This window comes from Callithrix jacchus, chromosome 1 (genome assembly GCF_049354715.1).
Source record: "Callithrix jacchus isolate 240 chromosome 1, calJac240_pri, whole genome shotgun sequence".
Lineage (NCBI taxonomy): Eukaryota > Metazoa > Chordata > Mammalia > Primates > Cebidae > Callithrix > Callithrix jacchus.
Genome location: NC_133502.1, coordinates 79738532 through 79840972, shown reverse-complemented (window position 1 = coordinate 79840972; position 102441 = coordinate 79738532). Strand labels below are relative to the sequence as shown.

Genomic DNA, 102441 nt, shown 5'->3' with positions numbered 1-102441 from the left:
GTCTGACCGGATCAGTTCTAGAAAACTCCTCTGATGGGTAAGCGATGAATGCTTTGTCTCTCCACATACTTCGCAGTTAGAAGGAGAATACTTCAGACCAAAAGGACGCAGGAACTTAGTTATGTATGCCACAGTCAGATCAGTGATTTTAATTTCCCACCCTAAAGAAAAATGAGTATATATCATTCTAAAGAAATCTGACTTTCTAACATGTCTGTCTATTACCTAACCACATTCCTTCAATGATTCCATAGCAAGCAGTTAATGAAAAACAGCAACGATAATAGCGCACCTATCAACCTTTACTACTTGTAATTTTCCATGGAATTTAGACAGATCTGTTGCAAAAAATTTCATCAATTCTTATGTTCTTTTCAAATACTTTTTGCACTATCAGATTATTCAACCTTTCTCTATTCCTACCTTTACCATCAGACCCTCACTAAATCCCATTAGCCAAACCCAAACTGATGAGTGATGGTAAGCATTTTTTTCATATGTTTATTGGGCTTATATGTCTTCTTTTGAGAAACATCTGTTCATGTCCTTTACCCACTTTTTAATGGGATTTTTTCTTATTGAGTTGTTTGAGTTCTTTATATTAAAAAAATGCTCAGTATCACGAATCATCAGAGAAATGCAAATCAAAACCAAAATGAGGTATCATATTATACCAGTCAAGATGGCTATTACTAAAAATTCATAAACGGCAGATGTTGGCAAGGATGCAGAGACAAGGGAACCTTTATACACTGTTGGTGGAAATGTAAATTAGTATAAGCTCTAGGAAAACAGTATGGAGATTTTTCTAACAACTAAAAATACAACTACCATTCGACCCAGCAGTTTGACTACTGGGCATCTACTCAAAGGAAAAATCATATTTAAAAAGATGCCCACACTTGCATGTTTATTGTGACACTATTCACAATAGCAAAGTCATGGAATCATTGTAAGTGTTGCTCAGATAAAGAAAATGTGTGGTAAATATACACTATGGAATACTATGCAGCTATAAAAAGAATAAAATCATGTCCTTTTCAGCCACATGGATGGAGCTGAAGGCCATTATTTTAAGTGAATTAACTCAGAAACAGAAAATGAAATACTGCATATTCACACTTAAAAGTGAGACCAAAATAAAAAATACACATGGGCATAAAGATGGAAATAACAGACACTGGAGACTCCAAACGTGGGGAGGCCCATGGGACGGAAAGGTTAAAAAATGATGTATTGGCTACAACGTTCACTATTTGGGTGATGGGTACACTAGAAGCCCAAACCTGAACATCACACGATATACCCCTGTATATGCACCTTGTGAACCTAAACTATATTTGTAACTCAAAAAATGCAAACTCTCAAGATGTATCAACCTCCTGGTGTAAATCTAAGACTATAAAATATGCCTTTGTCTTGAACTGCTACAGCTTCAGTATTTCTACTGCAAAAACATTTGTGTTTCAAAAACATTTGTGCTGTTTTCAAATATACCAAGTTTAAAATTTTCACCAGAAAAATGTCTTTGCTACCTTTCCCAGGTCTCCAGCTGCCTCCACACTGGAGTAAGGAACGCTGGAGGAAGCATGACCATCTCACAATAGTTTAAGCTGTTCCTTTTACCCATAGATGTGCACATTACACTTGCTCCTAGCTCTTCAGGATTGCTTGCTCACTGATATGTTACAATGACAACAAAATACAACTTGTGTTTGATTAAAAAAGAAAAGCAAGTGAAACATGTTTCCCCCCACTGGGTTCTGGGTTGATTAAATCTAGCTTATTACTGACATTTTAAAATTGAGGTTATATTATATAGTTTAACTTTTGAAACAGACTGTGACATATGGAAAATGTAAGCCAAAGAAAATTAAAATATGAAAATTCAAAAATGGCAAATGCTAGCACTTCACATGTTTGCTTAAATTTGGTTAGTACACTGGAGAGAATTTGGGATTGAATTCAATTCTTTGTGCTATATACAAAATAAGTTTACTAGCAGTTAGATGGAATTGGCTTAGAAACCTAATACTATATGTATATATCATAACAATTTTTAATTCAAGAGTAATACAACAAAAAGAACGGGTTTTTGAAATCAGCATGCTGGATAAATAGACAACTACTGTATTTAATTCTAGATAAGCATCCTTACTGCCAAGAGATACACTTTTTTTTTTAACAAGCCTCTTTCTCTCAACTTTGTAAATAACAAGTGTCTTTAAATTGCCATTAACGGTATCTCTTCAGTGGATGCCCCTTGGCAGGGTGTGTTCTGCACTTCTCCTCTGTGGTTATGTCTAGAGAAATTGCATCAGGATGACAAAAGTGGTTGTGTGGAAAAAGAATTTAGATTTGTTTTGAAAAATGGAGTTCACGATGGATTTTCTGGATTGATTAGTTAAGCAATTGAAACACCAAACCCAGTGATCTGAATAACAAAACAAATTGTCTAATTTAGAAAGGTAATAAAAATACATATACTATTCAAAGTTATGTGTCCACAATCGATGACTAGTTTTTAGTATTTGTAATATAGGGTGTATGTAATTTTTTTTTGCATTTAGCAAAATCCCATCTTTTTAATGTATGGTTTCTGAGTAAGGAAGATAAACATCTTCTTTTATAATTTCTGATGTCCAATGTACAGTTAAACTCTTGGCTGTTAGGAGCATCTGCACATCCCCCAACTCAGAGTAACCGTGCTAGCTATTCTTAGCCAATGAAGCCAATGAACACAGAAGACTGTGCCCCTGTTCTCTTCTTTCACGTGCCTTGTTTTAAGTCTTCCTTGCTCCCTGCTCCCTCTCACCATAGGATGTGGCTCTGCTGACTTTTCTCTGTAAAACTCTCTCTCCTACCCTGTTCCATCCACCTTTTCCATGCTAATTAAAACCTCCTCCACCTTCTGATCTCAGCTTAAGAAACACTGTCTGGAGGCATCTTTCCTTAGCTTTCCAAATCTGGCTCTTTCATAAAACCGTCCTACAGATCATTGTTCGACTAAAGCCCTAAGTAGGGACTTCATAATTTCAAGCTTTCAAAAATGTCTTACAACATGCAGTAACATGTGTTCTATTTTGTTGGTGAGTCATGCCTATTCTAGGCAACTGTTCTCAGTTTTCATACAGAGGGTACAAATTAGACATATATATGTTTTGTGGGAGGAATTTGGGGAATAAGGGAAATAACATTTTAGGGGAATAAGGGAAATAACATGATTTAGGAAGTGTCTAACCCAGAAAGAGATAATTGAATCGGAAGTTCTCCAAGGTTTCTTTGAGATTTGTTTAGCATATGATTTTGAGATTTGGTGAAAGTGTGTCATTCCCAGTAACTAGGTGTAATTTAAAATATGTAAGAAGTTCTACAAATGTGCTTGGTAATTTTAAGGGTTATTATTACTGAGACTACTACATAGCTATGCCCTGCCAGTAATCTAAAAATAAAAATAATTCTAGTTGTCATCAATTATATAAGATAATAAAAATAAACTTTAAGTCTTAGGCAATATTTTAAATATTTCTTAGAAGTACATTTCGTTGTGTTATAACTAATAACCCTCTATGTGTGATTACTCAGATTATTGAAAGTCTTAGTATTAATCATTTATTATAATTAATTTTAAATATTTGATTAGTCAGTTCTAAAATAATTGAAATCATTAAAACTGTAATGTTATTCAATCAAAATGACTTAGAAATAAAATAATAATATTAAAATAAGAAATTAAAGACTATAAATTTAGACAAAGGGGAAATTAACAGAACCACTTCATGTCTTTGCCTTTGTATGGTAAAGGACAGACTCTTTAGTCCAATAACTTTTTTAATTACCATAATTTTGCAAATTTAGGACTTTTTCTTACATCTTATGCAATATATTGCTTGTCTGGTAAATTGAACAAGTGGAGAAAAGAACTTTGTCAAAATTAGCACTTTATGTAGGATATTTTACATTACATTATAAAAATACTTTAATAAAGAGGGTCATAGTCTGCAGAATATAGAATAAACATCCTGAATTAGCTGTTAAGACTAATGAACTTTTTTTTTCCCAATATTTTTATCTAGCAGATACTGTACTTAACACAGTGTTGGATTCTTACTACCATTTGCAATGTTGTAATACCAAACTCCAGTTTTGAGAACTTAGTATAAATGAAGGTACATAGAATATTTGAAATATAACCACTAATTTGAGCTTGTTATTGTTAATATATAATTATTTTAAAGAATAGCTGAGACTAATAATTCATCACCTCAACTAAGAATGAAAGATGTTTTAGATTTCACTACCACCAAAGTGAAGTTTTCTGATTTGCCATCTTCGACTAGGTTCCTCCTTGCTTTCAAATTACACCCATTATGATAGTCCCCTTGTGGGTAGGGACTGGGTTTTATTTTCTCTGAATTGCTGACATCCAGATGGTGTTGTTCCACATTTAAATAGCATTCAGTAAATAAATAAATGCATGAATTAATAAAACATTGATATGTCCCCAATTTTTTGCCAAATATCTAATAGAAATGTAGAAGGCAAGAGGAAGAAATCTCTCCTTTGTAACAAATATAATTGGAAATAAGAGTCTTTGAATATCTTTACATGGTAATCATAAATTCTCAGGAATTGTCATAAATGATTTACATAGCTCAAGTCACTAAATCCTCTCAGCAACTTTGTGAAGTGACTTCCTAATATTCCCATTTTACAAATTGAAGAGACTGAAGCAGAATTAGTTTAAATAACTTGCCTAGGGTCATTTGTAATCAATCAGTCAATGGGCTTGCTTCCCAATGTGCATAGAGGCCAATGCCATGGCATAGGCTTGAGAAAAGAGAAACTTTATTGCTGATTGGCAAAGAGACAGGAGAAAATGCTCGCATCTGTCTCCCTGAGCTGGGTTTTATAGGCACAGGATAATGAAGTGTTATCTGATTGGATCTTGTGATGAGGGCGGCATGATCTGACTGCATCCTACCATGGATAACACAAGGGCTCCATTTAATTGGATCCTGGGTCTTGCCATGCAATGTCCCCTTTTTAATTCAGTCCCACGCCTTGGTCTGAGTACTAAAATTCCGCCCATCATTGCACGTTTGGTTTATTTGGGCATGTTCAGGTTATGAGATCTTCAGCCTGGGAGTCCATGGCAACTAAAAAACTACTCACGACTTTTTTACAAAAAAGTTGAAGAACCAGATTGGTTTTGTGTGGTTACAAGTTTATTTAATAAATGACAGCTGGAAATTGAACTCAGGCAGTCTAGCTCTTGTCTGACTCCACAGTCCAATCTCTTAGCCAACATACACTATTGCCTGTGAGAGACATATTATGTTTGGTTATTGGGATAATGATAGCAAAGGGAATCTATAGAGTATTATTCCTCAGAAAGAATTCTAAATACATAAACCTTCTCTGTAGGATAACGTTTTCTTATTTTTTTAATGCTTGATGTAATTTATGCCAAATAAGCTCAGTGGTTAAGAAAAGATATTAAGAGATTAAGAAATGCCATAAATAATTTAACTCTCTATTACATACATATCATTTAATCGTCCAAAGAGTATTTTCTTGAGTGAAAAAATTATGGTGCAAATTTTGGCTATTATAAGACAACTCAAAGAATAGTAGAATTCAGGTAGAAGTTGTATTTTAAGTGGGCTGGAATAATATAACATTTATGTAGTAGCCCCAATTTTATGATATAACACTTCATAAAAATTTTTAACAGTTTACAAGTGCTTTATCTGAAAACAATCGAGAATTAAAAGCATAAATTGAGAAACTTACTTTATGGTTAAGAGAGTTTTTTTGAATGACAATTATTAAAAGTAGACTAAACTGTTTTAAGTATTTCTTTTTCTTTCAGCATTCAACTGCCAAGTCATTTCATTCACATTTTTTAAGGATGTTCTAAACATTCTGACCTAAGATCTAGGAGATGAAATCATTTGCCACAAGTTGACGTATTATGGGAAAAAACGACTCAGTTTACAACTGTAGCCATGTAAAAATTAAAGTTATTTAATCCCAATTTCAATTAGCCAAGTATGAGACAAAGGCAAAGAACTAGTGAAATACTAGAAAACACTTTTTTGATATATCATACAATTAAGTTATCATCTTGCTCCAATGGACAGGAATAGGATTGCCATGGGGTTCACCCTAATGTTAGGAAGCAGACCATAAAATCTAAAATTACTGGTAGAATTCATAAAGAATAGACTCTGACATTAGGATGTAACACAATTTAATTGAGTAGCACAAATGTAATTGTCTTGCCTCATGGCTAAGTATCTCTGCGGAAATGCATTTTTAAGAAATGAAACCCAGTCAACAAAGGGGAGCAAAAAATCCACGAAGGCTTGTGAACTCTGTCAAAGTGAATACAATTGAAGACTCAGAGTCATCATTCTTTAAATCCTTCTAATTCCTTGGTATTCAATATCTTACACCGCCACAAGGCCCTGAGCTTGCTCCCTCTCAGCTCTTACATATATACGTATATATATGTATTTGTGTGTGTGTGTGTGTGTGTGTTTTCGGTTTTGGGGTACATATTAGTACAGCTGACTTCCTATTAATATGTTGCTCTTTGCTGCTTCTCCCTCTTGGTCTTACTTTTCTACAAGCTGACCTCTCAGTCCTTTTCAAATGAAAATTGACCGATTGATCCAATGCATTTTGGAATATTTACAAAACCCTGAGGGAGGCGCGGCAGGCAGATGCTGTCTGTAGAAACTGGCACGTCCCAGCCGTGTGTTCCGGCCCAAAGCTCAGTCCCGAGGATGGGCCTGGGCTGTTAAAAGCCGCAGTCGCCGGTGCTGTGGGCGAGAGGAAAACTGCGGGGAGCGCGTGAGGTATAGCCCGAGCCCGGGTGGAACCGGAGCCTGCGTGGGCCCGGGAGGTGGCGGCCAGGTACAGCCCGGCAGGCCTCTCCGGAGTTCCCCAGTCGGAGGCAGCTGAGAAAAAAGGGGCCCAGGGTGCGCACATGGTCCCGGAGTCATGGCAAACAGGAACGCAGCGGCCTGGCTTTTAAATCTCAGCGGCAAGAAGTTTTTTTTTTTTTTTTTCTTCTCTCATAGTGTAGTGAGAAAACAGCGATTGGCCGGGCGCGGCGGCTCAGGCATGTAACCCCAGCACTTTGGGAGGCCAAGGCAGATGGATCGCGACGTCTGGCGATCAAGACCATCCTAGCCAACATGGTGAAACCCCGTCTCTACTAAAAATACAAAAAAAGTAGCTGGGTGTGGTGGCGCACGCCTGTAATCCCAGCTACTGGGGAGGCTGAGGCAGGAGAATCGCTTGAACACGGGAGGTAGAGACTGCGGTGAGCTGAGATTGTGCCACTGCACTTCAGCCTGGTGACAGATCAAGACTCCGGCTCAAGGAAAAACAAACAAACAAAAAAAAAAACAATGGTTGAAGGAAGAAACAGCCACTTGAAGCCCTGCTTGGGGCTTCAATATCTGGGTTCAAATTCCAGGCACAGGCCTGCGGCACCGCCTCAGCGTGCAGCATTCTCATTAAGATGAGGCTTAAGGAAGCTCTCCACGGTTCTCTTAACGAAAATGGCCAAATGGCAAAGGCGCTAAGGCATGGAGCTGGCAGTTGTGAGATTGCTGCTTCAAGTCCCTTGTAGAAACAACCTTGAGTGGGGAAATCCAAAGGCTGAAGATTACTTGTGTTTTCTGTATAATTTACCTTCCTTAGGATTGGCTCTGTCTCTGGTAGAACTTTTCCATCTAGAAGATCATGGTAAAACCAGCTCCAGGGCCCAAATAGTTAATGACAGGCCTCACAACCCTAAGGGCATTTTCCTATAATGAAAAATAAAGTTGGGGAAGAAGGCCCAGGTCCTGAGGGTATTGCCTCAGCCTGGCAGCCCCACCTTCTTCAGATTAATGTACATTAAGATCCCTCCCTAGTTTACCCTTCTAGGGCAGTTTTATAATCTGGCCTGTGCAAATCAAACTTTTGCTAGGAAATATTGGTATCCATCTCCCAAGCCTCCCTGGACTTGTCAACAACTCATTGGTACGAAACTACCCAACCCAGCAGCCCTTCATGCCTCTATGGTAGTCACTGGAGGTCATGCAAACAGTGAGTCCCATGACACTGGTAGGCATCATTTAAATCCAGTACACAGGAGGTCCCCTAAAAAAATAATCACTCATCTTGGGCACACGGAAATTTCAAGGTACTGACTAAGGAATGCCTCAGACCCGGTACCCTTATCTGAGGAACGCCTCAGTTCAAGGGGCTATAATTTATAACCGGGGATGCTGGCATTCCTTGTGTTCAATTGCAGATGGGTGCCAATCTTCCCAAACTCAAGTCCCCATTAAAATGTATACTGGAAAATTAGGACCAATTTAACACACAATCGTTGATAAGGGAACAGCTCATTTTCCTCTGCCAAACAGAGTGGCCAAAATACCTCCTGCCAGGTGGCAAAACCTGGCCTCCAAAGGGAAGATAGACTATAACACTATTCTTCAATTAAACCTGTATTGTAAAAGTGAGGGCAAATGGTTTAATGTCCTCTATGTGCAACTTTCTTTTCCCTAAGGAATAAGCCTCAGCTCTGTCGGGCCTGTACCCCATACCCTTCTCAGCCCTCCTCAGGACTACCTCCACATACTGAACTCCCTGTGGCAACCACCTCCACCAGTGCCAACTGGGGCTCTTTAGTCCCTGTACCCCAACAGGAGCCAGAAAGGGCCAAGACAGCCAGGGCATCTCAGGCTACTGGGATGCCCCGACTCTGCCCCCTACAGGGAGGAAAATTTGGCCCAACCAAGGTGCATACACTCTTCTCACTTTCTAACTTAAAGCAAATTAAGGTGGACTTAGAAAAGTTTTCAAATAACCCAGACAAGTACATAGATGTTCTGCAAGGCCTGGATCAGTCCTTCAAACTAAACTGGGAAAATATCATTCTATTGTTTCATCAAACCCTAACCAGCAATAAGAAAGAGGCTGCTCTAGCAGCAGCTCAAAAGTTTGGGGACAGTTGGTACCATAGTCATGTACATAACCTAATAATGCCAGAGGAAAAGGATAGATAGCTGACAGGCAGTCCCTGGCACGAACCCTCGCTGGAATCCGGACTCAGAACAAGGGGACTGGAGTCTCAGGCATTTCCTAACCTGCATACGTGAGGGATTAAGGTGAACTGGGAAGAAGCCCATAAACTGTGCAGTGTTATCCACCATAACTCAGAGAAGCGAAGAAAACCCAACAGCTTTCCTTAAGCAATTGCGGGAGGCCTTAAGAAAGTACACTCCCTGTCACCAGACTCCATTAAGGAACAGTTAATACTAAAGGACAAGTTTATTACTCAGGCAGCAGCAGATATTCAGAGACAGCTCCAAAAGCTGGCCTTGGGGCCAGAGCAGAGTCTAAAATCATTACTAAACCAGGCGACCTAGGTGTTTTATAATAAAAACCAGGAGGAACAGGCTGAAAGGAACAGAAAAAATCAAAGAAAAGCTGCTGTCTTAGTCACAGCCTTCAGGCAAGCAGACCTCAGGGGCTCAGATAAGGGAAAGGCTCGGGTTAGCCGCCAGTCTGGCAGAGCTTGTTACCAGTGTGGTCTAAAGGGACATTTTATAAGAAACTGTCCCCAAAGGAATAAACCACCATCTCGTCCTTACCCGCTGTGCCAAGGGAATTGTTGAAAAGCACACCGTCCCAGGGCACAAAGGTTCTCAGGGCCTGAGGTGTCTAACCAAATAACCCAGCGGTGGGACTGAGGGTGCCTGGGGCAAGTGCCAGCTCAAATCATCACCCTCACAGAGCCCCTGGTAAAGCTGACCATAAAGGGCCAGGAGGTTAATCTTCTGGGTGCTGGCACAGCCTTCTCAGTATTTCTCTCCTGCCCTGGAAACTTGGTGCTTGTTAAATCTCTCCCCTTAGACCCTCCCTCTCTAGGCTTATCTCAGAAAGGACCATTTTCATTTATTCTGTTTACCCCAATGGCAGTTATGGTGGAAATTAACTCATGAATTCATCACACTCAGCTAAAGCCTTGAACATCTACTGAAAAAAGTCATAAACCCTCTACTCCGCAGCTTAAAATTCCAGGTTTGGGGGGTAGGGGCTAAATAATAGAAAAACTTGGTGCTGGTATTAGAAAAGTCACTACCTCTATTCAGTTACTATACGCTATCTCAGGAGTTAATTAATAACATAGAAAGGTTGCTAATTATCTCTGTGGGGGCAGCTCACTCTGAAACACAGCTTAACTCTTTAGCTGCCATAGCTCTTCAAAGTAAAAAAAGCCCTAAAATTGCTAACAGCAGAAAGGAAGGGAACCTGTCTCTAGGGAGAAATGTTGCTATTTTGTAAACCGGTTACCTACTGTTTTAAACAAAGTTAAAGAACACAAAAATCAACCACAAAGCTAAAAATCTTCCAAAAATAGCATCATGAAGTTTGTTTAACAACTGACTGTCCTGGCTCTGTTCTCTCCTAGACTTGTTTATAACATTCTATAACTGTCGGCTTCTGGGCCTCTCATCTCTAACCACCTTGTCACATTCCTTTCTTACAGAACCATAAGGTCATGAATAATTCTGCTGCTGGAATCCCAAATGTCTGTGGCTCGTAAGCTCTATGGTGAACCTCAGAATCAACCTGCACCCCTAAAAGGCTCCTCTCTGGAGGAAACCTCAACTGCAGGGCCCCTTCTATGCCCCATTTCAACAGGAAGTAGCTATAGAGCAATCAGCCCCCATGACCCCAACAGAAGTTGGACTTTCCTGTTCAGAGGGTAGACTGAGGGGGTGTATTCCCTTCCCGGGTCCACAAAGGGTGTAATTAAAGGCAAAAAATTCCCAGTGCAATAACCTTGCCCCCCATTGGGATTAGAGGTCTTTGTTTAAATTTTCACACACTCTGGAAAGGATCAAAGGTCAATCACTCCAGCGTAAGTTTAAAGGAACTCTTTTCATTGGCCAGGGGGCTTGGAGAAGGTGGGAATTCCTCCTAGGTTCAAAGTCCCCTTCTTCCTCACCTCCTTGGAGTCCATCTTTGGCTCCCCTTCCACCATCCTCGTGGAAGCTTTCTCTCTGTCTGAGATTTCCTCCTCTGGGGTCCCCTTCCACTCAGTGTGGAAGCTGCTTTCCTCTCTGGGATTCCAGACTTGGGTCCCCTTCCACAATCCTTGTGGAAGCTTTTTCTCTCTCATCTTTTTCTCTCTTTCTCTCTGCCTAAATAAATCACTTTCTGCAAAAACTCTTTGGGATCTGATATTTACTTGCAAGTGCACTGCACCGTGGTCCCCTCTCCCATTCTTAGGTAAGTGAAAGACCAAGAGTCTAAAAGAAAAATCCTCTCAGGGGCACTAAGTGCTCCCCTGCACCCCAAAAACTAGGCAACAGTTCCACTCTAATGCTCCAAAAATCTCATGAGCATAAAGAGAGTTTTCTTCTAGGAAAACAATAATGGCTCAGTGACTGATACCCTATGGGTTCATAAAGAAAGATGAATCTATTTGATTTGTCTGTTAACCTGGTAGAGCATATTGAGTAATTTTCTTTTTTAGAATAAATAAGAGTGCAGTTGACTTAAACCATCTGGAAGTTCTCTTTAGTTGTAAAATTCTGTGATTTCAATGGGAAAAGATGGCATCATCCATCCAGTGCTCACCTGAGCTCCTTCTCTGTACCCTGAGGAGGATCCTGGGGGCTGGAGTCACAGCATAGGGTGCTTGTGAGGCCATCCTTACCCAGGACCAGCATCAAGGGTATTGCCACCAGGGATAGCCCAGCATCTCTGAGGACCTCTGCTGTGGGCGTTCCTGTGACTTCTTTCTTGTCCCTCCTCCCCACACCCACACACTTCTTCCCTCCTTTCTGATCAAGAATATACCTTGGGAGCAAATAGGCAGGAACCAGCAACCTCTTGAGGCCTGGTGCTTCCAGAAAGAGATCAGCAGCTCTCTGTTCTGGGGATGTTTCCAGGGTTTTTTTTTTTTTTTTTTTTTGCCTGGTGGAGATGGAAGGAGGCTACTGCTCCTTAACACCCTCTTTCAGGGATGTCTCCCTGGTTTACTCTCTCTGGCCAGGGCATTCATTTGGAGCAGATAAGCCCATCCCTGTCCCAAGTCAACATCTGGAAGTTGCTAGGTCATGGGTTCCAGGTGTTTAGAGTCTCTCATCAGCATGTGACTTTTGGTTGTGATGATAAAGTCTGACCTCACCTCAAAAAGCTCAGCTACAACCTCTATAAATTGTCTCTGAAAGCAAATTTCTCAGGCAGCTATGAGCTGAGCCTATGGCCTGGTAGGTGAGCCAGGGTGTGTAGCCCCCCATTTCATGTCTGTTGCCAGCATGGGGCTGTAACCACAGTGGGTAACCAGCAGCCCCCTGTTGGAAGGATGAATTTGAGCACCCTGCTCCTCATGAACAGCTTGGGCTCATTAAGTTCTCAAGAATCCAAAGGCCTGCGATGACTATGACATCCTCCCACATATGAATTCAAACCGAACAAAAACCCTACAAACTAAAGGGGAAAAAAATGAGCCAAGAAACTATGACTTCTTCCCACTAGGAAGACTACTTTATTGGTTATTTGGGGCATAACAATCTTTCACTTTTCTTATCCTGACTTTATAAGGAGCACTGCTTTGCTGGGCTGCTCTAAATACAATGGGTAGTCTTGTATGTTACTCTGGACATTTTTAGGTTCCAGCTTTATCGTTTTATTTTTTATTTTCAAAATGTGGTAAAACATAGATAACATAAAATTGATAATTTTAACCATCTTGAACTGCACAGATTGGTGGCATTAAATGCATTCACATTTTTATGCAAACAGCACTCTAACCATCCATGAATGCTCTCATCCTGAGAATTCTGGAAGCGTGTCTGGAACTAGAATCTTGTTTGAGAAGTGCAGTATTTTTCTATCAGTGAAGCACTAAGAATGGGGAGATGCCTTCTGAGGGGGCATCACAGCAGGGGAGAGGAGCGGGAGACAAGCATTGGCTGCACTGATACTCAGGCCTTTGAGCAGTGGAAACAGTCAGAGTCTGTGGTGCCACTTCCCTGTTGGAATGTCGTGCCTTTTCCTACCCATTTTTGAGAACTTTTTGAATATTATGGCTAATATTAAGGGATAATAACCCTTTATGTGTCAAATACATTGGGATGTTATTTTCCCAGTCAATTTCACCTATCCACATTGTTTATTGAAGTTATTTGCCAGAAGTCAATTTACAGCTTCTTATGTTGTCAAGTATGTAATGCAGTCCTTGAAAATTTCAAGGGATTTCGTTCTTGGTATAAAAGGTATCCTTAGTCCCAAGTTATTTTAAAAATACATTCTTTTAAATTTGCATTCTAGATACACATTGTTTTGTTCAACACTTAAAAGTTCTTATCCATTTACTTTGGGATAAGATGGGGAGTAGGAGTCCAACATTATTTATTTCCAGAAAAACAACCAATTCTGCCAGGCTCATTACTAAACTTTCCCCCACTTAAGTAAAATCATATCTTTGTTTACTATCAAATTGTGATAAATATTGTGATTGACGTTGATATCCTCTAACCTGTATCTCTTATTTAATTGCATTGATTATATAGCCTTATTAATGCTTTCTTTACTCTTCCATCAAAATTTTAAAATAAAAATTTGATTCTATTTTCATCTCATTCAGTTGCTTCCTGTAATTATGCTAAATTTGTATAACTTGAGAAACATGAAATGTTTAGTCATATTCTTTCATCTAAGAACAGTCTCATTCCATAGGATCATCTACTATTTTATATACCGCAATAAATTCTGTTAGTGTGTGATTTTTCAGTTTTCCGAAGTTTGTAAATATTCTATAAGTCACCTTTGAATTGCTTTTGCAATTTGTACAACAAAATTTTAAGCAAATCATTGAAATAGTAAGAATTTCATGAAATCAAGGTGGTCCACGTTTGCTCATAACAAGCCTTCGTCACCTGCCTTCTCCTTGTTTCTCTACTCTTCCTTCCTAGTCCTAGAGCACTTGGATAAAAACACGTCCATGCAGCCACCTTATACTGAGTCCCACCAGAAATAGTCCCCTGAAACTCAAGCCAAATGCCAGAGGCAACACAAAGAGGCTCACTGGGTGGTGCTGGTGAAGTCTGGGTGCAGGCCCTGTCCGGGGTGTACTTATGAAGCAATCTGGCTCATATGTCTTGCAAACAATTTCAAAGCAGCTGTAAATCCCTAGACCCATAGGCCCAGACATCCAAAACAAGCAGCTTATTTGAAATACAAAAATCATTCCCAGACCTAAGGGAAGAGCAGCAGCCTCCTCAGCAGTGAGTCAATCTCTTCGGGTCTTTCCATGGCAGACCCAGACTCTTCCTGGTACTGGAGGCAAATAAAAGTCTAGTGATCTTGCAACAGCCCCATCATCTTTGCCATTTGGTGGGCTTTGCTTAACCAAACTGGGTACAGAAGTTTGAGGAATTAGCACATAATCAAATTATGAGAACTGGAGCTTTGGGTTTGCAAAAACCATCATGAGCACAGCACAGAACAATGTCAGTTTCTCCTGATGCAGGAAAGATGAGGTCTAAAACTCTGACCTAAGAGTGAAGACAAGAGATACTGTGGCAAGTGGAGGGACTAAGAATAGAGGTATGAATATGAAAGTTATGCCACTGATCTAAATATATTGATAGAAGCCCCATTTTTATACCAAAAAGGCAACAGATCACTCCCTTACATTGGCATTTCAACAGGTCTAGTCTACAGAGATGCAACTAACATATTATGTATGCCCCCAAACTCAAACTCTTTGACCCTAAGTAAAAATAGAAAATTTATATTGTGAATCTGAATACCCCCATATATACAAGTGAAACAAAAGTTTTATGAAATAATCCTTGATGCTCTCTCATATATTCAATTCTATTCTACACAATTGCATTATCTTCCATTTCATTTCTCCCACTTCTTAAAAATAAGATGATGGAGGGCCTAACAAGATAGCACATGAGAGCAGGGGAATGCCTGTGCCCTCCAGAATAAAGGACAAAAACAGTGACTTAACAGATTCATTTGAACTAAGGGTTTAGAAGAAAACCCTGGACAGCAGAGAAGAGACAGAAAACCTGTGGGTCAAGGAAGCCTGTAGAGGTGGTCAGATAGAGAGGAGATCCAAATACCCTGCTGTGACACACCATCTTCCTAGTCAGGACCAGCTGGGAGCAAGACGACCATTTCCTTCATGGGAAAACGTAAGCAAACAGACTCCAGCAGTCCCATTAACATTGCGGATACCTGCATTCATTGTTGCTGGGAACTCCTGTAGTCTCTACAGATTCTGGGCTCAGTTTAGGGAGCTGCTTGATACCCACAGGGCTATACTGCCCCAGAGGAGGAACCCACATACAGCACCATCTAGAAAGCCAAGCCATAGCTGAGTCTATTCTGCTCCATGAACTAGTGGTCACTGCCTCCTTCCATCCCAGAGGCTACCCTGTCATGACAACAAGATTCTCCAGGAAAGCAGCTATTGCTCTCTATGTCATAGAAACAAACTGTAAAAGAGGTTTGTCTTCCACGTCCTAGTGACTGCAACACTCTAACTGCAGATTGATTTCTTGTGCCATCAGTGTGCTCATCAACTGGGCCTGTTGCTTCCCGGAGATCCCCATACAAAACCTGCAGACCAGCCCCAGTAACCCACAGCCAGGAGAGTGTTTCCAGGGGAGTCTCGTCTGAAACTGGTAAACCAACCCCTGTGGCTCAGTAACACACTCACTAGCTAGGCATGCAGCTTCCTGAGACCGCCTTCCTGCAGCCCGCAAGCAAACAAACTGCACATGCGGCTGCAGTCCAGGTCACCGGGGCACTCACAGGTATCACCAAAATGGATAATAGCAAAAGAAAAAAAAAAGGCAAGAGAGGGTGGCATTACACCTCACATGCCACCCTCTCTTCCAGAAATCAGAGACAGCACTCAGGAAAAGGAAAAGTAAAAAAAAAGCAAAGTGTATTTATTTACCAATCTACGAAACAGCAGCCTTCGTGGACAGCTCAGGATATAGCGAACAGAGTCTCCCCAAAACACTGTGGGTTCGGTAAGCACAAGGTGTGTTGCAAAATGCTGGGACAGCTGGGGTGGAGGCCATGGCACTGAACCATGATCTGTAGAACGTGAGGTAGTCCTTACTCTGGTGTCTTCTTCTGACCTCAAATCCCAAAAGGTTCAGAGACAGAGCACTGCAGAGGAAGGAAAGGGCTGGGGGTCTTGCCAACCATGTTCCTGATTTATTACCCCAGTCAGTGCAAGAGCTGCACAGTTTCTTATTCTGAGCAGCCCTGGTGGCAGCACCTGCCAGGCTGGAAGAAATGGGGCGCTGATCTCTCCCCAGCGCCACCTACTGCTGCAGGTGCGCCCGTGCTGCTGGGCTGGCAGCGACCCTGGAGCAACTCCTCCTCCCAGTCTACTCCAGCCTTCCGCAGCAGCCCTGGGTCTTCTTTATGATTTTGCAGGCGTGCCCACACCATGCCATGCATGAGCACCTGACCTGTGTCCATCATGCTGAGCAGTGGTCACCTTCCAAGGTGAGCGTCCCATGGGGCAGAGGCAAACTTCCCCAGCAGTTTCCTGACATGCAGCTCCCCCCACACAGACATCCTTGGTACCAGCCAGTATCTGCTTCCCCTGAGATGGGGGAAAGGTAGAACACTGCTCCTGGTTAAATCTAGTCGTTGGGTCCCGGGTGCCTCCAATTTTGGTAGATAAACTGCCATAAATCTGCCTGCGGCTCTTTTCTTCCTGTTTTGTGCCCATGCATCTTGACACTTTGAGCTTTGGTGCGGATGTCCGTCCTGTCTGCAGGAATGGGGCAAGCTGGTTCCTTCTGCAGGAATCACAAAGGCCCTTCCACTCTCAGGAGACTCAAATCATGGTCACCTACAGACGCCGCTGTCCTGTGAGAGGCTTCTAGAGGCGACTGAACCTGAAGGCTGATTTGCTCCTGCGAGTGAGGGCAAGCTATGCCTGTGCCTCACTGGCTCTGAGAGTCCGGCTCACTCCTTGCAGTTCCATACATGGCAGTGGCTGGGTGGGGAGTACTCCTGGCAGTCTGTTCGCCTGTTTCATGGGCCAGCCCAGTAAATGGAGGAGGAGGGGGGAAGCAGCAGGAGGAGTTGAGACAGACGCTTTTCCTGTAGCCGCAGTAACTTCCACATGCATGGCGCCTTCCAGCTCATGCTGTGCCTTCACTCACATCCCCTATGGAAACCTCCAAGGAACCTTTGTGGTTAATACCATCCTTCTCCCCTGCAGATGAGGAAATCGAGGCTCAGAGAGGCCAAGGCACTTGCCCAAGGCAACAGAGCAAAGCCATAACTCACCACTAGGTCTTCCTCCCTCCGCTGGACACTGAAAGGGAGGTGGCAGGACCCCCAGAAACAGAGAAGACAGAAATCAACAGGAATGTACATATTGAAGGTGAATCCCACAGCTGTGTGCTGGAGTTACAAGCACTGAGGACCATCCAAGGAGGGCATCCCATTCAGAAGCCACTTCCCAGTCAGGGCACCTTTTGGAGTGAAACGTTTCCAGGGAGGGATTCACACATCCCTGGTGCACTCCTTTCCTCTCCATCTATGGCCTTGTGTGAGATGCACTCACTCACCCTCGCCATGTCTTTGGGAAGAGAAGCCAGGAACTACTCTCTCACCCAGACTTAGAGAATTCACCATCATCTTGAAAGACAAGGAAAATAAAAAATATCCCCAGATGTTCCACTTCCCAAGGAAATCTCAGCTCATCCTGCTCACTAAGAACCTTGGAGAATCTAAGCACATCGGAATTTGTTGCAGCCATCCTTCATAGAAATCTGAAATTTTCTCATCACTGGAGGCGCATTTTCACATTTTGCCACCAGATGGCAGAGCAGGAATGGGTAGGGGCCCTGGGAAAGCCGCTTTCATCCACCCCAATGGTCTCTGTCGCCAACACAGAAGGGCTCCAGGCTAGAAATTCTAGTCCACGTGGTGGTACAAATACTGATTTGGTTGCAGGGCTGAGGCTGGGGCACAATAGTCTTTCCACAGTATGTGTTTAACACAAGCTACAAGACCACCCTGAGACCCCAGCTGGCCACAAACCTCGGGCTGGTGCCGTCGTCCCCCAGCTGAGTCAGGTGGGAGCCATGTGCAGCCAGCACCCCTGGGGGAGCGGAGCGGGAACTTTGGTGCCACCGACATTTTGGCTCATGCCTTGAAGTGATCTCCAGTGTTTGTCCCCTAGGTCTATGGGTGTACCTGGAGGGTACTCAGGAGACCTGGGGCATCTGGGGTGTGGGCAGACCTCCTGCAGTCAGGGCAGGACCAGGCTGGGAAGAGGAAGAGGCAGTACTGAACTCCAAGGACTACAGAATTTAAAGTGAGACTTCCCAGGTGATCATAGGGTGTTTTTGTAGGACACATTCTATTCACCTGTATTAATGCTAATCGCATACTTTAAATATTTACAAAGAAGTGGGAGCCTCCCTAATATTCTTGCCCAAGGCTCACTAAGTAATAGAACCTGGATAGCCCCAGTCCCAGCACCATCACGTCTCCCCTGGCTGCCAAGACCACCTCCTATCTGGTCCTTCCACTCTGCCTCCTGACCCCGAGACTCCAGTCTGAGCAGCCAGGGAAATTCCTGAACCTAAGACAGATCTCACACTTGCCTGCTTAACACACTTGGCTGAAGCCTGATCTCAGCCCCTGTGGAAGGTCTATAAAGCAGCGCCACCTCTCGGGTCTCATGGCGCCTCATTCTCTGCCTGCACCCCCAGGCCCACCCTCTGGCCCTAGCCCAGTTACCCTCCTTCTTTGTTGTTTTATGCTGGAGGTCACTCAACCCTTCACTGCCCTGGCCCCTTACACTCCCTCTTCCTCTGCCTTCCTTCAGCCCTTCCTCGGGCTGGTTCCTTTTTCTTGCCCTTTGGGTCTTGGTTTCAATGTCACATCAGAGAGGTCCTGATCAGCCAGATGAAAATAGACATCACCATCCTTCCATCCTTTCATCTCACCTCACCCTGTTTCAATTCCCTGCATGGCACCCCTGGAAGCAGCAGCCCTTTCTGTAGAGGGCCAGATGGTCTCTGTGGCAACTCAACTCTGCCATTATGAACACCAGCCACAGACAAGACTAACACCAGCCACAGACAGAGTGCGTGGCTGCATCTCAATAAAACTTTATTTACAAAAGCAAGTGTTGAGTTATAGGCCATTGTTTATCATCCTCTGATCCAACTTACGTTATCGGGCATTTTTCTTGTTTGCTGGCTGGTTCTTCCGATTTTGCTCACTGTGGTCCCTGCAGTAGAATATCTTTTCAGCATGTGAGTGAATGAATGTTATTTGGTAATAGCATTGCTCTCAGAAGCCCTGGTGAATCTCCCAGTTCCTAGTTTCCTTTATTCCAGCCCCAGACCTGGCAATTTATTTTCATTTTTCTCATCAGAAGAGAGGACTAATCGTCTGCAGGCTAATGAGGAGACAATCCACAGTCTGGGAAGGCTGGGTAAGAGCACTGAGAGGCGATGTGGCAGCGCCTATGTGGCAGGGTGCAGTGAGACCGCACGGATGGAGAGCACCTCTTAATTACACAAATGCAGCTTACAGGTGGTGAATTTTTCATTCTGGGCAAAGTCCTAATTTTTTATTCAGTTTTCAAAATATTCCTGAACACCTTTCTTCACTGGATGAAGTAAAGGCAAACTACTTTTCTTTTTGAGATGGAGTCTTGCTCTGTTGCCTAGGCTGGAGTGCAGTGGCGTGATCTCGGCTCACTGCAACCTCTGCCTCCCAGGTTCAAGAGATTCTCCTGCCTCAGCCTCCCGGGTAGCTGGGACTACAGGCACACACCACCATGCCTGGCTAATTTTTATATTTTTAGTAGAGACGAGGTTTCACCATGTTGGCCAGTATGGTCTCGATCTCTTGACCACATGATCTGCCTGCCTCAGCCTCCCAGAGCACTGGGATTACAGGCATGAGCCACCATGCCTGGCAAGGCAAACTACTTTTAATATCAACTCATGGAAAATCTGATTGGAAGGATAATCAAACAAAATAAAAATATGTCAACTCCTAAAAGCCCCTGAAACTCTTATTTTAAAATCAAATAAGAATGGGACTTGCATTGATTGTAGTAGAAATGAATGCTGATACAAAATCAAGATGCAACTCCCATCCCTACCTGTCACAGAAGGAGTCCCTCTTTTCTTTAGAAGGAGAATTAAGTTTGGCTAAGCAACACCAGCATCCTGAGGCAGGTTTGGGTGGCTTTGTTGACGGCTGATGCAACACCTTGGTTCTTGTCTTCTTGGTTTAAAAGAATTTAAACAAAAGGCAACATCAAAGGAGATGCAGCACAGAGTGATTTTATTGCAAAGGAAAAAGTATTTTGAAAAGTGCAGAATAGACACTACACTCTGAGAGACAGTGTTCAGGGTGGCTGCTGGTTAGGGTGACACGGCATTGATTGCTGTTGGAGAAAACCCCTTTATGGGAGTCTTACATGATTTTTCATAAGGAGATGGGAAGACAGTTTGCTAATAAGCACGTTCTGAGTGGTCTTCTGGGTGCACATGCGCAGTAACTGTACATGCTTTTTCATACATCACGTCTCATTAATATCTTAAATCTCTACCCAGTGGTGTATTTTTTACAATTATGAGCAAAGGGTCATTTGGAGGAGCGGTAAAATCAAAATGCGCATGCTCTCTGGAAGGGAAAGTCTACTGAAGATGCAAATGGTAAGACTTATTGTGTTGGCTGTACAGTCACTGGTCATCATGGTTGCTGCGTCCTGAAAACATGGTCATTTCCTGACCACCTAGCCTGCCTCAGCTGCACTGGCCTTTGTTTTATTGGTAGCAGTGAGCACAGGAAGTAGAAGGTGCAACCTTCTTCTGTAATAAGGTGGTACCTACAGCCAGGGTAGAGCTGTGGGGGCTGTTAGAGACCCCTAGAACAATGGTGAGCTGGTCAGCGACCTCTGGTGGGCAGGCAGGCACTGATCTGTGGCATTTGCTGATTCCTGTGGTGTAAATGCTCCCACCCTGGCTGATTTCAAGTACCCCATGTGATGTCACTGAGTTGGGAAGGCATGCTCAGCTCTCAGGGACAGCACCGAGGCTCCCGCAAGTCACTGCCCTAGTTCCCTTCCTGTGGACTTTCAGAGTAGATCCCACACAGATCAGCCCCGGCCCATGTTCTTCCTTTTCCCCAGGAACTCCAACCTTGATCTCAGTCACCTTCAAGCCTGCCCTGCCCCGACCCACCCCGTTGGGGAGCTCACTTGGGTCCCTGGAATGCCCCGTTTGCAAGGTCCTATTTCCCATGGGGCAGCCCCCTGCACTGTTTAATAATGAAAACAGTGGGAAAATTGACTGGGACCCACCGCGGATAGCGAACTGTGGCTCTGGCAGCGGCGGCTCCGGCTCCTGAGGCGCCTCCTCCTTCTCTGGTCCCCTTCTCTTGCTGCCAGATCCAGTCTTCCTCCCTCCCTTTCCCCCATCCCCACGTTGTCGCCGCCGCCGCCGGGTCCCGGGCAAGGAGCTGAGGCGCCACCCGCCAGGAATGTGAGCGAGGAGCCACCGGCGGAGCCGCAACGGGGTCGGTGCCGATTTGATGGGACGGGCCCGCGGGGGAGGATCGTGAGGCCGCGGAGGTTCGGGTCCGGCCGTGAGGCCTAGAGGCTCCGCCGCCGCGGAACCGGAGGGACGCCGTAGCCGACAGCCGTCGCCCCGGGCTCCCAGCAGCTCCCCGGACCTCCCCCTGCACGTCCCGGTCCCGCCGTCCGTCCCCGCTGCGGCCCTCTTGCCCGTCTCCAGCCCCTCCAAGACACAGATCATCTTCGGATTCTTCCTCCGAGGCTTCAAGTAGGGTATGTCCTCAGCACCAACTACTCCTCCATCAGTGGGTAAAGTAGACGGATTTTCTCGTAAGCCCGTCAGAAAAGCCAGACAGAAGAGGTCGCAAAGTTCCTCACAGTTTAGGTCTCAAGGCAAGCCTGCTGAGTTAACATCTCTGCCGCTGCTAAATGACGTTCCATCCTCAGAGCAGCCTGAACTGTTTCTAAAGAAACTTCAGCAGTGCCGTGTCATTTTTGACTTCATGGACACGCTATCTGATCTTAAAATGAAAGAATGCAAGCACTCCACTCTTAACGAACTGGTGGGCTGTATTCCAATAAGCAGAGGCTGCTTGACAGAGCAGACTTACCCTGAAGTAGTTAGAATGGCATCTTGCAATATATTCAGAACTCTCCCTCCTAGTGACAGCCATGAATTTGATCCAGAAGAAGATGAGCCTACCCTTGAGGCATCGTGGCCACACTTACAGCTTGTATATGAAGTTTTCATATGATTTTTGGAAAGCCAAGAATTCCAACCCAGCATTGCCAAAAACATATAGATCAGAAATGTGTATTACAGCTTCTGGAGCTATTTGACAGTGAAGACCCTTGGGAACGGAACTACTTAAAAACAGTTTTACACAGAATTTCTGGCAAGTTTCTTGGTCTTAGAGCATTTATCTGAAAACAGATTAACAATATTTTTCCAAGGTTTGTTTATGAAACAGAACACTTCAATGGTATAGCTGAACTGCTGGAAATATTAGGAAGTATTCTCAATGGCTTTGCTTGACCTCTTAAGGCAGAACACAAACAGTTTCTGGTGAAAGTGTTGATCCCCTTACACACTGTCAGGAGTTAATCTCTCTTCCATGCGCAGCTGGCATATTGTATAGTACAGTTTCTGGAGAAAGATCCTTCACTCACAGAACCAGTTATTAGGGGGTTAATGAAATTTTGGCCTGAAACATGTAGTCAAAAAGAGGTCATATTCCTTGGGGAACTGGAAGAAATATTGGATGTGATTGAACGTTCACAATTTGTTAAAATCCAAGAACCTTTGTTTAAACAAATTGCCAAGTGTGTATCTAGCCCCCATTTTCAGGTGGCAGAAAGCGCACTCTATTACTGGAATGATGAATACATCATGAGTTTGATAGAAGAAAACTCTGACGTCATCCTTCCCATCATGTTTTCCAGCCTTTATAGGGTTTCGAAAGTGGAGTGCAGCTATTGTGGCGTTAGAATACAACGTGTTGAAGGCATTTATGGAAATGAACAGCACCATGTTTGACGAGCTGACAGCCACATACAAGTCAGATCGTCAGCGTGAGAAGAAGAAAGAAAAGGAGCGTGAAGAACTGTGGAAAAAATTGGAGGATCTGAAGTTAAAGAGAGGGCTTAGACGTGATGGAATAATTCCAACTTAACAAAAATAATGACAACAACATTACTGACCTGTGGAGTCACACATTTATGTAGTAGAAGATGGAGCAACAGTTTTCTGTATTGTGCAACTCTACAGTAGATTTCACATTTGTTTCATTATTACAACAGCACTGTATATACCTGTCTCTGAGTAAAGGAAAAAAAAATAAGGACTTCAATCCAAAGTTTGGACAGTAGATGGACTTCTCAGAACTTTGCAATCATAATCATTCTTCTAACCCTCTCTAAAAAACAAATCGGTCTTCAAAGATCTGTTGATGAAATTGCTATATTAAAATTCCATTATTGGGGGTTCCTTATTTATCACTAGCGAGAGTATGACACAATTTTCAAAGGTGAACAGTCTTGAATTTAGCTTGTCTTTCTGCTAAGCTGTTAAATGTATTTATAATAAAGAAAAAAAGACTGTTCTTTCCTTATAAGTTTGTATAACATCCTCCTCTGGGTCACTTGACTGTAATTTGACATCTTTTTCTTTTGCACGTCTTCCTGAGTTGAATGTCCATGTGGAATGGGGCCATGAATTATAAGGGTTCCTGATAAAAGTTCTGTTTACTGGGGTGAACATTTCCAGTAACCAGGTAGTCCTGGTACTCCTTTAGTTTTAAAATTAGGAGTTAAAAGAGAAGAGGTGATAAACATAGTAAAAAAGGGAATTTTGGATTCACACATCCGTTTATGGTGAATCCAAATCAATGTCTTGAATCCTTTGAAAACAGGCACTGGGACATCACAGGCTTCAGTACCTGACCAGTGTTAGTTGTATACATCATTGAACACATATACCAGAGATGTATCAGAAATGTGAGAAAAACATCCTTTTGAATGTTGATGATAAAGACAAACACTAAACAATACAACCATGAAATTGATTGCCAGGATTGCAAAGCTAATTGGGAAAACAGTTGAGCAAACAGCTTGGACTGTTTGGAGTTGTTGCCTTACTTTTAAATATGTATTTATAAAGTATTCCAGCAAAAGAGGATGTAGCCTCTGGGAAAAAACAAACATGTTACAGTGTTTTTTGTAGATTCTCATTCTTTATCTCATCACAGCGCCAGCCCTGTTTTTAGCTGGAAAGGATTCAGGATAAACATTATTATGTATTCTGAATTGGATGCACATTCCTAACTACTGTATTTGTTATCAAAAGTGGTTCTACAAATGCTACTGAAAAAAAATCTGGAAATTCCTAATGTCCTGAGTATTAATAATAAAGTTTAAAAATGCTTTTATATAAAAAAGAAATGAAACAGCCGGTCCCTCTCCCCTGCCCACCCTCATTGGTGCAGGGAAACAAGAGGACATTTGTTTTATTTCCAGATGCCCAGTACCATCGACTCACCAGCAAATGAAGTTTAAAACCACATTCCTAGACAATGTCAACTGATAACAGCTGGGAACATGGGAAGTATTTTTTTTTGCTCATTTGGCCCATTTGGAAGCCAAATAAAATGACCGCCTTCCTCAGCTGTTCCAGATACAGACCTCTCCCCACCACTGTGTGAGACCTACTCCACAGTGGTTCTTGCAGAGTATGGCAGCAACCCAGGGGGTGGCAGACAGCTTGTGAGGTATTCTTTGGTTTTCACAATATGGGGCTATAGGGGATGCTAGTATGGTAGATGCTTGGCAGCCATGGACAAGAAATACCCTGCAAGGACAGGACCTCCCACTCACCCCAATCCCCAAAGGCACCCTGTGAAAAACACTGGTAAATACCAAGGAGAAAGAACATGAAAGGGAGAAAATGGTCCTAAGATGCTCGAAGGGTGAATGACCTCATCTTCCCTTCCCTCTCCCATATCAGGTGCCCCATTGTCTCCTCCTCCAGGTGACCCAAGTTATAATTACAGGTCAGTCCCTTTTCTGGCTTCCTCCAGAGGCACTGCCTGCTCCTCAGCTCCCTCCTCAATCATCAGTAATGCATTCTCCAAGGAAGCCTCTGAGACAGCTCTCACTTTCAAAACCCAAATTCCAGTACTGGGTGTGTTCAGGTGCCAAGCAATTACGTGTGTGGGGATTTATGTTCATACATACGGAAGACAGACTGATTAGCAATGCTTGGCCAACAACTGCTCCCATTCTGGCTGACGCAGAAGCTGAAGTCAAGAGCCCACTGAGGGATGACAAAGATAAACAGCCTCTAGGGGCTCCTTGAACATGGAGTCTAGAAGATTCTGCTGAAAGGGATGGGAATACCAAGTCCTCACAGCTCCACAGGTGCTGGAAGCATTCACCTACACTTCACCAGTTCATCAGTGGATGAATGAATTTTTTACATGTAGCATACATTCACAGTGGAATACTGTTCAGCCTTAAAAAAGAAGGAAATCCTGTCATTTTCCACAAGATGGGTGAGTCTGGAGGGCATCGCACTGAGTGAAACAGGCCAGACACAGAAAGAGAAATGTTGATATTAAGTGTCTCCCTTCTATATGGAATCTAGCAGTAGTTTTGTATTTTTTGTAGAGACAGAGTTTCACCACGTTGGCCAGGCTGGTCTGGAACTCCCAACCTCAGGTAGTCTGCCCACCTTGACTTCCAAAAGTGCTGGGATTACAGTTGTGAGCCACTGTGCCCAGCCAATCTTTGCTGCTTCTCTTTACCCTGAATATCATCTTATGTTTTCTTGAACCTGTGAACTTCTTGTGAATGTTAAGTACTAAGACCTTCTCAAAATGAGACCCCATGTTCTAAACAGAACCTGCAATCAGGATTCCAGGGGTGGTCAGCTGGCTCCCACCCCTAGATGCATTTTGCTGTGTAAGGCTCTGTCTATGGAACATCAAGGTCACTTGGCACCTTGGAAAGACATCCAGAAAGGGAGTTACTAAGTCTGAATTTCTGAAGATTAATTTAGTAGAGGAGAATGATGGGTCTATGGCTGTTCTTCCTTTTTTTCCCTCCTGTCTAACAAATTTCATATTTAATGACCAACCTCTCCCTAACCATCCCCCAATCTCAAGGTAAGCACCATTCTCCTCTCCACTTCTTCTATGAGCCAAGCCAGCTAGACTTCTGACCTACAGAAGTGGGAGACAATCAACAGGTGTTGTTTGCTGCCTCTAAGTCTGTGGTGATTTGTTCTCACAAAAAGGAAAATGAATACAGTAAGAGGTGAGATGCAGAAAGAAGGAACAGAGTGGGTCTTTGGATGCTGCCTGGAACCTAATACTATGTCTGACATTGGTGTTGCATCCAGATTTCAAAAGAAATCTCTGCTGTCCTTCTATGTAATCATCCCAGGAACAATAGAAAGTAGGCACAGAAAGTTACCAATTCAGTTCTACTGAGGAGCCTCAGGAAGAGAGAAGTCTGTGGTTTGCCTGCAGGGGATTTTCTAGTTAGTCAGGAGACAGAGATTAGGACTCTAAACTTGCAACTCTCAGCCAGGGAACCTTCCAGAGATCACCCCAGGAGTGAGGCAGGAAATCTCAGCCCTCCTGACATTTTGTCTGTCCACTCACCTTTCTGTAGACAGCAAAGATGTTTTCGATGGAGGCCAGGCACTCCATGTTGGAAGATCCATCCAGTGGGTCAAAGCAGACCATGTATTTCCTCTAAATCAGGGAGAGAAGCACCACTCGGCCAGCACATTTCCCATGAGCACAATCGCACTAGGCTGTGCGTGGCAGAGAACACCACATCAAAAAAAGAGATTTCGAACCATGATATATCCTTATCAGAAACCACCATAACTTACGGAGGGCAGGGTGTGTCAGCTTATGTAAAAATACTCCTTTGGGTTTTGTATTGGACAACTCATCTGTCCAATGTGAAGAACAGAAGAAAAAGTGGGTGGGGTCTTGAAAGACCCATATCCCTACACCCAGCCAATCTGCTATCACAGGCAGCTCCAGCCATGGAGGGAAGTCCCCGGGTCCTTTGTACAGCCGCCTGTGTGCAAGGTCCTGAGAGAGCCCTTAGTGATGGGGACCAGAGCCCCTGGCTCACTAGACACTGGTAACAGAACTTCAAGTGAGATGAGGGTCATTTCTCCCTCCACTCACATGAGTTTCCCCTGACTTGCCAATGAGCATTAGCCTAGCTTCACTTGAGCTTTGTTTCTGCTTTTTTCCATGCTCAGTCAGAGGCAGACAAAAGAGTTTGATAATCTATAAACTTAGAAATTCTCCAACATCTCTATAAAAATGTGATTTATCCAAAAGCGATCCAATTTAATCCATTCATGCATGTATCCATTCAACAGATACTTTCTGAGCTTCCAGCATTTGCTGTGAACTGTTCAGGGCACTGAGATTTCAGGGGTTGGTGATACTGGCAGTGAGGCTGGATTTCTTGGAACTGACATTCTAATGGGAGAACAGGCAGCACACGGGTCAGCACATACACAAGAAGGTTGTAGTGTGTGCCCAAAAGAAAACTCACTCAGGCTGCGGGCTGGAGAGCCATAAGGAGGGTCACATTTGATGACAGGCCCTACTACAATTAAGGAGTGAAGACACACAAGAGAGATCCAGAGAACAGATTTTTTTTTTTTTTTTTGAGACAGAGTCTCACTCTGTTGCCCAGGATGGAGTACAGTGGTGTGGTTACAGTTCAGTGCAGCCTGGAACTTCTGGGCTCAAGCAGTCCTCCCACCTCAGCCTCCTGAATAGCTGGGACTATGGGAGCATACCGCCATGCCCAGCTAAGTTTTCTACTTTTTGTATTTTTATTTATGTTGTCCAGGTGGGTCTCAAATTCTGAGCTCAAGTGATCCTCCTACTTCAGCCTCCCAAAGTCCTGGGATTGCAGGCATTAGCCAGTGTGCTCAACTTAGAGAGGAGAGTTTTAGGCAGAGAGATCAGCAAGTCTGGAGTATTCAAGAGCTGGCGTGAAGACCTGTGTAGTTCAGGCCAGTGGTAGAAGACAATGGCAGATTAGACCGGAGAGAAGCAAGGGTCATATCAAGTGAACTTGAAAGTCTGTGGCTTAAATTACATGACACAAGTGTAAACGTGCCTTGCACATTACCTGGCATTTAGCAGAGGTTAAATACATTTGGCTTTACTTTACCTTTCTATTCTTCCAGTTAATCACAAAGAAATGGCCTCTTGTCTTGAATTTCCAATGTGTAAAAGAAGTGCAAATCGCCCCAGCATCTATTCTCTGTTACTGTATTGCTGCTGAACATTGGTTGAACCTTTTGGCCACCAGCAAACCTCTCTCTATAAAAAACTATTCGTGGAGCCATAGTGAATACAATCCTTCCCTAGCCATGCCCTGCACTAACCAACTTTACCATCGTGTTAGGCAAGAGCACGGGGTCCTTTGATTTCCTTTCTAGACTAGTCTAACAGCTCATCAGGCAGGAAGAAATCCCTCCTGGAACCACAACCCCCTTGCAAAGTGTCGGGTGAGGGTGGGGGTGGAGACAAGCAGGGGGGTGAGAGTACTGGGCTCTATTTTACAGCTCTTCCCAGGAACTCTACAAGTTCTAGCCCCAAAAGATGTGTCACTTGTTACTGACAGATTAAGTGAACAGCAATGAACCGCCCACTGAGGTGGTTCCGTCCATCACTCTGAACTATTTCTTGAATGACTTGCTGTCCTACTATAAAGTCTTCTTTCACTTGACAGCACAAGATTTCCAACTAGAGAAGTGTGCAACCCTTTGTTTCCAGGAAACAAATGTTAAGAAATAGAGGAAACTCAGAAATTAAAGAAAAGCAAGATAGATTGATCCTGGCTCAGTAGCACCTTCTAATGGAGAGCAGGGGCACTGCCCGCCCTGGACATGCCAAGAAGGCGATGATGATCATGTCCTTATTCTTTTGTATGAGATGGGGATCATGGGCTGAGCAGATGTCCCAAAGGTTTCTGCCATGCTGTACGCAGAAATGCTGAGGTTTCATGCAAAACCGTATGTTGGGATCACTTGACAGGGTGCATGGAAAGCATCCTAGCAGGGTTTTGCTGACAGAGAATGTGCCCTCTGCTAGTACTCTACAGAGTTACAGCTCAGATCCTAGCCTACAGGTGGAGGCCCCGCCCTGTGAACTGCCCTCAGACTATCCTACTGTTTGGAGACTCCATTCATTCTCACTACTTGGTCGCAGGCCTGTAAGGAGCTCTACCAAGCAGAGCAAGCCCATAAATAAATAGCTCTGTGGTCACCTATGCATCAGTGGCGCTGAAATAACTGTGAGGTGGACACTGCTCTCCCTCCCTGTGGGCCTTTCAGCTGCTTTGTGTGTCCACACTATTGTGTGCCCTGGAAGAACTTTGAGATTTGCTGAAAGGTCACCAGCTGCAATTTCAGACCATGCAGGTGACTCAAATGTCTAACACTTAAATGTGCCTGAAAGGGGTTGACAGCTGGGCTGGATGGTGGTTGAAGTAGCAGGCCTTCCCTTGGATCTCTTTACAGGGCAGAGAAGACTCCTTGCACATGGAACTGGTAATCCCTCTCCCTCCTGATACCTATCTAACAGAAAAGTGCACCCTGCTCATAAGAAGAAAACCCAAGGCCGCATTTGTCTTATGTGACCCTGGTCTCTGGCTATAGATGATTTGACACAAACTAAGACAATCAGGTATTTTTCTTCTGGAACTTGCTGTGAGACACAGAGACACAGTGGACTGAATGACAATGCTGGGATGTGAAGGATGTGTCCTTGGGACTAGGAAAGCAGTGGGTGCTGGATTTCATGAGTCCCCTGAAACGTTCCAAAAATTCCCTTTCTGCTTCAGCCAGAATGAATAGATTTCTGTTACCTACAGTGAAGATGGCCTTGACTACAACACATATTACAATTAACATTTTGCAAATGAAGAAAGGGAGACTCAGAGAGGTTTAAAATGTTGTCAAGCTCAGTCTACCCTAGTCAGGATAGCATAGGTTATGCTGCAGCAATAAATAAGCCTGAAATCCCAGTGGCTTAGTACAGCAAAGGCTTGTTTCTCCTTCCCATCCCAGGCTGATAGCAACAGGGTAAGTGGCTCAGGCCTCCAGGCCCCTGCCCAGTGGTGACCCTGTCTCTAAAGTGCATGGCTTCAGCGGTGGCTCATAAAGGAAGAGAGAGAATGAAGGATTGTGCAATGGGGACAACCTAGATGTAATTTCTACCTCTACCCCATTTGACAAAACCCCTGGCCCTCACCTAAGAACAAGAGAGGCTGGGAAGTGTAGTCTTCCTATGGGTCCAGGAAGAGAAATGGGTGTGGGGAGGCTGATCTCCACCAGCCTCTCACACAGCTAGGATGGAAAGAAGCAGAACCTGGCCTAAGGCGACCCTGACCCCAGCATAAGGCATCTCACCAGCACTGGTGCCAGTGGCCTTCTCCGAAGCTCCCTGGGCCCCTTTTTTCTCTGCTGCCTCCTACTGGGGAACTCCAGAGAGGCCTGCTGGGCTGTACCTGGCCGCCGCCTCCCGGGTCCCAAGCAGGCTCCGGTTCCACCCGGGCTCGGGCTATACCTCACCCGCTCCCCGCTGTTTTCCTCTCACCCACAGCGCAAGCGACTGCGGCTTTTAACAGCCCAGGCCCATCCCCGGGACTGAGCTTTGGGCCTGAACAGATGTGTTCAGGTGTGTTCACTGCTGGGACGTGCCAGTTCTACAGACAACATCTGCCTGCCACGCCTCCCGCAGGGTTTTGTAAATATTCCAAAATGCATTCGATCAATTCGTCAATTTTCATTTAAAAAGGACTGAGAGGTCAGCTTGGGTGCGGTGGCTCAAGCCTGTAATCCCAGCACTTTGGGAGGCCAAGGCGGGTGGACCACGAGGTCAAGAGATCCAGACCATCCTGGTCAAAATGGTGAAACCCCGTCTCTACTAAAGATACAAAAAATTAGCTGGGTATGGTGGCGCGTGCCTGTAATCCCAGCTACTCAGGAGGCTGAGGCAGGAGAATTGCCTGAACCCAGGAGGCGGAGGTTGCGGTGAGCCGAGATCGCGCCATTGCACTCCAGCCTGGGTAACAAAAGTGAAACTCGGTCTCAAAGAAAAAAAAAAAAAAAGCTACTTATTTTGTAGCATTTTGACCCCTCTGGTAGGTGCCCTGGGGTGGGGGGGCTCCCGCGCGCTTCGGGAGCCCTGGCTCGTTCACCAGCCCCTCTGGGACGTCACAAGCGCTCAGCTGCCTAGTGCGCGCGTGGCAGAAGAGAAGTTGGTGACTACCGAGCTCCGTCTCCGTTACTGACCGTTTTCTCGCCATTGTACCTTGCTCTCAATGGGCAATTTATTAAGTATATTTCGCCCCCGGTCCCGCCGCAGGCCCCTGCCTGGCCGTGTCCCACGCCCTCCCATAGCCCGGGAGGCGTCCCAGCCTGGCCCGGCTCCCCCTGTGGCGCCCACGCTTACCCCCGGCCCTTACCGATTTCTCTTCAACGGTCAGCAGAGTCGGAAGCCTTCTCCAGGCAGCTTCTTCGGCGCCCCCAGGAGACCGCCAGACATGGGCGCCCCCGTGGCGGTCCCGCCTGCTGTGGACTGCAGGCTCCTCTTAAGGAGGAGAACCGTGTTGTCGGCTCGCAACTCCTTGGTGTTGAGACACCCCAGCTCTGTGAGGATCCCTCCTCCCAGCAGCACGTTCACCCTCCGACCACAGGAGGAGGTGGTCGGGGCTAGGAAGCGGATCCCGATCCCAGCCAGGCTCCCGAATCAGACCAAGGTGAGGATCCAAGGAAAGCCCAGAGGAGCGATAGAGGAGGAGGAGCAGGTAGTGACCCAGGGGCAGGAGGACAAGAAAAGCCCCCTCCTCTCCACAGGATACCCACATCCAGGGCCCTGGAGGCCCGGGGAGACCTTAGTTCCGTCAGGGACAGTCCTGGGCCCCTAGAGGGAAATGTTTACCCCAATAGCCTGTGAGAAAATAACTTGACTGACAAGGCCCAGGTGTCTCCAGTGAGTTCCTGCTGGAAGGGCCATGTTGTCCCCAGCTCAGCCCTGCTGGAGAGGTCCTTTCCCTTAAGAAGCCTGACCCAGGGCCGGGCGTGGTGGCTCAAGCCTGTAATCCCAGCACCTTGGGAGGCCGAGGCGGGTGGATCACGAGGTCAAGAGATAGAGACCATCCTGGTCAACATGGTGAAACCCCGTCTCTACTAAAAATACAAAAAAATTAGCTGGGCATGGTGGCGCGTGCCTGTAATCCCAGCTACTCAGGAGGCTGAGGCAGGAGAATTGCCTGAACCCAGGAGTCGGAGGTTGCAGTGAGCCGAGATCGTGCCGTTGCACTCCAGCCTGGGTAACAAGAGCGAAACTCCGTCTCAAAATATAAATAAATCAATAAAAATAAAGAATAAAAAGGAATGAAAAAACTCTGAGGAATATGGGATTATGTAAAAAGACCAAATCTATGACCCACTGGTGTCCCTGAAAGAGATGGAGAGAATGGAAACAATCTGGAAAACATATTTCAGGATGTCACCCGTGAGAACGTCCCCAGGCTAGCTACAGAAGCCAACAGAAAATTCAGGAAATGCAGAGAACCCTAGTAAGATACTTCACAGGAAGATCATCCCCAAGACACATAATTATCAGGTTCTCCAAGCTTGAAATGAAAGAAAAAATGTGAAAACCAGCTAGAGAGAAGGGTCAGGTCACCTACAAAGGGAAGCCCATCAAACTAGCAGTGGACCTCTCAGCAGAAACCCTACAAGCCAGAAGAGATTGGGGGCTGAGGCTCAACATGCTTTCCCCCCCATGAGTCATAGGGTATGATTAACATTCTTAAAGAAAAGAAACTCCAACCAAGACTTTCATATCTAGCCAAACTAAGCTTCACTGGTAAAGGAGAATAAGATCCTTTGCAGAAAAGCTAATACGGAGGGAATTCATCACCACCAGACCCGTCATCTCTAGGAATTCTGATTTTATAGATCACATCTGGCATTGCACCAGGTGGAATTCATGAAAAATGTGAGGAAATATTACTGCTAATTAGGCAAGCCTGATGCTCTAACGATTGTCAAAAACAAAAATGAAAAAACAAAATACTAAACCCCTGTAGCAGTGTTTCCTTATTCATTTCCTCCCTCCATCCCCTCTGCCACGAGATTCCTGGGAACAGCCTGATACATATTCCTCTTCCCTTCCAGATGCAGAATTGGGTGTTCTTTGCCTGGGCTTTTGCCCTGCCCACACCCAGCAGGCGCACGGCTCAAAAAGTGGGAAAAGGAACAAAGGCAACCAAGGCGAAGGAGGCAGAACCTCCACAGCCAGCAAAGAAGCACTGTCTCCCAGCAGGTTAGGCAGCCCTAAGCCATGCACCCCAGTATTTGGGAGATGAAGGTTCTTCCCCACTTGTGTGTTTCCAAGCAGGGTCACGTTGTGGTTAAGGGTATGGGTTGGCAGCCAGAATATTTGGGTTTGAATCCTGGCTCAGGCACTTACCTTGGATAAGTAATTGAACCCCTCTGTGCCTCATCTTCCCCCTCTGTACCTGCCTCCAAGAGTTGTTATGAGAATAAAGGAATTAATGCATGTAAAACACTTAAAACAGGGCTTACTACATATTAATCACCCAGTAAATGTTAGCTATTATTATCATCTTGAAAAAGCTCCAACTCAGAATTATAATGAACATCATTATATTATACTGTCCTCTATTGCACCCCTTGAAACTACATTGCAGGCAAGAAATTACCAAGTCTTCTGATAATTTCTTTCTTTTTTTTTTTTTGTGAGACAGAGTTTCATTCTTGTTACCCAGGCTGAATCATCAAGAAAAGGAAATTCCATTTATTCCTGTCAGAAACGTAAATCAATATCTGGTCTTGGGAGATGAAGAGAGTCGGATCCCATTCTCACCCAAACGCCGTCATCAGTACTGATAAGCCAGTGGGTTTGGGCTGCCTTGTTAGGATCAGTTGGTGCTGCAGGAGGAAAGGGTTTATCTGGTTTGTCATCTTTTTGACAAGCAGGCATGGCTGCTCGGAAATGTTCTGCTTGACTCCCTCGATCTTCCAGTTTGACGGCTCTTGCTCTTTTCAGATTTATCTGGCTTCCCATCTCATTGAAGAATATCCCAGCCACACTCTTCCCGGGGTTTCACTGTTCTTCCTTGCTCAGTCAATGTTCATCTACTTTAGGGGCTGATGGTGCTAACACTGTTGCAATCCTGGGTGACTGCTACAGATTGCAGGTTGGATTCAAGTTGACTTCACATATGTTTCACACTTTTTGGACCAGTGGCCAATAAGAATACATTCATCTCCTGGTGGATTGCTGGACTTTAAACTGTCGGTTCCTCCAATCATAGTCCAGGCAGGATGCTTTCAACTTTCCTCACCCTCTGGTCTCACATCCTGATGTTCACAGTGGGGTTACTGAGAGTGAAGAAACTTACACATGGGTTTGTTTACATTTTCTTTCTTTTTTCTTCTTTTGGTGTCTTCCACATATTACACATGAATGCACACAATTTTATATAAAGAGAAAACATTAAGTCAGGAAACCAAAATATTTAAATACAGAATCTTTCAGAAGACACACAGTGAATTACCAGGAACTAAAGATAGAACTCACATTCCTAAACTCCTAGATTTTTAGCCCAAAACAACTCCGCATAACAGAGAGAGGTGTTGCTACTCTTCAACTTACCTTTGCTCTGGAAAGAAAAGCTGTGACAAATCTCTCAGTTAAGAATAGATAGATAGATAGATAGATAGATAGATAGATAGATAGATAGATAGATAGAAGGGATGAAGGGATATAAGAATAAGTGGGTGGATAGATGGATGGATGGGTGGATGGATGGATGGGTGGGTGGATGGATAACTATAGATGGGTATAACTTGGGGGAGGAGAGCGAGGGCCTCTGAAGGTACAGGATACAATTTGGCCTTAACTAATCACAGCCATTCATTTTCACAACCTTGGGAATATGGTTGCTCCTTAGCCCACATAAGCTTATTAAGAGACTATTCTAAGAAATTTAGCTACAGTTTTAGCAGACAAAGCCCGGGAAAGCGTCACCAGAGAGTTCTCCAGCACAGCAGTGCTCTGTTAATTCCTGTCCTTAATTCAATAAACAAAGGAATTTTGCAAAGGTTTTAATGGAAAATAACTACAGCGCTGATTTGCCTCCTTCTGAATTCTTATTGTTTCCTAATATTAAAAAGAAACTTTTAAAGGGCACCCATTTTTCTTGAGCAAATAACATAAAAAAGACTGCCTTTGCAGGTTAAATTCCCAGGACCTTTAGAGTTGGACTAAATGACTGGTATATTGAGAAAAAAAAATTGTATTTTATATTTTTATCTTTTAATTTTATTTGTTTCATGAACTCTTTGAAGTCCTCTTGTATAATTATTCCTTTGAAAAACAAATGCAACTGAGTGAGTGAATCTAGAGGTTGGGGCTTAAACAAGTGACTTCACAAAGGTTCTGGCCTGAGCTCTGAATTTTGCAAGTATGATTCCTAACTGTTTTATAGACAATTTCTCCTGGAACAACTTAAATGTAAAGGTAAGTAGTACCTTTAGAAGGTGCATTATAGTGATAAAAGATACTGATTACTTATGAAAAAAGGCAGAGTCTACCGTTCTTATACTGGCCAGAGCTATGGATGGTGGCTCCAAGCTCTTTCAGCAAATCTTTCTTTTCTTATTAATCTTGACAACTTTTTCCACCAGTAAAAATTCACCAAGAGTCTAGCGAGATGAAGAAAGATGCCAGGAAGAAGAGAAACGCCAGGAAACAGAAGCCCACACAATCATGAGAAGATGGGGCCTGCTGGCAGAGCTGGGGCTTGGCCGTGGTCACTCTGGAGCCTGCCCTTCCCGAGTGGTGGAAAGACAGCGATAATATGAAGCCCACACAAGAAGCTCAAGCAGTAACATAGCAAGAGGGAGGACAATTCAAAGGGAAGAGGCCCATGGTCTTCTTTCTCATTGTAACTTCTACTGTCAGGCAAGCCCCTTATTTATAAGGAACATGACTGTGTTTATCTCCAAAGTTCTCACCCCCAGATTAAAGTTTTCAGAAAGACTTAGGCCATCAACAGTTAGAGGAGAAGTTGTACTAATGTGTGAGGGATGCATTTTGGCCATTAATTTGCGGTCCAGTATTTTGTTTATGTTAATGATTGAGTCTCAGAAACCATTACAAGTTTCTGGTATCCCAACTACTCTTACCTGGGGAAAAGAGGAAGTTCTTTCAATTGGAAATTGTGTTCACCTGGCATAAGGAAAAAGTTGGTAAAATCTAAAGGAATCCTGAAACTTATTGATAAAATTGTGCTCAGTCCCTCTCTCCAGTCCCCTTATGCCCACCATGGTCCATAGCTGCAGAGCGTCCCTCAGAGGCCCCTTTATCTAGTTCTGGTGACAAAATGTGATCAGCTCGCAGTGGATACCACCTTAAATGCTGATGTCCCTCTAAGTCACTAGGGGGAAATCGGGGCCTGGAAACCAGATTCACTTTAATGGACATCAAATATTTTGAGAAAGTGAGAAACTCAAGAATGACAGCTCACAGCTGGCAGCTAGCCCAGAGGTTCCCAAGGAACATCAGAGATATTCCCACAATACAGAGAGGAAAGGTCATGCCGTCCATGTCTGAAATAAGACAGTGACTAGGAGACTCAACAGCTATACATTCCTCTCTTCTCCTAACAAAAATAACAACTGCTTCTTTACCAACGACTAGATAACCAATCATTAGTTGCACCCACTTCCAGGCAATATCCAATCCAGACCAGTCCTCTCTTCCTCAAACCCTCTTTAGACTGGCCAAGGACAATTCCATGGTTCCTTTGCAGTGCAATTCCCCTGCCCAATAAATTGAACTTCTTTTTCTTACAGATGTGCATGTGATTGTCTTTGTCTCATGAGCTTTAACTCGCTGTGGGCATGTGTTGCTTTGGAGCAGCCCAGCATTGAGTTCCACTTCTGAAAAATGCGTTGACGTCCCTTAAAGAGTTGGATGCCAGTCTAGAAGGATTCGTATCTGGGCCTCTTCTAGTCCAAGGTCAGGCATGTGCCTTAGCTTAAAAAGTAGACACGCTCCCCGGGATTTGAAACCTGAGTGAGAGGCACAGCACCGGGTTTGGTGTCCAGGACAGACTGGCCGTGTTGCAACACCAGTGACGTGCTTCCTGCTTCCTGGTCCTCTAACCCTGCCCGGTCCTAGCCAAGGCCTCAACTTTCTCACTGAAACGGGAGAAGTTCCCTTATCCTCGTCGCAGGGCATGTGATGGGGTATGACTCGCTGTGTCCTTGCACTGTGGCTCAAACCTCTAGGGGGAGGCATGCAGTCAGGCAGTCTGTGGGGCTCCCACCCCACGGCAGCATCTAGCCGTGAATGTTTACAGCTGAAGCCCCAGTGGGTGGATGTTACAGTGTGCTCTTCCACTTTATCCGTGGGTCCACAGGCAGCCTGCCTTAGAGCCCCTGCCTTATCTTCCGCCATCCGCTGTTCAACGTTGGTGTGTTCTTCCATCAATATGTTCCTCTTGACATCCAGCTGCTTGTGTGTGTGCCTACCGAGGTCTAAGGGATTTTATAGGCACAGGATGGGGGTGTGGCAGGTCAAGGTGGTCTTGGGAAATACAACATTTGGGCACTGAAACAGAAATACCTGTCCTCACCTAGTTCCGTGGGCATAGGCCCAGGGGTAAAGCCCTCACCAGAGACCCTCACAGCATTTCCTTGCCCCTCTTCTCGTATCACCATCAATGCAGTAACTCCTTTCACTTAATTGAGCCAGGTTCGATTTTGTTCTTGCTTTTCAGCAGAAAGCGTGCAGATGCACAGCTGTCATCTGAACAGTGGTACCCACTCTCCACCTGAACGGAGGAGCTCATTCTGCATCAGGGTGGGTGAAAATGCCTTGGATTGATCCACTCCCGGGGCTGGGGCAGGGTCTCTCAGGCCCCTGGAATGTTATTTCCATCATTTTATTAACCTGGAAAATACGTCCTTTTATTCTGATTGTGTGGTCACCAGCAACCGCTGATTTTTAATATGGGCTCTCATGCACTCTGATAAGAGGGTCCCTGATGATCAGGCACCAACTCCTTGTCACTGAGAAACAAGGGCTCCTGTTTGTCAACGAATGCCTTGACATTGAGCTTTATCCCACAAGGGGGAGTTGGTTAACAGGAGGTGGTTACTCTGTGCAGAACAATATGTGTGTTCTGACAAAATCAAATCACCCGCTCTGCAAACCCACAGATCTCACAGGCTGGGTTTGAGCCACTAAAGACTGCTGCCTCCATCACTGCTGGCTGCCCTCCATGGCATTTCTATCTGTGACAACTGCCACCAGCTATGTCTGCTGGACGTCAACATCCCAAACAGACACTAAGCTCTGTGCAGAGTTTTTGCTCAAATGTTCTTTATACTAGGGTGACTTGATCCAAAGGGATTTCAGGATAATACACGGAGATCAGGAAAGATTATGCTATGGTTCATCTCTTCCTTTTGTCATGGTGACAAGCTCTGGTGCCCACCTATGTCTGCACTGGGCCCTGCTGTCATGTTTCAGGGTAGAAAGCAGGCTCTGTCTGTGCCTGGGAATCCTCGAGTTAGTTCCCAGAGTCAAAGTACCTCCCATTGCCTTTAGAACTGCTCAGAATGTTCTTGGAAATATTTTACTTGTACTCAAGAGCATTTGTTTTTGAAATTGGGTCTGGTATACTAGTTAAAGCACAGAGTGCCAGAGTGTGACACCTGACACCACCAGTCACTAGCTTGACCTTAGGCAACTCACCCAATCTGTGCCTCCCTTTCCCCATCTGAAAATATAAATAATGGTAGGACCTACCTCACAGGGCTGCTGTCATGTTTAAATGCATTAATAGATGTAAATTCCCTAGGACAGGTACCTACATTCCTACAACTCATTAAGAATTATGTGTTAGCTGTTATTCTATAATTGCCCGAGAGTAATATGTGTAAGCCATAGATTTCTCAGGGTTTTCTGGCTTCTTTGAAAATAAAGGGAAACTGTGGCATTGGGAAATTGGCACAGCAGTGGGCCTTGGTCTAATGGGTTTATAGGTGAAAAGATTCTATTTGAAAAGTTTCTCAATTTCCATACTGTAAATGCTGTTTTGTTAGTTAACTGTTCCATTTTAAAATTTGCAACCCCCCTCTCTCCACATATATAACATGTGACATGTGAACTCCACAAAGGCTGCCATGTGTCAACCCTGTATCTCCACTGCCTGAAATGGTGCTTTGGGACACAGTACCTGCCCAGTAACATCTGTACATCTAAATTAAATTTAAATATTGACCTTTCATCTCAGTGAACACAAGAGGTTTTGAAGTGATCATTGGTCAACATTATCTGAGTTTTCACAAGACCTCAGTATACTTGGCAAAGCATTTCATAAGTGATAGACAAGGCATCCACTTTAAAAGCAAAATTCACAGAGCGTTCTACTGGATGGGGCTGCTCTAAAGAATTCATGCTTCTGTCTGGAAACTCGCAGTGTGGCGATTCTTAAATCATGGAGTTCTCATAAGCCAAAGAGATTGAGTGCATTTTTGAAAAATGAACTCGAGGACAGGGCCTGAGTTGATGCAACCCGGCTCTGCAGGACACTCCTACCCCCGGTGCCCTCACTAGAACAGAGGCCCTTCATGGTTTCTGATGATGGTGCTAGCTCCCAAAACCAGGCTTCCAGGCTCTCTGGCCCCCAAAACAAGTATTAGGAATGACCAGGAAATCACCCCAGGGGACTCGCACTGAAGCACAGAGGCCCGTCATGTCCCCAAGCCCTGATGCTGCCATATTCTGTACATACCCGGTCAAGCATGAAGAGGTCTACCCCTTGCCCTGTGGAGAGCGCCACCAGCGTTGTGCCACCCTCTAGGGCATAATCTGTGGCCACATTGTTGTGGCCAGGCTGCAGGGTGTCCCTTTCAGAAGGCTTATCCTCTGAGGTCTGTGGAAGAGAGGAGAGAAATATCGTATGTTATTTTCTTAGGAGAGAACCCTTTGTCAGAGGCCTGGGATTCAGATATCCTTGAACCACTGAAGGAAGTGCAGTTCTTAGAATTTTAAGCTGCCACAAATCTATCCAGAGGAAATGAGTTGCTATGTTACTGACAATTCTAGCTGAGTCATGGCAAAGGCCATTTTGGGACTTCTTCCTACATATTTTCCAAATGCATGTGTCTGCAGCCTGCCAAGAAAAGCACTCCTAGATAAAATCACAGCCCTTCTTCGTCATAAGCCGCACTCCTGAGTCAGTATAGTCACACCTCACGTATCACTGAGCTGAGGGTGCAGCGTCTTATTCTGCACACTCAACATCCTCTGAAGTATGTAGGGCTGTCACCTCCGTGGCTCAGAGGGAGAACTCTGAGAACAAAACAACCTGAAATTAGCAATCTACTGCAGCTGGAGTAGCTGCACAACTTACTCAGCAGCAGGAAGCCCTGACTCTGGCTTTCTCTCTGACTCTGTGGATGCTCCTCATTTGCTTCTCTTCCCCACAGCTCCTCTTCCTCCGGCTCTTTAAATCTTGGTGTTCTTCCTAGTTTTTACTGTAGCCCTTGGTGCATCCAGCCAGTGGAAATGGTTCTTCCTCGCCTCCTTATTCAAAATTAGGACTCTTGGCTGCTATGTTTATATTGAGTCATGCCACCACCCACCACACACACACACACACACACAGACACACACACACACACAGACACACACACACACACACACACACTTGATGGCATAGGAGATAGAGTCCTGACCCAGAGTGACCCAATCAGCCTCTCTCTTCCAGAAAGGTAGAATTAGAGGACAATCTGGTGATGTAGAGTTAGAAGCCTTGTAAACCGGAATGGTCTCACCCTCCATGCTCTGACCTCATGGTTTGGTCTTCAAGGTGCTTGATGCAATGAGCACTCAGCGATTTCTTTGAAGTCCCCAACACATTTTCATTCATGGGTTTAGTGTCTGACTTCCCAGCTATACTGTAAGCAACCTGAGGGAGATACCCACTCCGTCTTATTCATAACACAATCTGGGCCATGATGGTTACATTTAATTAACACATACGCACACACAGATTCATATATATGTAAGTTTACACACACACACATAAATATATACATGCATACCTGTAGTGGTTTTCAGCATAAGAATCCTATACTTGATTTTAGAGTTATACTATTCAATTTTTTTTTTTTTTGAGATGGAGTCATGCTTTGTCACTCAGGCTGGAGTGGAATGGCATGATCTCTAGTCACTGCAACCTCTACCCCCTGGGTTCAAGGATTTCTCCTGCCTCAGCCTCTCAAGTAGCTGGGACTACAGGCATGTGCCACCACATCTGGCTAATTTTGTATGTTCAGTAGAGATGAAGTTTCTCCATGTTGGTCAGGCTGGTCTCAAACCCCTGACCTCAGGTGATCCACCTGCCTCAGCCTCCCAAAGTGCTGGGATTACAGGCATGAGTCACCTTGCTTGGCCCTCCAATTTTTTTTTTAACTGATTGTTAATAGTACATATTTTAAAATTTAATTATTATTATGAACGAGTTTATTGCTAATATATAGAAATCCAGTTGGTTTTGTATTTTGGTCTTGTATCCTGTGACCTTGCTGAACTCACTCGTTCTAGGGAGTGTTTTGGGTTTTTGTTTGTGACGTCCTAGGGATTTCCTACATAGATTATCACCCCATCTGCAAAGAAGGACAATGTTATTAACTGCTTTCCAATCTGTTTCCTTTTCATTATTTTTCTTGCCTTATTGTGCTGACTACAACTTCCAGGACTAGGTATGCTGAGTAAAAGTGTGAGGGAGGATATCCTTGCCTTGCTCCTGATCTTAGAGGATAAGCATTCACTTTTTCACCATTAAATATAATGCTAGCTATAGATTTTTGTAGATGTACCTGATAGAGTTGAGGGGAGCTCCTCCTCTATTTCTTGTTTGCTAAGACTTTTTTTTTTTTTTTTTCAGAGACAGGGTTTTACTCTGTTGCTCAGCCTGGAATGCAGTGTTGGGAACACGGCTCACTATACCCTCCAACTCCTAGGCTCAAGCTATCTTCCCATCTCAGCCTCCCAAGTAGCTGGGACCACAGGCATGTACCACCATCCACCTCTCTGACTAATTTGGTTTTTTTTTTTTTTTTTGAGATGGTGTCACGTTATGTTGCCCAGGCCGGTCTCAAATTTCTGGCCTCAAGTGGTCCTCCCACCTCAGCGATTTTCTTTTTCAAGTCATGAGTGATTTTTGAATTTGTTCAAGTGATTTTTCTCCATCAGTTGATGTAATTATATGATTTTTCTTCTTTAGCCTGTCGATATGGTGAATTACACTGACTGATTTTGAATACTAAACCAGCCTTCCATTACTAGACTAAACTCCACTCAGTCATGTTGTATAATTTGTTTTATGCGTTGTTGAATTCTAGTTGCCAATATTTTGTTTAGGGATTTTGCATTTACTGATTTTTTTAACCATTGTTACCCAAACACCAGGGGTTTGGTCTAGGTCTTGCTGCTTATGAGACAAAAAGGTAGTCACTGAGACAGCAAGTATTGCAAAGGAAGAAGGCTTTAATCAGGTGCTGCAGCCAAGAGGATGGGAGCTCAGTTTCAAATCCATCTCCCCGACAGACTAAAACTAGGGGTTTATATAACAGAGAAGAAATGTGACAATGTGTAAGAATATAGGAACTAGAAAGTGGCAAGGAAGAGTCATGAGGAGTGAGGGCTTCAGGTTTCTCATTGTCAGGATGGGGTGATCTGGTGAGTTTCAGTTCTCTATACTCTTTTTGTGAGGTCTGAATGTCCTTTTCTGAGAAAAGAACTCAGATAAAACAAATGTAAGCTTCAAGCTTTAAGAACAAAAAGGTCGTTTTCTGTGTTTCTCCAAAAGAACCGTCTATGATATTATTGGGTCAGTTTTACTATCACTGTCTGGTTTTTGCATCAGGGTAATGCTGGCTTTATAAAATGAACTGGAAACTGTTCCTTTCTCTTCTTTTTCTCTGGAAGAGATTGAATAAACTTTGAACATTTAGTATAATTTTCTCGTGAAACATCTGGGCCTGCAGACTTCTTATTTGAATTCTGTTGTTTAATGGTTGAGCCCTGAAACTAGCCTTTCACATTATCTATTTGATACTGGGTGAGTTAGAGTACTGTGCTTTTTGAGAAGTTGGTCCATTTCATCTGAGTTGTCAAATTTATGTGTGTAGAGTTGTTTGTAATATTCCCTTCCTATCCTTTTGATGGCTCCTAACGTTTTGAAAAACAAAACAACCTGAGATTAACAATCTAGGTCATAAATACATGATTCTCTGATGGTTTTCCCAACAGAAATTCCAAATAATTTAAATGAGAGAGAGAGAGAGAGAGAGAGAGGGGGGGGGGAGAGAGGGGGGGAGAGAGAGAGAGAGAGAGAGAGAGAGAGAGAGAGAGAGAGAGAGAGAGGAGAGAGAGAGAGGGAGGGAGGGAGGGAGGGAGGGAGGGAGAGAGAGAGAGAGAGAGAGAGAGAGAGAGAGAGAGAGAGAGAGAGACAGAGAAGCAAGCAGAGAGAGAAAAGTAAGCAGAGAGGGTTTGGAGAGAGAAACTGCACCTTTAATTCTGGCCGGCCCACGCCGCTTACGGATGGGCTGGGCTCTGACCGCACAGCTCCGATTGGGTTTGGGCCGCACGGAGGGAAGGGTCAGCGGGAAGGCCTGAGGGAGCCGACGTGCGGCGGGCGGACCCGGGGTTCTGCCGAGAGGGTCCCGGCGTCAGGCAGCGCGATCCGCGGGGAAACTTTCGCTCCCCTGAGCCCCGGGGCCGCCACACGCAGACCATGCTCACCGTGCGCCTGACTTCCCGCTGTTCAGGGCCGTTCCCTGGGCGGGCTGCCGCCGGCTCTGGCCCAGCTCCGGAGTGCTGGGCGGCCGGGCCTGCGGGTGCCTTTACAGCACACAGCCAGCCGGCCCAGGAAGGGCGGCCTCCCTCCCTCGCAAGGGGGCCCAGCTTGAGCTGAAGGAGATGCTGGTCCCCAGGAAGATGTCCACCAGCCCCCTGGAGAGCTGGCTTACGGCCCGCTGCCTCCTGCCACCTTCCATCTCCTCACTCACTGCCCCCTCTGGGGAACGCCCCAGTTAGGAGACCTCCCTGGCATGGACCATCTAGGTTACCTGGTGCAAGACCTTTGGGATTTGACTCTTATCTCACCATTTACATACCAAGTGACCTTTGGCAAGTAGTCTGACCTGAGCGTCCATTCCATCATCTGAAAGATGGAGAGCAGAATCCCTATTTCATGAGGATTATTATAAAGATCTGACGAGGCAAAGCCATCTGTGCAACAGAAATATAAATTCAATCATATAATATAGATTAACTGTACATGTCATCCTAAAACTTTTTAGTAGGTACATTTTTAAAAGTAGAAACATTCATTTTTCAATAATGTATTTGATTTAAACCATTATCACTTTAATATGCAATCAGTCTGTCAACATTGAGATATTCGGCATTCTTTTCTGGAACTAAGTATTTGAAATCTAGTGTGTATTTCATACTTACAGCGCATCTCTGCGTGGACGTGTGGCTAGCGCATTAGACAGGGCTGGTCCACAGCCTGGGCATGGTACTTGGCACCAGCCTTGGGAAAGTGACCAAGCTCCTGGCCTCTGGAGCCAGGCTTGTGGGATGTGCATTTCCACCTCTTCCATCTCCCACCTGTCGATTTGGGGAGCAAAACCTCATGCCTCCATGTCAAGGAAAAACGGTTGCCGCTCTGTAGGGTTTTTGAGGATTGACAGAATGTACCACTGAGGGCCCCTGGCCCTCCCACACACATAGCAGGTCTTCATGGAATCCAGGTGAATTCTGTGCTGAGCCATAAAGACAAGGAAGGCCTGGAAGGCCCGTGACCATGCTGGCTGTGATGCCTCCTAGCTGACCTCCCCCTCCCCTTCTCTCTCCCCCCAACCGCCCCCACTGGGCAAGAGACCCCTCACCTGTCCAACCTCTTGTGTTGCAGCTTGCCCTGTGCCACTTTTTCTTCAACATCTCCGGTATCTTACTGTGGTACCCGATCCCGTTCACTCGCCTGCCCATCCGCATGGCCAAGGGGCTGGGCAACATCTCTGCCAAGTATCGCTGGTTCACAGTCTTCTACCTGATCGTCTTCTTCTTCCTGATCCCGCTGACGGTGTTCGGCCTCTCGCTGGCCGGCTGGCCGGTGCTCGTGGGCGTCGGTGTGCCCGTCCTCTTGATCGTTATCCTGGTACTGTGCCTCCGCCTGCTGCAGTCCCGCTGCCCACGCATCCTGCCCAAGATACTCCAGAACTGGAACTGCCTGCCGCTGTGGATGCGCTCGCTGAAGCCTTGGGACGCCGTGGTCTCCAAGCTGGCCGGCTGCTTCCAGCTGCGCTGTTGCTGCTGCTGCCGCCTGTGCTGCCTACTTTGTGGCTGCAAGTGCTGCCGCTGCAGTAGGTGCTGCAAGGACTTGGAGGAGGGGCAGGAGGCGCGGGGGTGGGGGGGGCCGTCAAGGCCCCTGAGACCTTTGACAACATAACCATTAGCAGAGAGGCTTAGGGTGAGGTCACTGCCCCAGACTCAAAGACCGAATGCACGGCCTTGTAGGGGGCCGCCAGGGTCGCCAGGGGTTGTGGGGAGGGACCTTGGGTCCTGCGTGCTCTCCTCCCTCCCACTGCTGCCCCCTTTCACCACCTCAAGGAGATTTGCTTCAAATTAGTGGATGAAATTGATACACTCCCACCTAACTTGATTCCCTGTGGCTTGGATAGGCCTGCAGGGCAGTTTGATTCCAGCCCCTGGAGACTCAGTAGTCTGTTACTCCAGGAAGACACAGGACGATACCTAAAGAGAATTAGAGAATGAACGTGGCTGGAAAGATCGCTAATCCTACACTTAGCTGGGTTGGTCAGTAGAACTTATTTTCAGACTCGAAAACCATCTTCAGAAAGAAAAGACCCAGGGAAGGAAGGTATGGGAGGCTTCCCCAGTTGGGGAAGTCTATTCTCTATGACTATCAAGCTCAGGCCTCTCTTTTTTTTTAAACCAAAGTCTGGCAGCCAAGAGCAGCAGCCCCATGGCGTCCTTGATGGTGATCAGCCCCAGGGAGCATCTGCTCTGCTAATGGTTATGTTGTCAAGGGGTCTGGGGACACAGCATCATTATTTGGAAACTGAAGGTCACAAGTGTGGGTCCGTCCCACTTCCTAGTACTCCCACATTTCCCATCAGGGTTTCCTCACCTGGACAGGTGTGCTTGTCCAAGCAGTTCACCCGCAGTGTCCTTGTCCTCACGCTTCGAGGATGGGAGCCACACCTGAACTACAGAGAGTTCAGGCTGGATATCGCACCCACCTACTGCTCTTGTCTTAGGAGACAGAGAGAGTGGGGTAGATGGAGGAGAAGAGAGTGGGGAATGAGTAGCTTGGCATTCAGGGGATAGGTGTATCTGCCAAAAGGGCCCCAGGTTCTGAATTTAGCGAACTTAGAAGTCAAATTAAAACGCATTGTGGCTAAAGCCTAATGCTCCTCTCTTGGTCAGACAACAAAAACCCTCCCTGTTGGATCTTTTGAAATAAAACATGCAAATTCTCCAGCCTGCATGCTGCCACCTTGAATCCCAGGGAGTATCTGCGTCTGGAATAGCTCCTCACCCCTCTCAGCCTCCTCACTTTCTGTGCAAGATGACTTCCTAGGTTAACTTCCTTCTTTCCATCCCCCACCAACTGGAATCTCTTTCCAAACATTTTTCCATTTTCCCATAGATGGGCTTTGATTAGCTGCCATCTCCATGCCTGCAAAGCTCCAGACTTTTCTCAGGGCGGGAAAATCTGCTCCCAGTTGGACTGCCCGGTGAAGTGAGATCATTGAATACAGTCGAGTGCACGTGTGTCTGGGTCAAAGGTATGCACTCCTTCTCATCCTAGATGCCTTCTCTGCCTTCCACAGCCTGCTGCCTGTTACATCACTTCCCCTCACACACCCCCAACCATCCCAATTCTTCCTGGCCAATGAGCTCCAGCCTTATCTAGGAAAGGGGGAGTAGGTGTAACCATGTGGCAAGATCGGGTCCTCCCCTATCCCAGCTTCTCCACTGTCCCAGCAGGTCAGGATATCAGACAGTCCTCCCCTGACCTTCACCCTTGTAGATAGCAATTCCCAAACAGAGTCAAATTCTCTATATTTATAGTCACAGCCCTGTGCAGCATTTTTCATAAGTTATATAGTAAACGATCTGGATGATTTTGTGCTTCTAGTGCTCTCAGTTGGAAATCAGGCAGCGTTCTTCTATGAAATAGGAAGAAATTACTTTGTATATTTTGTAACATCACCTCTGTGGCCATGACTGCCCACACACTCTGTACATACGTAAGTTAAACCCGGGCAGGGGCTGTGGCCATCTTTGTACTCCGGTGATTTTTAAAAATTGGATTTTTGTACTTGCATTGATTGTATAATTTTGAGACCAGGTCTCATTACATTGCTCAGGCTGGTGTCAAACTCCTGGGCTCAAGCAATCTGCCCTCCTCAGCCTCCCAAAGTGCTGAGATTACAGGCATGAGACACCACACCAGGCCTGATTGTACTTTTTTTCCCCACTGGTTGTGGGAAGGGAGAAATAAAATCATCAAACCCAAAAGGCGTGTGTTCTTTTAATTACAGGGATATAGGGACCTCTTTGGATCTGTTTTTTGTAAATGTGAGTTCTCTTCCCTCACCAGACATCACTACCCACCACTTAGCATCTGACCCTGCAGCTGCATCATTGTGGGGCCTCTTGTTCAAAAACCTGGGAAGAGTGTCATTATGGGCACTAAAAAGGCAAAACTTCATTTTCTGTTATAGTCTCCCTTGAGTCGCCATGGAAATTTTCTATTAAACACCATTCCAAGTAAAAAGTTGAGACTTAAATTCTTAGCATGAATTTCACAGCTCATCTTTACATTGTGCAATGCTGATTTCAGATGCAAACATAAGGCCTATTAATTCGTCTGTGGAATCATTGACATGACGCAGCTCTTATTTGTAGCTCACACATGTATTTTATTCCTGTGAGAACAGGGAGAGCATTGCACAAAACTAGCTCAATTATTTTGATGTCACTTTTTTTTTGACAGAGTGAGATATTGTCTCACTCTGTCACCCAGGCTACAGGGCAGTGGTGCAATCTCTGCTCACTGTAACCTCTGCCTCTCAGGTTCAAGGGATTCTCCTGCCTCAGCCTCCTGAGTAGCTGTGATTACGGATGCACATTGCCACACCCAGCTAATATTTGTATTTTAATAGAGACAGGCTTTCACCATGTTGGCCAGGCTGGGCTCGAACTCCTGACTTCAGGCGATACACCTGCCTCAGCTTCCCAAAGTGCTGGGATTACAGGCTTGAGTCACCATGCCCGGCCTGATTTCACATTTTGTGCACATTCTGCCAATGCTCTCTGCCTTCCTGATGGGTAAGGAAGAACTGAAAGGAAAAAGCAGTGGGCCACCCTTTCCATATTAGCATTTTTCAGCCTAAGTAGTTGGCTACTAAAGGGAAGTGATGTGAGTGAGAAAAACACGATAGGGTTTCTTAGCTGTTCCTTGCTTGTTTGCTTGGAGTGCCATTACCTTTTTGCTGCATTCAAAGAAAGTTCTGCTTTGAATAAAAGGTACAGTCTTTCATTGCTGTGCATTCTGTCAACCACCTGTGCTAGTCAAAATAATAACATGTTGTCCAGGTGTGGTGGCTCACACCTGTAATCCCAGCACTTTGGGAGGGAGGCTGCGGCAGATCACTTGAGCTGGGAGGTTTGAGACCAATCTGGCCAGCATGGTGATACCCCATCTCTAATAAAAATACAAAACTAGCTGGGCGTGGTGGCAGGTGCCTGTAATTCCAGCTACTCAGGAGGCTGAGGCAGGAGAAACACTTGAACCTGAAAGGTGGAGGTTGCAGTGAGCACTGCACTCCAGCCTGGGCAAAAAGAGTGAAACTCTGTCTCAAAAATAATGTGTTAAGGAAGAGTTGACTTTAAGAAAGGTTTGCACCAGGTACGGTGGCTCATGCCTGTAATCCCAGCACTTTTGGAGGCCGAGGCAGGTGGATCACAAGGTCAGGAGATTGAGACCATCCCGGTTAACATGGTGAAACCCCATCTCTACTAAAAATACAAAAAAAAAAAAAAAAAAAAGAAAGAAAAAGAAATTAGCCAGGCCTGGTGGTGCATGCCTGTAGTCCCAGCTACTCAGGAGGCTGAAGCAGGAGAATCGCTTGAACAGGGGAGGCGGAGGTTGCAGTGAGCTGAGATTGTGCCACTGCACTCCAGCCTAGGCAACAGAGCGAGACTCCATCTCAAAAATATAAAAATAAAATAACAACAAAACGTGTGCAGGACTAAACTGGTCGCGCCCCTTTGGAGGCCAGCTGTGCCGAGAGCTGAATCTGTCTTACGGAGCACAGTGAATTTGGACTTGGAATCACTCAGAGTGCTGGGTTCCACTCGTGGCTCTGTCATTTACTGTCTCAGTAGCAACTTCCTCATCTGGAATATGGGACAGTAACACTTGGCTTTCCTGTGACAATGAAAATGAAGCAATATATGTAAATATTTAGCCAGGGTGGGTTTACTGTAAGTTCTTGCCATGTGGTTCTGCCTCAAAATATAGGGGATGAACATGAATGGCAGATGTACCAGATACACTTCCCATGCTTGCTTGCATTTTTCTTCCTCTGAGTATTTCCACATGACATGCCAAGTCAAGAAGATCGCTATTAACCCAAGAACCTGGGGCCTGGCCTGGCCTGGGGTTATTAGGAGGAGCGAATAAACATCGTGGGGCCTGGGAGCAGTCCTGGACTGGGCTCTGCAGACATGGGGCAGGAGGCAAGGACCACTCAGTATTTCTGGAACAAACCGGTGCTCTGTGAACTCACTTTCTAGTCCCAATCAACAGCAGTGGTAAGTATTATTTTAAAAGGGTTTTCTAGGCCAGGTGCTGTGGCTCACGCCTTTAATCTCAGTACTTTGAAAGGCTGAGGTGGGTGGATCACGAGGTCAGAAGTTCAAGACCAGCCTAGCCAAGATGGTGAAACCCTGTCTCTACTAAAAATACAAAAATTAGCCAGGCAGGTGGCGGGTGTCTGTAATCCCAGCTACTCAGGAGGGTGAGGCAGGAGAATTGCTTGAACCCACGATGCGGGGGAGGTTGCAGTGAGCTGAGACTGCGCCATTGCACTCCAGCCTGGGTGACAGAGCAAGACTCAGACTCAAAACAAAAACAAAAACAAACCCCTTATTTCACTGTATTTTATTCATTGGTCAATCATGAGGTTATAATACATTTTCATACACACAGACTCAATGCATAGACTCAAACATTTTCTTTGTGTTCTCTCTTGGGTAGGAAAGAAAGAGAGAGAGAGATGCCAGGCACACTGGCTCACACCTGTAATGCCAGCACTCTGGGAGGCAGAGGTGGGTGGATCATGAGGTCAGGAGTTCGAACCTCGCCTAGCCAACATGGTGAAACCCCATTTCTACTACAAATACACTGCACTTCACGCTGGATCTCAGATCGCTGCAAACTCTACCTCCCAGGTTCAAGCAATTCTCGTGCCTCAGCCTCCCGAGTAGCTGGGCTGCTGCCACCATGCCTGGCTAATTTTTTTTGTGTGTGTATTTTTAGTAGAGACGGGGTTTCACCATGTTGTCCAGGCTGATCTCGAGCTCCTGACCTCAAGTAATCCACCCGCCTCAGCCTCCCAAAGTGCTGGGATTATAGGCAAGAGCCATCACCCCTGGCTGCCTTACAGAATTTAGAATCAACTGAAAAAAATAAGACACAAAAGACAGAATGATGGAGATGAAATTTATTTTATTATTAAGGAAGCTGATTGTAAGAGGCAGCATTTAGAATTGACAGGAGGTGGGGACGGGGAGCTTACTAACACTTTACCTTCCTTGGCATAAGGAAGGTATTGCTCCCCTGTCTTCTAGAATCTTGTGGATAAGAGACCGGGAGCAGAGACAGGCCCAGCAGCCAGCCAGCACTGTCACCAGACACGTGAATGAAGCTACCTTAGAGCATCCAACCAGCATCCTGCCTGACTGGTGGGATCAGCAGAACAGCCCAAAAAACCCCATCCCTGATTGCTGACAATGGAGTACACAAATAAAATGGTGATTAAAAATAAAGGCATTACAATTTTGAGGTTGTTTGTTACACAGCACAAGATAACTGATACAGAATTCAACACTGAAGTGTAGACTGTGGTTTTGGTCTGACATATTTCCTACAGCTCATCACCTAGCCCTTGTCCTTCTTACTGTGGCTCCTTTGGTTAATTCCTTCAAAGAATAAACCCCCTGTCTCTTGCCTGGAGTGGTAAAACAAGTTCACCAGGGGGCATTATTTAATCATTAATTTCAGGCCAGGTACAATTACTCAAGCTTGTAATCCCAGTGCTTTGGGAGGCTGGGGAGAGAAAATCAATTGAGTTCGGGAGTTCAAAACCAGCCTGGCCAACAAAGTGAGACCTTGTCACTACAAAAATTATTTTAGGCCTGATGTGGTGGGTCACACCTGCAATTCCAGTGCTTTGGGAAGGCCGAGGTGGAATTATCACCTGAGGTCAGGCGTTCCAGACCAGCCTGGCCAACATGGCAAAATCCCATCTCTATTAAAAATACAAAACTCATCTGGGCATGGTGAGGGGCACCTGTAATGCCTCAGGAGCTACTCAGGAGGCTACTCAGGAGGCTGAGGCATAAGAATTGCTTGAAACTGGGAGGCACAGGTTGCAGTGAACAGAGAATCACACCGCTGGGTGACAGAATGAAACTGTGTCTTAAAATAACAATAATAATAATAATATTTTAAAATTAGCAGGTATGGTGGCATGAGCCTGAGATCCCAGCTAATTAGAAACTGAGGCAGGAGGATCCCTGCCGCCCAGGAGCTGGAGGCTGCAGTGAGCTCTGATTGTGCCACTGCATAGCAGCCTGGGCAATGGAGCCAGACTCTGTCTCTAAAACAAAAAAAAGAATATGTATTTTTTGAGATGGAGTTTCAGTCTTGTTGCCCAGGCTGGAGTGCAATGGCACAATCTCAGCCCACTGCAACCTCTGCCTCCCAGGTTCAAGTGATTCTCCTACCTCAGCCTTCCATGTAGCTGGGCTTACAGGCACACACCACCATGCCGGCTATTTTTTTGTATTTTTAGTACAAATGGGGTTTCACCATATCAGCCAGGCTGATCTTGAACTTTTGACCTCAGGTGATCCACCTGCCTTAGCCTCCCAAATGCTGGGATTACAGGCATGAGTCACTGTGCCTGGGCTGAAAAAAAAAAAAATATATATATATATATATATATATATATATATATATATTTAAATTTTTAAACGTTTTAAAATCAATTTTTAAAAAATATAAAATATCTTTTTCTTTTTAAAGACGGGGTTTCACCATGTTGGTCAGGCTGGTCTTTAACTCCCGACCTCAGGTGATCCACCCGCCTTGGCCTCCAAAGTGCTTGGATTACAGGTGTGAGCCACCACACACGGCCATTTTTTTTTTTAATAAAAAAAATATATCATTAGCTTCAGCTTCAAGTCACTGGTGTGTGGTACTAGCAGAGTGAATCATCCTCCCCAGGCCCTGGCTAAGACATGGCCTGTGAGGACAGCATAAATTATGCTGCCATGAAGTAAAATTATGCCTTCTCCTTTGGCTCAGTTTAATTACCTAGGGCTCAAAGGGGCTCTGGAACCTGCCTGTTGGTGCTGAGATTGTACTTTTGCATTTTTCACTTTGTTGGAGTTTTAGAGAGTCAGTAAATAACATCCCTTTCTTCCCTTACAGAATTTATTTTTTTAATTAATTTTTTTTTTTTTGAGGTTGAGCCTTGCTCTATTGCCCAGGCTAGAGTGCAGTGGTGTGATCTTGGCTCACTGAGACCTCTGCTTCCCAGGTTCAGCGATTCTCCTGCCTCAGTCTCCCAAGTAGCTGGGATTACAGGTTGGTGGTGGTGTTTGTTTTTTGTATATTTAGCAAAGATGGCTTTTCATCATGTTGACCAGGCTGGTCTTGAACTCCTGACCTCAAGTGTTCCACCCACCTCAGCCTCCCAAAGTGCTGGGATTACAGGCGTGAGCTACCATGCCTGGCCATCTTATAGAATGTAGAATCAACTGAAAAATAAGACACAAAAGACAGAATGATGGAGATGAAAATATTCATTTTATTATTAAGGAAGCTAATGGTAAGATACATCATTTAGAATTGCCAGGAGTGGGGACAGGGTAGCTTACTAACACTTCACCTTTGAATTAAATCAGTTTTCTTATTGAGGCTTGGGCAGAGGTAAATCTTCAGGTCTCTCCCATGGGAGTGGAGCCCGTCCTGAGGTTCTCCAGCTGATCTGTGGGTGGGCAAGCTCCAGAGCTCAGCATACTCTGTTTCTCCTGCCAGATTTGCCAATCAGATGCCAGGGAGGCTCAGATGTGACAGCTGTGGATGCTTTATGGAGTTGAAGTTTCTGCTCTAATACCCTAATAGGGTCAGGTGCAGTGGCTCACACCTGTAATCTGAGCACTTTGGGAGGCCGAGGCAGACAGATCACTTCAGGAATTCAAGACTAGCCTAGCCAACATGGAGAAACCTCGTCTCTACTAAAAATACAAAAATTAGCCAGGCATGTGGTACATGCCTGTAATTTCAGCTACTCAGTAGGCTGAGGCAGGAGAATCGTGTGAGCCTGGGAGGCAGAGGTTGCAGTAAGCCAGGATTGCCACTGCACTCCAGCCTGGGCAACAGAGCAAGACTCAGTCTCAAAAAATAAAAAACGAACAAACATCATAATGAGAAATGTAGCTGAGTTTCCTAAATAGGCATTTTCTCTTTCTTATATAACCTTCATTCTTTTGGAGGCATTTTCTTTAAAAAAAAAATTTTTTTTTCTGAGTCGGTATCCCTCTCCGTCACTCAGGCTGGAGTGCAGTGGCATGATCATGGCTCACTGCAGCCTCCAACTCCTAGGCACAAGAACACCTCCCCCCTCCGCCTCCCAATGTGCTGAGATACAGGCATGACCCACTGCACCCAGCCCTGCATAGGCATTTTCCACTCATCAGCTCATGGACTCATCACTGCCTAAGGAGATAGGAATTACTGATCTCCACTTCATAGAGATGCAGAAGCTTCCAGGAACATAGCTGATGGTCCCAAGATGAGAGGATTAAGATCCAGAGCCCACCCCTCAGACCACTGAATTGTGCTGTCTTGGGACTCACTGACTTCACAGTACTCAATTATTAGAGCAGGACAGACACATGGGGGTTGAAGGATCAAGGCATCCAGAAGGAAGAACTTAGAGAAAGGCTGAGGAGACATCCAGGTATAAGAGTAAAGAGCAGGCTGAGGACAGTGGCCAAGGCCTGTAATCTCAGAACTTTGGAAGGCCGAGGCGAGTGTATCCCTTGAGGTCAGGAGTTCGAGATCAGCCTGGCCAACATAGTGAAACCTGTCTCTACTAAAAATACAAAAAATTAGCCAGGCATGGTGGCATGGGCCTGTAATCCCAGCTACTCAGGAGGCTGAGGCATGAGGATCACTTGAACCTGGGAGGTGGAGGTTGCAGTGAGCTGAGATCATGCCACTACACTCCAGCCTAGGCGACAGAGTAAAACTCTGTCTCAAAAAAAAGAGTAAAAGGCCAGAGACTCAGTCTTACTGAAAGTCATAAACAGGTGACAAACAGCCACCACTCTCTGTGCCAGCCTCCAAGCCCAGCTCCTTAGTCCTCAGGAGTGACCTAATCCTTGCATCCCACAACCCCATGACGTATTTGTGGGACACATTGTGTGTGTCAAGGCAGAAAGATCACTTCCCAAATCCCCAGGGCTGTGGGGAAAGGAAACGAGGTTGTCACCATGGGCCACCTCAGAACCAGGTGAGAACCTTGAGGTTGACTGCTGGAGGGAAGAAGCTCTCTCCTTTCTTCCCTCCAGTAGCCAATGAGGACATTTGTTGGCTGGCTTGCTATTTTTCTCAGTTATGTTAACTTCATTTAATAGGCTGTAACAGTCTCAAAAATCTTTCTCTTCATAATCAGATGCTTGCAAAACTTATGGCCTTTGAGCTTAAACCTGGAGCTTTACTCCACCTGTAATATGATTTTCCTGCCACGGTGCATTCTGAAGTTCTTCTGAAGAAAACCGAATCCAATCCAAACCTCTGTGAAAGCCGGTCTCCTTGACTCAACGCTGTGGTCCAAGGAATTTTTCCCACAAAAATATTTCTAGGCAGTGCATGGCACCTATCCCTGCTAAGGCTGCCATCTTTAGACTTTTTTTTTTGAGACAGAGTCTTACTCTGTCTCCCAGGCTGGAGTGCAGAGGCATGATTTCAGCTCACTGCGACCTCTGCAGTTCAAGTGATTTTCCTGCTTCAGCCTCCCGAGTAGCTGGGATTACAGGTGCCTGCCACCAGGCCCAGCCAGCTAAATTTTTTTTGTATTTTTGAATTCCTGGCCTCATATGATCACCCCTCCCTCGCCTTGGCTTCCCAATGTGCTGGAATTACAGGGGTTAGTCCCCAGGCCTGGCCACCAATGGAGAAATTTGGTTAGAAAATTGTGCCCACTTCTGGCCCTGTTTCTGCCTCTGGCCCCACCATTCTGTCTGAAAAGGATAAGAAAATGTTGTTCCTTCTGTTAAAATAATTAAATGACAGGCCATTAGCCTGAAGTGACTCTAACACCCTGGAATCCTACATAAGCAAACAGAAACATAACTTAGAATTTAAAAGAAAAGGAATCTTAAGCTCAGCCCAGCACTGGAGTCTACATGGGCATTAGCTGTCTTCTCATTAACCTCCCACTGGGATAGGCCAAGTAAAGCAATGGCTCAGACTTCAACCAATCACAGACTTTCTTTGCTCTGTTTCTTTATTCACCCTATAAAAACCTTGCCTTCCTGCCCCTGCCTGATTTCATGAACTGTTGTCTGCTCCAATAAACTCTTTACTTTCCCATTTAAAGAAGAAAAAGTGCAGCCCACTGGCAGTGCTCATTTAATTTTACATAAACACACTTGTGGAGGCTGAAGCAAATCTGACTGATTTTCAATCTAACAATAAAATATAAAAACTGTTCCTGGAGTTCTTTCTAAAGAGGGCTAGATCAGAATAGTCTGAATCATCAGAACTCTCTTTTTCGGAAAAATTGGATTCATCACATGAATCCTTGGCCAACAAGCATTCAAGAACAATGTTAAGATTATGCATAAGAATGCTTTGTTTTCTAGGATTTGACACTTCCAGCGATGGCGAATGACTATATTTTGTCAATGGAAATACCATTACTAAAAACAGAATGCTGTAAGTAGAATGATGTCTTTGGTTTCCAAAGTCGACATACTAGAGCAATGTAAAAATAATAATAAAAGCTAGATCTTGGCCAGGTGCAGTGGCTGATGCCTGTAATCCTAGCTCTTTGGGAGGCTGAGGCAGGTGGATCACCTGAGGTCAGGAGTTGGAGATCCACCTGGCCAACATGGTGAAACCCTATCTCTACTAAAAACCCAAAATTAGCCACACATGGCGGTGCAGGTCTGCCAGCTACTCAGGAGGCTGAGGCAGGAGAATTGCCTGAACCTGGGAGGTATAGGTTGCAGTGAGTGAAAATCATGCCATTTCACTCCAGCCTGGGCATTAAAACTCTGTCTAAAAAAAAAAAAAAAAAAAAAAAAAAAAAAAAAGTGAGATCTTTTGTGGCAAAATTATCTCAGGGTAAACCCTGTGGCTGCAAGTGCCACTGGCGAGTGTTTTGGGGGACAAGCAGGAAACAGGTTAAAATTTTAACATGCCCAAGCTTATCTTACAACACTGCTTCGATCTTCCTGTCACTCTCACTCTTACGCCCCAAGGAGAAAAGAAACAGAAATATTAAGAATCCGTATGTGGTGGATGGAAGACATTATCAAGAGATATTTTTAGATAGAGCAAGAAGTGTGGGCAGAAGCAGGCCTGGCTATTGGTGGCCCAGGCTGAGATGAGGAGTGTTGGCTGTGATCACTAACCTTCTGCTCCTCAGCCCTCCATACGTTTTCATCTGAGGGCCAGTCCAAGATGGGTGTTATGACTGGAATATATGTCCCCTCCAATCTAATCCCCACTGTGACAGTATTGGGAGGTGGGCCTTTAGGAGATGATTGGGGTCAGGGGCGGTGGCTAATACCTGTAATCCCAGCACTTTGGGAGCCTGAGGCAGTTGGATCACAAGGCCAGGAGTTCAAGACCAGCCTTGCCAACATGGTAAAACCCCATCTCTACTAAAAATATAAATATTAGCCAGCCATGGTGGCAGGCTACCTCTACTCCCAGCTACTCAGGAAGCTGAGGCAGGAGAATTGCTTGAACCCTAGAGGTAGAGATTGTAGTGAGCCAAGATTGTGCCACTGCATTCCAGCCTGGGCGACAGAGGAAGACTTCAACTCAAAAAAAAAAAAAAAAAAAAAAGGTGATTGGGGCATGAAGACTCTGAGTTCACAAATGGATTAATCCATACATGAATGAATGGATTAATGGGTTATCATGGGTGTAGAATTGGTGGCTTCATAAGAGCATAAGGAAACCTGAGCTATCCTGCTCACCTCCCTTACCTTGTGATGACCTGTACCACCTTGGGACTCTACAGAGTCCTCAACAGCGAGAAATCCCTGAACCTGGGACTTCCCAGCCTCCATGATTGTAAGAAATTTATTTTGGTCTGGCGTGGTGGCTCATGCCTATAATCCCAGCACTTTGGGAGGCCAAGGCAGGCGGATCACCTGAGGTCAGAGTTTTGAAACCAGCCTGGCCAACATGGCAAAACCCCGTCTCTACTAAAAATGCAAAAATTAGCTGGGCATGGTGGCGCGTGCCTGGAATTCCAGCTCCTCAGGAAGCTGAGGCAGGAGAATGGCCTGAACCTGGGAGGCAGAGGTTGCAGTGAGCCGAGATCGCACCACTGCACTCCAGACTGGGGGACAAGAGCGAGACTTCGTTTCAAAAAGAAAGAAAGAAATGTATTTTCTCTCTTCCCTTTTGGGGCCACCACTGAAGCAGGAGTAGCCAAAATGAAGTTCCATCCCTTTGTGACTTCTGACCGAAGCAAGAACCGCAAAAGGCATTTCAATGCACCTTCCCACATTCGCAGGAAGATTAAGTCTTCCCCTCTTTCCAAAGAGCGGAGACGGAAGTACAACGTGCGATCCATGCCCATCTGAAAGGATGGTGAAGTTCAGGTTGCACGAGGACACTATGAAGGTCAGCCGATTGGCAAAGTAGTCCAGGTTTACAGGAAGAAATATGTTATCTACATTGAACGGATACAGCAGGAAAGGCTAATGGCACAACGGTCCACGCAGGTATTCACCCCAGCAAGGCGATTATCACTAGGCTAAAACTGGAAAAGACCGCAAACAGATCCTTGAGCGGAAAGCCAAATCCTGCCAAGTAGGAACGGAAAAGGGCAAATACAAGGAAGAAACAATTGAGAAGAGGAAGGAATAAAGTTGTTTTACCCAATGGCGTTAGAAGGAAAGCACCACACTCTGAGTTCCAATTGAGAGTCCTTTACTGCCAGTGACCAAGAGTCAGCTTGTGCTCAAAATCTGTCAGCCCCGAAGAAGAGGCTTGATTCCTTTTTGTACCTTGCTTGAGAAAGGGGAGTGGGAGCCTAGCTGAAGCAGAAGTTATAGAAGCATAACAAGCAAGTTAGATAAGGAGGCTGGTAACCATGATTGTTGATTACTAAGGAGGGTATACATACACAAGCGGTTCCCGTGATTGCTGGTTACCAAGGCGGGTATTCACAATAGCAAGTGGGCTTGCCAAGCAGGGTATGTTTACAATGGTTATATGCCTCTATAGTTCTAAGCACAGCATGACCCAGCACAGTAGCATGACCCAGGAATGCACTTAAGGGGTGAGGTGGAAGTTAAGATAGAGTCTGTCTGGCTGTCAGCAAGATGGGGTCTGTGAGGCTAACACAGGGTAGGTTAGCACAAAGTAATCTTATATACAAGCTTTGATTAAAACCTGAAGTGAAAAAAATAAATTTATTTTCTTATACATTACCCAGTTTCAGATATTCTATTAAAACGCAACAGAAAATGAATTAAGACAATGGGCATGCTTCCTCGCCCTCAAAGCCTAGTGAGATGGCTTTAGGGGAACTCTTGGAGAGCTAGGTAGGAGTTCTCTGCAACTAGGAGCATGAAGGACTGCTACCCGACTTATTTCCAAGAAGAAAATTTTGAATTTAGGAAATAACCAGGCTGGGTGCAGTGGCTGGCACCTGTAATCCCAGCACGTTGGGAGGCTGAGGTGGGCAGATCACCTGAGGTTGGAAATTTGAGACCAGCCTGACCAACTAGGAGAAACCCAGTCTCTGCTGAAAATACAAAAAAATGAGCTGGGTGTGGTGGCACATGCCTGTAATCCTAGCTGCTTGAGAGGCTGAGGCAGGAAATCACTTGAACCCAGGAGGTGAAGGTTGCAGTGAGCCGAGATCATGCCACTGCACTCCAGCCTAGTGACAGAGACTCCATCTCAAAAAAAAAAAAAAAAAATTAAATCAGTATCTGTTCCCTTGAAAGATTTTGTCATTTGATGGATTTAAATATCCATTCCTAATTTGATATTTTAAAAACATTTAAAAGATTTAATTCTTTTTTTTTTCTTTGTTTAGTCCGAAATGGCTATGAAAAAATATTTTATTCTTTAGAGCAGTTTTACATTCACAGCAAAATTGAGTGGAAAACACCAATTGCCCATATGCCCCCTGTCCCCACAGGCACAGCACCCCCATCCTCCATTACCCTCATCACTGTCCAGAGGGGTACACTTGTTGCAATCCACAAGCCTACCTGACACATCATTATCACCCAAAGATGATAGTTGACATCAGGTTCACTCTTGGTGTTGTACATTCTATGGATTTGAACTTATAATGATGTGAACCCACCATTATATACCATGCAAAGTATTTTCATTGCCATGAAAATCCTCTGTGCTCCACCCATTTATCTCCCCCTCCCTTCAATATCTGGCAATCACTTATCTTTTTTCTTTTCTTTTTCTTTCTTTTTTTTTTGAGGCAGAGTCTTGCTGTCACCCAGGTTGCTCACTACAACCTCCACCTCCTGGGTTCAAGCTATTCTCATGCCCCAGCCTCCCAAGTAGCTGGGATTACAGGTGTGTGCTACCACACCCAGCTGATTTTTGTATTTTTAGTAGAGATGGGGGTTTTACCATGTTGGCCAGGCCGGTCTCAAACTTCTGGCTTCAAGTGATTCACCCACCTCAGCCTCCCAAAGTGCTGGGACTACAGGCGTGAGCCACCATGCCCAGCATCTATCTCTCTGTCTCTCTTTTTTTTTTTTAGGACTGAGTCTCGCTCTGTCTCCCAGTTTGGAATGCAGTGGTGCAATCATGGCTCACTGCAGCCTCAACCTCCTCGGCTCAAGCGATCTTTCTTCCTCAGCCTCCCAAGTAGCTGGAACTGTGCACACCACACCTGGCTAATTTTTGTATTTTTTGCAGAGACAGGAGCTCACCTTGTTGCTCAGGCTGGTCTCAAACTCCTGGGCTCAAGCGATCCTCTTGCCTTGGCCTCCCAAAGTTCTGGGATTACAGGTGTGAGACACCAGCTCTGGCCTAAACTTTCAATGTAGCATGAGCATAAATTTTGTGATTAGATTAATATAAAGAGCAGCAAGGGGGAAAAAATATCCTTAGGAGTCAGAGTAGAAAATGTGAGTTTTCATGTGAGGAGAGAGAAGGAAGTTGGCAAAGAAATTCACTTGGAACTGTGGTACACATCCCTTTTCTCTTAAGAAGTCCCAGTGACTTCTTAGCAGATCCTGATTTTTGAAAATTCATCCATAGTTGAATATGATCTCTTCTCAGAGCATTGGAGTTCTATTCCTCAGTAAGTCAAGCTGAAGCTTTCTGGGAACTGGATGGCTGAGAAAGACCCTGAAAGGCAAGCATGCTATGTCTTAAGTTTTTCCACTGGTTAAAGTCCTCAATCCCGGCTAGTATGCCCAATGCGGTTCTGGCGGACTAGACTTCCTCATGGCCCAACTCTCCCCTGTGAGCGCATGATCCACACTATCCTGGCTCAAGGCAAGAATGAGTCTTTTCTGGCCAACTTTAGTTTTTATTTCCACTTTTCCAGGTACAACCCATGTTCTAAAAATTCAGAAAACCTGGAGGGAGGAAGAGAGAGCCAAGGGTGTGTGTGGCCGTATATATGTGCGTGTGTTTCTGTATATGTGTGTGATTGTGTATCTGTGTGTATGGCTGGGTGTATGAGTGTGTGACTGTGTATATGTCTGTGGGGTTATGCATATATATGTGTGGCTGTATATATATGTATGTGTGGCTGGCTATATAAGTGTGTGTGACTATGCATATGTGTGTGTGGCTGTGTAAATATGTGAGCATGACTGTGTATATGTGTGTGTGGCTGTGTATATGTGTGATTGTGTATATGTGTGTGACTGTGTATATATATGTGTGTGGCTGTGTATATATGTGTGTGACTGTGTGTGTGTGGCTGTGTATGTGTGTGACTGTATATATATATATATATATGTATGTGTGGCTGGGTATATGTGTGTGTGTGACTGTGTATATGTGTGTGTAGCTGTTTATGTGTGTGTGTGACTGTGTGTGGTTGTGTGTATATGTGTGTGACCACTTATATGTGTGTGATTGTGTATAAGTGTGTGTGATTGTATGTGTGTGGTTGTGTGTATATGTGTGTGACTGTGTATGTGTGGCTGTGTGTATATGTGTGTGATTGTGTATAAGTGTGTGACTCTGTATATGTGTGTGAGACTGTGTATGTGCGTGTGCCTGTGTATATGTATGCGTGTGACTATGTATATGTGTATGTGGCTGTGTATACATGTGTGATTATGTATGTGTGTGTGACTATAGATGTCTGCATGTGACTGTGTGTATGTGTGTGTGGCCGTGTATATGTCTGCATGCAGCTGTGTATATATGTGTGTGGCTGTGTATATGTGTGTGAGACTGTGTATATGTGTGTGATTGTGTATAAGTGTGTATGACTGTGTATGTGTGTGTGGCTGTGTATATGTGTGTGACTGTGTATATATGTGTGCAAATGTATATGTGTATGTGACTGTATGTGTCTGCATGTGACTGTGTATATGTGTGCGTGACTGTGTATAGGTCTGCGTGTGGCTGTGTATATGTGTGTGTGACTGTGTATATGTCAGCATGTGACTTTGTATGTGTGTGTGTAGTTGTGTGTATGTGTGTGTGTGACCATATATGTGGCTGTATATACGTGTGTGTGGCTGTGTGTATGTGTGTGTGACTGTGTATATGTGTGTAACTGTGTATATGTGTGTAACTGTGTATATGTGTGTGTAGCCATGTACATATGTATGGCCGTGTATATGAGTGTGTGTATATCCAAAGGTGCCTGTATTTTCCAGCCATTTTCTTTGAAACTCACCCTCTGTTTTGGATAACAGAATTCTGGCTCTCTCCTGTTAACTTCTGAGGATTTCTAGAAGTGCCTGTGACTTGGTCAGCCATGGCTCCCCCAACAGGGGTTTCTGCCTCTTGCCCACAGCTCCTGGCCATCCCATTACTACTTACATATTTGGTGCCACTTTGCTCCTTCCTTCAATCCCTTAAAGCACCAAGACTGAGCTAATTAAAGTCACAACCTTTCCTAAACACTTGGAAATATCATGGGGCAGACAGCACACAAAGAAGAGCTTAAATGCCAGCTCTGTCGCTGGCCACGTGGGTCACCTGGGATTGCTTCCTGACCAGCATGTCCTTAGCCTGCCTCCAGGCTCAGTGGGCGCCTTCCTCTCAGGGCTCAGCCTTGTTCCAATCTTGCCTCCCCACAGGCCCAGAGACCTCCAAACTTCCCGCATCCTGGGAGTCCATAAAAAAGCCCCAAATCAGTTAACACTGTCGCTGATCAAGCAGGCTTGCTTTCCCTGAGCAGAGTGGCTGAGTTCTGTCCTCAGAACTGAAGCTGTGCTTGCCAGCCATGGACAAAAGCATTGAAGTTGCTTTTTCCCCCCATCCACAAAAAGCTGTCCTCCACCCTCAGGATGATTTCTGTGGGCCATGTGATCCAGTAATATTCTTAGCTTTGAGGAACCTCAGGCCCCATCCCAGACACTGTAATTCAGCAGGTTGAGGGCCGGGAATCTGCATTTTTAGAAAATGTCCCAGGTTTCTCAGGTTCTCAGGATTTGGAAAATAAAAATGAAAGTAAATTAAGGCTGGACACAGTACCTCACACCTGTAATCCTAGCACTTTGGGAGGCCAAGGCGGGTGGATCACCTGAGGTCAAGAGTTCAAGACCAGCCTGGCCAACACTGTGAAACTACTAAAAATGCAAAAACCATTAGCCAGGCAAGGCAGGAGAATCACTTGAACCCAGGGTGCAGAGATTGCAGTGAGCCAAGATCACGCCACTTCACTCCAGCCTGGGCAGAAGAGTGAAACTCCATCTCAAAAAAAAAAAAAATTAAAAAAAAGAAAACAAAATGCCCCCACGTAATTCTAATGCTGGTGATTCTCTAACCATACTTTCAAAAACTCTGACTCCAGCAAAGGGCAAAAACCAAGACCTTTTGACAAACACAATTTACCAGGCCTTCTCTTTCTCCTTTCTCACTGTCCCCTTTTTCTTCTTTCTTTTTCTCCTTCTACTTTCTTTTTTCCTCTTTCTCCTCTCCTCCTCCCCTCTCTTCCTCCTTCTCTTCTACTTTTTTTTTTTTTTTGAGACTGAATCTTGCTCTGTTGCCCAGGCTGGAGTGCAGTGGCCTGATCTTAGCTCACTGCAACCTCAGCTTCCCAAGTTCAAGCGAGTCCGCCTCCCGAGTTCAAGTGATTCTCTCACCTCAGCCTCCCGAGTAGCTAGGACTACAGGTGCACACCACCATGCCCAGCTAATTTTTATATTTTTAGTAGAGATGGGGTTTCACCATGTTGGCCAGGCTGGTCTGGAACTCCTGACCTCAGGTGATCCACCTGCCTCGGCCTCCGAAAGTGCTGGGTTTCCAGGCGTGAGCCCTGTGCCCAGCTTATTATAGGTCATTTTAATTTTTGTATTTAATTTTTCTGCCCTCCTCTAATTTTTTTTCCACCATGAACTTAAATTATTTTGTCATTATCACGACAACATAATGAAGCATAAAAATCTTAAATGGATACTGGATTAGGTAGGCACTAAATTTGTTTTAAAAAGATAAAAAAGAAAAGAAAAAGGAAACCTCAACTGGACTTGGTGGCTTGTGCCTGTAATCCCAGTACTTTGGGATGCCAAGGCAGGCAAATCACCTGAGGCAGGAGTTTGAGACCAGCTTGGCCAACATGGTAAAACCTCATCTCTACTAAATATACAAAAATTAGCCAGGCATGGTGGCACACAACTGTAATCCCAGCTACTCAGGAGGCTGAGACACAAAAATTGTTTGAACCTGGGAGGCAGAGGTTACAGCGAGCTAAGATTGTGCCACTGCACTCCAGCCAGGGCAACAGAGCAAGACTCTTGTCTAAAAAAAAAAAAAAAAATAGTCAGATGTAGTGGCTGGTGCCTGTAATTCTAGCTACTCAGGAGGCTGAAAAACAAGAACTGATTGAACCCTGGAGGTGGAGGTTGCAGTGAGCCAAGACTGTGCCACTGCACTCCAGCCTGGGCAACAGAGGGAGACTCTGTTTCAAAAGAAGAACAAGAGGAGGAGGAAGAAGAAGAAGGAGAAGGAGAAGGAGAAGGAGAAGGAGGAGAAGGAGGAGGAGAAAAAGAAGAAAGAAAGAAAGAAAGAAAGAAAGAAAGAAAGAAAGAAAGAAAGAAGAAAGAACAAGAGGAGGAGGAGGGGGAGGAGGAGAAGGAAGAGGAAGAGGAAGGAGAAAGAGAGAAAGAAAAAGAAAGCCTATATGACTTCCAGGAAGCATGTCATCTGGGAAGCTGGATTTTGTTCAGGAGTTTCCTCTGTTCAGGGAAAATATATCATCTCCTTATATCTTATTTCAGTAATCAGGAGCTTGTTTCTAGGAACTCAAAGAAACATCCCAAGTGACAGTGTGTATTAGACATAAAGTTCCTGTGGTTTGGGGCGGCAGAGGTCAGAGCCTAGAAAGGGAAAGGGTACTGAAGGCTAAAGACTATCTGCCTCCCAGGCCTGCCGTTCTCTGTCCTTCCCTCCCTGCAACACATCCCTGGGGCCTTTCTGGCCTCCTGCTTTTCTCTTAGCATGAAGGTAAGACTCATATCAGTGCTCTCTCCTGTGAAATGGAGAGGAGGAATAATCATATTTTCTACAGAAGGGTGTTGGAAGAATTAAATAGAAATGCTCGTGTGGCTGGAAGTGGCGGCTTACGCCTGTAAGCCCAGCACCCAGCACTTTGGGAGGCTGAGGTGGTAGGATTGCTTGAGCTCAGGAGTTTGAGACTAGCCTGGGTAACACAAGGAAACAGTCTCTACAAAAAGTTAAAAAAAAAAAAATAACTGGGTGTGTGGCACAGACTTGCAGTCCTAGCTACCGGGGAGCTCTGGTGGGAAGATCACTTGAGCCTGGGTGGTCTAAGGCTACAGTTCGCACTACTGCACTGCAGCCAGGTGACAGAGCAAAACCCTGTCTTAAAGAAAAAGAAAAAAAAGAAAAAAGACCGAGCATGGGGCATGGTGACTCATGCATGTAATCCTAGCACTTTGGGAGGTTGAGACCGGCGGATCACGTGAAGTAGGAGTTTGAGACCAGCCTGGGCAACATGGCAAAACCCCATCTCCACTAAAAATACCAAAATTAACAAGGCCTGATGCCACAATCCTGTAGTCCCAGCTACTCAGGGAGGCTGAGGCAGGAGAATCCCTTGAACCTGGGAGGCCGAGGTTGCAGTGAGCTGAGATCGCGCCACTGTACTCCAGCCTGGGGACAGAGCAAGACTCTGCCTAAAAAAAAAAAAAAAAAAAAAGGAAATGCTTGTGGAAGTGTTTTGTGAATTGTGCATAGACAAGCCACTGGTCCATCTACCTTGTCATTCATTCTTTCCACAGAACCCTGGTAAGTGTGACTGTGTGTGCCAGCAGGTATTCTAAGCACGCAGAATCCCATGAGGCATGAGATATACTAACAATTAAGGCACAAGAGGAAGACGGAGAAGTAGACAGTGCCCAGGGCGTGAGTTTTGCTAGGAGGGTGGGCAGAAGTCAGCCCAGCTGCAGATTCTATTTACACCTGCCACTTAATGGTACTGCACGTTTAGGCAAGTGATTTCACCTTTCTGACCCTTGGGTTTCTATCTCAATAATGTGAGCGAGATCTCTATTTCACAAGGTGTTGTAAGGATTAAACGAGATTTCCCCAAATCTGAGGGATTAGCATCTCTCCCTTAGAAGGCTTGCCCTATCTCCCTGGGGCCTCTGCAATTTATTAACATTGCCACACCCGCTTTTGCTTCATCCTAAGCAATCACATTTGTGAATCATGGAGTGTTCAAGTCCCATTGTTTTCCTAATAAACAGGAAAGCAAATGTTTAGCTGTTAGCATTGTAACAGTTTGGTAGGGTACCACCTAGAAATAGCTCACGTGCCCCAAGGGTGTTAAGTACTGAGATCCATAATTAAAGCAAGATCCCTTTGTACTGCTTGGTGTTGGTAAGGCTTAAATACACACAATTTTATTGATTCTAAGAAGTAGGAATAGAGGAGGTGAGAGGGCCCAACGCATGGAAGGAGGGATGAGGGAAGGGAAGGAAGAAAGACTTCCCACGGGGGTCGGGGCGGGGAGTGGCATCCACGCATAGTCCTGGAGCCTGCACTGCAGGTCACCTGGCAGGTGGAAAAAGACTGAGGACAGAAGTGGGGGAAAGGGAAGTGCTTTTTTTTTTTTTTTTTTTGCCTTTTTAAGAGACTTTAGTTTGAGTGGTTCTTACAAAGATTATTGCAATATGAAAGTCATTTGTTTGATAGAAATATCAAGCTGTCTTGTCAAACACACTGAAGTAACCCAAAAATATATTTCAGAGCTCACAGAGCTTAAAAAGAGCAAAGACTATATGCAACCAGACAAAACCTATGTCTGCATTTCCTATTTTTCAGACTCCTTTGCTTACCAGACTCTCACGAAACATCTTCAGGAAATGCAGGGATCATTTTGTTTGACATTTTAAGACACACCAGAACACATAGTATTTACAAAGAAACTTTTACAGATACATTAATTGAAAAGATACCATCAAGAAATATTATAATTTCGAAATCTCCCTTTCTTGCCAATTAATCAGAATGCAAGATGAGATGCTAACCACGCAGCCCTTAAGCTGTCTTGTATTTCGACACACTAAATGTGTATTTCAGAAACCTGCTCAACCATCAGCCAAATATCAACATTAGTGAAGTGTGAATGTAATTGCTGCGTAAAAAGTCAGGCTTCTGAAACATTAAAAACATTACATCCCTGGTCTGCCTTTTTACAGAAAGCACATTTGTTCTCCTAGAGCTATTCCTATAGTTCATTAATTTTCCACATGAGCATTTTAAAAGGCAGAACAAAAGAACCATTTTATATACAGTGGGGATTTGCTATTTACGGAGAATGAGCACACTGCATTCCTGTTAACATTTTTATTTTTTCAAGGTAACAGAATTTGTATATAAATGACAGTAGATCCTTGCCTCTTTATTTTTATCTAAATAAAAGATAAGATGAATTCTCAAGAAAGAAACAAAGCTATATACACAAGAGACTTAATCTTCCTTCATCGTCTACTTGGAACCAGTAGTTGTGTGGCTGTCATAGAATCAGGAAACGGGTTGTGGTAAGTTGGAAGAGGTACATATGCTGCCGTTATCATTTTGCCAGCAAACCACCTGCCATGCAATGCATTGACAGCAGCAAAGCTGCAGCAATTGATGGGCACTTCACATACACATTGCCCTGAGCTGAATTTTTGTCAACATAAATATGAATAACTCCTCCATGTTTATTACATTCTTCAATCACATCATCCTTAATCTCTGTATCCCATCCAACTTCTTCTTCTGTTTGAGGGTTAAACATGTTAGAGAGTTGAAAACACTGTGTTGCAAGTGGCTGAACAGAGGCAGCTGCAGCTAAAACTGAAGCCAAGTCTGCTGGGAAAGTCTTGTTTGCAAATCTGCCACAGCACCAAATGCCAAAGAGCCACTCATTCGTAGAGCCTGTTGCACTGCTGGTGGAATCTGCAAACCTGTACCCTCTGCAAGTCTTTCCATTAACTGAAGATAACCAACTGTTCCCAAATCAATTCCAGTCCTTTCCAGTTCATCACTGTCCCAAAATGAACCAGCACTCGAAGCATCAGTACACTCAGTAACATGACCAACTTTCACTGGTCTTCCTGCTAGTTCAAATCTATTAAGTTGTTCCAAAGCCTTTTTGGCACATTCTGAATCAGAAAATGTAATAAATCCGTATCTCTTGGATCGACCAGTTTCACTGTCCATCATCAGCTGGATACTTTCAATCCTTCCGAAAGGCTCAAAGATCCCACTAAGCATATCTGCAGTTCTGTTAAAGTGTAATGAACCCACATACAGCCCATAGGTCTAGCACTTTCCTTTTGTAAATTGTTTGCCATTGCTGCAGCTCTGTTTTTTTCTGCCTGTGATGCCTGTACTATGACTGGCACTCCTCAAACTCGTTGGCCAGTTAATCCTATGGCTAGAGGCACCGAGCTAACATTAACAGACTCCACATAAGCAATTCCTTTGGAACGTCTTGAATTTCTGTCAGAAATTATCCTCACATCTGGAACCTTTCCTGCTGGAGAGAAAAACTCTTCCAAATCCCTTGGTGGAATTCTTGCTGCCAGCTGCATACAGAAGACTGTCTTTGCATCTCTTTCCTCAGGAGTTAGATTATCAATAGGTTCCCTCACAGGGCTCTTGCCTTTTCTGAATGGACTTCTGCTTCGGGAACGTAGTCTGTAAGGACTTCTGCAGCGGCCTCTAAATCTCCGATCTCGACTTCTTGAGCCTGTCGTCTTTCTTTGCTTCTACTTTGCTTCCTTTCGTGGCTTTTGCTGTTTTTCCTTTCTCTATCTCTACTTTGCTTCCGTTCCTTACTTTTGCTTCTCTTCCGTTCATGACTACGACTTCTGCTCTTGCTTTTTTCCCTCTTTTTGCCACGTTCTTCGTGGCTGTTGACACTGCTTAACTTGTTCTCATCCTAGGGGACCACGGTACAGCGATAAGTCACTCAACTACTACCTTATGATTGACAGTTCACACTGAAATCAAAGGTGAATTCATGGGAGTAGAGGTGAGATATCGTTAGGCAAGTCTTCTTGTAAGGAGCCTCAAGCATTGCTTCAATATCAATATCCTCTGCCATTTTCTCTAAAAGCCTGTGCGGGTTCGTGCGCCCACGGTGCTCGTGCTCGTGAAGAGACCGCTGCCGCCGTTGTTGCTACTGCTTTTTTTTTTTTTTTTTTTTTTTTTTTTTGAGACAGAGTCTTGCTTTGTCGCCAGGAACCAGGCTGGAGTGCAATGGCGTGATCTCGGCTCACCGCAACCTCCACCTCCTGGGTTCAAGCAATTCTCCTGCCTCAGCCTCCCAAGTAGCTGGGACCACAGGCACGCGCCACCAAGCCCAGCTAATTTTTGTACTTTTAGTAGAGACGGGGTTTCACCATGTTGACCAGGATGGTCTCGATCTCTTGACCTGGTGATCCACCCGCCTCGGCCTCCCAAAGTGCTGGGATTACAAGCTTGAGCCATAAACCCCTCAGGCTGCGGGACTGCCCAGACCGAATATCGGGCTCCGAGGACGGCTAGGCCCAAGCGAATCTAAAAAGAACAATGGAATTAGAGAAGCCCACGCGGGAGAGCAGGACGGCGGCTTCGGCAGCTCAGGATCCACCGCTGCGACAGCGTAGGCAAGCTCCCGGAAACGGCGGCCGCTGCTTCCCTCTACTCACATTCACCAGCACACATACACACACGGGTAGTGCTTTTTAAGAAAAGAACGAAGATCAACGGTCATGGCGTCTCACACCTGTGATCCCAGCACGTTAGGAGGCGAAGGTGGGGAGTTCATCTGAGGTCAGGAGTGAGACCAGCCTGGCCAACATGATGAAACCCCCGTCTCTACTAAATATACAAAAATTAGCTAGTCATGGTGGTGGGCGCCTGTAATCCCAGCTACTCAGGAGGCTGAGGCATGAGGATCGGTTGAACCTGGGAGACAGAGGTTGAAATGAGCCGAGATTGCGCCATTGCACTCCAGCTTGGGTGACAGAGTGAGGCTGTGTCTCAAAAAAAAAAAAAAAAAAAAGAAAGAAAGAAAAAGAAAAGAACAAAGATCAGAAGATGAAGAAGAGCAGGACCTCAGATCATTCAAGGAATTGCCTCCCGGGCCGCTCTAGAAGGGGAAGTGGGTGAAGGATGAGCCTGGGCTGCATATTTATAGGAGAAGCTGAGTTCAGATAAAGAAGGGCTTGCTTGCCATCTGGGGAGTTTGGACTTGGTCCTGATGGATATGGTGAAATTCAGGTGTCTGAGGCCTGGACACCACGTGTTCCAATTACAGCCTAAGAAGATCTCAGGAAAATTATTTAGAGTGGCTCAGAACAAGAGGTACATTCACAAGGATGGGTACCAAGATTTCGAGCCTGATACATTTGTAAAAATAGCTCTCATGCTTCTGGTTCTCACTTTTTTGTGTTTTCCCTCCTTGTTGTTTAACAGGGGCTTCCAAATAAATCAGTCCATATGGAAGTATACATTTATTTCGCAGAAATGAGCACCGTCTTTCTGATATAAGCTCCTACTGTCTCACACAGCCACAGCTCTTCGAGAAATCAGGGGCTAATGAGAGTTGGAAACCCGGGATCTGACTTCAGTTCCTTCTGATGCCCCACCTTCTTGGGGAAGAACAGCATCAGCAGGTCTATTGACTACCCCTCTCTTTTTTTCTTTTTTGAGACAGAGTCTCACTCTGTCAACCAGGCTGGAGTGCCGCGGTGCCATCTTGGTTCACTGCAATCTCTGCCTCCCGAGTTTAAGTGATTCTTCTGCCTCAGCCCCCTGAGTAGGTGAGATTAGAGGCACACACTGCCACACCTGGCTAAGTTTTGTATTTTTATTGGAGACCAGGGTTTCACCATGTTGGCCAGGCTGGTCTCAAACTCCTGACCTCAAATGATCCTCCGGCCTTGGCCTCCCAAAGTGCTGGCATGAGCACTTTTTTTACAGGCATGAGCCACTGCGCCCAGCCTCAGCTGCCCCTTTCAATATCGATCAGTTCTAGTTGCTCCTTGGCTACCCACTACCGCAGTAGTTCCTACCCTCATTGTCTCTTATCTCAATGCTTAGTAATGGTCTTTGAACCAGTCTCAATGCTGGTTTTATCTCAGTTCCTTGACTTAGTAGCTAAGGATTCTGAGTAGCTAAAGGATCCTAAGCAAATCCTTTAATATTACTGTCTCAGTTTCCTCATCTGTCACCTAGAGATAATAAATGAATATAACTGCCTCATAGGTTGTGGGGATCACGTGAGCTACTGAGTTGAAACACTGACTATACTACATGGCACAGAGTAGAAGTTCAGTAAAGGCTTGGTATTAACATCATCACTCCTCTCCTACCTCCCATTCTGTTTATTAGAGCTGCCTAAAAAAAATAAAATAACCACCAGGCATGGTGGCTGATACCTGCAATCCCAGTGCTCTGAGGCCAGGAGTTTGAGACCAGCCTGGGCAACACAGCAAGAACCTGTCTCTACAAGAAATAATAATAGTAATAAAATGCTGGGTGTGGCAGCATGAGCCTGTAGTGCCAGTTACTTGGGATTCTGAGCGGGGAGGATCACTGAGCCCAGGAAATCGAGGCTGCAGTTAGCTATGATTGTGCCACTGCATTACAACCTGGGTGACAGAGCAAGACCCTGTGTCTTAAAAAAAAAAAAAGAAAAAAAAAGAACCAGTAAGCTGGTAATGTTATTAATTGGACATGTGGTGGCTCATACCATAGTCCAAACTCTTTGGGAAGCCAAGGCAGGAGGATCATTTGAATCCAAAAGTTTGAGACCAGTCTGGGCAATATGACAAGACCCTATCTCTACCTAAAGGAAAAAAAAAACCTATGGGCTTAAAACAACAATGACTGTTGACTATTATTATCTCTCAGGGTTCTGAAAGTTGACTGGGCTTAGCTTGATTGTTCTCTCAGGGTCTCAGGAAGTTTCTAGTCAGATGGAGGCTGGGACTGGAGTCAGTGAGTGAGCAAGTCAGTCTTGCTTACTCTCGTAGCTAATGTTAGCTGCTCCTCAGACCTTCACTGAGGCTGTTATTCAGAAGTGCATGTGGCCTCTCCTTCTGGCCTGGACTTCTTCACTGCATGGTGCCTGGATTTCAATAGACAGTGTCCTAAGAAAGAGAGTTAGGTGGAGGTTGTATCACTTTTAATGACCTAGCCTCAGAAGTCACGCAATGTCACTTCTATTGCTTTTGAGGACTAAGCTATGATTTTTTTTTTTTTTGAGATGGAATCTTGCTCTGTCACCCAGGCTGGAATGCAGTGGTGCAATCTCAGCTTATTGCAACCTCTGCCTCCCAGGTTCAAGTGATTCTCCTGCCTCAGCCTCCCAAGTAGCTGGGACTACAGGTGTGAGCCACCACGCCCAGCAAATTTTTTGTATTTTTAGTAGAGACTGGGTTTCACCATGTTAGCCAGGATGGTCTCGATCTCCTGACCTCGTGATCTGCCTGTTTCAGTCTCCCAAAGTGCTGGGATTACAGGCGTGAGCCACCATGCCCGGCTAAGCTCTGATTTTTTTTTATCTTGCCCATATTCCTACCTAAGGCATCTAGGAAGTCATGCCTTACAACCATAAATTCTCATCGGAGGGGTTATTTGACTCTATATGTTATGACTTAGTTTTCAGTCTGACTCTGGCATAACATTATGAGACAAGGAAAAAATATTTAGCCCCAAAATATATTTCCTTGCCATATCTTGAAATTGCCCTGCAAAGCCTCTTATGGGAAAAATTCACATGCTATAGAGAATCACCTTTCCTCTTTGCTTTCCTTCCTTTCTTTCCAGATCCAGGAGATAATTAACTAAGCCAGGCACTCTTTTAGGTTCCATAAGAGATATTTTACAGCTGGATGCGGTGGCTCATGCCTGTAATCCCAGCACTTTGGGAGACCGAGGCGGGTGAATCACAAAGTCAGGAGTTTGAGACTAGCCTGGCCAACATGGTGAAACCCTGTCTCTGAACACAAAAATTAGCCAGGCGTGGTGGTGTGTGCCTGTAATCCCAGCTACTAGGGAGTCTGAGGCACAACAATTGCTTGAACCCGGGAGGCGGAGGTCACAGTGAACCTAGATTGTGCCATTGTACTCCAGTCTAGTGACAGACCAAGACTTTGTCTTTAAAAAAAAAAGAAAAGAAAAGAAACATTTTACAACCCACTTTCTGAAGTCTGCTATCTGAGAGATTCCTCTGCACAATAATACTTGGTCTCCACAATCCTTTAACTTAACCTAAACATTCCATTCCATCGATTGATCCCAGGTCTTTAGATAAACTCAACCAATTGTCAACCAGAAAATGTTTAAATTTACCTAGCGCCCGGAAGCTCCCGCGTTGAGTTGTCCCACCTGTCTGAAACAACCAGAGTATTTCTTAAATGTATTTGATTGATATCTCATACCTTCCTAAAATATATAAAACCAAGCTGTACCCTAACCACCGTGGGCACATGTTCTCAGGCAGGAGTGCAGTGATGTGATCTTGGCTCACTGCAACCTCCACCTCCCGGGTTCACGAGATTCTTGTGCCTCGGCTGGGACTATAGGCTATGTCCAGCTAATTTTTGTATTTTCAGTAGAGACAGGGTTTCACCATGTTGGCCAGGCTGGCCATGAACTCCTGACTTCAGGTGATCTGCCCACCTCAGCTTTCCACAGTGTTGGGATTATAGGTGTGAGCCACCATGCCCGGTTTTCTCTTTTCATTCCCAAAGCAGGAGGATTGCTTGAGCCCAAAAGTTCAAGATCAGCCTAGGCAACATAGTGAGACCTTGTCTCTCCGAAAAATAAGTATAAATGAATAAAACAATAAAAAACATATTTCTTCCTTCCTTCTTTCTTTCTTTGAGATGGAGTTTTGCTCTTGTTGCCTAGGCTGGGATGCAGTGGTGCGATCTCAGCTCACTATATCCTCTGTTTCCCAAGTTTAAGGGATTCTTCTGCCGCAGTCTCCCAAGTAACTGGGATTAAAGGCATGCACCACCACGCCCAGCTAATTTTGTATTTTTAGTAGAGACTGGGTTTCTCCATGTTGATCAGGCTAGTCTTGAACTCCTTACCTCAGGTGATCTGCCTGCCTTGGCTTCCCAGAGTGCTGGGATTACAGGTGTGAGCCACCGTGCCTGGCCCAAACTTTTTCTTTTTATAAAAACACCAGTCATATTGAATTAGAGCCCAGCCTAATGACCTCATTTCAACTTGATTGCTTTTATAAGGACCTAATTATTTCCAAATGATGTTGCATTCTGAGATACTGGGGGTTTGAAGTTCAACATACCTATTTTTTTGGTTGGGGGGTGAGGGGGTGAGGTGGATAAAATTCAACCGATGATAGCTGCGCCCAGTTGGGTGGTTCTCACTCAGCATCACTGTCAGATGCTGGCTTCAGCTGCCATCATCTCCAAGGCTTTCTTACTCACATGGCTAGTGGCTGATTCTGGCTATTGGCTGGGATCTCAGCTGGGCTTTCAACCAGAATTCTTACATGTGATCTCTCCACATGGTCTGGGCTTTTTCAGAGCAAGACAACCAATGGAAAAAAAAAAAAATCAGACTCTGCCCCTTGAGGGGAGAAGTGTCAATAAATTTGCAGACAGATTTTAAAATCACCACATCCTCCATCCTCTAATCCTTTCACAATGCTGCTGACCACAAGAGTGGGGTTTTTCTGAAATGCAAATCTGACCATGCTATTTTCTTGCTTATAACTCTTTAATAGTGTCTCCTTCCTTTTTTTTCTCTCTCTCTCTTCCTCCCTCTCTCGCTCCCTCCGTTTCTCTCTTTCCGTTCTTCCTTTCTTTTTTTTGAGACAGAGTCTCACTCTGTTGCCCAGGTTGGAGTGCAGTTGCACAATCTTGGCTCACTTCAACCTCCGACTCCTGGGTTCAAATGACTCTCATGCCTCAGCCTCCCGAGTAGCTGGGATTACAGGCATGCACCACCATGCCCAGCTAATTTTTGTATTTCTGTAAGAGACAAGGTTTCACCATGTTGGCCAGGCTGGTCTCCAACTCCTGGTCTCAAGTGATTTGACTGCCTTGGCCTCCCAAAGTGATTGGATTACAGGCCTGAACCACCGCCTTATTTCCAATGAGATAGAGGCCAGATCCCTCAGCATGACCTTTAGGGCCTTCATTTTCGATGTTCTCTCTACCAAGAACCACACCGATACCTGGGAGCCTGTCAATATGAGGCCTCCTCTCAGTGCATTGGAAGTCACGGAGTATGATTGCTCTTCAAGAAAGGTAAATTTGCAGGTAAATACAAAATGAAATTGAAGCAGAGATACACGGTCACCCAAAACAGACAGAATGGCTTTCAGGCCAAAATACTTTGCTGTAAAACCAACTGAAAACGTTGCCATGTCCAGATTGGGATTGGACAGGGCCTGGCCTGAGGATTCTGAAATGTCTACCGTAGAAATAAACTATTTGAATACCCTAACTGGCTGGGACTAACTTCTTTGTTCAAAAGATACATCTGTCCACTCTGATTATGATCTGGCTTCCCATATAGCTTATTATGGGAGAGAATTAGACTGCTATGATGGCCCACATGCCTCTATAAATGAATAAACTAGCCTTCTGGGGTTAGTCATCAGCTTCCCAGATTGCATTAATGGGAGTCTGTCAAATCTGCTCTGCGTGCTCAACTGATTTCTGAGCTTATGTGGCTAAGGATGAACAAGGGTGAAAGTAGAGTGGGGTGAAAGAGGCACCTTGGACACAACATTTAAGGAGGTACTCATTCTCAGGGACTGGCAAGTGTGTCTTACTCTGTTTTCTATTGCTGTAACAGAATACCTGAAACTGGATAATTTATAAAGAAAAGAGTTTTTTTGTTTTGTTTTGTTTTGTTTTTTTGAGATGTAGTCTCACTCTGTCGCTCGGGCTGGAGCGCAATGGTGGGAATCTCGGTTCATGGCAACTTCCGCCTCCCGGGTTCAAGCGATTCTCCTGCCTCAGCCTCCCAAGTAGCTGGGATTACAGGTGCCTGCCACCACGTCTGGCTAATTTTTATTTTTGGTAGAGACAGGGTTTCACCATGTTGGCCAGGCTGGTCTTGATCTGTTGACTTCAGGTGATCCTCTGGCCTTGGCTTCCCAATGTGCTGGGATTACAGGCGTTTGCCACCACCCTTGGCCAAGAAAGAGATTTTTTCATCTCATGGTTCTGGAGGCTGGGAAGTCCAAGATCAGGAATCCACATCTGGTGAGGGCCTCATGCTGTTTCATAGCATGATAGAAAGCAGAAGGGGAGAGAGGGAACATGCAAGGGAAAACAGGGCTGAACTCCCCATGACTAAATCCATTTCCTTGAGAAAGGCATTAACGACCTAATTACCTCTTAAAGACCCCAACTTCCAGCACTGCCACAGTGGCAATCAAATTTTTACATGAGTTTCAGAGGTGACAAACCCTATTTAAACCATAGCAAATTGCTCTTTTTTTTTTTTTTTTTCCCCAGAGACAGAGTCTTGCTCTGTCACCCAGGCTGAAATGTAGTGGCCTGATCTCGGCTCACTGAAACCTCTGCCTCCCAGGTACAGCAATTCTCTTGCCTCAGCCTCCCGAGTAGCTGGGATTGCAGGTATGTGCCACTACACCCAGCTAATGTTTTTGTTTTATCATGTTGGTCAGGCTGGTCTCAAACTCCTAGGAGTGAGATGAAAGTAAAGGACAGAAAGATGTCTCAGATTTCCCAGGCATCTGTGCTGGCCAATATTTTAGAACTCCTTTCAATCAGTGGGTTAATGTAGTGAGGCAAGACCACATCAGGCTGGTCCCAGTCTGGTACTTGGGGTTAATGTATCATGAAAGGAATAAGGTACATGGCTGTGGGCAATTAGAAAGCCAGCAGCATTGGGAATACTAGCTGGCAGAGTTCACACTCCCAGTGAGCCGGGCAGTTTTTCTTTCTGTCTTCACCTTTCACCCTTGGCCCCCTCCGATGGGCTTGGCCTAGAAAGTTCCTTTGTGCAGAGAAAGCAATGCAGTGGAGAGAGAAGCTCTTCCGTTTTGGCAAAAGCAAGACCTAGCTTTGAATTCTCAATCTGCCACTGACCGTCTGTGAAGTATTGGTCAAGTTAGTTAACCTCTTTGAGCCTCAGTTTCCCCAGCTGCAAAATGAGGACTGTATACCTACCCAAAAGTGTAGTATTTGCAAAGTACCTGACAGGTAGTAGAGTCCAGGGATACTAGTTATACTCAGGTTAGTTTGTTCCCATCTTTTTTTTCAAATGAAAAAATCATTTGAAAAAGATTTGATGTTTTCGATTGATTTTTACAATCTTAATAGGATTAAAGTGATTGCATTGGAATTTTTTGAGAAAGCTTTTAGTGGGTTCTTTGGGCAAGAATTAATAACAATGATGATAGGTGACATATATGGAGTATTCCCTGTATATATGGCCCTCTTCTAAGTACAGTGCATGGGACTGGCGCAGTGGTTCACACCTGTAATCCCAGTGCTTTGGGAGGCCAAAGTGAGCTGATCACTGGAGGTCAGGAGTTTGAGACCAGCCTGGCCAACATAGTGAAACTCCATTTCTACTAAAAATACAAAAATTTGCCAGGTATGATGGCAGGAGTCTGTAATCCCAGCTACTCAGGAGCCTGAAGCAGGAGAATCACTTGAACCTGGGAGGTGGAGGTTGCAGTGAGCCGAGATTGTGCCACTGCACTCCAGCCTGGGTGACAGAGTGAAACTGTCTCAAAAAATAATAATGATCATGTAATAAAAATAAACTAAGTACATTGCAGGAACTAAGTCATTTATTACTCTGCCAGATCTGCGAAGCGAGACTACAGTCATCTCTATTTTACAGATTAAAGGAAACACCAATTTCTCCTAGACAGCATGTTTACCTCTCTACTTTTCTGTATTGTTTGTTTGCTAAAGAATAGCATATTCTGCTGCCTCAAGCAGCTAGCATTACAGGCATGTGCTGCCATGCCTGGCTAGTTTTTGTATTTTTCGTAGAGATGGGGTTTTACCATGTTGACCAGGCTGGTCTCAAACTCCTGATCTCAAGTAATCTGCCTGCCACTGCCTCCCAAAGTGCTGAGATTACAGGTGTGAGCCACTGTGCCTGGCCATCCCATATATGCGATATATATATATATACATATACACATACATCCCAAACAAATATATATGTATGTGTGTGTGTGTGTGTATCCCAAATATATACATAAACAAATATATATGAGTGTGTGTGTATATATATGTGTGTGCATGTATATATATGTGTGGGTGTGTCACACATATATACACATATTTGTTTTGTGTCCTGACCCGCGGGACGAGCAACGGAGACCCTAGGGAGGGAGTGGGGATTAAAAGAGAGAGACAGGAGACGCGGAGAATGGAGACAAGTCAAGGATCTGATCAAGTCCCGTTTATTAGCTACAAGGCGTTGCTTATAAACAAGTAAGGGTGGGAAGTTCTGAGGGCTGAGGTCAGAGAGTAACCATGGAGATGAGGCTGCAAGCTAGCCTCATAACTAGGAGGAATGTGAAACTTAAACAATAAGGGAAGCCCACAAGATGGAGGTTTAGGTAAGAGGAACAAAAGCTTAAGCAACATAGTTACAAGATGGCTACTGCTCCCCACAGGTCCCCCTCTTTTATTTAATTTTTGTGTGGCCGATTACCTGTGGGGACCATGCCTGTCTTAGGTCAAGAGATACACCTGCAGTGATGCTTTTTACCCTTACCCTTCATAGGGTGAGCGGGATTCATATCCTGGTCCCCTGTCTTAGGCGGGAGCATCTTACTGCTAGGCTCTCAGGTTGCCCGTCATTGGCTAACTGGTCCAGCTCATCAGGCAATGTCAGAAACGGTTGGTGGTGCTTATCAAGCTTCCACCGTAGCCTTGATCCAACTCCATTTCCAGCTTATGATAAAGGACCTGTAGGGGCTGCATTTTTATGGAGTCAATCTGTTGTTTGACAAAAGCCATGACCTTGTTGAATATAAGAGGTCCAACAGTGAGGAGTAGAAGGAAAATGACAAAAGGGCCGAGGAGGGGGAGGATATAGGGGAGGAACCCATTCAACCCTCCCCACAATGGATTATCGAAGAGTGCTTTTCTTCTTTTTGCCAGGTCTTCTTGCAGGGCTTTTATCTTATTCTCTGACAACATCAGAACGGTTAGCATAAAAGCAGCATTTTTTATCTAATGCAAGGCACAGTCCTCCTTTCTGGGCGGTGAGCAGATCTAGGCCTCGTCAGTTTTGCAGGACTACTTCGGCTAGGGAGTCAAGTTGATCTTACATCATATTGTGATCCGAATCCACTGTCGGTCTTAGGTATGAGAGTGATTATCAGGGATATCAATATTAAGGTCCACATGTTTCTGAAAGGTTGAAAGAGGGGGAACAGGGAATAATTCTCAGGGCTTAACACATTCCCTGGGAGGGGTTATTATCCTCACATCCTGATGTTCCTTTACTGTCTACTTGTTTCACTAATCTCTCTGGTAGCCATCTGGCTGAATCTGCTTCTTTTGCATATACACAGGCTGATCCTCTACCCCAAATCAATACGGGGTCAGGTCCGTGCCAGGAGCCAGTCATAGGATCTTTCCACATCACTGATGCGAATTTTGTTTGAGTTTCTGATTGCCAATGGCGTTCTGCAGTGGAGTGTCCATTTTTATCTAAAGTTAAAAAATTGAGTATAAATAGTGAAGGTGCCATGAGGTTTCTGGGGGACCCCTTAATGGGGTACCATTCCCCCTTTTTTATTTTTTCAAAGGTAATTTTTAAAGTGAGATGGGTTCTCTCACTATCCCTTGGCCTTGAGGATTATAGGGGATGCAAGTTATATGTTGTATGTTTAATTGAGAGCAGAACCGGGCAAAGGCTGTGCTGGTATACCCTGGTCCATTATCGGTTTTAATTTTTTGTGGACAGCCAAGGGTGGCAAAAGCAGATAGTAAGTGCCCAATGACGTGTTTAGTGGCTTCTCCAGTTTGGAGTGTGGCAAGCACATATCCACTGTAGGTATCAATGCATACATGAACATATTTGAGATTGCCAAATTCTGAAACATGAGTTACATCCATCTGCCAGAGTGCATTAGGGTCTAGGCCCCTAGGGTTAACTCCCAAATGGGGTATGGGTAAGTGAGTGGCACATTGTGTGCACTCCTTAACTATTTGTCTAGCTTGTTCCCTGGTAATCTGATGTAATAATCTAAGGGAGTCAGCATTAAGGTGGTGTAGGTTGTGTGTGTGTTGAGCTTGAGATAGTGGGTCTTTAGCTTTTGTGGCATATGTATGAAAAATGCGTGTGGCTAGGTCGGCTTGTTGATTGCCTTGTGACAGTGGTCCAGGCAATCCTGAGTGGGCCCACAGGTGTCCAATAAAAAAAGGATGAGTTCTGCTGATGATGAACTGTTGTAATTGTTTGAATAATTTTGCAGCTGAAGAGGTATGTTTGATGATGGGAGCTGTCTCTAAATTAGGTATGGATTGAGCAATGTATGCACTATCGGTGTAAATGTTTAAGGGTTGATTAGGGAAAGCAGAGAATACTGCTAAAACTGCTTGCAGCTCAGTAAGCTGGGCCGAGGATGATTGAGTTTGAAACTGCACGGTATGGCCTTGACTAACATAGGCAGCTATACCTGTGGATGAACCATCGGTGAACACTACGAGTCCATTGGAAATGGGCTCAGATTTTGTGACTTTTGGAAAGATAACTTCATGTCTATTGGCAAAAGCAATCAACTTATGAAGGGGATAGTGGGTGTCTAATTGTCCTGAAAAGGAAGCCAATGCTATAGGCCAAGGCTCAGTAGTTTGCATGAGCCACTGAACTTGTTCTTTACTGTATGGCTGGATAATTAAGGAAGGTTCATAACCAAAATATTCCTTGCCCATTGTTCGGCCTTGGATAATTAGATTTGCTACCATAAGGTAATATGGTTCAAGGACTCTTTTTGGCGTGTTAGGGAGGTGTACCCACATGAGTGGAGCGGTGTGCCAAAATACAGCGGTAGGGGATAATGAGGTTTGACAAATAATAAATCGGAGTGGCTTGCTATAATCTACAAAAGTGATGGTCTGATGATTGATGGCATGTTCCACAGTTCGAATAGCATGTATGCCCTGAGAGGTTAACTCGCGAGGTGATGTGGGGTTTGGGTCTCCATTTAGAATATCATATAGCGGTTTGAGATCTGCCTTGCATAGTTTCAAATGAGGTAGTAGCTAATTAATATCTCCTAATAACTTCTGAAAGTCATTGAGTGTCTTCAGTTTATCTAACCTGAGTTGTACCTTTTGCGTAGTAATTTGGCTTCCTTTTAGTTGGAAGCCTAAGTACGTATAGGGGTCTGTGAGTTGTACCTTTTCAGGAGCTATTAGCAGACCATGTTGAGTAAGAGATATTTGTAAGGCTTTAAAACAAGACAAAACATCTTGTCCAACTTTTTCTGCTAAAAGAATATCATCCGTGTAACGGATAATATAGATCTCTCTCCAGGTGTCTCTAATAGGTTGAATAGCTAAGGCAACAAAAGACTGGCATAAGGTTGGACTATTAGCCATGCCTTGAGGTAACACTTTCCATGATATCTTTTCATAGGTTCCTTAAAATTGGTAGAGGGCACACTGAAAGCAAAACGTTTTTGATCATCTGGATGTAATGGAATAGTAAAGAAACAGTCCTTTAAATCAATAACAATTTTATAGTAGTTTAGGGGTATGGCGACAGGAGAAGGGAGCCCAGGTTGTAGGGCCCCCATGAGGACCATGGATTTGTTGACTTCTCTAAGATCCTGTAGCAATCGCCATTTTCCTGACCTTTTTCTAACAAGGAAGATTGGTGTATTCCAAGGAGAATTACTAGGTTCTATATGCCCCACCCGCAACTGTTCCTGTACCAGTTGTTGTGCGGCAGCTAATTTTTCTGAAGAGAGGGGCCATTGGTCAACCCATATGGGGTTGTCTGATAACCAAGTAATTTTGTCTGCGTGGGCTACAGGACAGACCGCGGCCCCTACTGAAAATGTCCTACTCCTTTCTTGTCTGTTTTTGGTTTAGATTCTATAGGGTTTAAAATTCCAGTTTGGGTTTTTCCTAACCCAGTGCCGGGCACATACCCGTGTTTAAGCATCTGGGCAGTAATGATCTCATAAGGACTACCTATGACCATACCTATCTGAGCCAGCAAATCCCTTCCCCAAAGGTTGAAGGGTAGGCCTGCAACAATATAAGGTTGGATTTGGCCTTGATTTCCCTTTTTAACATTTTTGTACTTTTCTCGGGATTTTTGCTCTGACCAATACGGGTGAGATGAGTAATAGTAGCACTTATTGGCCATGTGGCAGGCCACTGGGTTTTGTTAATTATAGTCACATCTGCTCCAGTATCTACTAGTCCGGTAAATTCCTTTCCATCTAGCCATAATGTCATCATGGGCTTGTCAGGAGATATCACTTCTGCCCATTAGACGTCAGAGGAACCGAAGCCTAAGTTACCTCTGTCCTTGTTTATAACTCTATTATGGGTTTTATGGAGAGGTAGGAGTAAGAGCTGTGCAAATCTTTGTCCAGGGGAGACAGTACTTATAACTTTAGGGGAGGTTACCATGACTTTGATTTCTCCTGTGTAATCATTATCTATTACTCCGGGGAGGACTTGTAGACCTTGTAGGGTAAGGCCACTTCGTCCTAGAATAAGTCCAAAAGAACCCTCAGGCAGGGGCCCGAAGATGCCTGTGGGCAATGCTTGAACCCCCATTTTGGTGTTAATACTGTGTGGGAGGTGGAACAGAGGTCCAATCCTGCACTTCCTGTTGTGGCTCGGCAGAGGTTTGAAACGGATTGTTGGTTGGAGGAACAAAACCAACTGCCCCATAGATTTGTTTTTGCTTGGGGGCCTGGGGCTGGCCCCTCATTCTGTTTCCCTGATGTGGAGAAAGTGGTTGCCCTTGGGCATCCCTTTTGGATTTACATGCATTGGCCCAATGCTTCCCTCTCTTGCATCGTGGACATAAGCCAGGACTTTTGTATTAAGGGAGGGTTTTTTATCAGCATTACAATCTTTAGCATAGTGACCAGCGGCGCCACATTGAAAGCACCTATTTTTTGACTTATTAGATAAGAACTGTTTCACAGTATAGCACTGTAGGGCTGCAGCCATAGCTAATCCCTGTTGATAGGCAGAGCCTATGTCTGAGCACAGGCGTATATAACCTGAGAGATGTTTTCCTTTTATAAGGGCGGATAGCCGCTTGGCAGGCAGCATTAGCATTTTCAAATGCTAGTTGTTTAACAAAATCTGTGCCTGCATCTGCATTCCCAAAAATTCTGCCTGCCGCTGTAATGAGGCGATGTACAAATTCTGAAAAAGGTTCATCTGGCCCTTGTTTTATGCTGATAAGGGAGGCACGAACATCCCCCTTTGCAGGCAGCTTTCACCAGGCCTTTGTACCCGCAGTTTGAATTTGGGCGTACAGACCCGCATCATACTGCAATTGTGCATCGCTGGTAGCGTAATTGCCTTCACCAGCTAGCATGTCAAAATTCCAATTATTATTAGCCTGTGCGTTGCGGCGGGCAGTTTCCTTACAACATTCATAAAACTCTGATTTCCACAACAAACAATCACCCCCTGAAAGGGTGGCACGGGCCAAGGTCTGCCAATCTCCTGGGGTAAGCCAATTTTCGGCCACTGATGCTAAAATCGCAGTGGTGTATGGAGCAGTAGCGCCGTATTGTGCCACTGCAGTTTTTAGTTCTTTGATTATTTTAAAATTGAAACCTGCATGATGCCTCCAAGCTGTCCCCTGCTGGTCAGTGGTTTCTGTCACCGGGTACGTGCTTGGATCCTCTAAATCTAATAAGGTGTTAAGCTGAGGAGGTTGTATTAATGCCGCTCCCCTATGGGGAAGTATGACATTTTGGGTAACTTGAGTTTTAGCCTCATTCTTTATTTTACCTATTTTTATTTTTTCAAGCTGTTCTATGAGCTCTTGATGCTCAGTTTCAAGCCTAACCTGTTCTTTTAGGTACTCGATTTTTTCTTGTAACCTTTTTCGGGGATCAATAACGGGACATGCTGAGGGCCCCGCCTTATAAGGCAGAAGTCGCCACCTATGGGGGAACCAATCTGAGTTTTTATAACGGTCCACCTCTTCTTCTAAGGCATCCCAATCTATTCCCTCCTCAATGCCTTCGTCTTCAGAATTATTTGCTCTTTCAATTAGCCAGGGTTTTTTTTTCCTTTTTGGTGTGTCTAGATCCTGAGTTGGGGCCCCCTGGGCAGACACCCTCTTTGGCCCTCTTTTTGTCTTTGCTGAAGGCACATTTTTAGTCTCAGCCTGGCATTGTGACTCTCCGGGCATCCCCTTCTTTGAGTCACTATCAGAGGACATTAAATCCTCCTCATTAGCTTGTGGCGACTGCGCCTCATCAGTTACAGACAATTGCTTAGAGTCACCTGGGCTTTTAGAACTGTTGAGGGTGCTTTTATCGAGTTCTCCCTTTAAGAGAGACTCTCCCTGAGTAATTACATTGGCAATGAGGGGGTCATTGCATCTCTGAGTTAAAATTCCATCTATCAGGTTCCAATAAGAAAAGGCTGTGACTGGGACCTTCTCAGGTCCGAAAGCACTGTAATAATCTTTTAAAGCATCTCCTACCCTTTTCCACCGTTTTTGGTCTATGGTTCCTTCCTGGGGAAACCAAGGGCAGACATCCTGAATATAGTCAAAATATTTACACAATCGTTTTATTTTCACCTTTACTCCCCACGCCTTTAAAGCCTTACTTAAACTCTCTATGAACAACTCATAGAGCTGGCTGATTTCCTGTCCCATATTCGCCGTCCGCTTACCGGAGCTCGAGTCCGTGGCAGGTTCCCACGACGCTCTTTCCTCCAGGTTTCTTAATCCTGTGCCGGCTGACCTCGACGGCGTCCCTCACTGTGTCCCTCGTACTCGAGCCCCACGTTGGGCGCCGGTTTGTCCCGACCCCCGGGACGAGCAATGGAGACCCTAGGGAAGGAGTGGGGATTAAAAGAGAGAGACAGGAGACGCGAAGAATGGAGACAAGTCGAGGATCTGATCAAGTCTCCTTTATTAGCTACAAGGCGGTTGCTTATAAACAAGTAAGGGCGGGAAGTTCTGAGGGCTGAGGTCAGAGAGTAACCATGGAGACGAGGCTACAGGCTAGCCTCTAACTAGGAGGAATGTGAAACTTAAACAATAAAGGAAGCCCACAAGATGGAGGTTTAGGTAAGAGGAACAAAAGCTTAAGCAACATAGTTACAAGATGGCTACTGCTCCCCATAGTTTTGAGGTGGAGTCTCACTCTGTCTCCCAAGCTGAAGTGCAGTGGCGTGATCTCAGCTCACTGCAACCTCTGCCTCCTGGGTTCAAGCAATTCTCCTGCCTCAGCCTCCCTGGTAGCTGGGATTGCAGGCACCCACCAGCACACCTGGCTAATTTTTTTGTGTTTTTAGTAGACACAGAGTTTCACCATGTTGAAAAGGCTGGTCTCGAACTCCTGACCTCAGGTGATCCACCCGCCTCAGCCTCCCAAAGTGCTGGGATTACAGGCATGAGCCACCATGCCCTGCCAATATATATATTTTTAAATCGGGAAAGGGACAAAGCTATACTGCATGTAAATGAAGTCAAACAATATATGAGTTTTTGTTTCTGTCTTTTTTCACTTAGTATGATGTGTTTGTGTTTTCTTGCTTTTTGGTTTTTTTTGAAACGGAGTCTCATTCTTTTGCCCAGGCTGGAGTGCAGTGGTACGATCTTGGCTCACTGCAAACTCTGCCTCCCGGTTCAAGTAATTCTCCTGCCTCAGCCTCTGAAGTAGCTGGAGTTATAGGCACCTGTCACCACACCCAGCTAACTTAGTGTAATATTTTTATCCATGTTTAGATAAAAATACTACATTAAGTGAAAAAAGTTTAATGTTCACTGAGTATAATGTGTTTCTTAGCATTGCAGCCTGTGTCAGTGCCTTTTTCTGGCTGAACCGCGTTCCATTGTATGCATATACCACAACTTGTTGAGCCATTCATGGGTTGAGGAACATTTGGGTTCTTCACACCTTTGGATTATTTGTGAGTCATGCTGCTATGAACATCATGTGCATGTACTTGTTTGAGTGCCTGTTTTCAATTATTTGGGATATAGATCTAAAACTGAAATTGTTAGGGTCAGGCATGGGAGCTCATGCCTATAATTCCAGCACTTTGGAAGGCCAAAGCAGGCAGATCACCTGAGGTCAGGAGTTTGAGACCAGCCCGGCCAACAAGGTGAAGTCCATGTCTCTAATAAAAAATAAAAATAAAAATAAAAATACAAAAATTAGCCAGGCATAGTGGCAGGCACCTGTAATCCCAGCTACTTGGGAGGCTGAGGCAGGAGAACCACTTGAACCTGGGAGGTAGAGTTTACAGTGAGTCGAGATCACCCCACTGTACTCCAGCCTGGGCAACAGAGTGAGACTCTGTCTCAAATAAATAAATAAATGTGGAATCATGGTGTCCCGCGAATTCTATGTCTAAATTTTTGAGGAACCACCAAACTGATTTCCATGGTGGCTGAGCCACTTTACATTCTCGCAGCATTGTATGGGGGCTCCAATTTCTCCACAGCCTCTTCAACACTTGGGATTTTCCTGTCGTCTTTGACATCATCCTAGTGGTGTAAAGCAGTAACTCTTTGTGGTTTCTATTTGCACTTTTCTTACAATGAATGATGTTGAGCTTCTTTTCATGTCCTTGTTAGCCGTTTGCATATATTCTTCAGGGACGTTATCTATTCAAGTTCTTCGCCTAGTTTTAAAATTGAATTGTTTGTCTTTTTAAGTTAAAAGAGTTCTTTCTATAGTCTGGATGCTAAACTCTTATCACATATGCAATTTGCAAATTTTTATCCCACTCATAGATTATCTTTTCACTTTCTTGATAATGTCCTTTACTTTTTTTTTTTGAGACAGAGTCTTGCTCTGTCTCCCAGGCTAAAATGCAGTGGGACAATCTCAACTCACTGCAATCTCAGCCTTTCAGGTTCAACTGATTCTCCTGCCTTAGCCTCCCAAGTAGCTGGGATTACAGGCATAGGTCACCACATCTGGCCAGTTTTTGTATTTTTGTACTGTTGCACAGGGTGGTCTCGAACTCCTGGCCTCAAGTGATCCAACTGCCTTGTTCTCCCAAATTGCTAGGATTACAGGCATGAATCACTGTGCCCAGCCATTTTTTTTTAATTTTAAAATTTTATTTCTTTTTTGAGGCAAGGTCTCACTCCATCACTCAGGCTAGAGTGCAGTGACATGATCCCAGCTCATTCACTGCAGCCTCAACTTCCAGGGCTCAGGTGATCCTCCCACTTCAGCCTCCTGGGTAGCTGGGACCACAGGCAGGCACCACCATCCTCAGCTACATTTTCATATTTTTTGAGAGACAGGGTCTTGCCACATTGCCCAGGCCAGTCTCAAACTCCCCGGCTCAAGTCATCTGCCCACTTCAGCCTCCCAAAGTGTGGGGATTACAGGCATGAGCCACCACGCCTGGTCATTTTTATTATTTGTAGTGATGAGGTACAGCTATTTCCCCAGACTGTTCTTATACTCTTGAGTTCAAGCCATCCTCCTAACTTGGCCTGCCAAAGTGTTGGTGAGGCTGGAGAATAGGGTCTGGAGGCAGGGAACCTCAGGCCAATTTGTGCTGACTTTCTAAAGCTGAATCAAGGGAAAACACAGAGGTCTGGGGGCAAAGAATCTAAGGCCAATTCATGAAAATTTCCTGAGGTTAAATCAGAAGGAAAACACCTGGGTCTGGGAGCAGGAACCCTAAGGCCAATTGGCAGGAACTTCCTAAAGTTAAACCAAAAGGAAAAGCTCAATCTCCCCATGCCCAAGTAACAAAGAGTCAAAGCCAATTACTCTCCCTTCAACCTTCCCCCTTCCCCAGGATAGAGAGGGAGGGTGCCCTGGAGTGGCCGGGGGCTGAGCAAGGGCTGCCTCCGCATCTGCAGAGGGCATCAATCTGCTTCAGCCTTGGGTTAGCCACTGGCCAGTTCACCTCAGCCTTTAATTAGCCACAAGCCAAATCCTTCATCCAGATAAGAGGTAGCTGATAGGGACCTCAAGAGGACTACTTAAACCCTAAAAAACTTTGTAAATGGGTCTTTGAGCCTGCTGCTTCATTGCACTCCCACCCTATGGAATGCTTTCTTGCTTTAATAATCCCTGCTTTCATTGGGTGCAGTGGCTCATGCCTGTAATCCCGGCACTTTGGGACGCTGAGGCAAGTGGATCACTTGAGATCAGGAGTTCAAGACTAGCCTGGCCAACATGGTGAAACCCCATGTCTACTAAAAATACAAAAATTAGCTGAGTGTGGCAGTGCATGCCTGTAGTCCCAGGTACTCTGGAGGCTGAAGCAGGAGACACCACTGCACTACAGCCTGGGTGACAGAGTGAGACTCTGTTGGGGTCCGGCATGTCTGCCGGGGGGCTACCAACCTGCGGGAGTCCCCAAGACCACCAACGTAGATGTCTCGTTCAACCTGAGGGAGAGAGTGCGCGGAAGTGAAAGAAGAAAGAAAAGCTGAGTCTGGAGGTCTGAATGACTTGTAGTCAAGCAGCAACTTTATTTTTGTGGGTTACAGCTTTTATACCTTTTTTCTTGTTACATTTACTTTAGTTCAGCATTTACTTTAGCTCAGCAGAAAAGGGGGTAATCAGAAAAGGGAACAGAAATCACGTAAAAATAGTTATCAAGGGCTTGTGATAACAGCTCACAAAGCAGTTTTAAGGGGGCTTGTGATAATAGCTTACAAAGCAGTTTTAAGAGTTAATAGATGTTTTTCAAAGATACACAGTGCAAGCAAACAATGGTGCCCTTAAGGTGGCTTGTTAATCACGTTTTCCATCAGGAGGTAGAACAGAGGCTCAGCTCCTGAGAAAATATGGGCAGGGGTTTTTGCCCCTCTCAGGCATCTCAATTGCAGCAAGCCTATTGCTTACTCAGAGACTAAAGGGGATATGAAAGCAGTCAGCACAATGTCCTCATAAACCGCAGGCCCTTACTCTGCATTCTGCTTTTGCCTCAGTGGCTTAGCCATTTTTACCTCAACTCAACAGCCCTGAGAGCGGGGGGAGAGCAGATAGTTCCAGCAACCAAGATGGGGTGAGTCATGCTAACTGTCTCAAGCTGTTGGCGCGAACACTGCAAGACTCCATCTCAAAATCGATCAATCAATGCTTTCTCTGTTTCATTCATTTGTTACTTGGTTTATGCACTTTGTTCAACATGCCAATAACCTGGACATCTCACACTGAAGGGCTGCCTTCCGGTAACACTGGGATACGTATGTGAACCACCATGACCAGCTGATAATATTGTTTGATACACAAAAGGATTTTAACTTCCATGAAATTCAGTTTATCAATTCTGTCATTTGTTGCTCATGCTTTGGTGTCCTATCTAAAAATCCTTTGCCAGCTGGGTTTGTAGTGGCACACACCTATGGTCCTAGCTAACCAGCAGGCTGAGGTGGGAGGATGGCTTGGCCCAGCTGCAGTGAGTCAAGATCACCCATGGTACTCGAGCCTGGGCAACGGAGCGAGATACTGTCTCCAACAAAACAAAATAAAATCATTGCCAAATCCAAAGTCAGAAAGGTTTACTCCAGTTTTCTGCTAAGAGGACTATGGCTGCTATATTTAGATTGTTAAGCCATTCTGAGATAATTTTTTTTGGATACAAAATCTTGCTGTGTCACCCAGGCTGGAGTGCAGTGGCATGACCTTGGCTCACTGCAATGTCCGCCTCCCGGGTTTGAGAGGTTCTCTTGCCTCAGCCTCACGAGTAGAGTAGCTGGGGCTACAGGTGCACGACACCATGCCTGGCTAATTTTTGTATTTTTAGTAGAGATGGGGTTTCATCATGTTGGCCAGGCTGGTCTCAAACTCCTGACCTCAAGTGATCTGCCCACCTCGGCCTCCCAAAGTGCTGGGATTTCAGGCATGAGCCACCATGCCCAGTCCTGAGATAATTTTTGTATGTGATGTGAGGAAGGGGCTGAATGTATTACTTTTGCATGTGGGAATTCAGTTGTCCCAGAGTCAATTGTAGAAGAGTCTATTCTTTCCCTCCTGATGGAGAGAGATCCTTACAAGATTTTGATCTCTGTGGAATAAGTGTGGAGGCAGGTAAAGAACAAGGCAGGTTCTAGGAACAAGCAGGGAGGCCAAGTCAAGTTGATTAGCATTTCAAACAAGGGGCAGGGAGGAGGAAAATTTCTAGTCACAGCCCTGTGTGTAAGTGGGGAGGTGTTCTCTGTTTATGATTTTATCAAACATAAGATGAGCGGCACTTTCAAACTGATTTAATTTCTAAAATGCAAATCGGTAGCATGAATGTTGCAAACCATTGTGGTAACATTCAAATCCCACAGCTGGAGCTCAGTGCATGTGACATACCCACACACAAGGCTACTCTTTGTACAGAGGAGCTGAAAAGATTTCTACCGTTTAAGTAATTTACTTCCTCTGATTGCTTTCTTTCTTTCTTTCTTTCTTTTTTTTTTTTGGAACAGTCTCATTGTGTCACCTGGTCTGGACTGCAGTGGGGTGATCTCAGTTCACTGCACCCTCCGCTCCTGGGTTCAAGCCATTCTTGTGCCTCAGCTTCCCGAGTAGCTGGGATTACATGTTACCATGCCTGGCCAATTTTTGTATTTTTAGTAGAGACAGGGTTTTGCCATGTTGGCCAGGCTGGTCTCCAACTCCTAACCTCAAGTGATACGACCTCTTTGGCCTCCCAAACTGCTGGGATTACAGGCATGAGCCACTGGACAAGGCAATTTAGTAGGGTTTTTTTTAGTTTTTGTTTTTTTAAAAATAATTTTGAGCTTTAAGATGTGGACTTAGTAGGGTTTTTATAGAGATAAATCAATTAAAATATATGAAGTCCTTAGAATAGTGCCTGGCTATATCAATGGTAGCTATTTGCCATGATGCTGCTGCTGCTGATGATGATGATGATGATGATGATGATTTTATGATCATCATTATGTCTTCTCACTCTTAAAGCAAGGGGGAAGAAAGCATAGTTTGAAATATCCACAAAACAGCAATATATCAAAGAACACATTTTTTTTGGGGGGGGGCAGGAGATGAAGTCTTGCTCTGGTCTCCAGGCTAGAGTGCAGTGGCTTGATCTCAGCTCACTGCAACTTCTGCCTCCCAGGTTCAAGCAATTCTCCTGCCTCAGCCTCCCGAGTAGGTGGGACTACAGGAACCTGTCACCACGCTCAGCTAATTTTTTGTATTTTAGTAGAGATGGAGTTTCACCATGTTGCCCAGGCTGGTCTTAAACTACCGACCTCAGGTGATCCACCTGCCTTGGCCTCCCAAAGTGTTAGGATTAGAGGCGGGAGCCACCAAACCCAGCCAAAGAATAGATTCAACAAAGTATTTGTTAAGCCTTTAGGATAAAAATTATAAAATTTCATTAAGAGCCTTAGAAGATGATGATGTAATTTATCTATTCATTTATTTCCCTACACCCCAGCCACCAATGATGATGCAATTTGAATGATTGGCCTGATAAGGCACGTCACTCCTCTTTGTCTTTTTCCAAAGTTGTCTTAAGTATTTTTTGTACCTTTGCTCTTCCAAAAAAATTTTAAAATCAGGTGAATTCACAGATGAATTTTGGGGGACTTGAAATCTTTATGAAGTTGAGTTCTTGCTCCTGGACACCAAGAAGACTTGGTGTCACAAAGTGAGGGGCCCTAGAGTAACTGAAGTCCCATGGGACCATCAGCTTTTTCCATATACTCCAAAGAATCTTCCAAAGATGATCATTTTCCATGTGAACATGACATACAAAGGTACTAACTTAAGCACTGGAATAGACCAGAGAGCTAGAACAGGGAACTCAGAAATGGAGCCTCATATACATGGAAATTGCATCATCTCCAAAAGTGCCATTACCAATCTGTTGAGATGAAAAGCATTATTCAATAAATGGTACAGCTACTAATGTATATGGACAATAAAATTTCTCTCTTTCTTTCCCTTTCTTTCTCCTTCCTTCCTTCCTTCCTTCCTTTCTTGCTTTCTTCCCCCCCCACTTTTTTTTTTTTAACAGAGTCTTGCTCTGTCACCCAGGCTGGAGTGCAGTGGCTCAATCTTGGCTCACTGAAACCTCTGTCTTCTGGGTTCAAGCAACTCTTTGCCTCAACCTCCCAAGTATCTGGGACTACAGGCATGCACCACCATGCCTGGCTAATTTTTGTATTTTTTAGTAGAGATGGGGTCCATTTTTCCCAGGCTGGTCTCGAACTCCTGGCCTTAAGTTATCTGCCTGCCTCAGCCTCCCAAAGTGTAAAGATTATAGGTGTGAGCCACTGCATCTGGCCAAGAATGCCAAATATTATAAACTTTTTTGTAATGTAGGAGAACATTTTGATGACATCAGATCAGGAAAAAAACCTAACAAAAGTAGAGAAAGTGCAAATCATAGAACAAAAACAAGTAAGTTGAACCAGATGCATGGGAAAAACCATTACACCTTATATCACAGACAAAGAGCTAATATCAACAAGAAAGAACTTTTTCAAATCAATAAAGTAACGATAATTTGATATCAACAGATGGATCAAAGAAAAGTACACATAAGTGGTCTTAAGAATCTAAAAATACTAAATTTTTGCACTCTAAATTCATCTTCATTAATAATAATAGAAATACAAATTAGTGGCCAGACGTGGTGGCTCACACCTGTAATCTCAGCACTGCAGGAGGTCAGGCGGGACCATCACTTGGGCCCAGGAGTTCGAGACCAGCGTGGGCAATATAGCAACACAGCTCTCAATTGCTAAAAATTAATTATTTTTTAGAAAAAGAAAGAAGGGCAAATAAAAGCTACACTGAGATCTCATTTTTTCACCTATCAGATTGGTAAAAATACAGAAGTGTGACTTATGGTCTTGTCCATAGTAGAGGAAAAGGCCCTTTTACAATCCTGTGGGGAGCAAATTTTTACAACCCCTATGGTGGAAATTTGGCAATATCTATCAAAATCACAGTTGTACCTACTCTTTGGCCATTTCTGTGCTTAGGAATATTTTCCTTAGACATCTACACACATGTGCCATGATAAAAGAACAAGGTCACTCATTGCACCATTGTTTTTAACAAGAAAATATGGGGGGGGGGAAGCCACTAAATATTAATCTGGTTAAATATAAATTATAGTACATTCACTTTATGGAATATTATAGAGCTATAAAACAACAAATTCTTTTTTTATTTTGTTTATTTATTTATTTATTTTTGGAGATTCAGTCTCATGCTGTCTTCCTGGCAGAGGAGGTTGAACCTGGAGTGCAGTGGCGCCATCTCAGCTCAGTGCAACCTCCGCCTCCCAGGTTCAAGTGATTCACTTGCCTCAGCCTCATGGGTAGCTGAGATTACAGGTGCACGCCACCTTGCCCAGCTAAGAAACTCTTTTAAATACGTTACTCATGTGGAATAATCTCCAGGATATATAGTAAAGGAAGAAAAAAAAAACTCAAGATGCATGACAGTGTACACTAATATTTGGATTAAAAAAGTGAAAATAAGGCCAGAAGTGGTGGCTCACACCTGTAATCCCAGCACTTTGGGAGGTCAAGGTGGGCAGATCACCATGTCAAGAGATGGAGACCATCCTGGCCAACATGGTGAAACCCCATCTCTACAAAAAATACAAAAGTTAGCTGGGCATGGTGGCATGTGCCTGTAGTCCCACCTACTCCAGAGGCTGAGGCAGGAGAATTGCTTGAATCAGGAAGGGGGACTCTGCAGTGAGCTGAGATCACACCATTGCACTGCAGCCTGGGCAACAAGAGCAAAACTCCATCTCAAACAAAATAAATAAATAAAAAGGAAAAGATAGCAGCTGATTGGTGGATACACTAGTATTATTTTCTACTATTTTTTTTTTTTTTTTGAGATGGAATCTTGCTCTGTCACCCAGGCTGGAATACAGTGGAGCAATCTTGGCTCACTGCAACCTCTGTCTGCCGGGTTCAAGGTATTCTCTTGCCTCAGCCTCCCAAGTAGCTGGATTACAGACATGCGCCACTACACCTGGATAATTTTGTTGTATTTTCAGTAAAGACGGGGTTTTACCATGTTGGACAGGCTGGTCTCAAACTCCCAACTTCAGGTGATCCTCCTGCCTCAGCCTCCCAAAGTGCTGGTATTACAGGCATGAGCTACTGCACCCAGCCTTTTGCTATACTTTTTGATGTTTGAAATAGTTTATTAAAATGAACAGAGGAGGAATTGAGCATAGAATACTAAAGAGCACAGATGTTTTTGCCAGGGTTTACCTTCACTTCTACCGTTTGTGGGCATTGTGACCCTGGGCAAGTCACATAATCTCTTTAAGCCTCATTTTCCTCAGCTGCAAGATGGGGATAATTAAAGTCACCAGACGATTAAGTAAAATAAAGGTTAAACAATTTTAGAAATGCATGATCCTTGCAGATAGTAAATGGGAAGTGTTCATTAGCGTTAGGATAATCTCCATTTGACCAGGGAAATCACATTTTTGAATCACTTTGACTCTCTTCTCTTGACTCTCTTTAGTAGGTGAGATTTTGGTCTCAGATTTCACGAGAAGTAACTGAAAATAAGGATATAAGCTTGGAACTTTTTTTTAAATGTCTGGTATTAAGAAGCTGAGTTCTGATAAGGAGCTGCTAATCAGGTCTGTAAGGATATGGTGCTGATTAATCCAGCTGTACCTGCTGGTAGAAAGCCTCTGAAATAATGAAGAGCTATCCAATTCTTCCAGCAATGTGGGGCCACAGGTACAAGCTCAGCTCTTTTGCACTTATTTTTGTGTAATCTGCCAGGGTACCCACAGCAGTACTTACTGCAGGCTTCTCGGTAGAAAGAAAAAAACACACCTGACTAGTCCTTCCACAATGACTTACTGTGTACTTCCTCTGTGCCAGCATTGTATGAATGCTGGGGGTGTCTCAGATGTGCCCTTGCCTTAATAACGCAAAAATTCTATTGGGGAGACAAAGCAAATACCAAAGAACTAAGGCTTGGACAAGATGACAAAAGTACATAACTGTTTCATGGAGTAGTCAAGTCAGTGAGCCAGGGAAATTTACAGCAGGAAGTCTTCAGTGAAGGCTGCAGGATGGCAGCTCCAGCTTTGGTGTGCACAAATGTCAGCTCAAAACAAACCGCCTCCCACTTCTGTGAGAGGCCTACCCTTCTCTGCCCCTTGACTTCGACTTACCCATCTGACTTGCTTCAGCCAATGGGACATCAATGGAAGTGATGTGACTGAAGTCTTCAAATATGTTTGCAGTTGTGCTTTCGAGTCTTTTTGCCATGAGATTGCCAGAGAGGACACACTTTTACTCTACCTTGTTATATCTTGTTCCTGGGGGTCTGCGAATTAAAGTAACGAAGGACAGGCTAACAGGAGAAAAGGTATACACTTTTTATTCATGTTTATATGCACATGAGTTTACAGAAAAAAGTAAAACTCAAGTGGTTAGACTCAGGGCTTTACATACTATTTTAACAAAGGAAAGGGGCTTTGGGCTTTGAGGAATGATGAATCACGGGGAAAAAAGTGATAGGAAATATATGGGAAAGTAATGGAAGATGAGTTATTTTAGCAAAGTTTTTTTATGCAGATTCATTAAGGTGCTATCTCTGATGGTAAGAGTCTCTTCCTCTTGGTAAGAAAGAGGAGGTCAGTTTCATAAGAGAAATTTATAGCCTGCTTTTAGGCAGAAAAGGGGAGAGTAAGAATTCTTTAGCAACTACTGACTTAATCATCCTTATGCCTGGCTGGGCACAGTGGCTCATGCCTGTAATCCCAGCACTTTGGGAGGCCAAGGAGGGCAGATCACCTTAGGTCAGGAGTTCGAAACCAGCCTGACCAACATGGTGAAACTCTGTCTCTACTAAAAATACAAATTTAGCCTGGGTGCGGTGGTGCATGTCTATAATCCCAGTTACTCAGGAGGCTGAGGCAGGATAACTGTTTGAACCCAGGAGATGGAGGTTGCAGTGAGCCGAGATCACACCATTGCACCCCAGCCTGGGCAACAAGAGTGAAACTCCATCTCAAACAACAACAACGACAAAAATCATCCTATGCCAAGGTGCATTTTTTGGTGTGGCATACTCTGATCCCACTGAAAATGAACATGAATCAGTTGCCCGCTGATTCCAGAAGAATAAAACACACGGAGCAAGTGTGAATGTTGTGAGTTGTGCAATGTCAGACACAACCAGGTCCACACATGTCTGTAACCTTCCACAAGGTAAAGCTTTTACTGATGCCGTTTTGATCATAAATCATAAAAGCCACAAGATATATGGAGGTCCAAAGGAGACTTGTTTCTTTCTTTTTTTTTTATTAGAGATAGGAGCTATGTTACTCAGGCTGGTCTCCAACTCCTGTACACAAGCAATCCTCCTGCCTCAGCATCCCAAAATGCTGAGACTGCAGACATAAGCCACTGTGCCTGGCCAGCAATTCTCTTTAGTATTACCTGTTTACTCAGTAGTCAGAGCTGTGAGCACACAGGCTCAAGCTACTCTACAAGTCAGTCAATATTGCAAACCATAAATAATAATAAATAGGAGTATGCTTAATCAATATGTAAGCATTATAGATTAATATTTCACACCAAGCATAATAACATTTAACATGAAGAGAAAAAGAAACAGGAGAAGGGGTTACTGAACCAGTCCAAGGAGAGTTACGTGGACAAGGAGAATGTCCTGGCCTGATCCCGACAGTTGTCAATGTCTTGCAAAGAACAGTCCTTATTTGGGCAGAGCCTTCAGCAGCCGATGCCAGGTGCTGATAATGAGTGACAGCAAGACAGAATTCGTCAAGACGGGTGTTCCTAGCTGGTGATGTTCTGCTAATGTTATGGCTCTGGAGTCCTCTGCTGAGGATTGATATTAAAGGGTTACGCTCTATTCTTGTTGGGTGTTATCTCTGTTGATTGGGAGAACATCTGAGCCCAGCTGGCTTGAAGCCTTTTGAAATGTAAGTTGAAGTATTTTTCTAACATGGAGTTACTTATGTCAAGGGTGCTGTATACACTGGACCTGCTGCAGAGCCTGGAACCCAGCCTAGCTGAATCCAGTTTAGATCAGCTAAATCACAGCCAATCTCCAAGTGCCTGAGTGAAAGATAAATGTTTGTGACTCTGAGATTTTGTGGTTGCTTGTTCCACAGTATTATTGTAACAGTAGTTTACTCATCCATAAAAGGGGGAAATGTGTACCTCACCTTGCAGTGTTATTATAAGAATTAAGGGAAATAGAAGCTAAGGTCTCAGATTTCAATACCCTGAGGATACAATTGTGGTCATGTTAATATTGCTACCTGATTTGCAATGGTTCCTGCACTCATGAGGGAATTCTCTTCCCAGAAGAGGGTTTATAAATCATCCTGATGTTGGCCTGGCACGGTGGCTCACACCTGTAACCCCAGCACTTTGGGAGGCCGAGGTGGGTGGATTACCTGAGGTCTGAAGTTTGAGATCAGCCTGGCCAAAATGGTAAATACAAAAAAATTAGCTGGGCGTTGTGGTGTGTGCCTATAATCCCAGCTACCCAGGAGGCTGAGGCAGGATAGTCACTTGAACCTAGGAGGCTAAGGTTGCTGTGAGCCAACATCACGCCACCGCACTCCTGCCTGGGCAACAAGAGCAAAACTCCATCTCAAAAGAAAAAAGAATTCCTGATGTTGCTTAGTGTTATGGCATGCTCCTCATCACACCACCAGCTGCTGGTCCTCCAAGCTCTGCCAGGGCATCACTTTAAGTTCAGGCTCAGCACCTACTGATGGACTCAAGCTAGTCATCTGGGGAACAGCAGTGGAGATTCATCAATAAATAGCAGTGGGCTTGAACTTCATGATGCGGGACAGCTGGACTCATTTATTTACATAGCAAGTATCTATCATGTTCCTATTACTCACCAAGCAGTGTATTTAGTGTCCTAAGCCAGGTCCAAGACTTATAGCAGTTGCTTTGAGAAGGGGAATGAGGACAGAAAACATTCTCTCCCTCATTTATACTCAATTAGTGAACTCTACAGTCCGGTAGGGCCCCAGAAAGTCATAATTTACTGAAACAGTTCTTTCAGTTTTGAAATGTTTCTAGAATGGCAGGCTCAAGAAAAGATCTTCTGGACTGGGCATGGTGGCTCACACCTATAATCCCAGCATTTTGGGAGGCCAGGGAGGGTGGATCACTTGAAATCAGGAGTTCAAGACCAGCCTGGGCAACATGGTGCCCATCTCTACAAAAATTAAAAAAATTAGCCAGGCATGTTGAAGCACCCCTGTAGTCTCAGTTAATTGGGAGGCTGAGGTGGGAGGATTGCTTGAGCCTGGAAGGTTGAGGCTGCAGTGAGCTGTGACTGTGTCACACTGTGACTGTGTCTCAGCTTACTACAATCTCGTCCTCCCTGGATCAAATGATTCTCCTGCCTCAGTTTCCCAAGTATTTGGGATTGCAAGCTTGTGCCACCATGCTGGGCTAATTTTTGTATTTTTGGTAGAGACAGGGTTTCACTATATTGGCCAGGCTGTTCTTGAACTCCCGGCCTCAAATGATCCGCCAGCCTTGGCCTCCCAAAGTGTGGGATTAGAGGTGTAAGCCACTGCACCTGGCCCAGGTTGGCTATTTTTATGGTTATTTCTTGATTATAGGCTAAATAAGGAGTGGATTGTTCATGAGTTTTCTGTGGAAGAGGTGGGGAATTCCTGAAATTGAGTATTTCTCTTCTTTTTAGACTTTTTAGACTCTCTTCCTTTTGGATCCATGTAGGGTAACTTTGGGAGTTTCCATGGCATTTGTAAATTGTCATGGCACTGGTGGGAGTGTCTTTTGGCATGCTAATGTATTATAATGAGCATATCATTATATGCTTCACTCTGGAGTGAAGACCACCAGAGGTCACTTTCGTTGCTATGTTAGATTTGGCGTATTCTGACCGACTTTTTTACTACATCCTGTTTTATCAGTGAGGTGTCTGTGACCTGTATCTGGTGATCTCCTGTCTCATCCCGTGACTAAGAATGCCTCATCTCCTAGGGATGCAGCCCAACAGGTGTCAGCCTCATTTTACCCAGCAATTCAAGATGGAGTCCCTCTGGCTTGAATGCCGCTAATAAAAGTCCTAGGTCAGAGAGCATCAGTTCTCTTCCACTTCCTGAAGGAGAGGAAACCTAAGCTGTGTTTTGGAGCATTTGGAATTAAAAGGGAAGGAGCAGAACTCTCTGTGCACACCTTGGGTTAAAAAAAAAAATGTTGTACTTTAGCCTCTGAAGACAGCTCTGAGATGACAGAGTTAGGCCAGTGAAGTGAGTCTAGCTTTTGAGAGTTACACAAGCCAGGGAACGGGCCAGGTTTCCCTGCTCTGGGGACTTTCAGACTTGGAAGTCCCAGATACCCTTTAGAGGGTGAAATTATTACAACGAGCCTCCACAGAATTTCTATACACATTCCCTAAGCCCTAACAAATACTATTTTCCCTCTACATTTGTGACTCTGTTATTCATTTGCTATGCCTGCTGTAACAAAGCACCATAAACTGGGTGGTTTTTCCATGACAGCGGAAATTGATTTTCTCACTGTACAGGAGGCTGGAATCCAAGGTCACGGTGCTGGCAGGTTTGGTTTCTTCTGCAGCCTCTCTCCTTGGCTTGCAGACAGATCTTTCCCTCTGTGTTTTCATGTGGTTAATCCCTGTGCCCTGGGTATCTCTCTCTGTGTGTCCACATTTCCTCTTCTTATAGGGCCAATCTGTTGGATAGGACCCACCTTAAAAGCCTCACTTTATAATACCTGAAACACATTTTTGAAGGCGTAGTCTCCAATGTAGCCCATCATACTCTTCAAATGTTAATTGACATTATTCATCTAAAATGGTTACTGATCTCTTACTAGCTTTTTGTCATTGCCTTTTTATTTGGGGGTGAAGGCAGGACCCTCATATATAGCCAGTGTGGGAACCCCCTTGCGGCTCCTGGGCTTGTCCTGGTTGCCTTTGCCTGTGATTCTGCCCAAACTCTCCTCTTCCTGCTCTTGAAAGCTGCAAGTCTTGCATCCACAATCTCTTTGCAACGTGGGGGAAGAATTGGACAGGGGCTTCACAAACCAGCATTCCCCTGAGACACGCTGGCACTGCAGGTGCAGACAGGACACCTGGGGTGCATCCCAGGATGGGAGGCCAGAGTCAGAGGGGAGAGATTGGGTGCCTGTCATGGCTAATTAATTAAAAACAGCTTCGGGTGTGGGAAGCAGGCTGTGCCCGCTAATTAATGTCCTTCCTGATTCTGTGGCCCCTCAGCAAGATGTTCTGCCTGGATGAGCAGCTTGGCCACAGGAAGTGACATGAGACATGAACCAGGCCAGTTCTCAGAGCTCAAGCCAGTACATAGTCTTCATGGAATGAACAGACACTGTAAGAGCTCTCCTTACAGGGTGCCAGCCAGCTTTCATTTGAAGTCCCGGGTTTTCTTATCTTGACCACAACAGAAATGGCCATTAGTGTTTCTAAGGCCCCAGGCTTACCTCCTAAAGGATAATCTGGATTTCCCTAAGTGATGCTAGAGCTGTTTACTGTCTGCAGCTATCAGGTGGCCACTTTCAGTTTCTTGACCCACGAAGAGATCAACTGACTTTCGTCTGAGGCCATATTCTCTGGCTTTCTGTTTGCAGAGTTTTCAGAAGGCAAGTCCAGGCCTGTAGAGAGGCTGCCTTTTTTAAGCTCATTCACATATGAGTTCCAGGGTCATGCTAACCACTGGGGCAGTGCAGGCCATTCTCGTCCACAGCGGCCTTCTGCTCCTTGCTCTCTCCCACTGTTCCCTGAAACACCATAGGCACATTCTCACCCCCATCCCCTTGCTCAGGCAGTTCTCCGAACCTGACATGGCCTTCCTATCTACCTGTCCAAAATCCCGCCCATCTGTCAAGGCTCAGCCCCCACACCTATGGCTATCTTGCACTTAATACTGCTAGTCATTGCCCTTGTGAAATTAAAGTAAGATCCGGCCAGGCATCGTGGCTCATGCCTGTAATCCCATAACTTTGGGAGGTCAAGGTAGGAGGATCACGTGAGGTCAGGAGTTCAAGACCAGCCTGGGCAATATGGTGAAACCCCGTGTCTATTTGGAAGGCTGGGGCAGAAGAATTGCTTGAGCCCGGGAGGCAGAGGCTGCAGTGAACACACCACTGCATTCCAGTCTAGGTGACAGAGACTTGTCTCAAAAACCAAAAAAAAAGTAAAATCCTAAGCCCTCTGATCAACTGAACAGATTCTTCTTGGCCAAGAACTTTTGAAAAACTTTTTACAAAAACTAAGTTTCCAGCTGAGAAAGACACCTCAATGTGCCCATTCCTCACTGTCACCAGACTTTTTTTTTTCCCCAAGCGTGAAACAGAAACAAGCCTTGGGGAAAAAAAGAATAAAAGATTCCTCCACTGACTTCAATCAATCCCTTGATGCCAAGGCTGGGCTCCCCTCCCGTACTGAGATTTTGACGTGGCAGTTGACTGGTTTATAAAGCATTCCTTCCCACTGACCACACTGGATCTGGCGGGTCTATGGAGGCTGCGCACAGAGCATCTTCGTTTCACCTTTTGACATGTAGACCTAATTTTACTGCATTCTAATGCTAAGTCTCCACCCCAAAGTGAACATGAGATGTATATAGCATGTTTGCTTATCATGCATGCACATGGTCCCCCTTCATGAGTGTTTTGTAGCTTCTCCTATAACCTGTTAAATATATATATTTAGGCTGGGCACAGGGGCTTACACCTGTAATCTCAGCACT

At 44.8% G+C, this 102441-nt stretch overlaps 2 protein-coding genes and 2 pseudogenes across 12 annotated transcripts; 2 read left to right on the top strand and 2 right to left on the bottom strand.

Annotated features, from left to right (window-relative positions):
- Positions 1 to 20377: 20377 nt before the first annotated feature.
- LOC144581623 (uncharacterized) lies at positions 20378 to 40828 on the bottom strand. 2 transcript variants are annotated; one of them, XM_078365939.1, is made up of 4 exons: positions 40649 to 40828; positions 26794 to 40168; positions 23333 to 23449; positions 20378 to 23235 (listed from the first exon to the last, which is right to left on the bottom strand). In XM_078365939.1, the coding sequence occupies exon 4, from the start codon at positions 21870 to 21872 to the stop codon at positions 21129 to 21131; it is 744 nt and encodes a 247-aa protein (XP_078222065.1). In that variant the 5' UTR covers positions 21873 to 23235; positions 23333 to 23449; positions 26794 to 40168; positions 40649 to 40828; the 3' UTR covers positions 20378 to 21128. The 2 variants fall into 2 exon arrangements, with proteins under 2 accessions (XP_078222065.1, XP_078222060.1); XM_078365934.1 differs by having other exon boundaries at positions 20378 to 23449.
- LOC108590012 (serine/threonine-protein phosphatase 2A 56 kDa regulatory subunit epsilon isoform pseudogene) lies at positions 21591 to 24571 on the top strand (annotated as a pseudogene). Its single transcript, XR_013532672.1, has one exon. The product of XR_013532672.1 is annotated as a serine/threonine-protein phosphatase 2A 56 kDa regulatory subunit epsilon isoform pseudogene (transcript).
- On the top strand, positions 31418 to 51430 carry LOC108590011 (sodium-dependent phosphate transport protein 2B-like). Of its 8 annotated transcripts, none has more exons than XM_035301103.3 (6): positions 31418 to 31942; positions 33369 to 33516; positions 35907 to 38088; positions 45224 to 45678; positions 46985 to 47123; positions 51199 to 51430. In XM_035301103.3, the coding sequence occupies exons 3-5, from the start codon at positions 38020 to 38022 to the stop codon at positions 47079 to 47081; spliced, it is 621 nt and encodes a 206-aa protein (XP_035156994.3). In that variant the 5' UTR covers positions 31418 to 31942; positions 33369 to 33516; positions 35907 to 38019; the 3' UTR covers positions 47082 to 47123; positions 51199 to 51430. The 8 variants fall into 8 exon arrangements, with proteins under 8 accessions (XP_035156994.3, XP_035156983.3, XP_035156980.3 ...); XM_035301092.3 differs by lacking the exon at positions 51199 to 51430 and having other exon boundaries at positions 35907 to 37242; positions 38009 to 38088; positions 46985 to 47859; XM_035301089.3 differs by lacking the exon at positions 51199 to 51430 and having other exon boundaries at positions 35907 to 37242; positions 38006 to 38088; positions 46985 to 47859.
- Positions 51431 to 67867: 16437 nt separating this feature from the next.
- Positions 67868 to 85644, bottom strand: LOC108590963 (RNA-binding protein 39-like; annotated as a pseudogene). The gene is made up of 3 exons (XR_001910714.4): positions 85405 to 85644; positions 69565 to 79914; positions 67868 to 69468 (listed from the first exon to the last, which is right to left on the bottom strand). The product of XR_001910714.4 is annotated as an RNA-binding protein 39-like (transcript).
- Between the last annotated feature and the right edge of the window lie 16797 nt (positions 85645 to 102441).

Excerpts from the sequence above, each read along its gene's own strand:
- LOC144581623 (XM_078365934.1), bottom strand. The coding sequence starts at position 21,872 with ATGATCTGTGTCTTGGAGGGGCTGGAGACGGGCAAGAGGGCCGCAGCG.
- LOC108590011 (XM_078365951.1), top strand. The coding sequence starts at position 31,505 with ATGGGCAATTTATTAAGTATATTTCGCCCCCGGTCCCGCCGCAGGCCC. Across the intron at positions 31,943-33,368 it reads GGCTCCCGAATCAGACCAAG|ATGCAGAATTGGGTGTTCTT; the intron begins GTGAGGATCCAA and ends CTTCCCTTCCAG. Across the intron at positions 33,517-35,906 it reads GAAGCACTGTCTCCCAGCAG|TAAAAATTCACCAAGAGTCT; the intron begins GTTAGGCAGCCC and ends TTTTTCCACCAG.